The 142,212-nt window shown below is 42.6% G+C and overlaps 12 protein-coding genes and 1 pseudogene across 17 annotated transcripts in view; 10 read left to right on the top strand and 3 right to left on the bottom strand.

Moving 5' to 3' along the window:
* The first annotated feature begins 6,203 nt into the window (after positions 1–6,203).
* On the top strand, positions 6,204–11,037 carry LOC120833386 (protein TUNAR). The gene is made up of 2 exons (XM_078089612.1): positions 6,204–7,007; positions 10,722–11,037. Exon 2 carries the CDS (start codon positions 10,762–10,764, stop codon positions 10,906–10,908), a length of 147 nt encoding a protein of 48 aa, XP_077945738.1. The 5' UTR covers positions 6,204–7,007; positions 10,722–10,761; the 3' UTR covers positions 10,909–11,037.
* Positions 11,038–30,335: 19,298 nt separating this feature from the next.
* On the top strand, positions 30,336–48,955 carry LOC120833385 (uncharacterized protein C14orf132). The gene is made up of 2 exons (XM_040200450.2): positions 30,336–30,718; positions 46,889–48,955. The coding sequence occupies exons 1-2, from the start codon at positions 30,692–30,694 to the stop codon at positions 47,123–47,125; spliced, it is 264 nt and encodes an 87-aa protein (XP_040056384.1). The 5' UTR covers positions 30,336–30,691; the 3' UTR covers positions 47,126–48,955.
* Positions 48,956–58,061: 9,106 nt separating this feature from the next.
* On the top strand, positions 58,062–61,541 carry LOC120833218 (B2 bradykinin receptor-like). 2 transcript variants are annotated; one of them, XM_040200107.2, is made up of 3 exons: positions 58,062–58,223; positions 58,583–58,760; positions 60,029–61,541. In XM_040200107.2, exons 2-3 carry the CDS (start codon positions 58,741–58,743, stop codon positions 61,041–61,043), a joined length of 1,035 nt encoding a protein of 344 aa, XP_040056041.2. In that variant the 5' UTR covers positions 58,062–58,223; positions 58,583–58,740; the 3' UTR covers positions 61,044–61,541. The 2 variants fall into 2 exon arrangements, with proteins under 2 accessions (XP_040056041.2, XP_077945735.1); XM_078089609.1 differs by lacking the exon at positions 58,062–58,223 and having other exon boundaries at positions 58,406–58,760.
* Positions 61,542–61,677: 136 nt separating this feature from the next.
* LOC120833220 (B2 bradykinin receptor pseudogene) lies at positions 61,678–64,220 on the top strand (annotated as a pseudogene). The gene has a single exon (XR_013452782.1). The product of XR_013452782.1 is annotated as a B2 bradykinin receptor pseudogene (transcript).
* Positions 64,221–64,477: 257 nt separating this feature from the next.
* On the top strand, positions 64,478–66,865 carry bdkrb1 (bradykinin receptor B1). The gene is made up of 2 exons (XM_040200106.2): positions 64,478–65,052; positions 65,280–66,865. The coding sequence occupies exons 1-2, from the start codon at positions 64,903–64,905 to the stop codon at positions 66,390–66,392; spliced, it is 1,263 nt and encodes a 420-aa protein (XP_040056040.2). The 5' UTR covers positions 64,478–64,902; the 3' UTR covers positions 66,393–66,865.
* Positions 66,866–68,414: 1,549 nt separating this feature from the next.
* On the top strand, positions 68,415–71,553 carry LOC120833219 (B2 bradykinin receptor-like). The gene is made up of 2 exons (XM_078089610.1): positions 68,415–68,754; positions 69,843–71,553. Exons 1-2 carry the CDS (start codon positions 68,735–68,737, stop codon positions 70,849–70,851), a joined length of 1,029 nt encoding a protein of 342 aa, XP_077945736.1. The 5' UTR covers positions 68,415–68,734; the 3' UTR covers positions 70,852–71,553.
* A 141-nt stretch (positions 71,554–71,694) lies between these two features.
* LOC120833422 (G-protein coupled receptor 4-like) lies at positions 71,695–73,998 on the top strand. Its single transcript, XM_040200517.2, has one exon. The coding sequence runs from the start codon at positions 72,842–72,844 to the stop codon at positions 73,919–73,921; it is 1,080 nt and encodes a 359-aa protein (XP_040056451.2). The 5' UTR covers positions 71,695–72,841; the 3' UTR covers positions 73,922–73,998.
* A 1,424-nt stretch (positions 73,999–75,422) lies between these two features.
* Positions 75,423–77,397, top strand: gpr65 (G protein-coupled receptor 65). The gene has a single exon (XM_040200084.2). It carries the CDS (start codon positions 75,423–75,425, stop codon positions 76,371–76,373), a length of 951 nt encoding a protein of 316 aa, XP_040056018.2. The 3' UTR covers positions 76,374–77,397.
* A 4,897-nt stretch (positions 77,398–82,294) lies between these two features.
* kcnk10b (potassium channel, subfamily K, member 10b) lies at positions 82,295–96,943 on the bottom strand. Of its 2 annotated transcripts, none has more exons than XM_040200156.2 (7): positions 96,765–96,943; positions 93,005–93,420; positions 86,206–86,323; positions 85,422–85,582; positions 85,047–85,239; positions 84,831–84,973; positions 82,295–84,131 (listed from the first exon to the last, which is right to left on the bottom strand). In XM_040200156.2, coding segments are annotated over exons 1-7 (1,722 nt in total). In that variant the 5' UTR covers positions 96,766–96,943; the 3' UTR covers positions 82,295–83,441. The 2 variants fall into 2 exon arrangements, with proteins under 2 accessions (XP_040056090.1, XP_040056089.1); XM_040200155.2 differs by lacking the exon at positions 96,765–96,943 and adding an exon at positions 96,183–96,507.
* Positions 96,944–104,752: 7,809 nt separating this feature from the next.
* spata7 (spermatogenesis associated 7) lies at positions 104,753–110,139 on the top strand. Its single transcript, XM_040200389.2, has 12 exons — positions 104,753–105,004; positions 105,737–105,799; positions 105,912–106,001; positions 106,161–106,208; positions 106,539–106,642; positions 106,740–107,203; positions 107,311–107,356; positions 107,812–107,933; positions 108,017–108,067; positions 108,189–108,266; positions 108,375–108,432; positions 108,592–110,139. Exons 1-12 carry the CDS (start codon positions 104,962–104,964, stop codon positions 109,210–109,212), a joined length of 1,788 nt encoding a protein of 595 aa, XP_040056323.2. The 5' UTR covers positions 104,753–104,961; the 3' UTR covers positions 109,213–110,139.
* Positions 110,140–111,039: 900 nt separating this feature from the next.
* ptpn21 (protein tyrosine phosphatase non-receptor type 21) lies at positions 111,040–123,623 on the top strand. Of its 2 annotated transcripts, XM_040200565.2 has the most exons (20): positions 111,142–111,577; positions 112,335–112,617; positions 113,498–113,667; positions 114,063–114,160; positions 115,011–115,078; positions 115,159–115,229; positions 115,473–115,560; positions 115,674–115,759; positions 116,185–116,272; positions 116,585–116,664; positions 116,785–116,892; positions 117,386–117,446; positions 117,611–117,692; positions 117,856–119,360; positions 119,749–119,889; positions 120,657–120,875; positions 121,154–121,282; positions 121,372–121,606; positions 121,790–121,950; positions 122,072–123,623. In XM_040200565.2, exons 2-20 carry the CDS (start codon positions 112,438–112,440, stop codon positions 122,198–122,200), a joined length of 3,699 nt encoding a protein of 1,232 aa, XP_040056499.1. In that variant the 5' UTR covers positions 111,142–111,577; positions 112,335–112,437; the 3' UTR covers positions 122,201–123,623. The 2 variants fall into 2 exon arrangements, with proteins under 2 accessions (XP_040056500.1, XP_040056499.1); XM_040200566.2 differs by lacking the exon at positions 116,785–116,892 and having other exon boundaries at positions 111,040–111,577.
* Positions 123,624–123,720: 97 nt separating this feature from the next.
* fam98b (family with sequence similarity 98 member B) lies at positions 123,721–126,487 on the bottom strand. 2 transcript variants are annotated; one of them, XM_040200568.2, is made up of 8 exons: positions 126,280–126,487; positions 125,955–126,103; positions 125,742–125,870; positions 125,480–125,655; positions 125,197–125,277; positions 125,001–125,117; positions 124,741–124,908; positions 123,721–124,648 (listed from the first exon to the last, which is right to left on the bottom strand). In XM_040200568.2, the coding sequence occupies exons 1-8, from the start codon at positions 126,315–126,317 to the stop codon at positions 124,448–124,450; spliced, it is 1,059 nt and encodes a 352-aa protein (XP_040056502.1). In that variant the 5' UTR covers positions 126,318–126,487; the 3' UTR covers positions 123,721–124,447. The 2 variants fall into 2 exon arrangements, with proteins under 2 accessions (XP_040056502.1, XP_040056503.1); XM_040200569.2 differs by having other exon boundaries at positions 125,955–126,097; positions 126,280–126,468.
* A 604-nt stretch (positions 126,488–127,091) lies between these two features.
* The window catches only part of spred1 (sprouty related EVH1 domain containing 1), a 27,766-nt gene continuing 12,645 nt past the window's right edge, over positions 127,092–142,212 (bottom strand). Inside the window, exons 3-6 of the mRNA XM_040200567.2 lie at positions 139,790–139,958; positions 136,295–136,341; positions 132,057–132,212; positions 127,092–131,904 (exon numbers count right to left, since the gene is read on the bottom strand). Coding sequence (XP_040056501.2) covers positions 131,209–131,904; positions 132,057–132,212; positions 136,295–136,341; positions 139,790–139,958 — 1,068 coding nt within the window. The 3' untranslated portion in view covers positions 127,092–131,208. The remainder of the gene's footprint in view (positions 131,905–132,056; positions 132,213–136,294; positions 136,342–139,789; positions 139,959–142,212) is intronic.

Raw genomic sequence — 142,212 nt, 5'->3', positions numbered from 1 at the left:
ACCAGTGTTTCTCGTGGGCATGTGCGTGAAAAAGAAGGGCGGTCAGAGAGAGGAAGACTTATCTTCCTGTAGGATCAGTGCTGCTGTTGAACGTCCTTAAATCACAACAGAGCCGCTTGATACAGCAAGATTTCTCATTAATACCTGCAGATCGGATCCATCTAGGATTGTGTTGCTGTAATCCTTTGGCTCGATATTCCCCCATGTTCAATATGTTAATGTCTCCCACAAAATGGATCATTTGTCAGACTTGGCAGTTTTGCTTGCAACCGTTTCAGAAAATACAGATCTATCAACAATCCTTTTTAAAATCTCTGTGTGCTTTTCAACACTCGACTCACCATCGATAGGACAATAAATTGGTATATTTATATTTATTTATCGGAGGAACAGAGAATGCACGATAAGCAGGACCAGTGAGTTAGCCCAGATTCTCCAGGCATATAAAAGATGGTGCACAGCGGAGGATGAACGTTAAATTGTCACCACCCAGAAGACCCAACATAAAAGGGGCTCTTGTATCGTTGATTTGCCAGAATCATTTCTCAACACATTATTTGTTTCAGCTAGATAATGATCTATTTCTCAGTTCCTCAGTGTCCTACTTAGCCTACTTATCTAAATCGGAGAATAAAAAAACAATCATTTGATGTGGAGGATGCTTCTCAGCCTTGATAATGCTGCACTGTCCTTGATTACATCCCTATTATTTTATAGCTTAAGGCTAAATATCTTAAGGATGACATTATTATTTAATTTCAATACATTAGTGCTGTATTGAGTGAACACTTTACATTTGTTGACTTATAAAGTGCAAAGAAAGAGGGAGAAATTCTACTGATTAACACATTGATGATTTTAAACAAACATTTTCAAAGATAATGTATCGATGAAGACAGAAAACTGTTCACTACATTCAGATTCAGGCCTCGGAATATCACAAATGAGTATCATATGAGCTATAATGATGATGCTTTTGTATGCAACACATGATTTATTACTGCACCTCCAGATCCTTCAGAGACAGCGTGCTGTTAGAAAAACTCTCCTCAGCAAACTCAAACTGCTTTCCTCCTGTTTTTTTCTATTAATCAACCGTTTAAAAAGAGGAGTCTTAATAATATGTGGGCTATTTTCTACCTGCAGCATGCTGGCAACGTGAAATTGTATAATCTTGATGTACTCATCCATTTATTCATGTCATTTATTGCCAAAACCACACAAGCCACAATATTCAGGAAGCTGTTTATTATACAACCTACATCAATTTGTACGGGCTCAGTATATATATATGCAATATGTCACACAAGCGTAAAATCCCACAAAGCAAGATGTTGTTTACTGTTTCCACTGAAGTCAGAGGGTAGACGTATCATATACCTGCCGGCCCCACAGCTGACTTTGAAAGTTGACAGCAATATTGAACGAGCTCAACATCAAAGCTGATTGCCTCGTGCCTTTTCATCCCGAGTTTCAGCCCGACCGATGATGAAGCTTTGTTTGTGTCGCAGACGTTTAGACTTTAAAGTTAACGCTCGGGAAGCGATGTAAACTGGAATACATTTGAATGTATTTCCATGGAAAGAAAACACTTGTGAAGTGTGCTATGCGCGTGCTGACCCACAGACGTCTCCAGATGGACTACCACAACGCGCTTTTCTCTCGCCAACGTCGGGCGGATGAAAATGAAAGCTGCGTTGGAGTGTTCCAGTCGGACAAGCCGCCGCTCTCAGAAAACCGGCTTTTGTACGCTCAGGCTGACAGGCTTTTGATGTAAGCAGTTTGAGATTAGGCTTCGGGGATATCCGGCTGGCCCCTTTGGAGAGAGAAGCACGGCAGAGAGGAACGCTGAGAGGAAAAGAATTGTGTGAGTTTCAGAAGGATTGACCTGAGGTTTTTGAGATGATATCCGTTGAGGCAGCTTCTCTGCCTGGGATATCAAAAGAAGCAATCAAACACTCTGTGTTAAACGCTCTCGTTAGTATTCTCTCAGGCTGCTTCTTTTGCTCTTCCCCTGATGCAGAGCATATCTCTGGAGAGAGAGTCTGAGCATCTCGGAGGTTTGTCGTTGTCACGCCTGCGTGGTTATCTGCTAATGCATGGCTGTTAAATTCCAAATAATATGTTTAAAGTAGTCTCGTTCAATACCACATCTGTCAGAAAAACACATTGTTTCAGTATGTAAACGCAAGGAACAACTAAATAAATTAAGTAAATTAGCTGTATGGCCTTCCAACTCAAATGTTGTGCTTTCATTCATTTTAAAATATTAAATCTGCACAATATGACTACTAATTTATCTCCCAGCTATCATCTGGAATAAAATACAGAATTATCTTAAAAGCCGTTTGTTGAAGACTACTAGAATCTTGACGTTTAGTTCAAATCAGACTTCCATGAACAAGTAGTACTTGATTTAATTATCAAGCTTCCATATGAAATAATTGAATGAAAATGCCAATGAGAAGCCAAGACGTATGCTGTCCTGCAACAGGCTTTGACCAATCAGGCCTAAAAGCATTACTACAGCTGTTTTAAAAGTAATTTTCTGAAGGTCAAGCGTTTTTCTTCTTCTATCAGACTTTCAACCACTGAAGCAGAATCAAAACTTTCAAATCAATCTTTAATGGCTCTTCTTTTCTATTTCTTTTAACATTATTTAGCGAATACAGCGTGCCAACTTGAGGTTACTAGGATCACATTACTACAGCATCAACAGGAATGCTTTTACATTGTCCAGCCTCTGCTTATCACCCATCCATCTCTCCCATATGAAATAGAGGAATAAAAACATCTTTCACAGTTTGAATATTTTATTCCCCTTGCCTTGGTGAAAAGAGCAGGATTGGGAGAGCAGCCGTCTGACTCTGTGACTGGAGGACACCCATATGCTGCTGTCATGCTGTCTGCTAATTAGGATTAATGGCTGCCATGACACGCCTTACTCCTTAGCCTCATACAACCACTCTTCCCGCTTAACCATCCGCCGCATGTCTTTACCTCCACAAAAAAATATAAATCCCTCTTTTGAGATTGAAGTTTTGTGCAGTTTTTTAGGAAGCTTTTTTTTCCAAGACCAACACTGTGTTGTTTTTTCCGACCTTCAGGTGAATTTTTGATGTTTCTTCACCGCGAATAAAAAAGGTTTACAGAACAAAACTTCACAGATTGTTTATCTTTGATCGTATGGGGCACAACTCTCTAGCTTCTCAATAATTAATAAGGTGGCATTACTGAGCTGTGTTCCGTGAAGGACAAATTAGAAAGCACAAGTTGAACGAGTGAATACAAACACAGAGCAGATGTGATGAGGAAAACCAGGGGCAGTAATTGTAGATTACTTCTTCGCTAAGACTTTCAGATTCCATTAGCTTTGCCCTTGAATCTAAAACTAAACACTAATACCTGGCATTTTTGTGCATGAGTTTTCTCTCACACTAATTTGCAGTAAATAACTTTATGTCCTCAGATGTACCTCATGAAGCTCTGCTAGTGCAGCTTACCATGTGAAATTAATTAAAGTTAACTCAAAGCTTTTTACAGTGGAAAACTGACACCTTCCCAGCACTGTTTATTTAAATCTCACTTTCACTTCAGAAACATATTTCTGTAAGCCAACTTCACCTCAGGGTCCTTCTTACCTGCTACTACAGGGAAAGTTATTTACGTTTATATGGCTTCACCTGAATTAAATGATTGTTTGAATGTTAAAATGATAGGGAGACGCAGAGGAAACTGTAGATAGCAGATAGTATATTTATGGCCCGCTATAGTTAATGGCGTGCAGATTAAGAGCATTTTAAGAGCAACAGATACAAAAACAATTTTTGTAACATATAGGCCCCCCAATGAATTATTTAAAATTGTTTAACTGCTCAACAGAGTTCATAGTTATTTGAATAGAAAATGAATATATAACAACATAGGAATAAGCTGACATGAGATGCTTGAATGTTTTGTACATGTAACACTTTCTTTGTGATGATTCTCTTTAGGTTCATCGATTTGAACGGCCCCTTTCAGATGGTCTGTTGATCTCTTGTTAACATACGCATGTGGATTTGTGCAGGTTTAATAATGGGAAAATCCCACCTCACTCTGTAGTTAGTTTAAAGAGTTCAGACACACTTGACATTTGGCTGGATAACAATTTAGATGAGCATACCAGTGTGAGCCTGAGTTGAGAATGATGTTATTGATGGAAATTTATGTGAGCCAGAGGAAGATCAACCAGAAGAAACTGATCTGATTACCAGATGACAAGAACAGATTCAATGGACACCCTGATTAATTGTTATAATTCCTTATGTAGGCAGCAATGGTCCAAGTTAAATTTATTTTGAGGCAGGGGACTGAGAAGTATGCAAGGAAATTATGCACACCAGTGGTTTCAGTTCGGAGGGAATGTTTCCTTTGCATTTTCATTTTTATTACTGTCCATTTCAGGTCCTTTTGTGCGCAAAGCAACAAAAGGACCCAGGAGCCTAATCTGATTTGTTGGCAGCTGTTACCCATTTAGAAGATTTCCATCAGCAACCAAAACCATTCACGTAAAAGTAAAATCTAGTTTCAATTTTATTTTATGTTTTATTTGATTTCACAACCTCAGAAAAAACATTTTCACCTGCATTTCTGAAATATGAACCTCATTGTTCAGCATTAAAGATGACATCTGACTTCTTTTATGTATCTTTCTAAGAATCAGTGACATAAAAAAGGCTGAAAGAAACACACCTAAAATATTAAATTCAAACCCAAGCAGACTGGTGTAAAGTCGTAACAAAATATTTGAGGATGGAACATTTGATTCTGTCCTCTTGCAGAGATATGTCCCTTTGAGAAGGCCCAACAGATGAATAACTATAAATATTCAAGTAGTAAAACTGCTTAAAAAAAAGGAAGGAGAAATGGGTGGCATGACCTGGGTGAGTCATGTCTCCTGAAAGACCGAGAGATAAGTCTCTCGCTCGCAGTTCAAACACTGAAAGCTTGTGTCCTTCCCTCTGGCAGAGGTGAAGTGAGAAAACAGAGTCGGAGGGAGAGGACCGGGACGGGAGCGTTCGTCCTGGTGTCGGATTGCACTGAAAATGTCCTGGAGGTTATTCACATTAGATCAATATTACGTGTTCTTGTCTGTGAGTTCCCCTACATTTCTAGGCAAGAGAGAAGGAAGATGTGAACTGTGAATACATGTGGAGGAAAGTTTATATGAATGTAGGAAGGTGAAACAGACATGCAAACACACGTTTGCACCTGGTGCCGGAGTACCTTTCTTTCCTGACACACACAACCACCTACATACACACACACCATAAGCTGGGCTGACACTGTGTCTTTGTATTAATGCGTTGACATACTCTACACCTTTTATTTTGCCTTTCAGTCGCTTCAGCCCCCAAACGTAAAATCCAAGACATTCAGAAAGGAGATGCTTACATTCACCCACTATGGAATTGAGAGCAAACCTGTCACCTCCACGTCAATATGGTGACAGCTGGGCTTGAAGTTAAAAGAAGAGCGAACATCGATTATGAGACGAGTTATAGTTTAGTCCCTGTTATTTTTTTTATTTTTTTGTGAATTATGTTATTGAAAATGAATATTTCTAATATTCTAATATCAATGATTTAGTTTCACATAACCTAATAACACTCCTAAAATGTACACAACAGTTGTATTTGTAAACTGTGCGCAAACTTTTTTAGCAATACTAGAAAATGGAATAGATCAGCTTTAACTGCTTCCTGGGTTTCACACTACAACTCTACGTCCCTGCAAAAGTGCACACTGTCAGGAAAGCTTTTTTTTTGCAGGTCAAATCTCACCAAAGTTGACTGTTACTCACTGCTTCTATGATCCACGGGCCACGATCACAGTCGCCCAACTTTGACTGGAGCCAAAAAAACATACGCGAACACACAAATCCCACACGCCTTGATTAATGGCAGGTCATTCCTGCATATTTCACATCAAACACAGTCATATGTTCACACAATATTGCACAGGGGAGACCCTCATCCTGGCCTCTGTCACAAAATACCGTCCGTCTCTGTGGGGAGTCGGTTGCCAGGCAACCGTGGCTGCTGCGTTAATATGCACCGTAGAAAGGGAGCAGGGGATACCTCTTGCCCGCGGAGCGAAAGTAACCACGACAGCGTCAGTGTGAGGGGACGGGTTCCTTCACCCCCCCCATCTCCCCCAACCCCTCGTCTCTCTCTGTCTCTCTCTCTGACAGCGTCCAGCTTTGGCGCTCTGCTCAGTTAGTTAGAGATACACGCTGAGCCACTGGAGCGCAAGGAAAGATATGTTGGCTACAGCAGGCAGGGGCTTCCACCACTTCAGCAACGGTGCTTTTTTCAATTTTTTGTTTCAGCATGAAACATTTAAAAGCCAGGACATCAGATAAATATGTTTTACATTGCTGAGCAGTATAAAAGTTTCATAGAGATGAGCCTTTATCAAGGCTTGACAAGGGGTTATTGGCACAAGAGGCTAGACTGAAATCGCTTTTTTTTTTTTAAGCTTTGCGGAATACATTTTTTAAAAAAAGGTTGAAATGGCCACATAAAACCTGCCCATCAACTGACTTCATTCTTCAACCGGACAGCGTCCTTCCTCACAGACGAGAAGAAGAAGAAGACAAGGGGAAGCAGAGGTGAGACGTCAACAAAGCAGAGAAAGAAGACGAGCCGAGAGGAGGTGGGCAGCACAGTTTTCAGCTCTTACGAGACTGAGGAGGAGAAAGTGACGGCAGCTAGAACTTGGCCACTAGTGAGATGAAATTTGGGGAGGAGACGCTGGAGCGCTGCAGGGTACGACATCCACACAGAGCCCTAAAAGTGGACCGCCTGGAAGACGAGCCCTCCCTCTCTGGATCCTGTGCCCCTCCACAGCCGAAGGATGAGAGGGGTCGACTTTCACCTTAGTTGCCGGGGATGTCTGTGCACCACAGGAAGACGCCAGCCTCCAGCATGTTAAATGTTATGCTACTCCTGATGCTTTGCAAGGTAAGGTCTATGATGTCACCCAGCGCTTCATTGTTTTTCATTATGTGCACAACTGTGAACAGTCAAACAAAATGAATCTTTTACCGTTTTTAAATGCGAAAACAGAGTGTAGCTATAATTTATTATGTATTATGAAACATTGATATTCTTTATATTTGTATGATATTTCCAGGCTGAGTTTTGTTTGTATGAATGATTGATTAAGGCAGCAGAGACACCCTGAACCAAAACGGTTTCCTTTTGTTTTTTCTGCCTTACTCTTACTTTATACTATTAGCCGGGTTTGTAAAGAAATAAAACTCCACATGGCCCTTCTTGGAGTTGCTCATAATGTATGTTGCTAACAAGTTTCAATTGCTTTTTACGTAATAGAAGTACTATCATAAATGAGGTATGACAAGTCATTTGTGACTCAACTAGTTCTTTGTTCAAATGTAAAACAGTTCAACTGAATTCCAAGACAAAGCTTATGTCAACCTGTTTTTGTGCCCACTTACTATGCTTTCCCTATGGAGATGTTTTTTAAAAATAATAATACGTCAATCTTCTTTTATGTCTAATTCCACGTTTGTAAATTCAAGCCGTAGTTTCCTGCATATCTGAACTTTTCTCTAATAGGATCCTTTTAATTAAAGTTCTTTGTGAATGCAATTCTTTTCCAAACCAAAATAGATCTGTCACTTCCGTCCTACTCCCAGAACAACGGGTACAGGTTGTAGAAAATGGGTCACACTAATGCCAGAATCTCATCTGATTCCACAAGAAAACTGGGAAATCTTCTGACTTCTTTCCTACGTCTTCTTTCTTAAAATTGTGCAAACATGTGCATTGTTACTAGACATTACGTTTACGTCTTTGTGTTGTCAGCATGTCACGGCGACAACCTTTGAATGTGAGTGTGTGTATGTGTGTGTGTTGACACACTCAGGAGGGGGCTGTTTGCTTATTTTCCATTTTATAACAATGCCAATAGCAATTCATGCCCGTCAGACTCTGTTAGCGTCTGTGTGTCGTTTGACATGCTCGTGATTATTCAAGTGGCAAAAGGTTTTACTCTCCACTGATCCGATCTGAGGACGTTAGCTCCTGTCAGGTGTAGCAGGAGAGGCTGTTTTGTTGTTCCAGGTGTGGCACCGTCCCTTTTTTCTACCTCTCCCTTTCTCTCGTTGTCTGTGTGTCTGCTCTTTTTACACAAATACGTTCCTGGCTGTTTCTGTACGAGGCGAAGAGGGAGGTGTGAGCTCGCCTTCTTACGGAGAAACATCTCAAGGAGATGCATTTCCATTTGAAAGGATCCAGAGATGCCGCATGTATCATACTTGAAACAGAAGCGTCCGTAACAACAACAAACCTGATAAGATTCATCACAGTTGGGAATGAAGAAGAATAGAAGTGTTGGAATGGTTTCAAATGAGCTCTTAATCCATACTGCGATACCTCAATCCCACCTCAGAATAACACAGGGTCTAATTACTAATCAATAAGAGGTGGATAAGTGGAGGCTGTGTACTGTATCACGGCTGGATTAACCTTTCAATTGATATGCCGAGCTGTATGTGAGTATATTGATGTGACTTTCCTTTTCAGCTTGTCCTCTGTGTTTAACAGGCACAGAGAGTCATTATGAGCGCTTCATTATTATGGCACATTGCAGGATGCCAGCATCGGCTTCTACTTAAAAAAAAGGTTGAGTGTGTGAGGCACAGCTGTACTCTGTGGTACTCTGCTTTTTCAAAAGAGCCTGGACCCTCCTACTCCACTATCATTCCTCGACCTCCTTGGTAATGGAGGTGGAGGAATTAAGATTAAGATCCTTCTTTTAAGTATTATCAGTTACATGTCATTAAATGTGACAGTACATGTAGTGAAATGTCCCCTGTGACAGATATATCATCATGTATGACTTTATGGGATCATTAATACGGAGGCATCAATATGTAAAGACCATCTTAATGTAGCTGGTCAAGATGAAGCTAGTTTTAGCCTATTTGTGTACAGTTATGTAGTTTAGTCCATTTGGTTGCCAACCTTCACAGTCTGAAGATAAATCTGGGGCGATGAAGTAAAAGAAAAGCAACTTTTGGACATTTTTTTTTTGTCCCTGGTTTTATATTTAAACAATTAAAAAAGTTTAGAGTGGAAATGTTTCCTGAGTGGAAATGAGTGGAGACCCCAATTTGACGCGAGGACACATCCAGCGCGCCACACAAACATCTCCATCTGTGTTGAGGGAAGCCCCGTTTATAGTGGTCCCCACGAGAGGCAATCAAAACCCATTGTTACAGATCACAGGAGAACACCCTTAAACACAGAGACACAACCTGACGGGGTTTTAAGTGCATCAAGAGCACCATGCATGACTATGATCAATCAGAGTGTGGGGTGTTACCCTTCCAGTGAGCACAATCCGTTTCATGCTCTTGACCTTTTATAAGTCAAGCCTGAACAAAAGGCCCTTGACTTTGAACATTATGACATGTCTTTTTATAAATGTATAAGAAGCCCTAAACATAAGCCCATGCTAGACAGTGGTCCTTTCATAGTGGACATAACTAACAGTTGAATCTAGTTTGATCTAGTTAAACTGATTTCTACCTTTTCCCTTTGCATGGGATAATGTGGGTGGACCACACATTTTTCTAATCATCTTCAGGTGTGATAACAGAAAGCAATACAGATGCCAAAGGAAACAAGTTGTTGAATATAATTTAGCATAATGATTTATTTCATAATAGCATTAAAATATAGCCAACACTTGTTTTTATTATTGCAAGTCAGTGTATCCGCCTTAAGGTATGTTGTGTACCCAGGTGGTGCATCTTTATGCAAACCTCTGCTAGAGATTAAAAAATAATTTATCTATCTCTGCTTTTCACCAAGGGGAACTTTTCCCTGATAAAAGGTTTTTTTTTACTCTGCAATAGCTTACATGCCTTACAGGTGCTAGTCGGCGAATAAAACTGACCCGCAGAAATAGTGCTTTTCTCCTGAGAGATATTTGGATGCCGACTTGCACAAGCTGCTGTGCCAGCGGGGTGAAAACATACAGCTAGTTTCTAATAATCCACTCCGGGCTACACTAATCAATACAACTCTCTCTCTCACACACACACACACACACACACACACACACACACACACACACACACACACACACACACACACGCGTAAAGACATCTACTGGAAAAGTCACACATGGGAGCTGGCAAGTTGTATCTGACCACAGCAGTAGAATAAGTAACACAGCTGAGGCTACAAGGCTACACTGTAAAAAAAGAAGAAAAAAAAAACTTGCAATGGCCGAAGGATGAATATTTTAAATGAAATGTTTGACCAGCAACATAATTTGACATACAAAACAAGATCAAAACAAAATCTCCTAAATAATAACGTTGAACTACAACACACTTTAACTTTAGTTTTTTGTGGACTTGGCAAAAATCCATTTGATATCTTGTACTGGACCCTTGTACGAGGTCGCGGGACTAGAGTCCATCCCAGCTAGAATCTGGAGGGACAAGTGAGAGTCCAGGGTGTGTCCCATGTCTCTCACAATTCTAGCTGGCATTGACTCTAGTTTCACAGGCACATTCACACACCTACAGGCCAATTAGTGCTTTTGTATTTTCTTACCTCTTCTTTTCATTTTAATGCCATTCATCGGTGTGCAATACCATCTAACTCAAGGACTGTTTCTCTCTCTCATCTGATCAGATTAGTCTGAGACGAAAACTGCAGTCTTTTCCCGGGGAAAATGGTAAACACTCTCCACACTGATGAGGAAAAGGGAATCCAAGACAAGGAAAGTAAGGAGGAGAGCATCTTGGCCATGCTGGGGATCATTGGAACCATTCTCAACTTGGTTGTCATCATCTTTGTCTACATCTACACCACCCTGTAGGTCTCTATCTCCTGCTGTACTTCATCAGCGGGCAGATGAGAGATCATCTGTGTCAATGCGATGGCCATATTGCATCCATCCTGCATCCCTTCAAACAACTTGGTCAATGGGAAACGGACTCGTTCCTTTTGCCTTTACTGGTGAAATAGTCCAACATGCCGTGAGACATCTAACTTGTACATAAATGCCCGACGATACCGCTTTTCTCAACCACATGGACATCAAGGATTGCAGAGGGTGGACGTGAAAATATGTATCAGATGTTTTATTGACTGAAGTGTTGAAAGTACCTAATATGCTTCCATGTGATGGAATATAAGGATGTATAGAGAAGGTAGGTTTTTGCAATGATATATATTCATTTTCCTCAAAGATTTTCACAGTATATGACAACATACATCGGTTTCTATGAGGATTAAGTAAATTAAAGAAAATAGATATTCAAATTGTTATTGAGGTTGAATTTTGTTTTTGTACTGTATTCCTCACTGTTTGGAGTAAAAAAAATATTTTGGATGGTGTTTTATTTCCTACAATTGTCCTACAAAAGTTGTATATTGTGCATTTACTAAAACAAACTTTGTCAATGGCATGAAGTCAGTTTTCAAATGTTAGGAATTCAGACAGATCAGTACAAACTGTCTCAATAATTTATAATACTTAAGTTTATGACGCATCACTTGAGGGTCACCGACACTTTCTCACCGAGAGAAGATTAATTAATTTGTGGGAAAATAATGTTATTATTTGTCGAAGTCGAGGCTGAAGATCACCATCGTTGTTCTTGGGGGTAAACATCTTCAGACGTTTTCACAAAGATCATTTCCTCACGTATGGGTCTATCAGACGCTGGCATGTTTCAGCTCGTACCAACTGAATCAGGTTGGGTCATGAGAGCGTCTCAAATTATATTCACTTGCTGTTTTTCCTTCATTCTTGAACAAGAAGCCTGCAAAATGATCTGCATGTAAGTCTTTTTCTGTTTGCTCTCATTTATAGATTAATTTGACAATAATGCATCAAAGGAATCGTTCCACATTTTGGGCAATAATCTGGTCTCCTGCCAACCTCTCAGTGAAGAGAAGACTCTTGGAAGTCTTTGTGGTCAGCCGAGAAGTAGTCTGGCGCAGAACTTTGTAAAACCAAAACCTGTTTTTATTGTGTAAAAAATATACTCCCGTTTATTCCTCAATAATTGACTACTGTTTGAGATGTGACAACGTGATTTCATTTTCCCCATTTCCAGTCATTATGCTAAAATGCTCTTCTCCTAGCTGCGAATTCGAATTTAACGGACAAGTGTGAGAGCGATATCAATCTTTTATGTAACTCTCATTGAGGAAGCGAATAAGAGTATTTCCCAAAATGAAAAACTTTTACTGAAAAAATGTATCTATAAGAGAAGAGAAAACGCCTTTAAATAATGATGTACAGTATTTAGCGGATGTCATGCTTTATAAAAGAACAGTTACATGTGTTTGCAAGACGACCACCTCATGATTTCAGAAAGTGCCTGAGATCAAAGTGTCTCAACCTCATCAGTTAAAAGGTCAAGAAAATAAAAATAGAAAAAACAGTGAGAGTATCTTTATAAAGCCACGAGTCCCACAAGATAGTGGAAGAAGAATGATGGGACTGGATTTCTGTTTCATGGCTTAATAAAGTCAATTAGCTTGGGTGAACAAACTTAAGCACATGGACAAGTCGTATGAATGTATTATCCCTTATTCTTTACTCATCTTTCTTAAAGCTATGTACCTCTATTTGTTATGTTTTGTTCATGTGTATGCTAAATCTATTTAAACCTATTGATTTGTCACTTGTGGGTGACAAATTGGGTAAACGTTTGTCAGGCTGCGGTTCGGTTAAAAAACATTAAATGAATACAAGATGAAACGGATATATTTGGATGTTCTGTCTTGGTTTGTATCATACCATATTAATGGTAATATATTGAATTACGCCTTTGGTGCACATAAGCTACATTCATTAATGCTACGCATATACATATTTTGAAAAAACTTTCAGCTTCATGACTTCTGGAACAAAATACTTTTACAGAAGTGAAACGCTTCTAGCACGAATAAAATAATCTTTGAAAATCTATATTGTCCTGTATCTGACAGCTGCGTGCGATTAGAACAGAGCCTGGAAGAAGAAGAGGGAGTAAGAAGCCTCACTGAAAGAGGCTACAGCGTTACATCCTGTCAGACATATTTCTGTCTCGCAGGAATAATCCGAAGAAGGGAGAAAAAAAGAGCAGCACCAAGACACAGAAACCAAATCACTCTAAACAAATGTATTTTTATTCCATCTCCTTTTGCTTTTTAATCATGTGTGTCAGGATAATTTCCCACTCCATTACGAGTGCTTTGTGACTGGTAACATACTGGAACAATCCTGTTGAAGGGGAAAAAACTGGACTGAAAACATCTTGCTGTCACTTTTTCTTTAAATAGGAAAAGAAAAAAAAAAACAGCCTTTGTCTAAAGAACCCCAGCTGCTTAAATTCACACGTACCCAAAGCCTGCTTTAAGCTATTGTTTCACCTGCCTCCAGCAGCCAGGCAGCCTTGGAAATCATTGCCTCTGCTGAAGCTGAAACACGCTTGGTGAACAATGCGCAGGAGATCGTGGTGCATCACAGATGGACGGTTCAGGTGAGCAGATTGTCTGCGCAGACGTTCCGTCTCTATCTGAACTGAGCTGACAATCGTTTTGATGGTTTCACAGAAAAGCTGTGAGGCCGATTAATCCATCAGCAACACAAGCCACACCGAAATCAACGAGACACACTCAAGACTGGCAACATCGGGCTGCTTCTGGAATGATTGAGAAGCAATTCAAACATGTGGCAGGAAAATCAAGTTAAAATGGAGCGCCGCATTGCAAGGAATTTCTTTCAGTATGACACAAACCCACCGAGGTTTTTCCCCAATAATCAAATCAACAGAACACAGAATATTTCATTACAAAACGGCCGCTTTCAAGTATGATGACACCCGATGTGAAAAAACTCAACTCGACAGGGAAAAGGGGTCAAATGTGTAATCTGTTTTTGTGGAAATAACTAGTTTTGCTGTAATTAAATCATAACAGTGTTTAAGAGTTCCAAAGCTTGACAGAGAAAGGGAAACAAGGCAACGCCTTTTCTACCTCACCAGGTCACAGTTGGCTCCGGAGTTTGAATGTCGTGACTTCACTGAATCCAAAATCCGCCCACAATTAGGGATCTGATAGGATTTCCCTATCAGATGTGTCCAGTATAGAATCCCCGTCACAAAGGGTGCACATATCAAGCTGCCTTTTTAAAAAATGTATTCATGCAGAGGAATAAATCCTGTGATCAAAATTGGGGAACAAGCTAGAAGGCCATGACTAATCCTGATAACAATGTAAAACTTAAAAGTTTAAAAAGTCAGGTTTGGGGTGAATGTTTTTTATGGATGGGAAAGGTTTTAGTTGCTCTATGCTAAAGTTGACACATGTTTTCAGAGTTCTAAATGGAGATTGGTTATTCTTGCTGGTGAGGTGAAGAGGATTACAGGAGGTGCAATAAATATACTTTTCAATAGATTTGAAGAGGGATTTCCTGGAGCGTTTCCCTACTTCTGAAAGTCTAACTTTCAGAATACTGTTTGGAAAAGGTTCTATTTATTTATGAAAGTTTTATTTGTAAATATGTGGGGTTACATTTTAAAATACATTGGGTTTATTAAGAAAATCCTATTAATTGTATGTATTTTGAGTTAATTGAGTTGATCGCATAAACCTAATCGTTATGAATATCAGAAATAAGCTCTATTAACAGTGAATACAAACACATGTTTATCAATTTAAAACAAACTGGCTCATTCATGGTAAAAGCATATACCAATTTATTGTATATTTAAAACTCATTTGGCTTACTGGTATTTTTTTTAATAAATGTAATTCTTTCTTGGTTGTTACTTGAAGTTATTTTGACCAGCAAATGTAATTATCACTTAAAATGTAATTCCAATGGATGGACATTTTATATGCAAATGAATACATACGTCTTAATTATTAGGCCTATGTATTTATTTGCGTTGAATGTATTTAACAATAAGGTAATTTTAAAAATGTGAAACTATAACCTGGCAAGCGGAGAGTATATAAATCAGTTTCCCCTCACTATGCGAGAGCATAAGAAACTAAACTCTTTATTAAAGGAGAAGGAAAAGTGCAGGATGGTACAACTGTGGTGTCTCCAGCTCACAGTATCTGTCACTCTTGTCTCAGCAAAGACCGCTGAGCAGATCGATAGAGTACAACTGTGGGGCATCTAAAAAACTGGTCATTATGGGAAAATGTTGTTTAAATCAGCCCAGCATCTGTGGAAAACTATTTAAAAAAAGCTCCTTTGTTTCTTTTTGCTTTGAATCTGCAGTATTGAACTGGTCAGAAAATAGAAGATTGCTTTGATCTGGTGTGAAATCAATGCTCGCTAAGGCTGTAGTAGATAAGCTCAGCAGAATGAGTTTTGCTCTTACTGTACTTCTCACTTTGAGACAGATTTGTGCCCAGAGGAGAGGAATGTCTGAGAGACAGAGACCATGCAACGCACAAATACTTTAGGGAAGACACAAACCCAGTAATGTTGGATTATGATGACAGTGATAGTAATGTGACCAGCAGCAGGTGTCAGCAGGGCCACGGCAGGAGGCCGGACCAGGTTCCAGATATAACGTTAACGCCCACTTTGACTGCCAGGAACCTCGGCGTGACACTTGACAGCCAACTCTCCCTGACTCCCAACATCACTGCGACAACACGATCCTGTAGATACACGCTCTACAACATCAGGAGAATACGTCCCCTTCTCACTCAGAAGGCAGCGCAGGTACTGATTCAGGCTCTTGTCATCTCCCGCCTGGACTACTGTAACTCTCCTGGCAGGTCTCCCTGAATGAGAGCCTTCGCATCTTCCGCCGCAAACTAAAGACACACCTCTTCAGACTCTACCTTGACTACAAAGACCAACAAAGTCGATTTGTTGGTCGGCTTATTTGATGAAATTTCACTTTCTTGTTCTTTTGTGTCTGTCTTCTTATGGTTGAATGCACTTATTATAAGTCGCTTTGGATAAAGCGTCAGCTAAATGACATGTAAAAACAATGATTCATAGAAACCTGTGAGGAGAGAAAGCCCAAAAAGAGGTGGAATTAGTGATGTGCATTAATGAGATGTGAATTCTTATAGAAGGAGAGAGGGAAGAGGAGCTTTTAGATCCCTTATATCAGCTAATAAATAAAGCGTATTCTGATATGTATTGGTCACGTGGATTGTATATTTTATCATACTGGAGATTTTTCTTAGATCGAAATGGCACAAACTGACATAAGCCGTACTTAAAGAATTAGCTAAGGTTTTCCAACAAAGGGGATTGAATTACAAGGTGAATTATATTCCAACAGTAAGCATCGAGAATCCTGCATTCAGTTCGCCAAAACCAAAATCCTAATATTCAAATGAAGGTTTCTGTGCAGGGGTTTTGGTGGCACCAAGAGGGATAACAAGGTTTACATCTCCACCACAGTAAGCCACAGCACGTCATGCTCACCTACCAACGTTGAGATAAAAAAACAATTACAATGTGATAACCGCACACAAAAAGCTTTAACTGTATAAACAAACGTAAGCCTAAAGAATAGATCCACCTGTAAAAATACACAATAAACCCGGAGAGAATATCCCTAGAGAGTTCCAAACTGATAGCTTAAATTACACAGAAAACGACACTATTTTGATTAGTTGCAACATGACGCGAATCACCTTTAGCAGCGCTTGCAATAAAGGAATCCTCTCATCAGGTGTCTGAGCAGCAGCAGCAGGGCTCCAGTCCAGCTGTGGCACACAGTCACATTCAAACAGTGTCACAATCATCACAGTCGTTGTGTTCATGTTGGACTTGAGCACCCTCCTCTGTCAGGCTGCAAACACAGAGCTGCACTGTTGCTTTGTTTGACATTTAACAGTGGTCTAAGGACCGACGTAGGATACACAGGCAGGCAAAACAAGCAACTCAGGAGACGTCTTCATGGGAGCCGCCAGAGGAATTTCACAGCTCAAAAGACAAATCTGATCTCCTGAGAAGGAGAAAAGGCACAGTGCCCTCTGCTGATGAATACTGAAAGATTCAATCAGAATATTCAAGATGCATATCAAAAGCTGAAAATGGTATTTTTATTGTATTCCATATAATTTAGAATCAATAAACACACTGCTTAATCAATACTATGGTCATTAATCAAATGCAGTGAAGGCTATATAATCAGTTTTGATTATATAGCCAAGAGTAAAGACAAACCTTGTATTTAGAACCAATGTCATTAAAACAACCATAAGCTGTCTGCATTCAGTGACTTCTTGCATTGGACTTAAAAGTAAAGCGCTAATGTGTCTAATTTCTGATTTGACAGTAAAAATAATTTCCCTGTGGTCCGCTTTATTAACAAAAGACTGTCTGCTGCTGACATCTAGCTGACGAACAAGGTAACAACAAACAGTTTTCAGGCAAACAGAAAGAACATACAACATAACAAAACCATAATGCTGTTATATTAAATCATATTACTCTGCTTGAGTTGCTGTTGCTGAGAAAAAAACATTAAACTGCTATTTCACCGAGGTTGAGCCTCAGGTAATCAGTGTTTTTTAGCAGGAATGCAATGACTCAAAAAACACGTAGAAAAACAAGAAAACAACGCAACAAGTGTGAAAAGAGCTTGAACTGCACCTGCACTGCACAAGCTTATTGTTGTTTGAAGAACCACAGCGCCACTTACCTCACGCCACGGCCTAGCGTTGCTAAACAAACACGTTTTATTTAAATGTTATGACTTTAAAAGGACAATTACCTGCTGTGAAGGTTACAGATGAAAATAGAAACATTCGTGAGATTCACAAAGTTTACACATTAATACCGACAGTAAATGTGTCTTCAGCCCAGACTGTGCAACACTAGAGCAATTTCTTAAGGAGCCTACAAACCAGCGTGACCTTGGAATTGTCCCTCTTTAAATGCGTGCTAAAATTTGGGTCCAACGTGAAATACGACGTTGGAGACGATCCTTTTTGAGTGTGTGTTCCTTTGACTCTACTGACAAAATGAGAGGAGACAATTATTCCATTAGCTCGGGCCAAGGGTGTGTCACCTTCTGGGGATGAACGACTAATGTATTGGATCTTCTTGTGCACATGAATAATTCATAAGCGTTAATTGCATGGCACGACCTAATCCAACCCGCAGAAAGAATATATTATTACAGGTTTAATCTTAAGACTCGTTGGGATTTGGCAACTGAACAAGGCAAAAAGAAAAAAAAGTATTTTTATTTTTACAAGCATCTTTTTTTCTCTTTTGAAACCGCCCCACATTGCTCGTCCATCGGTCTGTTTGGGGACATTTTTAAGTGTCTTTTTTCTCTGGATTGTCAAAATGGACTTGATTGATCCAGGCAAACCTCCACTAGATTATTTACAGAGCATTTGAAAATGTTGAGGAAGATATTTCTGACTTCATCTTGACATTAACTTCACAAACATCCACATTTTTGCTGTTTCCTGTTACAAGAAGACATTGAGCACCGTCGACAGCGAAAGGGTCCTCATGTGATGAAAGCAATGATCCCAGATGCCAAATAAGTAGTGACGTGCCGTTGTTAAAACAACGTCACTTATAAAGTCAGTGTAATGTTAACATTACACTGACTTTATAACTCATGTTAGAGATTAATCAGTGGGTCAGCTGGGCACACTTTGTTATCTGTTGAAATCTGTTATCATTCGTTATTACACAAACAGTGCAGACAAATCCTCATTCTCCATCTAATCCGCAAAATAAAGCTAACATATTTGAAACGATCGCATGATTTCTGAGTTCAGAATGAAATGGTTTATCTCTCGATGTTGTGTCACATACAGCATCTTTCTTGCTTGAGGGAATGTCAGGGGAGGAATGGTTGTGTTGGTGTGTATGTGTGTGTGTGAACAGCAGGTGTGTGTGTGTGTATGTGTGTGTGAACAGACAGCAGGGTGGGTGACCTTTACAGAAAACTATCATTTAACAAACCCTGACAGCCTTTTAGAGACCATTTACCATTCATCCAATCTGCATGACTAGGCCTCCTTGTGAAACTACACAGGGGCAAGAAACACAAAATCAATATTTTAGTAGTAAGGATTAGTGTTTAAGTAAATGTTGGCAACAATGACCCGCTTTCTATAAGTTTTTTAACTGGTTAACTATGCAGGGTCATAAGAGGGTGAATATGTCTCCGTTCCTGTTACTTTTGTTTAGTTTCCATCAGTGAAAATAAAATGAAATGCAGAGGCTGTTATGGACCTTTTACAGAGTAACCAACGTTCATGTGAAAGTGTTTTGGCTGACTCGGAAATCAAGCCAAGTTCAGCTGGAGAAAGACAGCTGGAGGCAGCAGCTGCAGCACGCAGAATATGGCCAGCAGGGACTCTCCAGAATCTAAGCTACCCAGAGAAAACAACAACTGGTGGTACACCCACTCAAACTGCTCTCCAATGTGTACAGAAATTGAATTATTCTGCTGAAATGAATATCTGAGTAGGCAGTAGTCAAGGGATGCTATTGTCTACGACAGCCCAGAGAGATCAAGTAGAGTGTGCGGTACTATATGAAGGCTTTTCTCCTAAATGAGACAGGTGTGAGCTGGAAACCTACTTTCTGGATCATGAACATAACCTAGAGAAGACAATCAGGACCAACGAGACATTTTTGGGAAAGGTTTTCATTTAATTACACTTATTTCAATGAAAATTCAGACGTACAGATGTATTTAGGTGTATTTTATTCATGAATGTTCTGGGAATTTGCCTGCATCCACGCAATGCAATCTGAAAACATGTGGGCACAGCTGGCATGGCTCTACTACTAACTTTTTCAGAGAAAATAAATATTTCTTCAGAGGACGACATTTAGCATCAGTACTGATTGGACACCGGCTCTCAACCTACCAGTCAATCTTGGTTTCTACTAGGGCTGCAACAACAAATCGATGAAATTGATAAAATTTGATTATTAAAAGCGTTGGCAACAAATTTCATTATCAATTCGTTGTGTCGCGCGATTATTACGTCACTCAATGCGCTTGCACATTTACTGTGGGTTTTAGGGTAGTTGATGTTATGCCTGTAAAGGGAGACACACGGTGATCCATTAAACCAGCGCGACTAACTAAGAAGCCTCTAATGCATTTATTTACAGATGCCATTTTAAATTCATCTCATACCACTTAGTTGTTTTTTAGCTGTACTTAGATGAGGTGTATGCATTTATTTAACTTGCACTACAATGATGGTAATTTAATGAATAAGCTTCAAGTGAACACGGGGGTGTGTTTGTGAGTGTGTCCGTGAGTGTAGTATAGAGAACAAGTTCTGACGTTAAAACAAATTCTGTTACATTTTCAGATTTTCTATAAATGCTTATGTTCAAGGAGCAACATGTACTTTCTGAAGTATTTTTGCAATGTGAATTTGCAGTTCTGTTTTTGAATAAAGAGTTGGAAATTAAAGCTTTTTAATGCTGTTTTTTTTAAATACGATTCACATATTAATCGAATAAATAATCAACCAATTAATCAATTATCAAAATAATCGTTAGTTGCAGCCCTAGTTTATACCCTCACCTATGGTCATGAAGGATGGGCCATGACTGAAAGAACTAGGTCACAGGTACAAGAGGCCGAAATAGGTTTCCTCAGGAGGGTGGCTGGCGTCTCCCTTAGAGATAGGTGGAGAGGCTCAGCCATCCGTGAGGAGCTCAGAGTAGAGCCGCTGCTCCTTTGCATGGAAAGGACCCAGTTGAGGTGGTTTGGGAGATCTGGTCAGGATGCCGCTTGGGCGCCTATGGGGCAGTATGGGCAATTTCCTTAGAAAACTCCTGCCAGAAAGTTTCCAAATGGTGCAACAAACAAATGAAAAACAGTCTTTTTTTTAACTGACTGATTGAATTTGGAAAAAGAAAAGAATTCGGGATAAAAACAATCCTCCAAAAATAGACAAAGTACATTTCAGTGCAACAAGACGAGAACAATTTAACATGACTAACCAACTTCCAGTAAACACACACACACACACACACACACACACACACACACACACACAGATTTGCACATGCACGCCAGTGAAACAGGTTCGCTGTGAGTACTTGGCCACACTCATCCGGTGACACGTTTCATGCACCGCTGCAGCCAACACGAGAAGTGCATACCGGAAACAGCTCGACAAGGATAAAAGCAAGAGCACGCAACCATTCCCTTCGTCTGAGCAGCCTCTCACCCACCCGGCCTGGTGTTTGCGATATTAAATATGAAGCAATTACACAGCCCTACACAAGAAACATTGCTTCTCAATCTCGCTTTTGATGGGAAAATAAAAATCCTCTACTCTCCCATGTTTTCGCCTGCATGAAGGAATTCAATATTCAACAACACATCCTGGTGGAATCCGATGTCCCCACTCTCCACTTCTCTTCAGACCGACTGTTGCTGCGCGTTGATAGCGAGATGAGGGATGAATTGATGGGGTTACATTTGGATGAATAAATTAGTGTAGCAGAATACATTTACATGCAGATGAGATTACAGCCCCGACACACAAGCTCATTACTGGCCTCTGCTGCTACACCCAGACGTCATCACCCAATTGCACCCTAACTCATTCATCCGCGTCGCTGCTGTGACTGTGAGAACAATACACGCAGTAACTGCCTGATGGATGTGATCTATCAGAGAGAGGAACATGGAAGAACAACCAGCCGTACGTTATGAAAGCTTTAGTTTTAGTTACTGCATCAATGGGGACCGCGGGACGCTGATAAATGTCTCAGCGTTGAGGTTGAAGGATTCTTAATTAAATGCTAAATAGCACATCTTCTGCCCACAAACATCATTCGATGAAAATGCTCAAACAATTAACATTCTGACCCCTGAACTCGCTCCCTCCCTGCTAGTGTGAATCATTGGATCTTGCAATGCATTTTATATCCACAAAAAAGCCACAATGTGTATATTCGATCAAAAAGAATACAAACTAGGGATTGCTGTTTAATCTCTAGGTGACAGAAGTAACTGTGCTCATCTAAATGTATCTAAACAGTAACATGGATAAATACTTTTGCTACACTACATTTCAGACGGGATTGTTTGATGCAAATCCAGCTATGACATTCAACACATATTATGATCTTGTTGAATTAGCTAAAGCTAAAATGTTTTTGTAGTAACAGTGGAAACAATGCTTTCAACCTTTTAATTGAAGTGGCAAAAAATAATGAATACACAACTATGCAACAAATTACATTATGAACCTATTGGAAATATTTGTATGTGTTTGTTCACTTTATAACCTCTCTCATTGTCTTTGGATTTGCTAAACCACAATGAGACACAGCTGGTGGAATAATAACAAGCTAAAAAGGCAGATATTGCGCTCAGAATGGAGAGAATAAACAGCTAAAAGAGAGACATTCAAAATTGGAGTTAAATTGATCAAGGATTGGAGAAAATTGTCCCATATAACTGCTAATGACATGTTGTGTGGCTTGATGTGTAAAGTGCGAGCTGGTAAATTGAAAGTCAATTCGAATACGTTTCATTCCTTCGTTTAATTTGAATATGGCAAACTTTCCTCCTGGACAACAAAGCAGGCTTTTAAGTGCACATAATCAAAGCGACAGAGCTGAAATATCGTGCAACTTTAAGTGAAAAAACTGGAAAGTGCAGGTGGCTCCACAGGCGAGGATAAGACCTCTGTCTTTGGCGACCCGAGGATTCACTCAGCCGTGCACATGAACACACATATTCAAGTTGCGGCGTGAAGGTGTCTGAAAATGGTCTTTTCCAGGTACCAAATCCGAACTATGTTGATAATGACACATTATTTTCAAAAAAGAGAGGTGACCCTTGTACACCCATTTACAGGCACAACCTTGGGAGAGGGCACATCAGCACTTGTCACTGCTCATCTCAAGATGTTCATAGATGCCTTGTGACACCGCCTGCAGAACTCAGCACAACTCCATAACCTCATGATTCCCCATTCACTAGTGAAAGTTAAAGGTTGAGTGGTTGGCATGCCGGTGATAGAACACGGGATAGAAGATGTGTCTTGGTAGGCACACATCATAGCTCTGAGAAACGTCTGATTTTATGGTTTGAAGCAGGAAATAGTGGGTCTGAAGACGCCCTCATGGCTGCCAGCTGGTGGACAGGCTGCGCCACTTGTATGAAATCACAGAGAATAAGTGGGACTCCACTCGATGGACGAGCCTGTCTTGCTGGTGAGAAGCCTTTGTAGCAAAAGACACCTTTTATTTTTGCTTTTTATCAACACTGATCTGTGTTTTTGTTTAGAGAATAAAACAAATACAGCAGGTTAGAAAAATTAAGACTTGTTTTCTGTAAAAATAATTTGTTTATCCATTCGGAGCTGCAGTGAAAGTTTACAATATGTTAGAAACAGCACAAAAATGACAAGAGCACATTTGAAAGTCAATCTTATTTGTGGTGGAGGACATGATTGAGTTAAGCTGTGGCCTAAATTGAATAAGCCGGACAGACAAAATGAATCAGGTGATTGTGATGGAAGATGATCGAGAGGCATAAATGATAAGACTTTATAATATATGATGAGCTTTTCATTAAATGGAAATGGATACTTTGAGGATGTATTAAATATTGCTCTAGTGGACAGAAAATAGTAGATATTGTCAGATTGGCAATAAAAAGATCAAGATCAAATGTGATGATGTGTTCATAGTTACGCTATGTTATCCCTTCGACAATAATGTCCCTTATATCGCTGCATTTTACCCATTTAAACTGATTTTTAATGATGAGTACGTTGTCTGATGAAACGGTACTGAGAGGTGTGTCAGCGAGGGATGCAGGGAGTGAGACTTGTGCTTCCTGGAATGAAAGAAATGAGAAGAACCTGAGAAGGAGACATTGAAGATTGAATGAGATGAGCTTGGTCGAAAGGGGCACCCAAAGGAAACCCACCCTGAAGTAAGAAAACTAAGCAAAGAGTTACAGATTTTACTTTCTATTCACTGAGCTCCTGCTGCACAGGGCAGTTGTACCTGAGCTATGAATAATACACAACGACACATGAGGGCAGGAATTAAACTGTAGAATGATATGTTTGCCTTAGGCTGTTTCTTTAGATACTACAGCCTTTGTTTAGGTCCTTCATGATGAGGTGGTGTTGACAGTTCAAGCTAGTGGCAGCGTTTTTGTGTGCACTGATTGGTGCGCTACCTGTCTCCCAAGGGCTTTACAACTCATCACCCATCATGCAACTGTCAAATAATTTGCTGCCTATTACTCAGTTACTGTTGGGCCAATATAGACTGAATCTGGAATGAAAGATACGCCCTCAAGAGAATGTGACAGAATAAGAAACGGACTGAGAGAGCAGAAACCAGGCTGTTGTGGTAAAATGTTGATGGGTGCTCCAAACACTTTTAGACCGGCCTCTGTTGATAACTGGAATGTGTGCGTGTCCCCATTCCTGCTGTCATTGGCCGTGGTTATGCATGCAGGACACTGATGTCGGAGCACAAATCGGAGCGTTTGTGGACGACTGATGCAATGAGAGCAGAAGGGTAAGCGAACAGGGGTCAAACCACTGCGGATGTAACTAAATATCACCAAATTCCCCTTTGTGTCTGCTCTCTTAAGACTGTACATCCAACCTGGAACTAGGTATTTAGTCAGGATAGATTACGCAAGAGTATTCAGTCAAACTCTAAGACTGCCACTAACCTAAAATATTCTTTTATTCGTGTCAACAAATACTACTCCAAAACCATCAATGAAATGTACTCATTTTAATTCATATCTTCAGTTAGAAGCAAATGCTTTGGAACGTTGGGAAGTAGAGAGTAAAGAACTTAAGCAAATTTGCTTTTGGTCTTTTAATTGGATTTCAAACAAACAGGACTTTCAACCACTACACTGAAAACTAATGTTTGTGTCCTAAAGCATTATTGGGAAGTTATGTGCACAACGTTTTCCCCCACACATCAGACATAATATCACGTGATGTTGTTTTGCCGTAACTGTTAATTTGTCTCTGTTTCCAACACATGATTTTAACAGAATTACTGCCACCACCATGTACTGCACATGTATTTCTGTGAGACCAGGTTTTTTGAGTCAGGATTGTTTTTTATTAAAGAATCCTAAAAAAACGTTCAAATTGGCTGCATCGTAGCAGAGGAATGCACAGTTAACTTGGATGTTCAAGACAACACGGTTAAAACCACAATGTACTTCCTATTTTACTTAGAAGCATTTCTGTGCTCAGGCTGTACTGTACATATTTCATAGCTAGACCTAAAAAAAATGACGCGCTGTGATTTGCATGTAATCTGAAAATCCATTCAAATACGCTACGCCGTAAATGCATGAGTGCATGATGCTAACCCACATCCACGGCTTTCTTTCACCTGTGGTCATTGTGCTTCATCACATCTGACTGGTCAATATGAGCTACTGTCTGAGAAGCAAAGCATGAGCGGCTATTGCAATTTTGAAGTGATAAATGGTGGAAAAGCATTTATTTAGCCAAAGCACATGGTGGTGTGCAGATTCACAGATTCATTCTCTATTAGCTTGATCAGAGAGACACAAAATGGCCCCCTCATGATAGATGACTTTGGTAATATAAAGGTACAGGAAACAAAAAAGCTTTTCATAAGCCATTAGTTTATAACTCAGTGTCTGGAATATGATCTTGCATGCTGAGAAGAACGTGGTGTTTAATGTTCAGACTGCGACCCTGCTTTACCCGTGGTCAAACACACATGATGAATTTTGATATATTTAGCTGAGCATTAATTATGAATCACCTGCCTTGTTCGCTATGCATTAGTTGAGGGAAACCAACTAAGACTTACTGTACAGTGAGTGCCTACAGCAAATGAACACTGTGTGTGTATGTGTGTGTGTGTGTGCGTTGCATGATGTGTTTGTATGCAGGCATGTGGGAGGCACACAATGAATTTACTCACATTGTCTGTGACAAACAATAAACCGGGATCTTTGTCTGTGTGGGAGGAATCTGGAGTCCTTATTATATATTGTTTCCCTTGCGTCTTAGCTCAAAATCCCCTTATTTTATGCTTGATGTGTTTCGTTTTGATCGATTATGCGTAGCTTTTCAACTGCAGTAATGCTATTCATAGGTTCTGACATGTAGCCGTCACAGCTGAAACTAGACCAAAAGTCTCCCAAGATTCAGGATATTTAGGATTAATCAAATAGCATGACCGGTCTTTCATGAATGCACAAGTACACATACACACAGAGTATACATAAATACATAAAATCCCACAAATTCTAACAGATTTCTGGGCAATGCAGCCTGACCACATTAGTCACACCACAGGCATTCATAAACGGTGAGCCGGACAGCGTAGTAGGTGGCATGACATTATTCCAGCTCATTAACATCAGCCTGGAATATGGTAACACGAAAAATCCTAGTTTAATGCTCGTTAATAATCTATTTTTACCCAGATTATACTGCTCTGAATCGGGGTCAGTGAATGCTCATTGGCATCCATCACAAATCCATACAAAATAAAAGCGGCTGATGAATATAAAGGTCTGGCGAGAAGGAGAACCACAAAGATCGACCCCAGATGAAACTAAATTTCTACCGTGTGTTGACTTATGCAAGCAATGTTAACACAGATCTGCAATAGACCACATCTGCAATGTCAACAGGTGAGAAGAACAAAATCAACATTTCTTCACATACAGTATTAATGTATGGATTGATATTCAATTTATGAACTTTTCATTTCATGGACTCCACCTTAAAGAAAAATGTATAAAATGAATAATATGATAATGTCATGATAATATGAAAATACTATGTAATTATATTTAAAGAAAAAAAACATCTTGTGAGAAACAATTCAAAGAGGTTCATCTAAGCTAACTGATTGCTTACAATAAAGCACACAACTGCATGGCAAAGTGACCCTCCCAGCAATTACCCAGTAAGTTATTCACATGTTGTGTTTTCATTTTAAAGTGGCAACCCACCTAAAATATCCCCTGTAAAGATCATCAATAACATACTGATCAATGATAAACGAGCCAGTTATTCTGTCAAATATATTTTTGGCTCTTTCTGAGAGTACAAATAACTTTGGGTTAATGTTTAAGAAAAAAGTATAGTATTCGTTAAGAACAAATAATATGTCTGATACTTGACCCAAACAAGTTATGAAATGGCTCATAGAGTACGGTGTTATTCAACCAAGGACTGCATTTAATATTTACAGTGAAGGCCAGGTCACTATTAAATGAATCACTTCACACTGTAACGGCTCGTTAATTGGCTTTTGAAGAGGCTTTCTAATGAATAATAGCAGCACCCTTTAATCCGCCGTTCTGGTAAGCTGAATAATGCGTCATTAGTTTTAGGTCACCGGTTGTTAAGCCTCATGAAGGGCTCTGGAGAAAAAAAGCTCAAGTGCACTTTCGCTTCTGTTCATATGTAGATATGTATATATATGTAGATGATTTACCTTTGAAAGTCATAATCGCACACCTGTTGAGTTCTTGGTTGACTTTAAAGAGACAGCAAGGTTTACTTTTGCATCTGACACTACATTACGTTAGGTTAGGGACTATTGCTGGGTAATAAGCCCTTCTCTCAGTTATTGTCAGGACTAAAGCAGCTTGACATCAAGACGCCGGCTTGCACAAGAATGATTTTTACAAAGGCACAAGAAGTACCTTGCCCATACAGTAGATTGGGATGTTTCTTAATGTTTATTAATCGTTGGTAAGCATGGTAAAGAATAGAAAAATGGACACTAGCTTTTTTTAACCCTCCAGCTGCATGCTAGCCCTATATCTCCATAAATATACATACAGTTCCTCAAAAAAAATAAACAAAGCCCTAGCAAAAGCATATGAAAAATACAAGACTGAAATAAGTAATAAATAGTTATTACTCAGACCAAGGGGCCTTGCTCCTCAAAACATCTTGCTGACGAACATCACTAAACAGAGAAGTGTTATATCATGTCTATTTCTTTATTGAAAACAATCATTTATCAGAAATGACACTCATTAGTATGATTTAACAAAACAATCTATCAGTTGAAGATGTGACTTTCTATTGTTTTTCTGATGCATTGTGACTTGAATGGGATGATCAGACAAGACACAAGTGGCGAGAAACAAGACCAAGTCAAAAGTGCACAATTTAAAAACGAGAAAGATATATTTTGATAATAATTTACCCAAGAAAGGGAGGACATGATCAGCAAATAGATAAGATAAATAAATTAGATAAATAAACTCGAAAATTTCCTGCAGAATATGCATGCAGATTAATTTGAAAAAACTGCTGAAAATACAGAAATGGGAGAAGCTGAAGATAAATTCAATAGATTTGCTGAAAATGCAGAAATGGGAAAGGCTGAAATGAATTTCAAAAAGATACGAGATGAATATTAAAACATTTCTGTTATACAATTTTTTAAATAATTGTTGAAAATACAGAAATGGGAGAAGCTGAAATGAATTTCAATAGATTTGCTGTAAACACAGAAGTTGCGGGAGCTGAAATAAATTTAATAAAAGCTGTTGAAAATACAGAAAAGGTAGAAACTGAAATGAATTTCAAACACAGAAATAACAAATGCTGAGAATTGTTAAAAATATATTTTTGTAGTAACTATACTACTGTGTCCCTATCAAAAGGCCAGATGAGTCTGAACAAAGCTGTGCGAACTTGCTGGTTTCTCTGCCATGAGATACGTCTGTGTATGAGAGTGAATGGCGTTTCATTTAACCGCGGAAATGTGCCGTTCTTCTGCGGTGACCGATGGTTTCCATCAGCAGACGAAGGAGAAAACAGGGTGAAAGTCAATATGGGATACTCACTCTCCTAAGTTAATGAGTAGGTCCAACCTGTTCCACGGGTTACAGAGGTAGCTTCCTTTGTAGCCATAGAGCCCCATGGGGAACATTCTGCCTAACATCTCTGCCACGAAGGAATCCGAAACCTGAAGATTGTAAAAGAAATAAAAAATACCATTTTGCCTAACATCTCTGCCACGAAAAATGTTACGACAAAGAAATCCAAAACCTGAGGATGCATAATAAAAGAAGTAAAAAATATATGTTAAACAAAGTTAAAACAACAATGCTAATGCTAACTCAACTGGCTAGAGTGCTGTTGTAGCAAAATGTAAAATGTAGCAAACCGTCCTGGAGCTGGATGACTGTTTCTAGCTAACGCAAGTTAGCTAACGCGAGTCAGCACTCCAGCTTGGTAGCTACCGGTAGCCAACGTTACATTTACTGAAACCGAACTAAAATCACTAGCATAATCCTTGTATAACATCTGAGTTGTATTAACAAGTAATTAACCAGTTAGTGCTTTGTTTTCTAAACACAATCAATTATCACAAATGAATTAGCATGTCCAGTATCTAACGTTGCATGCCAATAGTTCTTACCTGAGAGCAAAAAGTTTAAATCAGAAATCCGTTGTCGACTTGTAAATTCAACTTGTTTCCACTTAGTCCAGTTGAAGTCCGTTCAGAATAAACTCAAAAGTTGTTTCAGTCCAAAAGAGAGCTAACATTTTCAATATTAAACCATATTAAACCACATTAACAAGCTCGTCGGGGCTAACAACACCCCCGAACTTTTACATTATTGGGTGATAAAGTACAGCCTCACGTACCTTTTTGCTTTTATAATACGGTTACCAGCGAAATTATAAATAGTAAGTAAATAGCTACCTTTCAGCACAAAATAGTTGTAGCCACCCAACGTTCTGTATCGCATTTCAGTAGTCTAGAGAAAAAATAGTCCCCATACCTTTATGAACAGCATTGGGTCCCGCACCATCTCATTCATTCACATCGCTCATGATGTCCACCTTAATTTTCCAGTTGCGAAAGCTCGCATTGCCCCAAACCGATTTGCGGGATTTACGGGGTTTTTTTCGGCGATCGCCACCGAGCTAAAGACTGAAATGTCAACTAACGGTTGCGAAAAAAGCTCACCTGTTACTTTGAGTGCGCAGTGATAGGAACGCTCGGGTCAACGTGAACACCAACTGTACGTTTCCGCTCAACCTCCCGCGACTCTCTTAACCAATCAGAACGCTGGATTCCATCTACTTATTAATAGTGCTCACCTGAGAGAGAAAAGTTACGGTTTCCAGCTGAAATCAAAAATCCGTTGTTGGCTTGTAAATTCCACCTGTTTCCACTTTGTCCAGTTGAAGTCCGTTCAGAAGAAGCTCAAAGGGCGAAGACAGAATACACAGAGAGAGAGAGAGAGAGAGAGAGAGAGAGAGAGAGAGAGAGAGAGAGAGAGAGAGAACTTGCACCTCCGTCGGTGCATGTGACAGTCCAGCTCCTCCGCCTCCTCCTCCTCCTCTGCCTCCCTCTCCTTCAGTCTCTCTCGCGGTCACATCTCTTCATTTTCCCGTCTGCTCCGGCTTTTGTTTTTTTTGTTAGGGGGGGGGGGTCCACATCTCTTCATCTTCTCACCGTCGCTTCTCCGTTTTGTTGTGATTTCTTGTTATTGTTTCTCACGTGATGCCCGCTGCCTCGCAGAGAAGCCCGCGGATGCCGAGTTAGGAGATAAAAACAGAAGGCAAATGCTCTGTCGGGGAATAACAGAAACAACTACGCACGCTTGCGTCCCTCGTTGAGCGCTGAACGGAGCCGCACCATGGATCTGTCGTTCATGGCCGCGCAGGTGAGTTGTCTTTCCTCCCAGTTGGCCAAGCGGTGTTTTGGCTCGTCCGAACTTTTGATACCATTTGGTCATTTATTGAATGGGCGCGGCCGGTCAACAGGTTCATGTGGCGAAATCCGGAATTTGGGTTTTCAATACGTCAGAATTAAACCAGAGGTAATGACATGAATGTAGTTCAGCTTCATGGTCAATTACATATTGATAATGGCACTTCCTGGTATATTATACATCCGCAAATGGTAGTGGTCTTTTGTTTTAAACAGTTGATTTGATTTCATATTTATTTTAATTTTTGCTTGTTGTTGTTACAATTTGATATGGTCATGGATATCTTGTACTTTATTGGGATTTTGTGTCAGAATCCAATATGGGACGGTGAGTGACAAAAAAAGAATCATTAAAACTTATATACATTGTATGTATTTATACTAGTTACACTATTTTCAGTGGAAAAATAACGTATGGCGTGATTTAATTACTTAAGCAGATTTTTATGTCCATGCCTTCGGCTTCTTAGATATAGCATGTGTATGTATGTGTTATTTGGCATCTTTTATGGACATGCGGTTTATTTCCATTAAAGCTTCTACGGGGCTATAATTGCCTCCACTCCTCAACTGTCTGGTTATGGTTTGTCTGGTGCCATCTACTTTGCCGTTTGGGTATTGCTATTGAAAGGGTTCACTGCGCTGCCAAAAGCTGTTCTTATCTGTTCTGTATTCTCAGATGTTTTTAGATTCCCTTCCAATAATACATCCTGAGCAGTAACAGAGAAGAGCATGAGACCTAAAGCTACAATGATTGATTATTAAAAGTTGTAATAACATGTCTTCCAGGACTTTTTGTGCTGGTGTGTTCCTTGAAACCTGTTTGGGCTGTAGTGCACAGGTTTACTTACAGAAGCCCAGTTTTTATGTAGGCCGTCAGCCGGAGCCAGAATGAGCCAGATTCTCAGCAGCTGGCTACACACACTCTTGGTAATCGAGGAAGACAAGGAGCCGATCTTTGATGTTTCCATTAAAGAAATTCTGCAGAAGAAAAAACAGTACTGTCCATCACATCTAATGATAGACATCACAAATACAAAAATAGATCAAATGGATTTGTTCAGAAAGGTGAAGGTAAATTACCACTGGTGAATGTGTGAAGGTTGACACAACATTCATTAATTTACATTGATTCATTATTTAGTCTATAAAATTAAATTGCGAAAGTGCTTAGAGCAGATGTTGACACAACACAATGTTCCCACTAATGCCCTACTTGCCTTAATAACTCAATAACCATCAAAATGTCAAAATATCCTTGTTGTGTATGCAATCATATGTCATACAGTCATAGACTGCCTGGTTACTTTGATGACAAAATAATGTACGGCTAACAGGTTCACATATACAGTGGGATATTTCTGTGATTTCAATTTCTGTCTATGCAGATTATACTTGGCTAAAAACAATTATTGAGTTGGAGAAGAATCAGTGTTCATCGACTCATTTGTACCAAAATTGGAGCGCGTTTGTTCCTTGAGACTTGGCAGCAGCCGATGTCACCAACGTCTTTACTGTGGATTGGCCGTTTTGCTGGAAGGTGACATCCATTTAACAAGAAGTCATTACTTCAAGGAGTTTTTTTCCAGTGCCCCATGATCCCGTCCCATCTTACTTTTTTCTCAAATTTCTGCTCCTATAGTTATTTTTTCCAGGACTCCATATCCTCCTCTTCAAGAATGCAATAAGAAGGCTAATGGCTACTTTTGTTGAGGTGAAATTCAATCCCTGACTCACTCTGTGCTGGTGACGGTGAATGAAGTCAGGCCAATGTCCCTGGAGTTTAGCATATTGACTTCACAATTAATGATCTTTTGACAATTCATCTGAGAGTAGCTCTGCCGCCTGCAAACCACTAGACCTTCCCCATCACTTCGACTATAGTTATCTCTTTAAGACGGGTCCAGTTTTTTAAAGAGGTCTAACGCATATTTCAAGACATGCACATGCATCATATGTTGACCACCATTGGACATCGTTTGCTAGATTTTTCACTGTTGTTTTTGTGAAAATTGCTCACCAGCTCTGTGCAGAACCATGTGTAAGCTTTTGTGTTTGGTGAATGATTCGCATTTGGCAGCAATTACTCACTGGTCTGAAATGAAAAATGGCATAGTACATTATGCTGAAAGTGGTGGCCTCCTCAAGCATCGCAAAACATGGATTAGGTGACAATGACAGTGAAGCTTTTAAATCTGAGGGGAAATGAGGCCATTTGTCTTGTATATTTTCAAAAAGACAGATTTGAGGAATATACAAATGATTTCGCCGAGCTCCGTTGAAATGGATATTAAGAATGATTTTGAACTCACTTCAATATTTTGAGACAGCATAATGTGATTGTTGATCACACAGTTTACGTCCTTGCACCTTGAGCAGGTTGGTCACTGTTAATCAATCAATCAATCCAGTACACAGTGACCCACTGGCCGTTTACTCAGTTTTACATGGACACAAAAGCATGAACCCGGCGATTGTTTACATTTCTTTTTTTATTATTGCGACATTTGATGCCCATGGTCAAGAGAAAAAAACAAAAAGGAATTAACTTTTGAATAGAATGCTATACATATGTTTCCCTTATATAGTCTTCAGATGCTTTGTCTTTTCATGACAAGCAATCAGCACTTCTCATTACTCAATTACTTATTCAGTGAAGCTGTGGCTCTGGGTCATTTTACCTGATTGCGTTGTCAAACTCTGTCGTCTAAGAAAAGACAGATGAAAGGAAAAAAGATGATGTTGGAGGACGTGGTTTATAGACTCAACCCAAACACAGCCATCTGTATTTACCCACAGGACCAGGACAAGGAACTGACGGCAGAGGCAAATAGGCTTCACTTTGGTGCCATGATAACAATACAATACGTGCTGGAAAGTCAATTTAATCAAAGTACGTTGTTCTAAAGTTAGTAGATGTGTTTCCCTGGATTTTCCGGATGCAGACTGCTCCACACTCCTGCAGGTTCCAAATGCAATATACAACCAGAATATATTTGTCGTATCCAATTTCATTTCATAAAACAATTGGACCAAAACCTAAAGGGTCCAAATCTGTCAAATAAATGACATCCGATCGTAGAAAGACTGGCTGATAATGTGCAAAGAATACTTGTTTGTGCACCACTGCTCCCCAGATAGGACGCCATATATGGAAATGCAGGTTGAATAGTTCACAGATGAGATTATTTTCCTATTAAAGCAACCGCCACAAGGCCTATATCATGCACATCTTTGGGCTCAATTGCATAAAATATTCAATTACGTAATCATTTTATCTCGCTGTGCATTCTTCACAACCGAGGTCTCCCGTTCAAAGAATACACATCCTGTTTGCTAAGAGGAGGCCTATTACAATGGCAGAGCTTCCTTTTCATCTCTAGGAGTTTTTCCCTCTGGTGTTGGTTTTGCGATTCAGCAAATTGGTCGTACTGACACCTTATTGTTTTTTGACCCTGCAGTGCTGTAAACAGGTTCACACAGCAACAGTTACTTGCTGTATGCACCAGACTAATCAATTCTTTGACTACACGGAAGGAGTCTTTGAATCGTCTCCTCTCTATTTTTAGAGGCTTCCACAGGAATAGCAGCGTGACGATTTGATACATCTTTATTATAGTGTTGTTCATACATTTCATTGATTAGTTGGCTGGGATGGACTCCAGCCCCCCCGCGACCCTGTGTGCAGGATAAGCGGTCTGACAATGGATGGATGGATGGATGGAACTTTTACATGTGATCACTTCATGTATAGTCAGACAGCTTTTCGCAGAAGGGAATATTTGAAGGTTTAGCCGCACGTGATGGATTTAGTGCATCTACAGAGAGAACATAATATTCACTGGAGCCAGCATTTAGAACAAATGCACTACTTTGGTTGGAGGTTTGCCTTGAATGACTAATCATCCTCCCTATGATCAAAACAATAACTCACCAAAAAATGTTACTGATGGTGGACAAAGTCAGGTGGAATAAACATGATGACATTTCAAGGCTCTCATTAGAAACAATGGACAACCGTCTCTATTTTAGGCTCTGATGAATGTTGAAGCAGGTGCCAAACCGCCTTGTAAACAAATTGATCATTTACTAAACCCATGCCCGAGCAGACGTCCGATCTTAACATAGCAACAGTAACTAAGCACGGCCGGCACGTCAAGTTCTGAAGGATTAGGCCGACGTGACAAGAGTAGTAAAAGTGTTTAAAAGGTCTGACTTATTTTTTGATTTATTTATTTGTGTCTCTTTATTGGCTTCTGAGTAGTTGACGGATTAATTATCCAAGATGACGTCATATTTAAGTAGGCAGTGGCATGTGCCACTTAGATATGGATGTTAATGATTTAACTCCAACAAGATTCTTGTCAGGAAGGCTGCCTGCTCTCATATAAAATGACCATTTCCTGATTATTAGAGAAAAACGATCTCAACTACAGATTCATTGGAGATGTCAATTTACATGTGCCTTTAAAGGTAAACTTTATGTTCAATCATTTTCAAATGCATCTCATAAAAATATTAAATTATTTTGAGGCGCACTGAGGGGCAACTGCAATTATCTTCATTGTGACGTGCAAGAACAGAGATCCTGACACAATTAAGGGCGAGGCTTACCGATATGCAGTGACTAGGTGGATTGGGGGGCCACTTAAAAGAATACAGAGATGAAATAATGTGACCAAGCTGCCACTAAGTCATTTCCCAGTGTCTTCGTGCTATCTTAGCTCACAAAATATTCTTACTGCAGGCAAACATCTCCCAGGTGGTTTGCACCTAAAATGAGTGATTGCATATTGAAAGAAGTCCTGGGGAGAATAAAAGGGAGACTTAACAGACCGTGACAGTGACAGTATGAAGTAATAACATCTACCCTGAAAGACCAAACCCCCCCTAACTGCATGATGGTTTCTATGTAACTGTGCCTCAGATACTCAGCAGGTATGAATTATGTATCCTCATATAAATCATCTATTTTTAACTCATCCTGAGAGATCAAGCTTTATCCCTGTGTTTTGATATAATTTTATTGATATGTTTATGAATTAAGCCAAGCTATGTTTTAGTGTTAGACTTTGAAAGATACTGGCTCCAGTTCATCTTTTATTTTATTTAAAATACACTAACTTTCCCATTGAAACACATGTTTTCACAGTTTTCCATGAGATGTTTAATGCCTGGCTGGAATTTCAAATATAAATTCCTTTGAGTTCAGAAAAGAAAGATTTTTCTTTTGGTTTGAACAAAAATGAATGAGACATTATTTTAAAGGGGCTTTTAGATCATTTTCCAGTTTTCTAATGTAATAGTTCAACACTTTGTGAAACCCTAACCCAAAGTTTAGGAACCAACTGACTGTACCTACACATCAGCTCCTTATCCTGGGTTATGCAATGTGTGTATTTCGGTTTCATTGCTCATTTCTGTCAGTATTTGTATTTGGCCACTAGTTTATATTTTGCTCCTGACGCAAAACGCAAATTACACCGGTCCTCTGTGCTAAAGTATAATGTGTTGCCGGAGATGTTTAACACTATCTATCTACTAGTCTTGTTCAATGATTCACAACTCTTATATGAAACAAATCTGACCGTGGCCTTCTCATTTCAGGTGCATGCAACTTTAATGTCCAGATGATGAATCAGGCACTTACAGCCAGTTGTATTACGTATGGAAATCATTTGGAATGCATGAGTGGTGGAGAAGTACGCCAACTTAGATTTTCTTAAGATGTTTAATCTTTTACAGTTTGAACTTGAAGACATTTCTTGCAGATGCTGTGATGTGTTTTGAGCTAAGTAGGCATACCGTAATGTTGTTTTCACCATAGTTTCAGTCCTTGCAAAGCACCAATCTAAGTAGTGCATATGGACGTTTTCCCCTGAGCTATTTTAAAACATTGCCTCATGAGGTTTCTCCCCAGTCACAAGGAGTATTGAGCTTCTCCGTGTTGCAACCTGTGGTGCAGCACCACACTCTTGTGTGCAGTTCATCCCACATCCATTTGGGCTTACAGCTTCCCCGTAAGCATTAAACGACCTGCTGGGTCGATGCTGTGTGGGATTACCATTTACTCACTTGTCTGTAAAAGAAAACAACATTCAAACCCTTGCATCATTTTGAAGCAAATGGTGTTGTCTATTGCTGTAATTACTTCAAAGACTGAACACGTTGCAATTGATTCATTTCGCTCCAGTTTTGGCTTTATGTGATCCAAACAGCTTTCACACACACACACACACACACACACACACACACACACACACACACACACACACACACACACACACACACACACACACACACACACACACACACGTACAAATCAGGTTCCATCAAGGCATTATTGATATATCTTGTGTTCTGAACACAACACGGTGTATGATTAAACAGTTGCCCAGATGTGTTTTGTTACATCATCTCCAAATTGCCGATTAAGGTTTCTCCTTAAAGCCTCACACAGTAAATTCACACACTGGCATCAATACTTGGACAAAAGATGTAAACATCAGATTAATTCAAGACCGAGAACGAGGACTGTTACAATATTTGAAAACACTAACTAGGCCAACACGGCACTCGCGTGACAAATTTATAACGCACCCTCCTCCTACTCCTCCTCCAGTGGGGAAAATACATACAGCAAATGCTGATGCAAACTTGAAGCAGTATACAGCGCTGTAACAGCTGCACCAGTGCAAGATGCTCATTGCATTACATTACAGCAGTTGGATTTTTATGCTGATGAAAATTCAAGATCGCATTAACAACAAACAATGCAAAAACACCTAAACATCTTTATTTGCGAGGTTTGCTTCAGTCCTCAAGATGGATTCAGGAAACTCCCTTAATTTGACCAACACAAAGTCTCCTTTTCAAAAGGACAGGTGCTTTGATGAGATTTAGTCCCTAAAATTGCCTTCTAAGGCTGCCTGTTCAGGGACGGTTGTGCCAAACTTTCTTCCAGAAGAATGTTACCAAAGACCAACAAATAATAAACATGTAGGAGCTTCAAGTGTTGTGTCCAAAAAAAATAAAATTCCTAAATAATTGGTGACTAAAATTAATGTCTAATGTGACAGATGTTAGAAGAGAGAGAATACCATAAAGTAGGTTATGTTAGTGTACATTGTGAAACAGTGATGACATTTCACAGTGACCTCTATAATTGACCTAAGGCACGTGTCACAGTGAGAAAATATGACATACATACATATGACAAATATGAAACTATTACTGAAATGTACAAGTTAAAATAGAAAAGGATGCATAATGAAAAACAGACTTTGTCTTACATCTCTTACGTTGTTCATTTCGGGACCAGATTTAAATGTAAATTTGTTTCAAATGAGTTAGCTTTATTCCTTCTCCTCATTTGACCACTCATGAAATGGGTGCTTGAGACAAGTGTTGAACGCCACAAATTATTTTGCATAATAATCTTCTATACACAAGTGGTGAACGCCACAAATTATTTTGCATAATAATCTTCTATACTCACTTGAAATAATTGGCCTGCCAAAAAAAAAGCAAGTCAGACGTTGGTAAGTCAATTAGGATGCTTTTTCCATGTTGGACACACTTATTAAAAAGGCATTGACAAGACGATGAAGAACAGAGCGAGTGACTATGAAACAGTGAGGAAGAGTGGGCTGCACAGGAGGCGGATTGGTCAAACAAACTCAGGATTTCCTATTGTACCGTTTTTTAAGGCCTTGTGTCTCCGTGACAAAGCCTTGTTCTTATGAAGTGATGCGTTTGAGACAATTCTTCCTGAATTCAACTCATTTTCTTGCCTTAACGTTACATTTATAGGAGAATGTCTAAGCCGCATGAAAAAGATTGAACATTCGTGCAACTACATTATTCAAACCAATAGAATCATTTTGTGAGTCTATCACAAATCATGAGACTGAGTTTGGACTCAGTTGAACAGTTTTACAAGTTTGGATAATGTCATCAACTTAAACATTTTGTTAGCACCTAATTCTTTGTCTTCTTTGCATTGGGAACAGAAACACTGCCTAGAATTAGTCTTAGAGAGGGATACAACTTTAACAGATAGAATTAATCATGTTTTCTCAGGCTAGAGGTAAATAATCGTAAGGGTATTTTCTTAAGTAAAAGAGACAGAAAAATAAAGCAATTCAGGGATAAAACCCCTGAGGAATTGAACGTGTGGTGGTCCATTTATATTCGACAGGAAGAGAGAAGGTTCAGAGAGGTCTGCAGCAATAGCTTGATAGAACAGGTTGACGCCCCCACTGAGCACAACGAGAGACTGAGACTGCTGTGTTTGATGGGCTGATCACAAATGGGTTGGCTTTTCATTAATAACAAACTTACAGTACATTTACTCTGGGGATTAATTACACACACACACACACAGACACACGCGCACAGGATTAAAGAGAAGTTATTTGAGAACCGTTGCTGACTCTGCTTGATTAGAGTTACCACTTTGTTGGTCTAATCAACGTCTGCTCTGTGTTTGTATCAAAGTTTATGTTTTGGGAAATTAATTAACAACAGCAACTGACAAGCACGGACGTGTGTATACACACAAAAGGAGTCTGTATATATGCACGTTTACTTCAATGCATGGCGTAAGACGGAGTGAGAGAAATTCCTGCCATCTGGCCATCATTTCTGAATCACTCCTGTACCGTTCAGTCACATTCCCCAACGGAGCATCTTACAGTACGGAGAGACACGGCACTACAGTGCAAGCCGCTGTGAAGAAGAGCATCCGCCAAATACTATGAATGTAAATGTCTATATTTAATGCCAATGGGGTCATGTGGATAACTTCAGCTCTACAACACAGAAATTAGTTGATTGAATTAGAATATTAAGCAGAGAGATAAAGAAAGATCTGAATTCAAAATTCCCGAATACATTTTTTCTTTTAAAAGACACTTCGGAAGCAGAGTGCAAATACAATAGCTTAAACACGGTATTCATACAGTTTACACAATATGCAAGGCATACTACACAACACAAACAATATGTTAATTTACAGCAAATTATTTAGATTAGGAAAAAAACAACAAACATTCAAGATTTTAAATCAGTCACAACCCACATGGTCGTATGTTACAAGGCAATGAGCTGATGAGGGTACAACATGGTGCTCACAGGCAACCAATCTAAACTCCATCTATTCTCTAACATCCTCTGCAGACGTGCACTAGAAGTGTGAGCAGCTTTCGTACTATGTTGACCGTTCATCAGGGAGCAGCGAGTGACGTCCACCCCGGTGACACATTTTTACTAACAACAGTAAAAGGAAGTTGGGCTGCGTATCCACAAGAGGATCCAACAAGGCACCCAGCGTGTCGGCTGTAACGAACGGTTTGAGGATAGCAAAGCTGAAATGCAGAAACAGCATGTGGGGAAGAGAAGATGGAGACACACGGCAGAGGCGACCTCATGACGCCGTCACACTGTGGTGGTGGTAAAACTAGGAACAGGATCCACTCAGGTTTGCCAAGGAGCAGAAAATCTACCTACTGACGCCAAACCCAGTGTCCGCAGGAGACAGAAGATCAAAGGGTTTCATTAGTACCATCCGACGCCTCTTTTGCTGAAAAGAAACAGGGGGAATTACAATTACTTTACATTGATAAGGTGCATGCAACTGCTCAGGAAACATAGCAAATAGATGATGGACTTGAGTTGTTGTATCAAAGATACCTGGCAAACATGGAATTGGGTAAATAGTGAGGTAATGGTGAACATCTTTTTTGGAGGGAGTCAGGAGGGGAAATGTCACACCAGAACAAGCTAAAGATCGAAGCGAAACAACAAGTGCGTTGTCCCACGTTGTCTGTAATGTCTCACGTTGTCCCACGCTGTTTGTGATGTCTCACGTTGTCCCACGCTGTTTGTGATGTCTCACGTTGTCTCATGTTGTTTGTGATGTCTCACGTTGTCCCACGCTGTTTGTGATGTCTCACGTTGTCTCATGTTGTTTGTGATGTCTCACGTTGTTCGTAATGTCTCACGTTGTCTCATGCATCTCAGCAGGTTCTCTACTGGGCCTTGAAGGATTTTGGAGTGAGAAAAGTGATATTCAATATCACTCCAAATGTTATGCACCAACCGCCATGTCAAGTTCCTTGTCTGTCTAACATACTTTCCTAAATGTTCCTGATAGAGTGATTGAGAGGTTTGTCTGTAATGCTCATGCTGCGGAGGACACACTTTCATCTTACTTTTACTTTGCAGCATTAATAACAGCTAAATTTATTACATCCTTCAAACAGTAGTGTTCTTTGAAAAACGCTAAAACAAAGGAAGCTCATATCAATAAGACACAGGAAATAGACTGAAGAGAAGATGTAAATATTTGCTTTGTGAAAGAACTGTTGGCTATAATCACCCTTTAATTACACCAAATATAGAATATGACTGTTGAAACTTGCTTGTTTGATGCTGTTAAATATACTTTAGATGAAATGAGAGTGTTTTCCTCGGCTATAGTGTCCGACTGCTGTGTGCAGTGAGAGTGGTTGCGAACCCGGCAGCACCTCAGCCTGAGTCTTACATGAGTGGAGATTCAATTAAAGGCCACCATCTCTACGCCTGAGATGTATCTGTATCGCTCAGTGAACGAGCAGGCGTGGAAGGAGCCGTACAGCTGACGCAAGCAGCAGACACACAACAGAGCCGGCTGATCTGTTTTTTTCACATGATAATGACCAAGTTCTTGTTAGACAACAATACACAACAATTTGTCTGCAATATGTCATTTTTATCTTTTTGACAATCTATTGTGAGACTTCTTTAAATAAACTTTGCCCTCGTCATTTCCAGTGCAAAGCAATGGCACATATGTATTTGTATTTATGTATACATAAAGAACAATGCAGCACTTCACATCAAAAATGATCTTCAGTTTTGTTTCTCAGCTTGTTTTGAATGAAAAATGTAACACCTTTTCCGTGAATGAAGGCAGAAAGGTTGTTTATCACACAATACAGCGACATTATTTTAAAATTAGAAAATACAAAACCCATTATTTTCCTCAATCTGTTTTTGTTATAAGTCGGCCCACTTCAGGATACGCATTTAGTCATGTTGTGAGTTTCATAAAAATGATTTTCCATGAATAAAGTCAGTTTTCTTACCAGCCATGAACCTACAAGAAATAACATGTGACTCTCCTAAGAGTTTTAATTAAAATTATTGCTCATGAGATTTTTAAAGTGGTGGGTGACATTGCAAATCTCTTGCTGTAACATAACTTTGGTGTAAACTGTACCATAGAACACGTGCTGCTGCACATTATCCAGAATGCATATATAAAATATTGGCTCCCATAAATAATAAATGGCTTCCAGGCTTTGGTGAAAAACATTTTTCTATCGATTTTGAAAGAATGTAAAATAAAAGTGGAAATGGTTGATGAATCAAGTTAAAACCTGTCAAAATAAACCCGGGTTGTACTTTAGTACAGGGATTTGGCAGTGCGAGAGAAGCCTTTTCATGATTTATCAACCTGTAAACTGAGTGAAACACCATAGTTTCTATTGAAAGGAAGACACCGAAGCAGTTGTGATCAGTGCAGTCAATCAGTCTGAAGCATAGTGCCCTGTAGTCATTGTCCGGCTTCTTTCTCCTGTTGGACTCTTCTTTCGTCTTAAAAGAGATAAGAAAGCATGAGCAGATTTTTCAGCACTGTGATCTTCACGATAATCATCCTAATATTTGAAACGTGGGGAAATACGTCTTTGGCTGACCGCTTCTCCTGTATCTGTGATCTGCGTTTCCTCATTCCTTGTTGAAAGTGTTGATGTGTCAGCAAGGAATAAAGAGGAAATTGTGACATCTTTCAACTTTCCATCTCCATTTATTCTCCCCCGTCTGTCTGTGTTCTGTGTTAGACGCTGCTGACAGTACAGAATTTCTGACTTTATTCCAGTGTGAACTGAGTCTTTAGAGCTCCGGGTGTCACAGAGCGAAGCATTACAGACTGCAGACATGCACTCACACACGCCACGGGTGAGAAACGGCGCTACAGTGGAAACCTCAGCGAGCACACACACACACACACACACACACTGTATGATCATCTGGAACTGTTTCCCAGTTGTTATCTGGCTTAAATATCGCATCACTCTTTGTTTGTGGTGGATTTTAATGTTTAATGTGTGCTGATGAATATCAAGTCGTCACACAACTTCCAATTAGTGTATCATATATCAGTGAGTAAGAGCTCCAGATGTGAAGGTGCATAATCTCCTCCACTGGTTGATATTTTTCTATTTGTTGAACTGGTAGCAGTACCGATAATGGTGAGAATGAATAGAAAACGCTCAGCTACACCACTGAGGCAAGGAGCATGAAGGGGAGCCATTTATTATTCATAAGAATAATATATAACGTTCCCCTTTGTTGCTCAATTTCCCCCGAGCTGACTGATTGACTAGGGTGTCAAGTAAGAATCACCCGGGTTGTGTTTCTTCTTCTGAATTATAAGATTTGTTGAAAAATGATGGCGGGCAGAGAAGATCAATAAAAGCACAGCTGTAAATCTGTCTCGTAGGAACCAGACCTTAAATTACAGGTCCCTGCACTCCTGCACGGATGAACAAGCCGCCTTAAAACCTGCGTAAATCTTCCACCAGAGTTACGGCAACACTGGGTGTATGGAAAGCACCAAACGTTTTCACTAACGGTTTCTATTGTGCAGAAGGAGTCTTCTTCTTTAACGGCCAATTTAACACATAAGGATTCCTCAGTGTGGTATTTATTTCCCTGATCTAAATAGTATAGACAGGATGTTTCCTGTACCTTCCTTTATTTGAGGTGTTTTGCACGGTTCTGAAAGTCTAGCAAGTTTTAATGTAGGTGTATAGATTGTGGTACATAGAATAAGTAAGCAAAGACATAAAAGCAAGTTAGAGTGGAGCTTTTTTTCTCATTTGTAAACCAAGTAGGTGTTTTGGTTCTTTTCTAGCATTTTGTGAACTACTTTTGAGAAAACTTCACAGAGTGTCCTTACCATCATTCCATTGATGATGCAAAAATACTGATGATTAGTAAGTATTCTAAACCTCTATGCAGCCTACTGCTTAGTGTAGGATAAAGAACTGAGCTTTTCCAGTGCTTTTCTGCCACAGGGATCATTTAAGATCATTTAAGACAGTAAAGGAGACCCCAGAGAAGCATCAACCAGACTAGTGCTATGCATCCATTTCTCCCAACTCCCAACACCACACATGAATTAAACATGAGATACTTTGTTCAGCGATTCTCTTACAAAACCACTGTGATACAACAGCACTTGACAGGAGGTTTTAAATAGATTTCAGCCTTTTAGATGATCATTTACACCTCAATAATATGAGAAATTATCATCATCACCAGATTACTAGAATTAGCTCGCGTTTTCTCACAGTTAGCGTGTTTCAAGGTGCATGAATACAGCAGGTTTAATTGACGTGTTGGTCCACATGGGGACGCACAGCTGTTGTTACAGGTTGATGACCGAGTTTTTGAGGCAGTGAGAGACTCGTCAGACCAACACTCACTTCTGTGTGTGTGTGTGTGTGTGTCTCAACTGCTTCTAAGCAGACTAATAAAAGGCCTGTTTGGACAGGATGGGCCTCTCTTTTTACACAGGACATTTTCATATGTCACAGCAGGAGAAGCACATGTATAATTAACGGCAGAATTCCGTTTTACTTCTTTATTTTTGGGGCCCCGGTGTTGTTCCTGCCGGCTCGCTGTCAAGGCTCACTGGGAAACTTCCATCACATCTGAGCCTCTGTTACTGGTGTCAGTATCACCTGTGTTTTTCCTATGATGGCAGCACAAAACGCCTGCAGCGAGGCCTCTTCAAGGTCAGCGTGATTCTCATAATGTGCTGCCTTTGCAACACTATTTTAATGAAAATTGTTGGGACAATGGTGATACGGCCTGAAAAGAGAAAACAGGACATTATACAAGGAAAGCCATGTCATCATAATACATGGCTGAGAAAGTAGTGATTTGAGCTCAAATACGGAGCCAAAGAGAATTTCCAACTCTGAAACCATTGATTTCCCTGGATAGATGAGTCTGGACATCAGGGACGGTAAACCAGGTATTGCACAAACCTTTAGGCAGCTGCGTTAGTTTAAATCAGATTGAGACGAAGCCCACAACAACACCGGTCCAAGCAGCCAACAGCGCAGAGAAGGTTGTGACGGTTGGGAAAATCAAAAGCTGTGTGCTTCCAACGATTGTGAGGAAGGCACAGCAGGCGTCTGCCTTCGCCGTGTCTTTCCCGTTACAATGTGTTCTCTTAGGAACATCTTGACATTTGTTCTCCTCAAGGACTGTATAGATGTTTTTTTTTGAGCTGATACACCCCCCCACCCCACACCCCTTAGTGCAGAAAAACAAGTTATTTGTTCTGATTTTGTCTTAACAGCCAATGCTTCAGTGCTTTTGTGGGTAGGTATACGTTTATCTGGGCTCTGCCTGTTTGTTCCAAAGCCATTACGCGGGGCACTTACTGGTGGCAATGTCCCACAGGAGGCAATTACGGTCTGTTCTATTTCACAATTACTGTGATCACCAGTGTAGGATGGCACAGCTCGAGGAACAGCTGGGACGAATACATCAAAGCGATGAGAGCAGAGCAGGTGAAAGGAGCTCCGCTGTATTGTCTGAGTATTGCACAGCTGGAGGCTGTGTGACTCAAGGAGGTGTGAAAGTGTGCGTTTCAAGAGCTTTCTCTGGGGTTGGTCAATGAAAGATAGTTGTTCACCATTTGATACACATCATTGAATGAGAGAGTGTTTATTTCGAATCCCATTCTTTTAAGACATCAAATAATAATAATAAAATGTAAATATTTTTTTCTCTAAATGGTCTTCCTTTGAATTACTTATTTCCCTTTCGAAAGATTCCTTAAATCAGTGTTTGTGTTAATTGCACCTTCCTCTTTTTCACGTGTGTAGTTTGATTCAAAACGGAAACGGAACATTTCAGACAGAAGGTGAATACAGGAATATTCCCACAGACAGTACGAGAAAGGAGCCCAAAAAACATAAATAATGTGTTTCACTAACGGTTTGTCACCAAACATTGTGTTAGTTGCTGTTTGTGATCAGACATTGTGTTAGTTGGAAATAAATATTGCTAATTGTTTCTCCAATATCTGAATCATGTTTGAGCTTATTCCACCTGTTTGTATTTATATGGTGCAAGGAGGAGTATTGTCCTCCAGCATTGAACGATCTGCCTCGGCCTTGCATTTGAAAACACTGTCTGTGGCTCCACCTGGCGGATCAATTGGAGTATTACATCATCTGAAAAGCATCCCCTCAATGCGGGCATTAGTTTGTTTAGACCAATGGAATATGGGTTTATCTTAAGTTAAAATACACAGAAAATTACACCTGCAGACAAAAGTATCAAAAGTGTTTACAGTTGTATAGTCAGTTACTTATGAGGGTTGTATGTCATACTCAGACAGATACAATAAACTTGGCTTGTAAATGTATTTCTGTAAAACTAAGAATGTTTCTTGGAGTGTGAATGAGCAAGCAAGACTCTGAGGTATTTTTAACATTGTTTATGAAAGAATGTTTTCCAGTCTCAGCGTGGTACGATCTCGTGCATTTCTCATGCTCAAACATGCCCATGAATTCTCTCACAAATCACACACAGGAAAGCATTCAGTTTCTTTAATAATAATAATAAATCACTTTGGCTGGCCACATCTGAAATATTAAATGCATTTTAATCAAGCACTGTGAAACAACCTGGTGTGCTGTAACTGTCAGGAAAGGAACACATTTTACTCCTTGCCGTAGGACTGTAAAGTGATTTTTTTATTCACATTTTAACGGTTGCTCTTTTTCTAGAAAACCAAATGCACCAAAGCACACATGCGCATAATGATAACACATTGGTGTTTAGCAGGTTCAACGTTTACTATATTCCACGTTGAGATTCATATTTTTTCTCCTTTTTTAAGTTTTACTGCCCCCAGTAGAAGAATAAGTCATGAAACCCTGATGATGTTGGCCTAAAAGGAGTCAAATTGTAATATACTCTCAAAGCACTGGAATCAGCAAATTAACAGCCGAACCTAATTTAAACCTCTCTTCTTCTCCTCCTCTCCTAGATCCCGGTCATGACGGGAGCCTTCATGGACTCCTCGCCCATTGACGACTACAGCGGCGAGCACTCGCTCTTCAACTCCTCGGCCAGCGTCCACGCCGCTGCCTGTGCCGGCTCGGTGCACGGCCAGCAGGATGAGTCGCAGTCCATGTCTAGCGACGCCATCTGGCTCTGGATCGCCATCATCGCCACCATCGGGAACATTGTGGTGGTTGGGATCGTCTACGCCTGCACTTTCTGATGAACACACACACACACACACACACACGCACACACACACACACGCACACACATCCTGAACTGTGTAGACAGACTGTCTCTCTCTCTCTCTCTCTCTCCCCCTGTGTCTCTCGCCCCCTTGCACTTGGATCATTTTTAGCCCCTAATGGTGTAGAAGTTGTGATGCCAGACAATGAAACATTGACTGCTATACTTCTTCCTCGCAGGGATCGTTTTTTGGATAATTCAACTGGCAGTTTGAAAGGTAGCGTTTGTGTTCAACGGCTCTTTAGTTAAAAACAGAAGCGTCAGACCTGCACTCTGTACCAAGAATAAAAAAACATCTTTTTTTCTTTTCAGCTAAGTTTGTTTCCATGTTTCTCCTTTGACAAGACTCTCATTATCATGCAGAGATGAGGATGGAGGTTAAATGGGGCTTGAGATTCAGGTTGATCCAGGACATCTTAACCATCCACCAGATAGCTGCTTGGCAATTCAGGGCAGTGCTGTTTAATTATGCGGCTGAACAGAGATGGTTTTAAAACATTTATAATGTGGCGGTATTATTCTCATGCCAGGCAGTCCTGAGGCCCTGAACGTTGGAGCTCATTGAGGGACTATTTTGTGGACGAAACACGGCGTGGACAGCGATCATCAGTGTATGTAGCATTAAACAATATCACTGACCGGAAACGAAAAATAATCTGGTTAAAAATCTCATAAAAATGGTTTCAGCCATGTTAATTGATTTATATGCAATGGGTGACGTTTTGATTAAGTAAGTGGTGTAAAACTAAGTTAACCCCTTTAAAGTGGATGTTCTTATTGTCAAATACTTATAGTAATCTTCACCATGAATTCTAAGATAATCGGATTGTATTGTTATCGTCTGTTGAGTTGTTTAGAAATTGTTTACAGATGTTGACAAAGTACAATCCAAAACACAAACTGAATTGCAAGAGTACATCTTTACTGACTGCACCTAACTGTTTTTCTCAAAGTACAGCTTGTAAAAGTATTTCTTATCACTCAGAATTAATGCTGTCAACAGGGCAGGGCAGATTGGTAAATTGGTAAATGTATGTCTTCAAAAGTAATTTAACACTTGCCACATCTTTAGTGAACTTTGTGATAAATATATGCCAATGTCAAGAGGAAGAGGATGCCTCATTTTGAAATGATATGTAGTCATATACCCATTTCTACATTTGTCACTGTTTAGTAAATTAGGTTTGTCTCACTAGGGATTCTGGAGGCGGGCGTCTCCATGGCAACTAATCCTTGTTCTAATTGGATGCAAGAACATTACTCTGAGACTCAAGAATCAAACTGCAGCCACTAATGCAATCTGTGCTCTTTATGATGGTCATTATACAAATTGCTTGGTTGAAAATCACAGCAAACTTTGCACTGACTTTACACAAATATGACAACTGGAAAGCATTGTTGTTTATTTCTTGTGCTTATTGTTGTGGTTGTTTTAAATGCAAGCTACCGTAGGACAATGTTCTTGTTTTTCTGAATGTGAAGTCAGTGAATAATTTTATTTTTGATTGACACACTGACTGATCTATATATTCAGACAACGAGAGAGAAAGACAAAGACGGTAGTCCTTTTTCAGCAAACCTATTTCCTCCTGCGGTTTATGAGTTAAGCTATCCTTACGCTTTAGGTCAAAATATATAAACCTGTCTCGTAAACACAATACTATACATGTTTAAATGTCCGTACACTGCGGACTACAATACTAGCTAACTGTATCAAATGTACCAATGTAGTCTTATTATGACGTTGGCAATGTTCAAGGGACTTTTCAAGCCAGTTATTTTTAATAAATGTTTGATGTAGAAATGCTGTATTTATCTTCCGTGAACAACATGCACAATGCTCCTTCCTTTTGTAAAGATGTGTTTAGTTTTGTTGGGAGACATCGGAATAGTTTATCTGGAATTTAAGTGAATAATTCACAGGAAACTGCGCTAGCTAAATGCAACCTTTTTCATTTCTCTGCCTGAGTCACCTGGCATCGATCCTGGTGAAGCCAAACCAGACAAGGACAGCACCAGTTCCCATTAAGCCATCAGGTGAGGTTGATGCTAAACTTAGATGCCATTTTGACACAGGAACAAGTTGTTTAGAAACCATCTTGATTGAATCCTCAGTGAGTCCCTGCTCCCCTCCATCTCTCTCGTTCTTCATACTTGTATCGCTGAACCAACAGACTGGGAAGCAAGTTATACATGCAATGTTGAAATGTTGCAAGATGGTCCTACCTACTTCAAGAAAGGCAGATTATTTTTGAAGAAAACCCATACTTTAGGGTTTTTCTGCTTACTATTGATATCCTATAGTTTGAAGTTCTTATGTGTGAACATCAGCATGTTAACATACTTACCAAAGTATAATGTTTACATTTACCATCTTTTAGAATTAGCGCTACTCACAAAAGTATAAATCAGGTTGATCGGCATTTCATTATGACAGGAATGTATGCATATGTTGTATTCATATCTTGGCACTACCTAAAAAGTTAATGCATCACCAAAGAAACTTTTTAAAAATACATTTTGACCTTTTTATGGCGACAGAGAGTAAATCAAGGGATCGTCAAAGTCATTAGGCTTCTCTAGACAACATGCATAAGCCGTCTTTCATTTCACAAAAAAAGCCTCAGAACGAGCAGGGGGAATTGGATGACCACTGACCTAATCTATGCTAATGCATAGTGATCATTAGAATTCTAGGTGATGTTTGGGAGAAATCCACAGTGGCTAAGATGGCATTTATATGGTTTATGCAAAAGGAAGCTGGTTCTTTCCTGTTAATAATATATATTGTCATTCATTTAAAGCCAGGATGAGATTAATTGGTCTGAAGTGTCAGGAGAGGAAAAGGTGTGAAAACTTCTTCCTCCTCCTCCTCCTCCTCCTCGGTTGCCCTCGGGTCTCACAGGATGTAACACCTCAGCCCAACTCCTGTCCAGCCGAGAGTGGCAGCTCTGTGATGAGGTGCCAGGTATGCTAATACACGCCAAGCCGCTTGGACACATCCTGTCAAACTGTCACTTCAGAGACATATAAGAACGTACTTCAGGGGGTCTATACTCCAGCGCCTCAATAAAGGCTGTGCAATATATGCATGGTGTCTCATAAATATGCCCATAACAGCAAAGTGGTATATGTGACGAAGCATTGCATCAGCAAGAGGAGAGAAGGGGTCTATAACATCGCACAAGGGTCCCTCTTCCATATCGTCTTCTTGTTTGGGGCTCGAAACCACACTTCCGTAGTGAAGACAGAATCGTCCATCTTTAAAAGTTGGGTTATTTAGAAGGATGTATTGTCAGAAATGGAATATAATAAAAATATAAAAATAACGGTTGACAAATACTGTATGCTAATACACATTTCAAAAGGCTATTTTTGACAACAATACAGTGTGTTACAGCTAAGCATTTCACTTTAAAGAAAAAGTGACTGCAGACAATCTATAATCATAAAGTTTTTCTTTTTTGTTGCTGAATTTCTGACCCATCAAGGTAACCCTTCTCCACGCACCTTGGAAGAAGGTGTCATTGCCTCATGTAATCCAGCGACACACAGCATGAATCAGACTGCACGCAACACTCAACGCATTGCTTCAGTCTATTCAGGCTCTAAATAGATTTCAGGTGTTTCATCCCAACATATTGACTTGACATAGAAGTAGTTTTTGGTAATGATGTTGTTGTCAGCAGTCAGTGAACAAAACAAGAGTTTGCTGTGCAGCAGGGACCGGAGGTGAAGAGTGTAATGGCTGTCCCCTGGTGAATGAGTTCATCGGAGCAGACCACGATATTGGATAATAGAGACACATTAGTTTGCTTCAGGTCAATTCATTTGGTTTTCTGACTCATGGGATTAGGTTATTAGGATCAGTAATGGTCCTCTGTTCTCAATGTTTCCGGCTTGAGGTCACTTTTGAGGAATAAAAAAGTGTGCTGGTTTCCATCATCCGGCCCCCACTGCACATATGTGTTGAATATATGAATATATAACCGCATAACATGAATCATCTGTTTGCATCATGTGTCATCGACGCTGACCTTGGATGGACAGATGTTTCTGATGTAAACTGCACACAAGCGGGATGGAGTTTTAGTCTCTGGTCCATTGGCGACGTGAGTAACTGACAGCTGTCCTCCCACTGACAGAGACTTCACAGGGATTTCACCAACTGACTGCGTAAACGTCTTTGGAACGCACCCGAGGGAAGATAGGGCTCTGAGGAAATGATTTCAGGTGGGCTGCTACCATGGTAACAGCAGGCTGAAATGTTTTTGCTTGTGGCAACCATTCACGGCCTTGATTTTGTTTGTTTCTGTCTTGGGCTTTTCTCCACTTTTCTTTCTGAAGCACAAACGCTCTCTCTAATGACGCCGCTCATCACAAATATTAGCTCATAACCTCAGATGAGGAGCTCAGTGAGCAGCACCATCCCCTCTGACTAAGCAGACCAATTAAACAAGATGATAAGCTCTGTGGGTATCCTGCAGAGAAACTTATACTGAGTAGTTTACGGATGATTAGCAACCCTCAATAAGATTAAATGTATTAATTTCCCTCATAATTGAAAGCTTACCCACTGATTAATTGGCATTTTTATGACCAAGACGGAGTAGATCAGATAAGATAAATCATATAATTCCACTTCTACATCGAATCCTCTGTTCTACCTGCAATTGCGTCGGATGGTAAATAACGCGCCCTGTGGAAACAGAGAGCCCTTAATGCAATCCCGGGGGCTCCTCCACCCACTGACGCTGCTGCAGCCTCGGGGAAAATGCTTCATTACTGTTGCTCCATGATGGGAGCTCAGCATCACCCATCATCCGAAAGCCAGGAGCCATATTCTTTTGATTTATTATAGCTGGGTCTCTCCCTCCCTATCTCCGAGTAGGTGAGACATAGGAGTGCTGCCCAACAGTGCCTCAACATATTGAGCTAAACGCGTTCTTATATAACATTTTTTTTTCAAGGAAGTTAATATAGAGCAAAGCCATGGCGATGGGAGATTGAAAATACAGAACACTGATGTCGCCTGGCAGCAGTCACGGCAGCAACTGCTCAATGTCTGAAAGAAGCTGACGACCACCACGGGCTTCCACTACACTGAGAGTGTGATATCTGCATGCAAAACATGCAGGCTGTCGCCATGGAGACTGAGATGTATCACTCCGGTTGCCTGGCACACCCATTGGCAGACACAGTTGAGTCTCATTTACTCAGTTGCTGGCCAAAATTAGAGTGGAAACCATCCGAGGGCTGCTCTGCCGTACCTTGAACAGAGAGCAAGAAAAGCAAAGAGGCGGACAGATGCTGCGGGCGGCAGTGAGTGACGGGATCATTGAGAAGAGCAGAAATTGGGGGAGGACAAGAATCGAGATTAACCGTGGAAAGATCTGTCCATTTCTCTTTGTTGTGATGAATGTGACAGGTGTTCCGTCGGAGCAGGGATCGGTTTCTCACTCTGAAACACTGCCCACTGTTATTGGTAACTATTTTATCCACCATGTTGTTAAAGTATTTGAGTATTATAACCAAAATAAAGCATCAAAAAATACTTCCTGGAGAGGGTCCCATGGCAGCGTTATAATGATCACAGCCTATATTATTAGCAGTGTAAAGTAACAAACAGAATTTTACTTAAATAGAAATCTGAGATACTTCTTTCTTTTGTAATATTTAATTTTTAAGAATAATAATAATATAAAATGAGATACATCATCAAATTCGATTCATCTATTGAATTATCGTGGCACAGAACACTTATATGACATAATACAATTTATCCAGCAGAGGGCTCCATGTCAATTCAATGAAATTCAATAAATTAAATTCAGATGTATTATTATTGCTGTAGAATCAGAACCAATGTTGGGGTGCAAACATAGTTCTAAAAATACTGGTGGTATCATTAAACTGCAGGAAAAGATGTAATTCAATATAGTATCTTGTGATTACACATATATGTACAGAATATATAGTGGGCTCAGACTTCTGCTTCTGTCTATTTTTATATAAAAGGATATTTATGTACACCAATATGATTGAAGAGCTTAAACTTAAGAACTTGCTTAAATGAAGATTAAAAGTAAAAGAAAATGTGTCCCTGCATCGTTCTTTGATTATAGCAGTAAAAAGTTCTCCTTTTATAGATAGAAAAGATGTTTGATTGATATAGAGGACACAAGTTTGTGATATGCAGTAACAATCGTCTCGTTAAGCTCTGTCTGTCTAGTCTGTCAGTTGATCTCAAAGCAAAAAGACACAATATTTGACTGTCTGAGGCGAGGCGATTCTCTGCCTACTGTTTGTCTTGCACTAAATTTTAGTTTTAATTTAGCAGACTCTCCTTCAATAATGGAAAATTTCAAGTTGCCTCAGCTTCTGTCATAGTTTACAAAATGGACTTATGCTACGCTTTTAAACACAATTTGGGATGGAGTGAAACATTGTTCAAGACATAGACATGTAAACTTGCTAAAACGTGCAGGAATTAGTTGAATGAGTTTCGGTAAATTCTGTTATTTCTCAACAGCATTTTAGATGTCAACAAAGTCAATACTCACTCAGATGCAGTTTAATTGAATCATCGTGAGTCATAACCACGATGAGCCACTCCAGCAGCCTTTGTATAATCAAATATTAATTCTCAATCGAGTGGTCTCTCCGAAAATGTTTTCATCTCCATCGGGTCTTCTCTAAACTACTAACTCCCCCCATGAACAGCTTGTTGTCGCCAAAGGCGTTTTTCTGACATTTAAGTGACAAATTCAGACCGCTGGATCTTTGTATAATTTCTTGTGATGGCTAGTTTGTTTGTACAAAAAAGAGAAATTAAACCACATTCCTTCTACGTTTGATTGCTCATTTTGCGTTGCTGTCATCTAGAGGCAAGAGGCTATGATATTACATCTCAAGGCTTATGAATTAGAGAAAACACAGATCCTTTCCCACAACCTCTCGGCCTTTATATAGAAACCTAAAGTCTCTGTCTCCATATAGGCCTACTGCAATTTAGGGTGGTGCATTTATTTTCCGTCAGGGACATTCGAGCAGTCAGACTGCATTAGAAGCTGCGGTTGAATCGACTTTAGCGGTATCACACAGTGCTCTTCAAAGTTGCATTAGTGGTTTCAGACAGGAGCCAAGGCGTGAGCGTGTGTGTGTGTGTGTGTGGGGGGGGGGTGGGAGGGGGGTTCAGGGGCTGCCAGACCCTGGTGCTGGTATGATTCCAACGCTTGTGCGTTCTCATTCTCTCTCCTCACACAGCGCAGTGATTGCACGGGACAGCTGTGAATAGAATATATAAACCACGCGTGCGGAACTGTGATCCTGCCGTCTTGGGTCATGAAGCAGGGAACGGGGACGAGCTCGCACCACGTAATGGAGCAAAATATATAGACAAAAAAAAATGTGAAGCAGACAGGCAGAAGGAGACAGGAAATGAGTCGGGTGTTTTCGAAGTGTAGCCTGAGCCTCGCCGCCCCCTCGCCCAGACATTTGTTATAGGCCTCATTACGCACCACCGAGAAATAACAGCAACGGACAGTTGTGGGGTCTGTTGTCGTGGCTACACCAGCTCCTCTCCGTTTGTTATGAAGTTAAGAGGGAGTAGGTTTGAATCAGTTATAATAGGCAGATACAGTATTGTTATTGTTATGATGGACATTGACATCACATGTAAAAAGAACTTTCTAAAAGATAATACAGGCAAACTGGAACATTTGAGTTTAGTCCTCCAACAGGCTTTAGTATACTGCACACAATATACAGGTAACCTTAGGAAACCATATAATACATCTTGCCATACGTGGCCATTTGACCTTGGGACCAACAAATGTTTACATGTCAAAGGGCCACTGCTGCACCTAGTTTTTGTCACGCAGCAAGAGAGCGTATTGTCCAGGCAATCTTTTTCTGTTTCCTGTTTCCTGATAACACTTGGCTGCCTTCCTATGCAGTGCTGCTCTGCTGGTGAAAAACTATTAGTCACCCAGGTGCATGCTGGTTCTACCTGGCTATGACCTTAAGTAACCCCCAGGTGGCCACAGCATTACCAATGACCATTAGTGGTCAATCTTAATACTACAGTATATCAACCTAACAAACCAACCAACAATAACATCTAAGAATAAATAACAAAATTATAGCTCCCACACATCTCCATGAATGTTTTTATTGTGTTTTAGTGTCATCGTTGGTAAAACAATGGAGAGCATGGGCCAAAAGACAAGAGTTATTACAGGGAGGCAGCCATGCAGATTATTCTGAAAAAATTAAACTAAACCTGCTGCTGCTGAGATTGTGTACGTGTAACTTGACCATTTGTGCAAATCATTTTGTGGTTTAGGCAATTACTACAAGTTCAGTAATTGTTCATTATTTCAAAATAATGATTTAGTTTAATCTTTTTTTGGAATAGCTGCCACATTTTTCAATCTAATTTGCTTTCCTTATTTGTCTCATGTAGTTTATATTTATTCAGCCTTTTAAAATATTGCTCAATGTAGTTTTCACTCCACTAATGATACTTCAGTCATAGCAAATATTTCACCTAGACACCCGTCTAATCAACTTTAAAGTGAAAGTCTCTCAAGGAGTTGATTCATCTGTTTGCAATTTAAGTAGAAGAGCACACCTAGTGGTAGAAATGATAATACCCGGTCCGATTTACCCGGTCCGATTCCTCCTTCCCCCTCCCCCTTTCTTCCGGGAGACTCTGTCAACTCTAGCTGACGTACGCTCTTCTTTCTGTAACCTATGTCTTCTTACTTGTGTCCCACCAACTTCACCTCTATCACCCTCGCTTCCCTCTTTCACCCCCCTGTCTCCTAACCAAGTTCTTACCGTAGTAATCTCTGCTATAGTAACCTCATCCTTCTGGACCTTTCTGCTGCACTTGACAGAGTAAACCACCAGATCCTTATCTCCTCCCTTAAGGAACTTGGTGTCTCAGGCTCTGCGCTCTCCTGTCTCTCATCCTACCTTTATGGCCGCACATGGAGAGGATCTGTGTCGGAACCTTGTCCTCTTACTACTGGAGTTCCTCAGGGTTCCGTCCTGGGTCCCCTCCTCTTCTGTCTCTACACCAACTCTCTCGGCTCTGTCATTCGCTTGCATGGCTTAAATGGTGGAACGAGCTCTCTGATGACACCAGGACCGCAGAGAGCCTTCACATCTTCCCCCGCAAACTGAAGACACACCTCTTGAGCCTCAACCTCGACTAAAAAGACTAACAAATCGTAGCACTTAGATTGTACTTATAATGTCTCTCATCTATAGCAAGTTGTAGATCGGCTTATTTGATAAAATTGCACTTCTTTTGTGTCTGTCTTCTTATGGTTGAAATGCAGTAATTAAGTGTTGGATAAAAGTGTCAGCTAAATGACATGTAATGTAATGTAATGAAGTGTGATGAAGTGTGATGAACTGTGATCATTTATGTTGTGTTGTTATTAAAGTGTACTAGTTATAAGATGAAGACAAACTATGCATGCTATGTTACATTTACTCATTGAGGCATAAATCCAAATGCATCTACATTGAATGTTTTTGAATGTGAGGGAAAGATAAGATAGAGAGGTTTCAGGTTGCAGCAGATTCACACCTGGATGTGAAGGGGACAAACCAGGAGGAGACACGTTTGAAGGAGAAGCCTTCTGAATAACATTCAAATGCACCCAAAAGACACGCCCCAGTTTTCGAAGGACTAAACATGCAGAAGAACTGTTTGAATTGTTCTTGAGCCGCTTTGATAAGTCTCATCAGACTTGGTCGGAGAATTCTCTATTTCGCGAAATATTTCACTATTCGCATTGTATTTCACTCTGTAATTGTATTCCTTATCACTTTGTTTAGTTATTAAATTTGAGCCAGTTGACACTTTTGATTCAGAGAACAAAGAAGTGTGATCTCCCTCGAGGGCCCATCGAACCCCAAGCGCTGACGATCCGACCGGCAGACGGTACGACCGGGACCGGACGGTACTTGCACGGTGGCCGACACTGGAGGAGTAGCCCGCAGGAATTTGCCAATAGCGACTACGCCTGTATGATGGAAAAGGATAATAACCTGATGGATTCCTTTGTTTGGGGTTTTTGAGCGGAAGCATAGACAGTAGTGGACTGTATCACAACTTATTTTTTAGCAAAATAACTCAACAAAGCCTGACGTTCTTTGTTCCAGCCTAAAGGTTTTTTGAACATAACAATTTCGTCATTTTAACCCTGACCATTCGAGGGCCTCCATTGTACATCCAAATACAAGTGATGTACCACTGATTTGAGGGTTTCGGGACAGAGGATGTCACATCTGTACAGACTGTAAAGCCCTCTGATGCAAATTTGTAATTTGCAATTTTGGGCTATACAAAATAAAATTAATTGAATTGGATTGAAAGTGTATGAATAAAGAACCATTAATAAAGACATGTAAAAACACTTATTTTACGGTTCGAGAAACTAAAATGTGATGGTGGATTGGAAAAGGAGGAAACGATATCTCAGTTGCGACACCAGGAAGTCTCATGACTCGACTGAAGTAGCAAAAATTAACTTTTTTCCAAGGAAATATGACAGTCATGCTCATGCATTTACTAATCCCTTGTATTATGTCTATACTGCCTATTCAATTTTTTTTATACTTATTTTGCTTGAATACTCAAACTACCATGGTTTGGCTGTCTATTAGATTATTAGATACTATATCAGTCCTCAGGAAAGAGCTAATAATCGCAGGCTTAATGATTCAGGCTCCAATCCATCTTCCTGCATTTCCAGTGATGCACACGAACACAGCGTAGAAAATCAGGTTCATTATCTATCATAACTTAGTTAGGTAGATAACACAGAGATTGGAGGTTAGGACCTTACAGAGAGGGGTATGGCATTAGTCCCTTACAGCAGGGAGGGATGATGGACCACATAAAGACAATGCCAAGTGGTTGAATTGTTGAATTGTTTGATCGGCTTCAACAGAAAACTTCTGCCCATAAAAATGGAACCTCTCCTACAAAAAGAGATGAGCAGGCAAAGTAGAAGCAGCAATTGCTTTCAACGTTATCCATTTGGCTGGAGGTAGGCAATATTCTCAGATGTCTTGTTGAAGTATAATTTGAAAAGGGTCTTAAAATGGCTACGATGATGATAGAGTAAACGTTACACAGAATGTGCAAGCTTCAGTTTACATAAGGCTTTTTTTTTCTTCAGTGCCTCTGACCAAACTTTGAATCATCTAAATAACTTGAAAGCTTGTATCGAGATATGTTTTACACAGTAGGATTCAGAACAGCTTCAGTGAAAGAGAAATTTTACTCTCCATAGACATGATAAATAGTAGTAATATGAAGATTAGAAATAAAAAGACATTATAAAGATTCGGCATGAATGTGTGTAGTGTGTCAAGTCGGTGACTCTATGTTTGCTTCTTTCTACAGGAACGTGGTTTGGGAGGAAGCTTGAAGTTGGCAGACCTTTTATTTCCAGTTTCCCATAAGAGAGGGCGTCAGTTTCAGACTGAGGACAGTAAGGGAGACTTGCTGAAGCAGTGTAGCCTGACATCTGGACTTTTCCCATCTGGACTTATTCAGGAAGTATGGCTCTCCAACCTACAAGGTATGTTTTGGCTTGTTGAATATTACAAAAGTATTCACATTAGCATGTATGCATTATCTTTAACATTGTTAACAAATGTTAACTTCATAATCATGCAACTATGTACAGAGACCTATCAACACTGTAGTGACATGTGTTCAGATGCATCATACCTCAAGATATGTTACAGAATATAAGGATACATAGCAATAAAACTACAATGAAATCGAGCAAAACAAACATATTTTGTGGTGAACCAAAGCCCTCACTGTAAGTTCTAAATATAAGTCCATCTGGTTAAATGTTTATTTTGTACTATTTTAATACACAAAAGTCATGGTTTGATTCAATAGAAATCATATCTGAGTTCAGTTTGGGCTCAAAATTATGAGAAAGCTAAACACATGTTTTGTAAATATGTAAAATGAGTACATGTTTCAATTTACCACAGGTGTTACTACATTAAATCGTCCCTGTGCCGAACGACTGTTAATACTTACAGTGTTAACAAAATCCCTGACACATTTGATGGAGACTTATGCCAAAATGTACAATTTGATTTTGTTTCATAATTAATTAGTTAAAAAACATTCTCTTATGTATATCTTTTAGAAATGCGAGAAACAGATTATCGGACGAAGATAATATCTCGTATTGTGAGACCAAAGTTTCCCTCTTGGAAATTACGACAGAACAGAGCCATGCCTGTTGCTCATTAGGGGAACATGGTGACCACTATATGAGACACAGGTACCAGTTAAACACTTTACAGATGGAGGCAAGTGCTTCGGGTAGAGCATTTCAGAGTTGCAATCCAGTGACTGATGACCAATAGCAACTTAGAAATGACCATTTAAACAGAGCGCTCTGTTTCGGGCACTGTGTTCATCTCCCCACTCAAAGTTCAGAAAATATAGAAATGTTGTTTTAACCAGAGAAGAACAGCTATCAGGGCATTTTTGACTCATCGGTAATGGATAAATTGAGCTGACAGCGACAAGGTAAGATTATGTTAGGAAGTTTTTTTAAAATTTAATTTAATACATTGCTATGTTACACCCCCAAAAAACGCTTAGATGACTTGTTTGACTTAAGCACAATTAATCTAGTTGAAGTGAAACTCTGCAGCTGTACTATGTAGTAATAAAATATTTACATTGACGTTGTAGAGGAAGACACTCCTCAGTATTAAATTACTTGGACCAAGACTAGAGGCAATAAAGCTTCAAATGAAACATCCCTAGTTTAAATCTCAAAGTTTAAATGTTTTTATTTTATCTTTCCGACAGCGTCCCAGACCAAAACAACACCAACGGCACGGATTGTCCTGATCTTTACGACTGGGACTGGCTCTACACTAGTCAACCAGTATATATTTTGCTCATAACTGTGCTGGGAATTCTGTTCAATGTGTTTATCCTGATGGTTTTCTGCTTCCACAAGAAGGCCTGCACCGTGGCTGAGATCTACTTGAGCAACCTGGCCGCTGCAGACCTCATCCTGGTGTCCTGTTTGCCTTTCTGGGCTGTCCACATATCCAACGGATTCAATTGGCCTTTTGGTCTGTTCATGTGCAAAGCGGTCAACCTGGGCATTAAGATAAACGCCAACAGCAGCGTCTACTTCCTCGTTCTGGTTAGCATGGACCGCTACGTGGCACTGGTGCATACAATGTCCCATGGAAGAATGCGTAGGCCAAAATACGCCAAACTGGGCTGTCTGCTGATGTGGGGTTTCGGCTTGCTCCTGAGTTTCCCCACACTCTTCTTCAGAAAAGTGAATTATTTTCCAGAGTATAATGTGACTGCCTGCTTTCTGGAGTACCCAAACTTAACCACAGAGCTGTTCTTTGATGGGATGCTGATCGTTTTTGGCTTCATCGTCCCCATTTCCATTTCTTCATTCTGCACCATTAAGATTATTCAGGCTTTGAAGGTTCAGATGACGGAGAGGTTCAATGCTGAGAAAACCGAGCAGAAGGCCACCAATTTGGTGCTGGCGGTCCTCCTGGCGTTCTTTATCTGCTGGGTGCCCTTCCACGTGGTCACCACACTGGATGTACTGGTGCGAGCTGAGATCCTGGGAGGGTGTCATCTCCAGTCTGTCCTAGATATCTGCAATCAGATATTCAGTTACTTGGCCTTCTTCAACAGCGTTCTCAACCCCATCCTATACGTCATTGTTGGAAAGAACTTTCGTAAAAAAGTTAGTGAACTCTTTAAGGAGTGGAAGATTAAGACAGCAGCCGCGCCTGAGTCCTTGCGTATATCACACCTGTCCTCTACTGTGAAGACTGTGGTATAAAGCACTGCTAGTATAACTGATGGGACGAAATCACCCTTCCTCCAAACAATGTCTTATCATACCTGCTCTCACAAAGATGAACAGGATTTCATTATTTGTAAGGGATCCGGTTGTTTGTGCAAGGCCGTTTTGTTTTTCTCGCTTTTTAAACAGTTTCACCGTGCGTAATAAACAGCAGCTGGTCTCGTGTTTCAAATATTTGCATACACATTGTAAACACACGGGTGGTGTGATACAAATCAGTGGAAAAGGACATGTAAATACAGTTGTCATATTGACTGCCTATAACAAATGTATTTTTATACCAACAAAAACTGGTCAAATATAACATATTGCATTTAATGGATGTCATGAATGTTGTTAATGTAGAAGCCCAACAACTAGTTTGCTAAGAGTTGTCTGGTGTGTTTGACTCATAAGGTCTGCAGAGTTAAAAACAGAATTCTGTTCAGAGTTTCCAGTGGTGACACAAAAAACATGCTCCTTTTGTTGGCTGTACGCACATGAGTTGTCTCAGTTTCACTTCTCCCCACTCTACTATTTCATGTCCCAATGTTGACTTATTGTGGGCTGTGGGCGAGGGTACACCCATATTAGTAACCAAAATGAAAGCATGCTGTTCTAAACAAGAAGCATTTGTTACGAGAAACACTTTACCACCATTGCCAGAGCTGGAAATTGTTGTGGAACAAAAAAAAAGCAAGCAGGCAGACAATGTTACCTCAAAGGGTAAAATACATCTAAAAGAAATACACATTTTAAACCTTGTTCCATGTATTTTGCTCTGCCTGTCCGGATTTGGGTAGTTGGCTTAGCTTGCTAAATTCCACTCACTTAGAGGAATAAAAATGTAACCATATGTGTGCGTGGAAGGATTGGGGACACGTGAATGCAATTCAATACGGTAACGTACTCCGGTCAGAGGTGGACCGTGGGAGTGAGAGCGCGTGTCCCGTTAAAGCACAAAGCGTGAGGAAATGAGACATTTCAGTACGGTTTGTGTTTGTATTTCAGATTTTTCTTGAAATGCGTGTCCTGGGTTCTTTTTCAGTCACAGACGTGCTCCATCCAGTTGCTACGCCTCGCCACTTTGACAACGGCATGTGTGTACTGTGTGCGCTGACCGATAAACCACCATTAAGTCAGAAACACTCCATTAAATCAATTATCCTTCTCACTTTGGAACTCAAATCCGGACGCGTCAGTACAGCACAAAGACAACAAACCTTTGTTGACACAGTTAAAAGGTTTCACTGTTACATTTATCAGTTTTGCACACAACCTCATTTTTCTACCTTTTAAAGTCGCCGTCGCCCTGCAACAGCATTCTGGATGAACCACATTGCCGATGGAGACTGCCGCAAGAGCCGAGTTGGTCTGCAACCACACGGCTGCGTGGGACTGGATTTACGCCATGCAGCCGGCCTACATGTCCGTCATCTGCCTCCTCGGCGTGATCGGCAACTCCTGCGTGCTGTGCGTGTTCTGTCTCCAGAAGCGGCGCAGCTCCGTGGCCGACATCTACCTGAGCAACCTGGCCGCGGCGGACCTGCTCATGGTCTCCTGCCTGCCCTTCTGGGTGGAAACCGTTGTTAACAAGTTCCACTGGAGATTTGGGGAGGCCATGTGCCAGCTTATCAACACCGTCATCGGGATGAACTATTATTGCAGCGTGTTGTTTCTCACGCTCGTGAGCGTGGACAGATACCTGGCCCTCACTAGACCTTTGACCCAAGGGAGGGAGAGACGAGCCTGGTGGGCGCGCGGCATTTGCTTGGTTATCTGGATCGCCGGCGTCTTGCTCAGCTTCCCGGCTGTCCTCTTCCGCTCTGTTCAATTCGTGCCCGATCTGGGCGTCGACGCATGCCACCTCGAGTATCCCCACGAAGGCTGGAGGCTGCGCTACAACATGACCGTCAGCACGGTGGGCTTCCTTATTCCAGTTCCCATTATGTCCTTCTGCAGTTACCACATCACTAGAGTTCTTCAGAGCAGCCGGAAGTTGAGAAAAGGCAACAGAGGAAGTGCGGAAAGAAAGGCGGCATTCCTCGTTCTTGTTGTTCTGGCGGCGTTCATCCTCTGCTGGCTGCCGTACCAGGTTCTCATCTTCTTGGACACTTTGGATCACTTTGAAGTGTTTCCTGGATGTACGTGGGCTTACGTCTTGGACATTGGAGACCAGTTGGCTACTTACCTTGGCTACAGCAACAGCTCATTGAATCCCTTCCTGTATGTGATTGTGGGGAAGCACTTTAAGCAACAGGCAAGGGAAGTGTTGGCACTGGTGCTCCGCCGGGGAAAAAGGCAGCGGAGGAAGTCCGGTCATTTAACTGCTAATCTCAACGCAACCAAACTAACTGATAGCACAAAAATCTAAAACAACAACACGCAGAGAAAGACAGCTGGTGAAAAGATCAGTTTATATAACAGATAAAAGGTTCCATCATACTTATTAAGGCTAGAGTTGGTCATCTTAAGAAAACAGCAAGAGTACAATATATTTCTTTTAATTCTTCAACCAAAAAACAGCCCCCTGTTGCCAACTCTTTTTTAATGAAAATAAGCTATTAGTCCAAGGTTCAAAAAGAAAGAAAGTTGCCAAGTTGTAACACACAGCGCAGCCGCTCTCCCAGTTACTAATATGAAGGTGTATATGTGTTGATGAATGTCATCAACAAACACGGCGGCCTTTAGCACAAACGAGAGCTTGTGTAAGACTTTTGTTACGAGCAATTTGTAAGGTTTGTTGAAGTATTGCAAAAGCCACATATGGCAGATTATTTTACTCTATTACTTGCTTTTGAGATCTCAATATAGCAAACATGTTTTTGAAGAAGAATGTCAACTTGAATATGACCAGCCACTTAAAGGAGTGGCTGGTCACATTCACCTATTCAGAGTTTGATACGAAAGTTGATACCACTTTCAGATTTGCCTACCAGCATTTCTGAAGCTGACTAATTAACCTGCTGAATTTTTCTTCAGTTTCACAAAACCTGTTTTTGATAAACAACGTCTGGAACTAACATTGTCAACCATTATAGTGTCGTGTCTGTTAATCTTGAATTTTATTCATTATAATTAATGTATTGTGATAGTAGCTTCCATCCAGAACATTTACACTTTTTACCTGCTAAATTAAGCTATTATATGTTTTGATAAAGTACTAATTTCTAAGAAGTTTGTGTTTAACTACTGAAGAAAACCACAAATCCATCCCGTTTGTGTATTATGCTGCCCTCTGTATGTGGAGTGAAATATAACTTTTGATTATGGAATAATAATATCTTTAAAAATCAAGTCAACCTTGAAGCCTTTTCTTTATCCAGAAAAGAAAAATATCCACCACGGTTTTACAGAAGATAATTTTGCCATATTTTTTCAGGATCATTCAAGAACGAATGTGTTTTTTTTGCCAGATAAAGCAGTATCCATTACTTCCAGAAGCAGTCTTTGATTTGATACGAAAATATTTTTGCCTTAATGACCATGAGCCACATTTCTTAGTCCTAATTCAGTGCAAAAATTGACTTGACCATAAAAGGGTTGCAACAGCTCCCACTGCGGACTCACCCACTGCCATCTTACCGTTGTCCTTAAGGGCTGTTGTAATGGTGGCGTGAGACCAGGGTCAGTATCAAGTGCTAATTCTACTTTTTAAGTTGAAAATAATAAGATTTTGTTTGAAATACATCAGTGGTAAGTGTTATCCGTTTGGATCCTTTTCTTAATAGAGTGTTGCTGATGAAGTTGAAAACATTTTGTGCAATGCAGGTTCAGCTTCACATTATGTGCACAGCTTTTGACTCTTTCGTAAACAAGTTGATATATTGAACGCCTCTACGGAGGGTGTGGAAGAATGCGTCTGTATACAAAACCTCCACTAGCAGATCTCTCCTCTGACTCGCTGTGTGCTTTTACGAGGACTTCAGCAAACGCACACCAGCCGTGTTCCAGACATGTCTCTTATCATTTGGACCAAAGGAGGAACATTCTCATGAAACCAACGGTAAGAACATTCTCTTTCCTATAGAATCTTTTTTAGTTTTGTGCATTAAAGTAGAAACAGGTGCTACACAGAAAGAATGTATCATACTTTGTGTTTGACTAGGTCAAGTAAATGTTCAACACGCCCAATTAATCTCTGATCCGGTAGTAACGTAGCATCACGTGTTTTTAATAAGATATTATTGATACTGTTTTACTGATGAGTTATTGAAGTGTTGTGTTCCCTAGACCATGGACCCAACGACGCTTGTATCTGTGGCAACACTGTGGTCCGAAAACAGCAGTGTGTCCGTGACGTCCGGCCCATCAGAGTCTCCAAACTCTACAGAATGGGAACTCGTCTACTCCGTCATTCCCCCGTACATCTTCACCGTATCCCTCTCAGGCCTTCTCCTCAACAGCTTTGTCCTCGCGGTGTTCTTTGCTCACGCGGATCGACTGACAGTGGCGGAAGTCTACTTGAGCAACCTGGCGCTCGCTGACTTTATCCTCCTGTGCGGCCTCCCCTTCTGGGCGATGAACATCCTCAATGGCTTTAACTGGCCGTACGGAGGTGCCCTGTGCAAACTGGTCAACTCCATCATCATCATCAATTTCTACACCAGCATCTTCACCCTGGTCATGATCAGTGTTGACCGCTACCTGGCGCTTGTGAAGACCATGAAGGCCCGGTGGATGAGACGGACACTCTTTGCAAAGGTGATCTGCTCCATCCTGTGGGTATTGGCGGCCGTACTGAGCTTGCCAACAATGGTTCACAGAGAGGTGAAGTTCATCGAGGAGTTGGAGACAATGTCCTGTGTGCTGGATTATGGTCATGACATCTCTTGGAAGTTGGCCCATCACATCCTGGTGAATGTGGTGGGCTTTCTACTCCCTGTGCTGGTCATAGTCTTCAGCAGCGGAAACATAATTAAGGTTTTGGCTCGGAGAAGGGAGAGCGTTGCTTTACGTGGCACTGATGACACAAAGGCCACAGCGCTGGTGTACGCTGTCACCATATTGTTCTTACTGTGTTGGGGTCCCTTCCAGGTCTTCACTTTCCTCGACACACTCTGTGACGTCCAAGTGCTGGACGAGAAGCTTTGGTTCCACACTCTCGACATAGGAGGCCAGGTGTCAGCGTACCTGGCCTTCCTCAACAGTGCCCTGAACCCTCTGCTGTACGTCTTCTCAGGGCAGTACTTTAGGAGGAAAGTCAGTGCCATCTACATGGAAACTAGACATCATCGCAGAGGATCAGATATGAACACATTTCAACGATCTGTTGTGTCCACTTACGTTAACAGAACAGAGCAAATTAAGGCTGTGGTCATTTTTAATGCAAAAGATAGCACGTGACTCTTAGTGACATCCACCACTTCAATTGCTGCTTATGGAAGAAAATAATGTAATATACAGGAAATGGGTTCAACGTTGTTATTCCATTAGACTTAATGCAATAATAATGCAGTTTTATGGTTAATAGCATCATAGGATGTGTAATGCTGTTCTTCGTTAAATAATTGACGCAAACAGAGATAATGGACATCTGAATCTGTTTAATTGGAGTGACTCCATAAATCAGCTTGTCCCATAGAAAACTAAGATGGGAGAATGTCTTCCATTGTACGTTGTAGAATTACATTCATAATCCCCCTCTTAAGATACGTCTTGACACGTAAACTAAACATTCGTTTGGTCGTGACGGACACAGACAGTTCTACTCTGATATAAATGCTTGTTACTTACATAATTAGAAATGTTTTGTATTCATGAACACAATTTTGAAACCTTCAACACTAATAAACAACTAAATATTGAATGCAAAGACATGATGCAATGGATAAGTTGTTTTCATTTCAGATGTACTCCAGTGTGTGTAAATATAAATAACAGTACTGTTAGATGCACTTAGAGGTCCAACACAACATTAACTACATGCCACCACCATATCAAAAACTTGCCTACATCGCTTGTTGAAATATAATACCATCAATATTTACAGTTAATTACCATGAGGCCTTGATTTAATTCATGCATTTGTATATTGGTCCCATTTCCTCCGGTTTGTTATCTTACCCCCTCATTCCTCCAAATAAGAGGCCTTATGTAACCACCGGTAGGTACAGAGGGGCGGTTATCGTCCCGTAGGGATATTAATTAATCCACCACGACCTACAGATGACCAGTGTAAACAGACCAAAGCAACAATATTCCCCCAGAGTACAATATTTATTTGAGTTTCTTAAAATATCTTCAAAAAGGTACAAAACAATTCATTTTAATAATTTCCGTCAGCTCTGGGAATGTCGTCAAAGAATAAAAAGGAAAGGTTTTAATAAACAACTTTGATTCTATTGGGGCCGTAGGCTGCAGCGGGCTAAGAAGGGAAAAGGGGGAGGGGGGGGGCAAACTCTAGGACAAGGCCCTCACTCCCTCCAGTGCCGCATCCACACTCACGCCAAACAATGTAAATCAAAAACCAAAGACATGCAACTAAGAAGAAGAGGAGAAGAAAGTGAGAGGCCCAGTCCAACCAGCCCCACCACCATCCGGGTATCCACGCTGCCGCCAGCCCCACGTACTCCTAAACAGAAACAAATAAAGTGTATAAATTAACTTTCTGGGGGACAAAACACAATTTGTTCAAGTCACAGAAAATCTACCCCAACGTAATCTAGCTGAACAAAATGAAAAAAATGAGACACAAAATAGGAACAAAACAAAACCAAGCAAAACAGCAGTGCTTCCAATCCCGGCCTGGGCTACATTCGCTCCACCTGGGCCGGCTCCCACCTGGTTTGGGCCTCCATGAGGCCCTGGGCCTGGGGCAAAAACCAGAGCGTCACTAAGGGAAAATGTATTCTTTCTAAAACACGGGTAAAAACTATGTACCAGCTCCAAACGGGTTGTCAAAACCAGAGCCCAATACTGGAAGACAGCATGCTCCTGTAGTGTCGTAAAATGGAGCCTTTATACGCAGACCAATTGGTGAAGTCATCAGAATCAGGAAGTGGGAGGGGCTTAAACCTATGGTATCACGTGAGGGACATTTCCTCACTGGCTACACTTACGAGGTAAGAAAAGAGTGTTTAATATAATCTACAAATGTCTTGCATATAATAGATTAGTAAATAGAGTTGCTGGGTGTAAAACATGTCATAGACTCTAACGTCGCCATCCAATAAGGGCATAACATCGCCCAAACAACGGCTGTCAGTAGCTGCTCTGCACTGCATCCAAATAGTTGGTAACGATGCCCCAGCAACGCCGTGGCCACACATAAGTGTAGCAACACCCAATTCGCCACTATAAGCTTCTTGAGCCCTTTAAACATTGTTTCCACTGTCAGCAATGTTAGCTGTGAGACAACACATAAGTTGTCTCAACGTTGAGAGTTACCTTACAATATAATGCTAAAATGAACATAATATGACAATGTGACTTACATAGACATAAACCTGCAAAAAGACAGACAGGCTGTTTATACAATGGTAATGGAAGAGTCAAAGCGTACTTAAAGAGTGTAAAAAAAGAAAAGAGAATGAGTGAAAGGGAGTGAATGACGGGAGGAGGGGACGTCCGTTTATATCTGCTTCCTTTCTGAGCGTGAGTCAGAGACAGGGAGGCAGCAGCCAGAAGGAGCTACGGGAGCAGTGCAGTGTGTCTGGATATTTTTCATCTGGGATTTCTCAGGAACAATGGTTCTTCTGCCAACAAGGTATAATATGTATTTGGCTTGTATGTTACTCCGGTGTGAGCTTCATGATATCATCCATGACATAATGTTTGCATGCGCTCAACTTCATGATATAAAGTCTAACAAAAAAATGGTTAAATCTAGACTGGACCGGCACACCCCGTTCTAATGATACATATCTCATTTCTTGATCCAACTGGTTCTCATCTGGATTGCCTGATTAAGTTTAGTATTGGATGACTAAATTAAGTTCTAAAAGTTTAGATGTTAGTCAGTTAAATCACTACGAGGAGTATTTTATAACTGTTGTACTGTTTTTGTTGTTTGTTTCTGATACAGGAATATAGAGAGAAGAGTTTAAGAAATTTAAAGCATTAGGTTTTCCGAAATATAGTGCAGTGGTGGAAAGTCACGAAGTATGTTTGGGTTGTCGTGTCGCAGGGGTTAGAGAAGGTGAGCTGGGTTGTTGGTTCGATTCCAGGCTGCCCCATGTTCCATGTCGAAGTGTCCCTGAGCAAGACACCTAACCCCTAATTGCTTTGGATAAAAGCGTCTGCTAAATGACCTGTAATGTTACCTCACTAACAGCAGTAATGAAGAAACGATTGGAATGCATGACTTGTGTTAGAGTTTTTCACAGTGCTATTGCTTGTTTTGATTTATTTGCATATTGGCTGATAGATATATTGCAGAAATTGTAAATGGGACGAGTTAATTATGGGGACTTACCGATAAACACTAACATACATACATAAATACAATAATACACACACACACACACACACACACATTTCTATGGTCAAATTCTATCCTATAGTCCCATGCCAGATTGCAAACACATGTCAATGTCAATTTTACAAGGAATCATTCTCAGCTGTGAAGACTTATCCCTTCCTGATCCACGATATCTGCAAAATATACTTCAAAGAACTATTTCCCAGTATTCCCTGTCACTCAGTATTAAATATTTAACAGTGTTAATTTAACACTTCTCTGCGCTCACTGTGGTCAGTGTTTCCCAGTATTCCACTTAATGACACTGACCCAATTGAGAATTACCTCCAAACTGTTTGTTCTGATCTTTAGTCTTGTTCTCTTATTTTACACAGCTCCCCTGCTAACTTCAGCACTACGGTTATGTATGGAGCCCAAAACCAAACAAATACAACTCATTGCCCTCATGCAGAAAAAAACGAATGGCACTCTACTGTGCTGCCACATTACATCCTGGTCATCTCTGTGCTGGGAATCCTCCTCAATGTGTTTGTACTGGGGGTTTTCTGCTTTCATAAGAAGCCCTGCTCCGTGGCTGAGATCTTCCTGAGCAACATGGCCGCCGCTGACCTCATCCTCATGGCTTTCATGCCCTTCTGGGCTGTGTACACGGCCAAAGGATTCAACTGGCCCTTTCCCAATCCCCTGTGCGCAGTGGTCACCCTCTCCATCAACATGAACGCCTACTGCAGCATCTACTTCCTCGTGCTGATAAGCATTGATCGCTACGTGGCCCTGGTGCACCCGCTGTCCCATGACGGAATACGTCGGCCAAAATATGCCAAACTGTGCTGTGTGCTGGTGTGGTGTTTCGGCTTACTGCTGAGTGTCCCCACACTCGTCTACAGGAAAGTGAAATTATACTCAAACTCTTATGTATGCCATCTTGAATACCCAAATGGCACCGTGCGGGATCTGTTCAGCGTGATGCTGATCATCTTCAGCTTCGTCATACCAATCTCCATTATTTCCTTCTGCACTTTTAGGATTATTCAAGCACTGAACAGCAGGTTAAGTGTTGGGTCGAACACAAAGAAAAAGGAGCAGAAGGCCACCACTCTGATGCTGACAGTCCTACTGGCGTTTATGATTTGCTGGGTACCGTTCCACCTGCATAAGATAGTCCAAATGCTTGTGTATGCAGGAGTCATTACAGACTGCACCCTACTCACCATCCACAACATCTGCTCGCATATCTTCATGAATTTGGCTTTCTTCAACAGCGTTCTCAACCCCGTCCTCTACGTTATGGTAGGAAAGAATTTCCGCAAAAAAGTTAGGGAACTCTTCCAGCAGAGGAGCACTAACACAACATTGTCCTTCAACACCACCTACGCAAGATAATCTGCAGGAAGCTTTGGGCATTTTTTTTTTCATATACAATTTTACCCAATGAAACTATTATAAATTTTGATTGTTTTCTCTGAACACGCTGTGATACCCAAGCGCTTGATGACAACACGTGACTCAATTTACCGTTTATGCCATTTAACACTCAGGCCTAATGACTTTTGTTTCCGAAAAAATATTCTCAGACCAATATTACACTGCTAAGTATTTAAACCAGACGTTGTCTGTGTACCAGCAACGGTTTAAAGTGTTAATATTAAGGTTGCGTTTGTTTCCTCTCTCCTCCGTGTGATTATATCAGGGTATGTTTGTAAATCTATTTCTCTGTGCTGTAGCCTACGGTGTCGCTCTAACTGTTTTGTAAAATCTTTATGTTGAACAAACTCTGCCAGAAATTATAACCGAGTATTTCTCTGTCTGATACTGCCGCTGGCCACCTACGCAATGTGCTCACATTTGCATGAGTGTAAAGTTTGTTGCTTTGTACAGTTTAATTCAAATTCTCCACGGTAGAAAAAGAAAGAACTGCATTTCAGTCATTTTGGTGTTTGTGATGGAACAACCTCTGTTCTACAATTGTGAAACAATTTGCATCATCAATGTAGTTGTATCTGCAGATGCATATATGCATGCAAAGTCTTAATCTCATACCAATCTTTAAATAAACTTTGTGACAGTATTTATGAAGAAAATAAAGACATGCTTTCACTTGTTTTCTCTCTTCAATATGAAACGAATATTCAAGTAGGACGTTGGAGTATAAATTAGCTGTCCATTTTTTGTAAGTGTTATAACAATGTTGTTGTCTCCAAGTTAAATGAACAGTGAGCAAGATACCAGGTGCTAGGTTGTAGGAGCGTGCACGCTCAGCAGGTGGAGGGACAATGGCTGCTCGGCGAGCAGAGATGTCTTCAAGAACAACGTAAGCTCTACATAAAGACATCTTTTGTTTTAGCCTGTTTGGGGGAAAAAAAGAAGAAAGATTTTGGCAGAGCTTGTGCTCGGAGGTTGTTCAAACAGTGGATGGAAGACTGCGTTCAACCGGTCTGTGATAATATTTGACAGTTAAACCAAAAGTGCCAAGAATCCCGTATTGTTCTAAAAACCTGTTTTCACACATAAGAGGGATGCAGTAGACCATGGTTGAACGAATGGATATCACATGTGTTGCCAACTGGGAGGTACTTGGAATCATTAAATGAATACCTGTGGTTGCAGAAACCTGGGAAAGCAGTTGGTCGAGTCAGACTTTCTTGGAAACTTTCCAGATGTCTTGCCGTTTTTTTTATAATAAAATAAAGTTTTAAAATAATGTAATGAAAAAATGCTTTTGCAGGAAAGACTGGGTGTGTTTCACAGGCGGAAGTGGGACAATTCTCTCTCCTGTTTTTATACTAGATCTCAACTCCCACAGCATTAGATAAAAAATGTACTTTTAAGAAATGGTGTGCTTCAGTAACCTCTCAGCTGAAAGGCTCTTTAGAGCGAACACATTCCTGATGTAATATAAAATACAACTAGACGGCTACTACTGTGCCTGCCTCAGTGGAAGAATGCTTCGACAAGTCTCAACTAAATGAAAAACAACTTGGAATCCTCTATACTGCGTCATAGCAGGTAATGAACACAAAATGAATGTTAGTGAGCAGATAAAAGCGCCTTATGACTGATACATTATGCACATTCTGTAATTAAATTGTATCATTGATTTATAAAGTGGTCATTAGAGGATCAGTGAGATGTGAAAGGAGAAAAGGGAATTTCTTTGAACAACTTTTTTAGATAGTTTTCTAGTTTTAAAATGTCAATTTTAATAAGAACAATGGTTTGAAGTTGAAATGTATCTTTGGTGAAAAAAACAGACAGCACAGTTTAGTTTGCATAAAAACGAGGAAAGTGTTTATCTTTGGATCGATCTGATGGTGATACTCACCGCTGCAGAAAGGCAGTGACAGCAACATTGGAGGCTATTTCCATTTCTACAATGCCCCGTTTCACCAGGACTTATTTGCAATGCAGAGTCCATCTCTGGTTCACCCAAACACAGAGCCCTTCATTTCCGTCCACATTCGGGCTTGGTTATCGTCATGTAAGGATGCTCTCAGCTGCCCTCAACCAGACGAACTCAAGTTCACCTGCCTCCTGCGACGTGACGGAGTCCTCCGTCGAAGAGCGCGTGGTCGCAGCCGCCTATTCGCTTTTTTTCATTGTGGGCTTCCCGGCCAACTGCCTGTCCCTGTATGTGGCCTGGATGCTGATGAGGAAAGGGAAGAGCGTGGCGGTCTACCTCTTCAGCCTGTCCGTCTCTGACCTGCTCTACACCGTTTCTCTGCCCGTGTGGATTGAGCTGTCCCTGGGGAGGCCCGTGGGGGACGTGTGCAGCTCGTTGGCTGTGGTCATGAACAACAGCTTCTACGTGGGCTCGGGCCTCCTCTGCTGCATCTCCGTCGATCGCTACCTGGCGGTGGTTTATCCTCTCCACTGTCACCGGGTTCGAGAGGTGCGGACCGCCGTCGTCGCGTGCGTTGCTGTTTGGAGCCTGGAGATTGCCGTGCACACCGTCCTGCTTGAGCACACGGGGTCGCTGGTGGCTTTCTCCTCCAGCAACTTGTGCGTAGGAAGAATCCCCATGAGCCGCGAAGACGCCGACCTCGCCCTCACTCGAGTCGCCCTGGGGTTCTTGCTCCCCGTTTTCATCATGACGTTTTGTTTTCAGCAGATCATGCGGTCTCTCCAACGGAGCACCTCCATCCTGAAAGGGGAACGCAGCAGAGTGGGACACCTGTTGTTTTTCCTTCTCCTGACCTACGTAGGGGCCTTCATGCCCTACCAGACCGTCATGCTGCTGAGGGCCGTGCTGGAGCCGGGGAACTGCGACTGGGCCTCCAGGCTCAGAGATCCGTACCTGTTCACAGTTGCCATGACCACCATTAACAGCACTCTGGATCCTATAATCTACTGTTTAATCAGTGAGAGCGCTCAGAACGAGATTAAGAAAGCTCTAGAGAATTGTCGGGGATTTTTGATGAGGAGAAAAGGGTCGGAGGGCACCAGCGGAGTTTAGTTTGTTTCCTAACATATATTTTAGTTATTTGTAACAATTGTAACCCAAATGAAATAATTAAAAAGATTTTATGTTAAGTTCAGCATCAGAGGTCTTTTTAATAACAAGTTCCTTGTTTATTTTCCAAGCCATGGTTGAGGGACAGTGACACAAAGAGGACATAAGGTTCTACTTTGGAAGATTTCCATCTTATTTGTTTCTTATTGAAGGGTCACTTTGCTATTGGCTGAACTTTTGAATTCCTTTCTGTCCCCAAAACAAGGGTTGTTCTATTTTGACAATTTTTTAAAAGAGAAAGCCAAGACAGGCAGGAGTGAGAGGTATATAGATATATATCTATATACACGTATATACATTTACATACACGTGTGCGTGTGCACGTGTGCCGTTCAGGAGCCCAACAACATAACTACGCTAAGGAAATTGTCAAACAGATTTATATTCCTTTATCAGACGGTAATCAGCATCACCTTTACCTGAGTCCATGTGCATATTGACACACCAAACATGAAGACAGGCAGTCTCATATAGACTCAGCATCCAAATTAAATTGGCTTTGTGGTCCTCTAAAACCGGCAGTTCTGCTCTGTTGTGGCCTGTCACCCAGTAAAACACAGTGTAGTCACAGACAACAAGGAGGCAGCTGATGAATGTTCCTGTTTCTATAAGCTGCTCTCACTGAGCAGTGAAGACGAGACATACTTTGCAGCAGAAAGAAACACCTTAATAGAAAGTAAGTTGACCTCCGCATTTTCTTGTATCTGGACACTTTCTTGTATATGGACACTTAAAAACTCAGTTTTTTTTAATCTTTTATGATGATGATGATCTCCTGATTTTATCATGTCACCAAGGTGGAAATACATTGATTTCAAATTTGCTAGAGGTTTATAATCTATCTCAGATAACTAAAATGATCAACGATTGCTTGTGTTCCACCATGTTTTTTGTCATGTGGGGATGTAGGATGTATTGTGTAAGAAGCAAGAAAGCGTCACGTCAGTGCTTTTAGAAGCAGCCAAGGCAGATCACTGAGTACACAGACGTTTAGCTCTGTTTACACGCTGCATGATGAGCTTTACAATTTAACTGAATTGTACTTAAACACAAGTTTTCTGGAAAGAAGAAAACATCTCATCATCTGTAACAAATCAACAATAAGGTTAGGAAATTTGTGACTAATTTTCTAAAACCAGTAAAACTCCCTGAATTCTACTGACTACACAGCCTTAGCGTTTAACTTAATGGAGGATCACACAATTCATTGTGTGTTAAATGTCAAAATAGCAGCTGTAGATGTCCTGACTGACTAGATGCCCTCGTCTATCAAACTACACAGCGTGTTGTAATTTTTAAAGTTGAAGAAACCACAAAAGACACTTTGTGGGTGTTTTAACAGTAGTATTATCGGATGGATAAACTGAATCATTGTGTTTTACTCGCTTAACACCCTTTCTTTTTTCTTCATAAGGTGTCACCATATAGGAACGCCACATCTGCGATGGAAAACGTGACACTGGCCACAAACAATTCAGAATGTTCCTTCCCTGAAAGTTTATCCAGGAGGAGGTCGTTTCTGTTTTTCTACCTGGCCGTCATCATCACTGCCATCCCTTTCAACGCTTTCTTCCTTTACGTGTCCTGGCAGCACATCAGACAGAAGAACGGCCTCGGTGTGTATCTATTCAATCTGGCCCTGAGCGACCTGACATTCACTATCGGCCTTTCCCTGTGGCTGGACTTCCTGTGGAAAGGAGTCTGGGTGCACGGGGGCTACGTTTGTGTGCTATCCGTCTATTCCCTCTTCACTAACTTCTACACCAGCGACGTGCTCCTCTGCTGCATCGCTGTTGACCGCTACCTGGCAGTTGTTCACCCACTCAAGTACACTTTCCTGAGGAAAGTCAGCACCGCGGCAGCGGTCAGCGCGGCCATTTGGGTCTCGGTGCTCTCCTTCAACGCCAGCACCATCACATGGGAGGACTCGTACCACGAGGACGACAAGTTGTCAGTGTGCTTTGACGTCTTCCTCCCCATTTCGGATAACTTGGCTCGGGCTAATGTGGCACGCTTCGTCCTGGGCTTCATGGTTCCCTTTGTCGTTGGGGTGTTTTCCACCTGGGGGATCAGCGAGGCGGTGAAATCCAACCAGGCCACAGAGGAACAGGAACGTAAACGGATTTCGAAGGTGCTGACAGTAGTTCTGCTTTGCCTTTTGTTCTTCTTCGGACCCATCCACGTCATGATGCTCCTTCTCACGGCAGTGGATGACTGCAGGTCTCTCGCATGGCTCTTTTATCCATACAAAATCAGCACTGCTATCTCGAGCCTCAACTGCCTTGCAGACCCGCTCGTCTACTGCTTCATTACCAGAACGGGGAGGAAGAATGTCAACCAAGTTGTTCTCTTCTTTCAGATAAAGATGAAGCGCAGAGATGAAAATGCAGTGTAGATTCACATAAAGAACACATAAAGAGAGAGGGTGCGCTGGGTACTACAAGGTTGGTGATTCAAGTCCCGGCTGCCCCATGTCCTTGAGCAAGACACCTAACCCCTAATTGCTCCCTGGGCAAAAATGTGAAAAGGCCATGGGTTTAAAGTGTAACGTAAGTCGCTTTGGATAAAAGCGTCTGCTAAATGACCTGTAATGTAATGTAAAGTTTGGTAAACCAAACAACGTTTCAAACTTAAAACAGTTGTCAAATGGCAAGTTTTCGGCTATGAAAGGAGAAAGCTGGTGGTGTTTGTCCGTATTCTGCCCGTCAATAAATCTCATTAAAAGACCCACAGCCACAATGAGTTGGTCCGTATCTCAAAACCTCTAGTTTATAGCTTGTCTGTGGTATTCTGACCTGAACCGCATCTTGGTGGCAGAAGTATTCAGTTCCTTCACTTAAATGAGTAGCAACACTGTACGGCGATGACATCAAGTCCTTCATTCACAATCTTACTCAAGCATAAGAATGTAGGTATTAACAACTTCAAAGTGCAAAGTATCAAAAGTATCGTCAGTAAAATGTGGCTTGTCACTGCTTCAAAATGATATTTTAGGAAGGTAACTAAATAGAAAGAAGTAGGAGAACATCCACAAACTATATCACACATTTTTTAAATTACAAAGGTTTGAATATGAGGGTATTAAAATACTAAACAAGTAACTACAACAATATTTTCCTATATTCAGTGAAGTAGAATTACATAAAGTACGTATTGATAAGTTAGTTGATAGCAAGTTAGTTAGTTCATCATTTTCTTTTAGGTTGTAGGTCATTTCCAGTTATTTCATAGTTTTGACACGTTTTGATATCAAACTGCATGTGTTGTCAACCCCCCCCCTCGTTTGTGTACGACATATGTGCTTTGCGTGTGCTGTACATCTCTGCTATAAAGATATTGTGTACAAGGCCAAAGAAAATGCATCTATTTTAATTTGACACCATTCATCATTGGAATAAAGTGTGAGCAGGAAAATAATATCTATGAAGAGCCCTGTGATTTATCAATCTATTTGTATTTTCCATCAGCCTTCTAACATATCAGATATTCATGTTGTTTTAATTGTGGCTGACCAAAGGTGGACGTCTGGAGCTCTCTAGTGGACAATCATGAAGGTGCAGCAAGATGTTTAAACTGTTTACGTTTGGAATAGTTGATCATTTCAAGATAGAAAGATTTAGTTTTCTTACCAAAGCCGCAGTATTTTATCAATCAAAACTACGTTGTCCTTTTTCATCTTTACTTTAACACCATGATTCACAGGTTCTTCAAGTTGGTCTGTAATGTTTTTGTCTGGTGTGTGTAAGACGGTAACCAAGCACCATCCTGCTCTTGCACAAGTAACAGGTCCACACACAGAGGTTCACTATTGTCCCTCAATAAAGAGATACCAACCTTGTGTATATTTACCAGCTTTATATCCCCAGCTGGCAGAAGAGCCATAATAATGTTCCCTAAATGTGTACTCGTTGAATTGCATTATTAGTTTTATATACTAGAAAAATTAATATAAGGTTCATTCTAAGTGGACAGAAGATCAGTGACCTCCTGAACTGATACGTGGTGTTCCTGAGATGGACAGATGTTAAGGATGATTTGTGAACCAGGATCAAACTTTTATTGCCTATAGGGGTAAACCAAGTTTCTCTTCCATATACTTCTATTAAGAATGACGATGCCATCTCTCCCTGTTTGATGTGGAGGTGACCAGTGGGAGATGATGCAGGTCTCCCCGCCCCTGAGGAGCAGGGCACGGGTGTTTGTCACCTTCAAACCAAAGGAAGAATCCTTCGAGCAGCCTTGATGCATGTCTTGTATGTGTGTCGACTCCGCTCCAAACATATAATAAATGTCCTGTTAAATGATTTTACACCGGTTTTGAGTAAAACCTTTCTAATATACACAAAATATGGTTTTCTTGTGACATTTTGCCTTCATGACAACATATGCAGGCAGGTAGATGTTCTCCTCCATGTGAGTCCTTGCCTTGACTCTTTCTTCAAACTGTTCATCCATTCACTTCAGATAATATGCTTGATTTAACACTGAATAATCTGCATCAGCAGAAGCTGGAGGCCGTGAAGCCCATCAGAATCCCCATCCTCTCACCTACAACCTTCCACTGTCCTTGCCTCCGACACCCTTATTTGTATAAGTAAGCAAAGTGCAGGCGCATGGAGGGATGGAGATAAATGAGTTTCACACGGATGTTGGCAGTTTCAGCAATGGCACGTTCTGCTTGCTCTGTGGCATTGAGAATCAATGGTTATCTACAGTGCACTGGTGGTCTGATAGCGTGCACATGCATGTGAGATTAACATGATACTCGTTGGAATAAAAAAGTTGAGTGTGAAAATGACAAATTTAGTTGAAAAATCCTGAAGCGAACACACACAATTGAGAAGAAGGAAAGAAAATGAGAAGTTGCAGTTGTGTGATAATAATATTACATAATATATTTGTTAAGGATTGAAACAATGAAGTTTAGCTGTATTTACACTGTTTATAGTGTTGTTTATAAAACTGTAAACTAGATTTTCCTCAGCAAAAATGTCTTTACTGCAATATTTTCTTCATTGACTCAGTCGTATTTATCCATTTTTTAATGCTGCCACTCATTGTTTTTAGTCTAGTACAATGATTTCTTATTTTAATGTCGAACCACGAATAAATTGGCTTTTCTCAGACAGCTCTGCCCAGCTGTCTCCCAATCTATAATCCACACTGTCATACTGTTCAGTTGCTTCTTTCCCACTTGCCAGACGTGCGCAGTTGAACCTGCTGTAGTAATAACTATCTTTAGTCATTGCAGAGCAGACATGCAGAGCGCTGTGTTTCTCCGTGATTCACCAAGTACACGAATGTAATGTTTTATGACAAAATTCAGGAAATGTGAGAATGTTATTTTCCTATAAGGCCATTAAGGCATATTCTAGTCTAACCGGAAAGATGTTTTTGCATTGATTATTATAGAACATAAGGTCACTGCAATCCAGCCTTTCCAACAGATCGTGGTGAGGATTTTCACATTTCTAAACAAAGTTGCAGCATGATGTAGGTCACTTTTGAGTAAATTATTCAGGACAGCCATAGCTAATTATAAAATTACTACTCATCCTCATTTGTCCTACCAGAGTTTTGGAGAAACCATGATGAGAATCCTCTGAGTGACCTTGCGTTACTGGTCAACGTTCAGCAAATTACTTTCACTTAAACTACCATCAGGGAGGCACGACTAATTCCTTTCTCAGAAGAGCCGTGGTTTGGCGCATAATTGCCTCTTACGTGGAAGCTTTATGCATGACTTAACGCGTGGAAACAGAGGAAATGAGTGAACCCCCGCAGAGGCTTTTCCTGTGGCTGATTCCTGGTCATTCTGAACAGATTTAACAAGAAAGTGAAAGTCGGGGGATTCACTATTACAGTTTCTCAACTTAATCTATTTGCTACATGAATATTTATTTTTGTGCCCTTCATCACTCAAATAAAACAAATCGAAAGAGGGGAGTTTTTGTGTTATCGATTAGATTGTCTTTAGAGCACTAGAGACGATTAGCGTGTGTGCTCATGCATGCAGGGACATACTCTGGGTGACAGAGGGTTTTTTGTAAATAGAAATTCTTGCACATGTGTGCCTCCCAAGTTTATGAAAGTGTGCTCCTGATTCCCCTAAAAGCAAGAATACACCCACTTCAGCCCCGTGTTTGAATTCATCATCATCCCATCATATGACACGGTGTCTATAATACAGAAGACCTTGTGTACAATGATACAAAGGAGATTTACCAATTAATTAAGTATTTACATACACAGATAATTATTCAGTTGGAGGCAACATGTAAATATGACCGTAACGTATTAGGTCCAAAAATACTTTTTTGAGCTTAACAGCTCAAAACAACAAAAGATGTTTTTCATCATCGTCTGTCATAGGAGAACCTCCTTAACCAGCCTCATTCACATCGATTCCTCTGATCGACTGTCTCATGAGTAAATAAACTAACCCTCCCCCAAAACAAATAGAAAATATATTAAAACATGTCAATGTATTTCAATGAATTGAAAACTGCGGTGCATCCATCATGTGTGGGGGAGGACGGCAATAGGGGGACAAATAAATGAGGGACAAAAGAAAGAGAGAGGAGCTGACCGAGGTCACTCCCACCGTAGAAGGAAAATCAACACAAACACACGCACACACAAACACACACACTCGTACACACAACATGTCTCCTTGGTTCATTTATGTCAACTAAGAGGGTTTTTTTTCCAGGTGCCAAACACCTTGGACATAAGCGACTGTGGCACTCAGCTATAGACATGGATGGAGACCTTGAGCTCCAGCATCCCGCGACAGGCAATGAGTCACATTCGTTCCGTTACATAAGGGATCATGTTTGATTACCCAAAAGCTGCATAACAGCATCATCATATCCGTGTCTTTTTATGGTGGAGGTAAAATTGTTGAGTTAAAATAAGGATAAGGAATAAAATAAAGTATGCATAGAAGTAATGCTTTGCTGAAGTATCGTTTTCTGTGTCTTCCTGTGATTCTATATCTATTTGTTTCCTTTATTTTTATGAATAACATTTTTAGAATATAGATGAGGAATACCAGTTTTGTCTGAGCAGTGCTACCTCACTTATGCTTGAACAAAAAACAGGTGCTCTTTGGATCGAACATATGGGCCCAGAAAAGAGGAAAGGTTAGACTTGTAATCAACAAAATACCAAAGCACATTTCTTATCCAAAATTACCTCTAAAGAGACTTTGCGTTTGAACTCAGTCTTATTCAGGGTATCTAAAAAGAAGTGACAGCTCAAAGAGGGTGTTGTCAGCTACAGTCAAATGCAATCATTTCATTTAAACAGGTGCAGTCAAGCAGATTTGTGTGCGTAAATAATTACGGTTAAGGTTTAATTCTACAATACGTCCAGCATAAATAATCAATAATATCTGATATTCAACAACATTTACTGTATCTATAGGTAATGTGTAGAAATTGTGTCCGACTGCTACAAAAATAGACATTTGGGATCCTTAAGCTAAGGGGCTGAAGCAGTAACTGGATATGTGTTTTTTAAATGACTCTATTCATGAATACCTTTGAATATGTTCTTGATTATCTGTTTTATTAATCATACTACTTCCTTTACCAACCTGGTTGACTGCACCTGTGTGAATTATTTAAGCAGAAATGATAGTACATGTAGTAATGTTTACTGTTAGATTTGTAGTTTGTGTGATGTTAGATATTTAAGTGAACAGGGATCGGTCAGGTCAGTGAGGGGTTTCGGATCCGACCATCAGATGGAGCCAGGAGGGAGTCGTGTGATGCAGAAAGGAACTCACGAGGGAGGAGCTGGGCTCGAATGTGCAGCCAATCACATACGACCGCAGCACAAGGGACACGCCCCCCCGGGAGATTGGAGGAGCTGAGCTGGAGAAGGACCTGGCAGAGGCCTCCTGTGAACCAATATTGATGATCATATGAGACTGAATATTATTCTACTAATCATACTTTATTTCTTCTGTTAGTTATTAATTCTATATCATTTTCAAATTCGAGCCATTTGACTTTTTATGACTTCTCGCGTCTCGGAAGGGGCGAGGGTAACAGTAGTGGTCCTATCACTATCAGTAGTTTACTGTCATGTGTGATAGAATTATGTAGCAATGGCGTTTGAAAGGCCATGTGGAATCACTACATTCATGCTGTCGTTAGAGATTACCGCCTTTTAAATTCCTTAAGTCATGTTTATTATCTGTAAAAAGGCACTCACTACATTTAATGTGATATGTTCATGAAGAAAAAACACAGCAACTTATTGGCTCCTGAAAAGGATAAAACAGGGTACAAGTACAACCAGTGTGTGTATACTTCGTCTTTAGTTTTTAATCATTTTGTAAAGATTTAAAGAAGACGTCGGGTAGTAGTTTCAGAGCCTGTGTGTGAAAAGCAAAACGTAGAAATGTGTCTTTTCAATGAGTTAACATACAATAAAACACTTCAGTTTGAAGATTTAAGCAAAAATGTGTTTCAGAAAAGACATTTGATAAAAGAAACATGACATGTTTAGTTTGTACTTAAACATTTCAACTTAAGTGCTTGGCTTATATAAAAAGGAGTAAACACGGATGCAAACATGCTTGATGAGTACAAAATGAAAAGCATCATATTCATTCATTAAAAGTCTGAAGACATTTGTGATAAAAGTGAACGTCATTTACAAAAAAGGTGTTTTCAACATGGCTGACAATCTGTTGGCCAATGGTGATAATAAATGCCTGTGAAAGCAAGCAGTACATTTAATTCATCGAAACAGTAAGGAACATTATTACAGCTGTCATTTCAAGCTTTCAAGTATGTGAATCTTCTTTTATGGTTTTATTTTATAACCATGCACGATCTAAGAGATGTTTGTTTTTTCATTCATTTTTTTAAATTATTATTATTATTTTTTTGCACTTCCAAAGTTACATACCAGGAATAACTGTTCATGTCAGCCAGGTGAGTGTCTATTGTTTGACAAACTGATGCAGCAGAAACAAAACCTCCCACCTTCCCAGTCCTTTGGTAGCCGAGCTACAAATAAACCAGCACATTGTAAGATGACAAAGCGTAGATCCGCAACGTTTTCTGAAGAAGGAGGAGCTGAAGCTAGAACTCTGAATATCCTGCCCACATGGTTGGAAAATAAGATTCGACATTAACAACGAGCCGTCGTGTCTCTCGAGTGTGACGAGAGTCAAGGCTGAAAGACATCGAAGCTGATGAAGCTCCTGTAGCGAGGAAAGTTCTTTGAGTTGCCCATCCTACAGTCACATCCTATGCGAGGTAATTTAACGACAGCCTCTTCCGTCTTCTCCACTTTTTGGCAGCACATTTTCTTCCCGTGGCTATGGCATCATGACTGAATTTACTCGGAGCAGTTCCAATCAAAGCGAAGGAAAACACAAAGGCACATTTACTGACATCTCAACGGTCCATGCACTCTTGTTCCGTGTTCTCGTCTCTACCTTTCACTCCGTTTCTCCCCGTGTCTCTGAAGAACACTTCCATTCGATGCCCAGTCGTTCACTATCTTTGGCCGGCGCGAACCCATTCAACTTCCCGCGCTCCATCGCGTTCTGTGACAGGTTTGTCAGGCTGATGTTTTCCACTTTTCTGTCTCTGTTTTCCTCGTCCGGCTCCCCGTCTTCTTCTTCTTCTTCCGTCCTCTCCTCTCCCAGCATAGCACTGCAATTGCTGACCCCTACACTAGCCCGCCGCACGTCTTCGTTAATGTTCCTCCGCAGCTCGCGGTTCCTGTTGCGTCTGGCCAGCTTGGTGAGGGATCCGCAGCGCAGGTTGAAGAGGTTCTCCTCGGAGGAAGACGCCGTCTGCGGCGTCTGCTCGCTCGCCTGTTGGTCGTACGGCTCGCAGGCCCCCTTCAGCCTCAGGTTGTTGAGCTTGGTGTCGATGCTCTCCTGGGAGGAAGTCTTGAAGCGGCCGGCGTCCAGGCTGGCGAACAAGGCCCGCTTCTCCGGAGACAGCATGTCCAGGGAGAGCGCTCGCTGCTCCAGGCCGAGCTGTCGGCGCTCCATGCTGCGGATGGTGGCAGCCCGCTGCAGCTTGTCGTGGATCTCGACACTCAGGCGCCGCCGCGTTTCACGGAACTCCGCTCGGACATTTGCCTTCCACTCTGCTGCGTGGGCTTTAATCTCCCCAACCTTTGTGGACGGAGGTGAGAAAAGGGTCAGGTACATCGGGTCAATCTGCAGCACAGCGGGCATTGGTCGGGTTTCCATTCAATTGTCAAGCTAATTTTAAACAATATTATTTTTTAAATTGAAATTGCTTTTAGTCAGCAGGGCTTACTTGTCTACTAGCATTGGTATTTCAACAATACAAAGGAAAGAAGTTCAATTAAATTTTGGAATATTTTTTTTTCCAGAATCTTGGAATACCTTTAGGTACGTCATTTACGTACTTGTTAGAAATCTGATTTTCTCACCAGGCTGAAGTGGCGAGGGACCAGTTCAGTGAAGGTGATGTCACATACGTGTGTGTGTGATGCAAGCCGCAGGAATACTTCAATGTCAATCAAATGGGATCAGAAGTACTACCTCAAAGTCCTGATGGACTGAATGCAAACATTTACTTTGACTGCTGCTCATTAAGTCATGAACATCTGACCCAGAAATACTAAACCAGGTTTTCAGGGAAAATGAGAAGAAATTAGCTTTTGACAAAAGTTATCTTTTTCATGCGAGCCTTGTACATATATTCCTCTTCTGTGTCTTTTGTCTCGACACAGAACATTTTGGCAGAATAAGAGAGCAGACGTGGGGGAAGCCGTACCTCTGCAAACTTTTTCATTTTCTGTATTTCTAATTTGATAGTAAGCAGGTTCATTGACCGAACTTCACCTCTTCTTTGGTCTTTTTAGACAGTATCTGAAGCCAGTCTCCAATCATGCTGAGGACGGCTGCAAAGTATGCCAATCCCACCAAGATCCAGAACCACACCAAAGGCTTGTACCACTTCCTGTAGACGATCCTACGATTGCCACCTGCACAGGAAGGAAAGATGGTTAGAAGAAACTGTCGACATTACAACAGAAACAGATCCTCGCATGGATCTACCTGCCACGTAGTCTCCTATCCCCACTGTGGTGAGTGTTATCACAACAAAGTAGATGGACTCCAGTGTGGTCCAGCCCTCTATGTGTTTGAAGATGACAGCAGGGATGGTGACAAAAACAATGCAGCCAGCCAGGATGAACAGGATGGTGGAGGTCACTCTGATCTTGGTCTGGCTGATCTGTTTGTGTTTTTGCTGAGAAAACCAAACAGGAGATCATGTTAGAACAATGCAAGCGAAAAAGATCTAAGAGGCACAGGAAATAATAGAAGCCTTTCAATTAAACAGATCAGAAACAGGGTAGACATCCCATTACAAAAGTGGCATATATGAATAAAAAAACAACAACAAGAAACTACCTTAGACTCGCAACTCACCCTGAATATCTTCTCAACCCTCAAGATGCTTTTCACAAAGATGGTGCCCAGCTGGTCTCCAATCCCGGCCAACAAGAAGCCAAAGAGAGGGATGCCAAATATGGCATAAAGGATGCAGAATATTTTTCCACCCTGCGTGCTTGGAGCTATATTTCCATAACCTGTCACAAACAAGGGAAAGAACGAGGAAGAGCAGAGGAGAAAAAACTGTGAAGAGATATGGCAGAGAAGACGTGGCGAAGAGGAGGCGGAGTGTTTGAAGCCAGGTGCCAATCAAAACTTTCTTATGTGAAAAGGCTCCTACAGAGACAACAATTAGGATCCCCTTGGACTTGTCATGTCAGCAGTGTATGTTTTGTCAGTATCCTTGATAATGTTCCATTCCATTTCTATTTACAGGTCTAAGGAGTTAGTTTTTAGTTATTATAGTCTTAATAAAATAAAATTCAGATTTTGAAATGAAAATGTATATAATTAAATTTATTTTTTATTCAAATTAAAATAACATTGCATTTTGTATTATGAGTTGAATTCACATTATTTCTTCAATACGTTATTTAATTTATTCAATTCCTTGTCATCCTACTGTATATGTTTTCATTCATTTTAACACTTTTAACACTAATTTTGACCACAAAGGTCATTTTTGTGCGGTTTCTGATACCCTTTTTGTGATTTTTGCCATCAACCTTTGACTGAAGTCTAATGAATTGTTTACACCTATACATTACCACTACCTTATGCAACCAACACAAAGGAATTAAAGAGTGTATTATTTGTTTACCTATGGTTGTGATTACAGTTCCAGCAAAGAAGAAGGCACTGCCCAGGTCCCAGTGACTGGAATTGAATGATGTATCTCCAATAGGACTCACTCCAGCACTCACAGCATCTATGGCATGCTGGAAAGAGAAACACGTATACATGACAAAATTAACGGGGGAGGAAAATATTAATTAGATTTATCGTAAACATGTGTCACAAAACTGTGTTTTTGCAGTTACAATTAATTAGATCTGTCCAATAGTATTACAGGTTTTACCTTTAAGTCTTGCCTTAAGTAAAGTCTCATTCCTAGATGCTATGTAAGTTGTCTTAAAGATGTCAACTTAGCTTGTGAATGACCAGCAAAATGCAAGTAGTTTTGCAGCAGAAACGTGTTTTCTTGCTACCCCTCACCCCCTCCTGTAATGTCCTCGAGTAATGTCCTTTGTATTTATTCATGAAAACATCCACTGTATGAAATGCAAAATATGTGAAAAAAGGAAATGTGATATTAATCGCACAAAAAGATGAACCACATTGGTCAACCGAGGGAAACCCCCATCCTCCCGACATAGTTCAGTACATGCACGGACGTCCAGCGCGAGATGTCAGCACATTATTCAGTGGCTTGCTCTCCTCTTGGAGCAGTTTATCCACAGCTTTTTCACCCACAGTTCTTACGCTACACGCAGACTAAGTCTTCATCGACTTTATATTGCAGCTGAAATCCCTTTATCGCTCTTTTCCTCTGGGTTGCCGTTTGCTTTGGTCCCTTTTTGTTTTACAACTTATGAAGGGAATGTTCTGATTTACTGCATCATCATTCTCAGTGATCTCCTTCTAAGCTCCATCATGTAGCCATGAAAAGTTATTATGTGTTCTCTCTGAATTTCCCTCTTAATGGGCAGTGTTATTATCTTCATGGCAAAGAATAGTTAGAGCTTTACTTCTGGGCTCAAATAAACATCCCTTCTACTGACATGAAAGTGAGGGATGCCTTTGTAAGGAACAGTTCCGGTACATTTACCAACATTTGTAGTATTCCTCTTCATTCAGGGCTTCCCCCGTTCTATCCATGCAAGCTGTTAGGGAGATGTACGTCTTATAAAATATGTACCAACTCTCGTGACATACATTTCAAAGCAGACAGAGTGGAGGAGCACTTTCACACACATCGCTGCAGATTGCCTACTCATAATCTTGCATGGGATTACCTCAGCTGCATCAGTTCAGCCTCCCCGGCAGGACAGATTTTCAAATCTAAAATTAGCTAATAGCAGTAATGATTTTTTCATAAGTTTTAGTAGATTCAGCTACTTTGTGGGGCAATATTAAAGAGGTAATTGAATCATTAACCCTCAAATAACCCAAATCTAGAGTCAAGGGAGTGCTAAAATTAGCCTCACAATGCCTATGAATACTTCAAAGGTCTATTTCTGTTCCTCCTTCTTTTCACAGCCAAGTTCACACTGCATTAGAGGCAGACATCCTTCTTTTGGGACACAGTAGATGCTCACTTTGATTTGTGTTGTGCTGTAATCGGGATTAAAAACTGTGTTTTTGTTTAACACGGTCTCTATCTAATCCATTTTGATTGCTCACATGACTAAACACACAGACATTGTTGAAATAAATTCACCACCAAATGTTGGCTAAATATGTGTTTTCATATTCTACACTTGAACGCCATTGGAGAGATCGCTAACTCTCGCTAACAGATCTTTATCCTGTCCGAGTATCGTTCTGCCTCGCAGCAGGTGATGGCAGTAATCCAGCCAGCATGCTGCCAAGCACTCTGCAGAATTCTCACCATCGCTAATGTTTGTAGCTTTGCCCAAACCACCTTGAAGCATTAAAGCTGCACAACTGACTGCCAAATAGGACGACTCTGGTCCATCACAGATAAGGCTCTTTTGAATTGGTCAGATATGTTTGTGAAGTGAATAGAAAATAAAATCGGACTTTGATAGAAACATATTTCATTATTGCTTTACCAAAAGTATCTTGCCTGTTTTTGACCTTGAAGACATTTGTTTTAACAATCATTTTACAGTAAAGTGAAGCATTGATAATGTACTCAGATCATTTACTTCAGTGAAAGTAGAACTATCACGATAAACAAATTGTCCTTTACAAACTCAATTATCCTGCACAAAGCTGTACTTAAAGACAAGAACCACCGGAACATTCCAGAAAAAGCACCTAATTTATTTTACCTTAAGTACTGTTAGGTTTTATTGGCACGTAAAAAGCCACCATCAAATTAATGTAGAGTAGCAAAAGTTCTTCAACTGTGGGGAGCGTTAAATAAAAAAGAAAACAAGTCCTTCAAATAATCAGTATCGTAAAGTCGTAAATTACCTTCCACGACATTTGAGGACAACTTTTCTGTACACTTTTGCTGCACGTTGTGAAAACCCCTGACGAGCTGATTCCACATTGGTCGGGTATCCAGCAAGTAGCTCAGTGTTCATAAAAGTTTATTAACTCAACTTATTATTTTAAGTGAGTCATAAATAGATGAGGCTTGACTGATGTCAATAACATTGTGCCAAAGTGTGAGTCATCCCGAGGGCGCAGGAAAAGCCAATTAGCTGAGCTGCCTTTGTGGGCGCACAGTGGGTAGGTGGACAGCACAGATGCTTAAGCACACGCGCGGAGGTCAATGGAAGCGCACGGACCCACATACACGTCGTCAACACATGCTGTGCAGCGAGGCTGCCGCTTTCTGCCACCTCACGCACACACACGCTTCCCGAAAGTTGCCATTTTTCTGTCAGCTCCTCCGTCAAACAGTTCGATAGCAGTGAGTCACTGCTGCTGCGTCGCCACAGGATTTTTGTCTGAGTGACAGACTTGAGGCAGCACGAACGCACCAATAATATAACATGTTAAAAGACCAGACAGACTCTTTGATGGAGTACCTGTCAACTAGCATGCCCTGAAGGCGATTCTTGAGATTGCATAAGAAAAGGCAAAGGTTATTTGAGACGAGGCAGGAGAATTTGGAAATTTATTTTCCAAATAATTTCTTGCAAATAATTAACTGAGAATACCACTTTTGATTCCACAGCTATGTGGTTTAGCATAGCACAGACCGGGAACAGCCGGCCTTTCTCCGTCCTCAGAAAATCTGCCTACCAGCTCCTCTAAAAGCCTTTAAACTTTTTGTACAAATTCAGTTGTTCAGTCAGGCTAGCTGTTTACTTGTACTTTATGCTAGGCTAAGCTAACTAGCAGCTGGCAGTAGCATGAGGTATAGACATGAGATTGGCATCAGTTCATCTAATTATTTGCAGGAAAGTGTACATATATATATAGTTGTGTTCAAAAAAGAAACGCCGGACGGACAGAGGGCATCGCAGATCAAAAGGTTAAAATCAAATGTATTTAATAAAAGAGATGGTGTTGTGGTAAAAAGAACATCTCAGCTGAGGAGCCGCTGTCTCAGCAACCAACAGGCCCCAGGTCAGTCCTTTGACCATCCCTAGTGCCCGTCTGTAGCCTCCACCAGCAAACTCCAGAACAATGGTTCCTACAGGTATTTATAACAATGCTTAAAGGTGTGAAAGTTAGTGTCCACACCTCTGGGAGTGGTCTTCTGCTGAGTTCAATGTAACTCGGATTTCGACCCTTAGTCAATATCAGTTGTGCGCAAGTATTTCATGCATGCATTCCAGTTGATTACATTACATAAAATACAATCATCTGTACAACGGTATTATTCTATTACAGTTGCAGAATTACAGTGGTTTTACAATATTGTCATTACTTTATTGATTACACAGTTTCAGAATCATGGCTGTATTCTGGTGTACACTATATGCATTTTATTAATTTTATGAACCGGGTCGTCAGTTTATTTCTAATATCCTACAATATGAATATGAAAAACTATTTATGTTACTATATTTAACTTTTCAGGTGTCAAAATGTAAAAAATGTTCTGGCCAAACAGAGACGCGTCATCCTACGTTCATGAATCCGTTCAGTCTGTTGTTGCTGCTGCTGCTGCTTCGAGCAACGGGAGGTCTGTGACTGCCGGCTCGTGCAATGAATAATTGATTCCCTCAGGATTCCAGGCACACTATGCTAAAGGTTTTATTTTCCCACGTCTCCTCAGGAAACACTCTCAATGATTTTTCTTTTTTACAATCTTATGACAGCATATGTGTGGTTCACAGGTGCAGGGGAAAAGGAGGAAGAACAAAGGATGCTTCTCTGAGAAAGAATAACTAAACCAACGTGGGTGAGGAGAAGGTGAGAGAGGTGCAATATTCACTGGAGCAGTGTTGAAGAAGCTGCTGCCAAACAGAACCATTGCAGCTGAGAGTGGAGTGAACTATACGCCATGTGAACGGTTCACTATTTTGAGGTATTTCAAGCTCAAAATAATAGGAGGGGTCGACTAACACAAATGCTGTATTTACTATTCTCAGACTGCAAAAGCACCGTGTTCCTTTTTTTGGTGGTTGCCTTCTCATCAGCAAGATCGTCTGTATTGCACAATGTTTTCTGCAGAAAATATAGCTAATTTGCAATTACGGTTGATAAAAGGGACTTTGATCTTCGTGTCTCCAAGGAAAATAACAGTTGCAATAACCATTATTACCGTCACCACACTTAAAAATTGAGCTTTCCATTCAGCAAACTGCCCACGGACACATCGTGAATTATTTTCTAATCCCGCAACCAGTTGCTCATGTCACCTTGAGGTAGTGACCTTAAAAACCCAACCTATGAATCTGCGTGTGGTACCAGAGGGGTATGAAGCAGCCGCACACCTTGTGTAATAAAGCTGCTGACACCAGGAAAAGACACGCGCAGTAAAGTCATGATGTGATGGGAATGATTTTCTTTTTTTTTTACAATCTGCTTGTTATATAGTCCACTTCGGGTGTTGGTTGACAATAAAAGCACCTCATGCCATGTTGCTAACATTTCGAGATCGAAATGAATCATTCTGATGAAATATTTAATTTCATGATCAGACATATCAGGGTCACTAAGCCGCTAAAATTGTCCTTCATCTTTGAGCCCCTAAGATCGCGTGGTAGAAGACATGATGAAACGTCTCTTGGAGTAAAAACAACAGTGCTCTTCTGTCCGTGAGCTAGTTTCCTCTTTTAAAACGCGTGGGTGTTGTTAATGCCTCACTCTGTAATTCCATGTACTAATATATTTATTATGGAGGGTACAAGGAATTCAGATGTATAACTCAATAAAGACCCCAATGAAAAAGAAGGGGGTTGTTTAGAACTGACTGATTGATGATTCTTTTTTATTTATTTTTATAATTGTGTAGGTCACCAACACAATTATAAGCATTTCCTGAGCGATGCAGTGACCTCATGTTTCATACTTTGAGGACACTGTCACTCCAACTAACAAGAAATGGGTGACCAAGAACATGGCAATTCACCCGAATAAGAAGGACACAAGCTCTTTGTAAAGGGTTTTCATTTCAATTTTCAAGGAAGGGTCAAGTTGGCCTGAGACAGATACGTTGATTTTTAACACACGACCCACACATGTGTTTATCCCATTTCTCAGGTTACACTAACACCATCTCCTGTTCTATTAAAGGATAGTGTGGCCATGACATGGCAGCACAAACACACCTGAAGTTCTTTTGGAATGTCCTCACGTAGTAAAAAAACATGTCCAGACATTTTCAGGAAAGATGCCTCAAGCTCTGGAGTGGGAGCCGAGAGAAACCAGACTCACAACAACAACAACAACAGCATCTTTATCAAACTGACAGAGTTGAAGGCCAGCAGCTACAGAACGCACCATCATTTCAGAACCTTTTCAAAAAGAAGATAGACACCTCCTTTTCCCAAGAGCTATGAAAACTAAGGGCTGTCGCGTTAAGGTCCTTTTTAAACCCTTGTTTAAAGAGCATTGATTGAATCCAGTCAGTCTGTCCATCCATCCAAAACGACTTACTATTGTGTTATGCAATACACAACGTACTGTAGGATGTTTGCACATTAAACAAAGACACAGAAGTGTTTTTGCCCTTTCCTCCAATATTACTTTACCTTCCTGTTATGTAATAGAAAACACGTGCATGTGTTGTACAATGTTTTTGCCAACAGATGTGAAGTGTCACCGAGACTTATGGGCATCTCTGGTGACCCTGCAGGTATTAATCCGCCTCCTGTGGAAGGAGGGGCCGGCCTCTAATTCTTCTCCTGACATTTACCCGTCAACCGTCCTCATCTGGGCTGGCACAGAGTAGCATCTCAAGGTAGTACTTTAGTCTCCATGTTCATACTACATATAATGTCTATACATCAATATTATTATTCTGACTGAGTTCATTGTGACCCCTAAAACTATAAAGAATAATAATACAACAATACATATGGCTGACGTTCCGCTTGAAAAGATGTTGTTGTTGACAGGTTTTATGTGGTTACGGGCTATTTTTCCTTAGAAATCAGCAGCAGTCGATGGAGGGTTTAATTACTGAAAGAACATCTGGACAATCGATGAAGTAGTAGCTAAGCTTTTAAGATCATGTGACAAGATAATGATTTCCGAATGAATTAAGAACAGAAGAATTACCGGATAGCTAACACGAGAAAACGTTGCTACAAAGGTGATATGTCTGACTAATTCCTATCTGCCCCTCAAACTGTGCATAATGTAATTGTAATTCATTTCAACTTATCTCGTTACAAATTGTAATGGGGAAAAAAATGCAATGTAACATTCCAGGGACGTCTGAGCATGTCCCGCAGCGTGACGTGAGACGTGTCTGTCACTTCATCTAAAACTCCAAAAGCGGATCCCCACTTCCAATCACTCACCTTAATGAGGGCCTCCAGCTCCTCGGGAGAGACACACAGGTGTGTCTTCAGGAACAAAGCCTTCTCCAGAGTGATAGAGTTCTTCTGGTTGCTCTCAAACGGCTGCTCCAGAGCCCTGAAGACCAGACCCCCACAGACCAGGTAGAGAACCACCACGATGAACACGGCCAGCACCGTCTTCCACTTCATCACCGAGTGCAGCGCGGCGGCCACGCCGTCACAGCTGGCGTCCATGCTGGCCACCACGCTGGCAGAGCGGGAGGAGATGGACAGGCGTGGCAGCGGGCAATGACCGTTGGCCTTCGGCTCACAGCCCATTGGGTTCTGCATGGTGGCCACGCTGGCCTGGACAAGGCTCGACTTGGCCATGCCAGCCTGGATCTTTTTGGGAGGGACCAAGTTGGTCTGGACCGCCACTGGGGAGGAGTCAGAGAAAGAGAAACAGATTAATTTATGTTTTCATTCACTTTGTGGTGCAGGATATCAAGACAGAAACAGACATTCTGCATCTTCCAGAGTGACTCGAGTGATTTTTAGGCAGGGGAAAATGAACAGTTGGCGAAAGGCTTGAATCTGTTACTGGTAGAAATGTGAAGACAGATTGAGTGGTGAGAAGAAATCTTCAGAAATGTAGTTTTGAGAAAATTTCAAGTGAGTTTGAAATGATTACACGATGGTGTTAACAAAATTGTGCAACTAACAAAAGCAGTGCGTGGAATGAGTTTGACCACACGATTGCATCTTTCAGTGACACTCCTGTTTTGCATACTGAAGCCTCTTTTATAAGGACATTTATACAAGCCTCTGAAAACCTGCAGCCTACAGCATGAAGCATTAGAAAGTGATTTCTTTCTATTACTCTGAGCTAATTAAGGGCTCTTCACAAAGCCGACACTCAAAGCTATCATCCAAAAATGCTGTTATCTGGTCAACAGCTGTGCCAATGCTGCTGTCTCTGAAGCCTCATCCAATGAAGACGTCAATGCAGAAAAAATTGTGATCACATAACTATGAATTTTTTTTAAAACAGAAAGAATAATGAAATGGCTGTATGTCTCGTTGACATAATCAAAACCAGATTTAAAACATTTCTTTACAGATACCATCTGAGACTACACCCTTACAGTATTGCTACGCGGAGGTGCAAATTGATGTATCCTTTTACAGAGAAGCAAGATCCATTTTTCTAATGTACTGTAAGAGAGGAGGGGATAAGTGCTACTTTCAGCCATTGGCTTAAGGATTGATTTTATAATATGTGCACGGGAGCCATGCAGGTCGACCAAGAGGCAAGTAGCACCGAGGAGGCAGTCAAAAACGACATTCCGTTAATATAAAGCATTGTATGAGATATTCCGAGCTCCAGACTTCCCCCCTGATACCCATGACGTGCCTCAAGGGCCATGGGTGAAGCCTGTTGTTTACCATGATGCAACTAGGTAGGAATACCTAACGGATATGTTCTCGGGAGCCTCTCCTTGGTTTGTTGGGATAGGCTCACTCATGGAATACAGTATGTAAGTGAATTGCATGGAAATGTCCCGCCTTGATGAGTCAAGGAAGTGTCTAATTGTCTAATCCAAGAGCTATGATGCTTGTTAAAGCCTAATGGAGACTCATGAGTGAATCAATAAGATCAACGGGATGTCAAAAGCCCAGGAACGCACAAACCTGCCACTTTCACTGAGGACGTGGGATAAATTTGAAAATGAAGAGGTGAAGCTGCAGGAAGGAAACCACCCCAAAACAATTTCACCTTCTGCATTTGGTGCAGTCATGTTGACGGATGCAGTGGAAAATCTACTGATAAATCAACTGCATATTGATACGAGTCCATCAGTACTCTTACTGAGACATTAATTACCTTTGATCTCATTCTGTGAAATTGAATAAATGTGCTCTATGCAGCAGGGCAGCTGCAGATAAACACTGCAAGATTGTGCAGAAAGATGGATCTCTCATCACAAATAACTGTGTATTGTCTCAGTTTAGAACGCTAATTCTAAATTGTGATCAACATAGTTTGCTTTGCAAGATTTTTGAGGCTGCGTGGTATTCACCTAATATCCTTTCCAGACAGCTGAAATTCGTTATTGATTTTTCCAAATTAAATAAGGAGAGCGGTGCTTTTGATCTGATACCCTGATTCTTCATTTCACTCTCCCCCTCTCTCCCCCTCTCTTTCTCCCTCTCTCTGCCTCTCTCTCTCTCTCCCTCTCTCCCCCTCTCTCTCCCTCTCTCCCTCCCTCTCTTTCCCCCTCTCTCTTCTGCTTTCGCTCTCCTCTCTCGCTCTTTCTCTCTATACAGTATATCACTGGAAGCTTAAAACGTAAAACATAAAATATGTTTGATGCTAATGAGGATTTAGATAACAAAAATGTTACAACACTGTTTTGTTGCGGCACACTGGACAGCCAACATTCCAGAAGGTCTCGTGCATATTCTGTGTACAGGGCATTTTTTTCCCAAGACCAAAATATAAACCTAGACATTATCATGAGGAAAACATTTTGGTTTGGCTCAAGTCGACTCTTGTGGCATATCGTACTAGACAAATTGTAGGTATTTAAATGACCAAAGACTCTAAATCAAGTTTCCTGCCACATAAAGGCGCCACACTTCCGGCAAAAAAAGTTTCAAAATAAAACGTTTACCGAAGACGTTTCAATTAGTGGATCGGTTTGATTATTAGACTCACAGCAAACACAAACGATTATTTGCTTGGTAAAGAAAATCCCTATGGGTGACCATAAAAGTGTTTCAGAAAACATGTCTGATAGTCACAACCAATGGAATACAAACATAGGTTATTTTATTTTAGATATGTTTGCCGGTTTTGGCCTGGTTATTGCTGCCAACTTGGGGTGGTTAACCCTGTGCTTCTAGCGGGGTTGCCTTGGACAACTAAGCACACAGAGAGTGAAGAATACAGAAATAACCTCCCACTGCTTTATCTCCTTTTTTTTGCAGCATAAAACACAGAACAAGAGTAATTAACAAAATAATGAATATAAAACTTTGCCCAAACTGTTCAAGCCTGGGAAAAATGCATGATGTAATTTATTGTCCCTCATGAAGACTATATATTTATGACATGGGGCTGAGATTAGGAGTAGCCCATTAAATAAAATATATCCAAAGTTATCGGGCAGTATATAAGAAAGCAGTATCAACAAACCTTTTTGGGGTTCCCATTTAACTTGTTTCCTCGGGTTTTCTATTGGAAATTTCATCTTTGGTTCTCAATCGAAATCGATGCGTTCACTCAAATTTAAAAAATAAAGAAAAAAATAACCAAATCACGAAGACATAACCACGTCTTCGGGACAGCATATCTTCGCGTGTGTGCTCTCAAAAAATACACGGAGAAATAAACGCATCGCATAACCGCATTGTCTGTCTCTGCCGTGTCCCCCCCTCCTTTTTTTCTACACCTCGCTCGTGCATCGCGGTGTTTGTCTCATAGATGCGGATGAGACGTTTCACCGTCGCACCGACCAACCCCACATCACGAATCACACGGGGACACACAACAGCACCGGCGGTCCTGTCCACAATCATCCGCCTGTGCGCCCGCGAATAAGCAACTTTACCCCCACGCGTCACGCCGGCATTGCGAACAACGGGCACGGATTCTCTCCTCCCTTCCACCCCCAAAGCGCCCCTCCACCTGCCGGTTACGGGGTATTTACTCCTATGGCCTTGCGTCAGCCGTTTCACTTCATTTTTATAAAACCTCTGTTTTTTTTGGGATACTCACTCTTTCGTATTTCCCCCAAAACGGGATTATCTCATCTCATCGTTTAGCATCCGGCGACGGAGCACATGGCGCAGGGCGTCGGGCGGGAGTTGTATACGCCAAATCAGCTGCAGACTTAAATCATGACATCACACACATGTAACGGTGTATCATTTATGAACTTCTACATGGCCATGAACAAGTCCCCCCCCCCGTACTAAGTCACACGACGACATTTAGGGAGCAATTTATATGATGCGCATATTGTTTTCAGGATACGAGGCTCTGAGATACTGCAGGTGTTTTGCAGTAGGCGGTAAAGCTCAAAATGTGTTGTTTTTTTAGTTGATTATGCAGCCAAAAGGTCCTACAGGTGTTACACATTTTCAAGTTCAGAATTCAGTTTGATTTGAAGAGCTATACTATTGATATGCGTATTTTAGTCTGTATTTTAAGCATTATAAATGATTGCATGCAGTCATTGTATTCAATGTATTTCAATAGACTGTGGATTCAGAATATGCGTGGGAACTGTAGTATTATTTCTGAAAAATACAGGTTTTAGATGTATTATCTGTTGTTCTATTATAGAAATATGCTGGAAATACATTGATATGTAGGCTATATATAAATACAATATTTTTACACCGACTCTATAAGCAGCAGAGTTATGAGTTAGTTAGTTATTGTTTTTTGCAGTTTTGTGTTGCCCTTCAAGAGTAAATTAACTTATCTAACTATCGCATGAGCTAAGAAACTTTACTTTAACATTTTTTTACATAGTGGATGTAATATAGGTTATGGGTTTCTGTGTTGAACATAGCCCACTTTAGCAGAGGTTAGCTCAGAAAATTTAGTGACAAGAACCTTCTTTATTGAAATATATTTTACCTCGGTGCTTTGAATCCGGTTGCAAGCAGACATTTGTTTTATGTTGCACTTTTAAGGTACATTTCTACGGGGAGCGTTAACGTTTTCTGCCGGGCGGCTTTTAAAGTTAACAAACATGAAGGCGCTTGTCATGAAGGCCCAATGACGATGTTCTTAGGAAGAGGTCAGAACGGTAAATGGTTTGCATAACATATGCTTGGGAAAAAGACTTTGAAATGTTTGTGTCAGGCAGGAAGGAGGAGGACTCTGACGCAGAGGGTTCAGCTGATATTGCTTTTTATTAATAACAAGAAAAAACTGAAAATCTCTCTTAACGAGGAAACAAAGGTCGCGATCAAAGTTCAAAAGGAAAAAACTCAAAATCTCTCTTAATGAGGAAAAAGGTTGAGATCAAAATTCAAAAGGCAAAAACTCAAAATCTCTCTTAAACGAGGAAATGTAACAGGGATCAAAAGGACGTGACAAACGTTATCGGACTTGACTTAACTCGTGACGTGAGGGCTGGTGTGCAGGGCAAAACAACAAGACACACTGGCACAGGACAAGGGGCGACGCAGACTATAAGTACCCATGAGGGAGTTGTGGGAACAGGTGGACACAATCAGGAATCAGGGGAGACAATCAGACTGGTGACACATGAGGAAGGGCAAGGGACCTGAAACGAGAGGGAGTTGGTTTCCAAAATAAAACAGGAAGTCAAAAAACAACTGGAGACAGGACAAAAACGCAACTTGACATACAGGTGTGACATTACCCCCCCCTCAAGGCCGAATACCAGGCGGCCTTGGAATGTCCGGGTGTGCTCTATAAAAATCTCGAATGAGATCCGGGTCCACTATGAAGCTAGACGAGACCCATTGTCGTTCCTCTGGGCCGTAGCCCTCCCAGTCCACGAGGAACTGCCTGCCCCGTCCCCGCTTACGTACCGCCAGCAGTTTCCTCACCGTGTAGACCGGCCCCCCCTCGACCATTCGAGGGAGTGGGGGTGGCTTGGGGTTTGGCACCATTGCGCTCTCCTTCGCTGGTTTGATTTTGCTGACATGAAAAGTTGGGTGTACCCTCAGGGACCGGGGCAGACGGAGGCGCACAGCTGCTGGATTGATAATCCTCGAGATGGGGAACGGGCCGACAAAGCGAGGGGCCAGCTTTCGTGATTCGACCTGCAAGGGTAGGTCCTTGGCTGAGAGCCATACTCGCTGGCCGGGCTGGTACACTGGGGCCGGTCTCCTCCTGCGGTCCGCTGCTTTCTTCACTCTGTCCCCTTGTCTGATCAGCGTCTGGCGTGCCGCTGCCCAGATGCGGCGGCAGCGGCGGACCAAGGCCTGGGCGGAGGGCACAGACACCTCTGGTTCGGACTCGGAAAACACAGGGGGTTGGTAACCAAAAACGCAATGGAAGGGAGACATGCCAGTGGCGGAGGTGGGAAGGGAGTTATGGGCGTACTCTACCCACGTCAGGTGTTCGCTCCATGACGCAGGGCTCTGGGCCACCAGGCACCGGAGGCTGGTTTCCAGTTGTTGATTGAGGCGCTCCGTCTGTCCGTTGGCCTCGGGATGGTACCCCGATGTGAGGCTAGCTGTGGCTCCGATGAGCTTACAGAACTCCTGCCAGAACCGCGAGACAAACTGGGGCCCCCTATCGGACACAATGTCTCTGGGGAACCCGTGGATCCTAAACACGTTGTTCATCATGCAGATAGCGGTCTCTTTAGCGGTGGGCAGCTTGGGTAGGGCTAGGAAGTGTGCCATCTTTGAAAATCTATCCACCACGGTCAACACCGTGGTGTTCCCCTTGGAGGTCGGTAGCCCCGTGACAAAATCCATCGAGATCTCTGCCCACGGCCGGGACGGGATGGGCAGCGGCTGTAGCAAGCCTGCGCGGGCTCTGGAGGAGTTCTTGTTCCTGGCGCAGACGGAGCATGCCTCAACGTACTCCCTGACCTCCGGCTCCATGGACGGCCACCAGAACCTCTGCGTGATGGCGAACATGGTCCGACGTACGCCCGGATGGCAGGTGAGCAAAGACGAGTGAGCCCAGTGGATCACCTGTGGGCGCAGATTAATAGGGACAAACAGACGATTATCTGGGCACCCACGAGGTGGGGGGGTCTCACCGTTGGCCTGCTTCACCTTGGTTTCTATAGGCCAGGTAACCGCTCCAACCACACAGTGTAGTGGGAGGATGGGCTCAGGTTCCCTGGCCACGGGCTCCGGGCTGAAAAGACGGGATAAGGCGTCAGGCTTGGTATTTCTTGATCCCGGTCTGTAGGAAAGGGAAAAATCAAAACGGTTAAAAAACAAGGACCAGCGGGCTTGACGGGAATTCAAACGCTTGGCCTTCTTGATGTACTGCAGGTTCTTGTGGTCTGTCCAAACCAAAAAAGGGTGCTGTGCCCCCTCGAGCCAGTGCCGCCACTCCTCCAGCGCCGCCTTCACTGCCAGCAGCTCACGATCTCCCACGTCGTAGTTCCGCTCCGCTGCAGTCAGTCGTCGCGACAGGAAGGCACAAGGATGAATGAATGAGGGCTGCTGTCGCGCTGAAGCCTCTGATAAACCGCCTGTAAAAGTTAGCAAAACCGAGAAATTGCTGTACCTTCTTGCGGCTATCAGGAGTTGGCCACTCTACTACCGCGCTTACTTTAGCCGGATCCATCTGAACCCTCCCAGGGGCTACGATAAAGCCCAGGAAGGCGACAGTATCGGCATGAAATTCACTCTTTTCCGCCTTCACATATAACCCGTTGTCTAAGAGACGTTGCAGGACGAGTTCAACATGGTTCCTATGGGTGTTTAGGTCGGGGGAATAAATCAGAATGTCATCTAAATACACATACACAAACTGGTCTAAAAAGTCTCTTAACACATCGTTTATCATCGCTTGAAAAACTGCTGGGGCGTTTGTGAGACCAAAGGGCATGACCAGGTATTCATAATGTCCAGACGGCGTGTTGAATGCCGTTTTCCACTCATCCCCTTCCCTAATGCGAACCAGGTGATAGGCGTTGCGTAAGTCCAGTTTGGTAAAAATCTGCGCCTGTTGAAGCTGGTCGAATACTGAGGTCATGAGAGGTAGAGGGTATCTGTTCTTAACGGTTATGTCGTTAAGCGGGCTGTAGTCAATGCAGGGGCGAAGGGTTCCATCCTTCTTTCCCACAAAGAAAAAACCTGCCCCTGCTGGGGACGAGGAAGGTCGGATCAACCCCGCCCTCAGGGAGGATTCGATTTAGTCCTTCATGGCCTGCCTCTCGGGCCCGGAAACAGAGTAAAGACGGCCCTTCGGGATGGTGGAGCCGGGCAGAAGGTCAATGGCGCAGTCGAACGGGCGATGAGGTGGTAGAGCTGTGGCCTTGCTCTTACTAAAAACCTCAGCGAGGTGGTGGTAGCAGCTTGGAACTTGAGTCAGATTGGTGATCTCCGAGTCTGTGACAGGGTGAGTGACGACACGGTTTAGCGTGGGGTTCTTCCCTTGGGGGCATGATTCCCGACATTGGGTCCTACAACCCTCCCCCCATACCATAATGTCCCCGGTGCGCCAGTTTATGTGTGGGTTGTGATGAATTAACCATGGGAACCCGAGGATGAGATGGTGCAGAGGTGAGTGTATTAAATACAGCTGTATGCGCTCCCAGTGATTGGTGATGCGAAGCTCCACCGGTTCTGTAACATGGGTTATAGTGAACAATGCACTTCCATTAAGTGCGCTCGCTTTAACCGGTTTACTCAATGGGTCAACCCGAAGCCCCAGTCTTTGTGCTAACCCCCAGTCGATTAGGCTCTCATCTGCCCCTGAGTCAATCAATACCCCCAGCTCTAGGTTCTTATCCCGGTGCTTAATCCTCACTGTGGTCAATCGGCGTGGAGTAGGAGTTACTTCGGCGACTTGACTCACCGACTGGTTGGCCTTTACTGGACAGGCGGTGATGAGGTGGCCACGCTCGCCGCAGTAAAAGCATCTGCCCTCCTGGTAGCGTCGCTGTCGTTCCTCTTGAGAGAGCCGGGCCCTCCCCATCTGCATGGGCTCCTCCTCGCCTCCGGCACGGGTTCTTGAGAGTCGCTCAGGGGAGGTTTGACGCGATGCGGCGCCCCAGAGCGTCGGGGAAGAGCCAGGTGCGGCGGGTGTCCCTCTGGGCCCACGCTGCCGCCTCCGTTCCTGTAGGCGGTTGTCGGTGCGGATGGCGAGGGCGATGAGGGAATCGAGGTCCAGAGGCAGGTCCAATGGGACCAAGAGGTCCTGGATCTGGTCGGAGAGCCCTCTCAGAAAAACATCGTAGAGGGACGTGGTGTTCCACCCACTCTCCATCGCCAGGGTGCGAAAACGTATGGCGTATTCACAAACGGACTGTCCACCTTGCTTTATCTGACTGAGCTCACGAGCCCTTTCTCGGTCTGTTGCCACAGGGTCAAAAACAAGTCTGAGAGCGTCGGCAAACTTCTTTGGTGATGAGCAAACTGCCGAACTCCTAGCCCACTCAGCGGTGGCCCATGCCTTGGCCCTTCCCGTGAGATGGGACATCATGAAGGCAACCTTGGACCGTTCTGTGGGAAAGTGCATCGGAGAGTGCTCGAAGTGCATTTCACATTCAATGATGAAGGACCTACTTTGTCCGATGGTTCCGGAGTATCGTTCCGGAGGTGCCAGCCTCGTGCACGCATCTGCTGGTGTGGCTACGGGAGGGGGCTCAGACGGCGTGGGGGGTTGTTCGGGAGAAGCCGCGGGGTTCCTGGAGAGCAAGGTGAGAATTTGTTCTACCTGACTGTTTAGGAGTCCCACCTGCGTGGTCATGGCAGTCTTAAACCCCTCCTGGCTTTGAGCAAGTCCCCGAACCACTCGATCGAGGTCAGCAACAAGGTCTTCATGCTGCGCCAGTCTTGATGCTTGAGCGCGCAGCGCCTCCGTCAGCTGGTCCTTCTCTGCCGAGTCCATTCTGGCCAGTGTGTACTGTCAGGCAGGAAGGAGGAGGACTCGGACGCAGAGGGTTCAGCTGATATTGCTTTTTATTAATAACAAGAAAAAACTGAAAATCTCTCTTAACGAGGAAACAAAGGTCGCGATCAAAGTTCAAAAGGAAAAAACTCAAAATCTCTCTTAATGAGGAAAAAGGTTGAGATCAAAATTCAAAAGGCAAAAACTCAAAATCTCTCTTAAACGAGGAAATGTAACAGGGATCAAAAGGACGTGACAAACGTTATCGGACTTGACTTAACTCGTGACGTGAGGGCTGGTGTGCAGGGCAAAACAACAAGACACACTGGCACAGGACAAGGGGCGACGCAGACTATAAGTACCCATGAGGGAGTTGTGGGAACAGGTGGACACAATCAGGAATCAGGGGAGACAATCAGACTGGTGACACATGAGGAAGGGCAAGGGACCTGAAACGAGAGGGAGTTAGTTTCCAAAATAAAACAGGAAGTCAAAAAACAACTGGAGACAGGACAAAAACGCAACTTGACATACAGGTGTGACAGTTTGTTGGAATCTGATCTGCAGAAGAACTGCATGTCAGGAGACCAATCAATGGAGTCTACCTCAGAGCCAGATGTTCAAAGGCACATCACGGATGGGCAGATATTCAACTCCAATGATTATTTGGGATGCTGGTAACATGCTTGAAGCCATACAAAGCTAACATCTCTCTTTGACTTTGTGCAATTCATTTTTATTCCCTCCTGCAGAAGTGTAGTTTTTTTAAATACCCACATAGGACATGAGAACAAACTGTTGTTTATTCGGATAACCCTCATCTCCTTGATGGCCTGGTCTCCAGAAGGAGACCACCTTGCTCTTGGACAGCTTGCTCTTGTACACATTCAGGGTTGTGCCTGCCTCCTCCTGTCTTTGGAGCACAGCATGGAGCCGAGCATCATGCCTTCCTTAATCTTGCCCCCCACACCAATACACCATTGATGTGGCAGACCAATCGTTAAAATGTGAAACCGCCCCAAGGACATGCATGATGAATATTGTGTACTTGGCCGATTCCTCAGTAATTTGGGAGCAACATAAAACAAGATCAAGGATCAAGGTGGCAACATTTATTGAGACAGCAAAATAGCATGACGTTGCTTTGGGGCAGAAAAGGTTTACATTTTACAAACTGCAACTGTGTGTCCACGTCAATTTGACATACATTGTCTGAGAAAAATATTTTCTCAGCTCATCATGACTAATACTATAGGTTATAGCCCTATTTTACTCCTGTATGTACACGATTAAGCCCACTGTGGTTTACAAGTCCTTAAAGGTTTCAGAATGGTGTAATAACTAGTTACTTTACATTCGTTTGCGTGTTTGAAGCTGGTAATAAACGCTGATAAAAACCAGCATGAAGGGACTTTTGGTTAGGACAAACAATGCTGTTCAGAGAGTCTGTTTCACACTAAGATGAGGTAATTCACAATCTTTTGTGGGTGTATGACGTTAGGGGTTAAAAGGTCTATCAAACAATACAAGGAACATGGCAGAATTAACAATACCCTGCTGACAGAATGGTCCCAAGATGGACGTACTTGAATCTGAATTTATATTTGTTGCACTCATGTCATTCAGATTGGTCAGTTTTTCACACACTCACATTATTGCTTTACTGGTTTGGTTTCTAGGAGTAAGATGGTGGGTGTTTAATTCACCGGTAATTAACAAGATAAAGGTCTCAGGATATTTGATTAAATTTAGCAGAGGTTTATACCTATACAATCATTTTCCTATGATCCTGAGGTCTCCTAGACCTATATCTTGTTAATTACTGGTGTGGACAAGGGCTCTGGAACACATGCCACTGTGTTGTATGACCTGGGACAACATTTTTTTTGCTAATGTTGAAAAGGTGTCTCCAAAAACATCAAGCAAACACATCCCAATGTTGGAACACAATTGTTATGGGTGAACTTTGTCATTTGTTTCTCCATCTATTTCTGCTGTTTTAAGCACATGTGTTGCTGCACGCAACGTGATTGAATTGAAGCCCGAAATGTATTGCCTATGTAAATATTTGGGATTTTATTGAGTTGTGAATGAAATATGTTTTGGCATGTTATTTTGGTTTAGTTTTCGCAGTCAAGGGACATCGTGTGTACGTGGTTACGTCGTGGAGCAGGTGGCGTGACTTTCCTTACGCAAGAGCGTGATGACGAAAGCATTCATAGCAACCAGCATGGCGACGGAGAAGCGTTGCTCCGCCGCCCATCTGTTTATAAGCTAGCTTTAGGCTTTTACCTTCACGTTACTCCATTCTCTTTCAACGTAAACATGTTTAGAGTTACATACGCTGTCGTTTCTGGATCTATTCAAGATCTCCCGTTGCTGCTACAGAATATTTTTGTGGGAAATGGGATACGATGAGGATAATAATACCATGGAATCGAGAATAGGTATGAAACCACTTCGAGCATTAGCCAGCTAGCTAGCTGTTGGGCAGCAGAATGAAGCACGTTATATTGTGCTCAGGCTGCTTTCGTAAGATAAACTCATGATGACTTCGTATGGACTCTCTAATGTAGCTTCCATTTCATGTTGACATAGTCCAGCCATTTAAATAACTCGTACTGCTTGTTCTCAAGACGTTTTAATACATAACCGAGACAGTGACGTTAGTAACGTTGGTTCACGTTAACGCTAATGCTAATGCTGTATCATCGTGCTTCAGTAAAAGTTAGCTACGATTAAGTTAACGTTACGTATGGTTATTGTTTATTTAGGTAACGTTACACTAAAATAAAAACGACATTGTTCAGCTACTATTTTCACGAAATATGGAACACAGAGTAACGCTAGACAAAAAGTAAATAGTTACTTGACTGAATTATTTGTTATTATCAGCCTATGTAGTCCTACTCATATATTACTTATTGTCAATAATTAAGTTAAATACTTGTTGAAAATATTTCAGATTGTTTAGACATAAAACCAAAAGGGTTTTTAGTTTACACATACAAAGGTTAACATAAATCGGTTGTGGAGCTCATGCACCAAATGCTTGTGTGATAAAACATCAATATCTATCTATTACTATACATATAACTTATTGAAACGGTTTTATTATTGTTGTATTGTATTACTTCACTACAATAGTTAGCATGTCTATATCTATCTGTTTATTTTAGGGAGTGTATCATCTGGATCACGGTGCAGCCTTGGTGGGAAAGGACAGGATTTAAAAAGTAGCCGTAAGTAATACTACGTTCTTATATTATGACAATGAAGTCATCTGAGTTATGGCTACTTGTAAGTAAAGGACTTCCTTTTCATTTCATGTTGTTTTCTGTGTCACAATTGTAGCTTTCTGCACTCGCTCCTCCAGCAAATTGACGCAGTCCATCGTTAGAGACCACATGGTGTCTCATTACAAAAAGGTTTACTCCGCTAAAGGTGAGCTGCATGGCAGGGATGCAGTATGACTCTTACATTGACATTCAGAAAAACCCCATGCATTCCATGCATATATAATATAATTTTATCTCTAAATGCTTCAAACTTGCATCTGTATTTCATAATTGTTGGAGGAAAAATCTTTGCCTTGTTCCACAGCTGCCATCGATGCCTCAGTACCCAAAAGCTTGATACACAGTGTAAAGTGTAAGTACTCAGTCATCAAATATGAAATTATTAATTAAATTCAAAGAATATATTTCTAATTTTAGCACACCCAATGTGGTTTTAATTGCATTATAACAGTTTGGTGTTGGTGTGCCAGTGGTTATCTAAAGACCAACCTTTTTTACTAGTTAAGAAAGACTCACTCATCACACAATGCAAGTCGTCATCATTATCGCTAAAAGTAACGCTGTCTTCTTTTGCCTGTGCCATCACACTCTCACACCTTGCAGATAAGTGCAGTAAGGGACTTCCTATTCTAGACTACTCTTTGTCTATTCACTGACTAGACCTGTCCTTCCCTCTTTACAGACAATGACCAGATCAGACAGGAGCGGTTGAGGAAAGGTGGTCGTCCTCAGTCGGCCCGTTCTCTCTCACAGAGGAATAGCAGAGCCTCCTGCTCTTTGGCCCAGGTAAGAAATCAGCGCAACGTCACTGGTGTGTTCATACAGAAACCACGCATTGCCTGACCTGAAAATAAGATCTTTTCAATACATGTTTCCTTTTCAGAGTAGATTATCTGTGCAATATGATGACAGCCCCTACCTCTGCTCAAGGAGCTCTGCGGTTTCCAGCCCGCAGTTCCTCTCCTCCTTTAATGCCAAGGAGATGGTTTATCCATCATTTAAAGTTGGCTCTCAGAACCAGTCCCATCACATTCGGCCAGCATCAGAAAGGAAGTACCGCAGCCCCGAGGCAACTTCACACAGAAAGCAGTCAGTGTGTTCACTGGGAGCTCCAGGAGATCAGAGTTACAAGACTTTCCAAGACCCTGTCCAGAAGACGTACAGTGGAGATCTGCTCCACAAACATTCCCAGCACTTTACCCAGGACAAACCTTTTACCCCCAAGACCCTGAAATCAGAAAAGAGTTCGTACCTGTCGCAATATCGCTACTACAGAGCCCCAGGGCGTAAACCCACTCAGGATAGCACCAACTCCAGATTGATGCGACAGGAAACCTATCACGGAAGGTACTTACCAAACATCCCAGTGAGTCTGGAAGGACATTTTCATGAAAACCATTATCTTAATGTGTGAAAGTGGTTTAAATGAATTGAATTCTATTTTTCTTATGCAGCACTACAACCAAGGAAAGCGCACAGGACATTCATGAGCCATCTCAGGTAACTACTATTCAGTTATATTTCCTAATGCGCCTAACAGTAAAAATACAATGTTACAACTTTACTGTTGAACCCTTTTAATCTTGTTATGGTGGGACGGATACATATTCAAATTTGCTTACACACATCGCTGGTGATAAATAATCACGGCTTTGGTGGGTTTTTTTTCCAAAACTAATATGTACCATATATGTAAAATAGTTCATACCAGCTTTAAACACTGATCCAAGCCCAATATCAGTGAGAATTAGTGAACATTTAGACCTACTAAACCCAAAGACATGTGGCACACCATCCAAATAAAGACTATGACATTTTGTGGGGTTTAAGTATTTGTCCTTGTTTGTCCAATTCTCCCTTTTAAATAAACAACTGAAGCGTTTCAGCCACATTAAACATTCGATCACGAGACAACCGTATCAATATTGAAAATGCTTTCTCATTTTGTTTTGCAGGGATTAAACACAGAGCATGAGTGGTCTGAAGACGAGTTCAATGGCACATATTTGTCCGCATCTAGTCAACGGAATCAAGCAAACAAGAGCGGAGTACTTGATGTACACGACTCCTCGTCCAGGTAAAATCATGAAGGGGGAATACTGTGTTGCATTTTAAGCAAAATGAATAACATGAATAAATTGTTTGCATCTATTTATTCAGGTTCTCCACAGAGGGCGAGAAATCCCCCTTTATGAAGACTGTATCTGCAGAGTATGTTCCCCTTGATAAGTCGAACGCTATTGCAATATGTTCAAGGATTCAACAGTACTCTAGATTATTCTGTGAACGTTAACCACATTACATTTAAGAATTATCATCTGTTACTCAACAGGGAAGAAGAACTAATGTACCTTGAATTTATTTCTGCTGTAACCGAGGACATTTTGTCCAGGGAGCACATCTCTGACAGGTTTGTCTCTCTTTTTTGTTGTTGACTATTTTGTAGTCTGTAAACTGTGCTCTGTTTAGCCAGGATTCCTCTTTCCTTATGTCATTCTGATTTTTTGTTCTCTACAAGGTTCCTGGACCGGGTAGTAAATCGCCATATCGACATGAATCGGCATCAGCTTGATGTGGTGAGTGGCTTATACAACACAACACCTAATAGGTAGAGCAAGTCTTGTTTAAGTGTTCAAATCACAGCTTTATGTGAAGATTTGAAAACATTTACAGGTTCTCACAAAAGACTCGTTGATTTCTTCTCATGCATCTGATTGCATTGCTTTTGGTTTTAGGGTAAAATGCGCCACCTTTTGGAAATACTGCGTAAAGATTTTGAAGAGCCAAACAACACATCCACCTTCTGCGCAGAGCTTGAAAAAACAGAGAACGCTCTACTTGATTCATTCCTACCACATCTGGAATCTGGGGGGAAACAATTAAAGACCAAAAAGGACAGTAAATTGTTCCAATGTAGTTCCATAATTGAATACTGTGATTCACCAGACTTTGCTGTTCCCCTGTCGTTGTCTACACCTTTGTGCTCTCCTGAAACAATTTCTGCCCGGCCAATAAAAGTGGATGTGAAGGAAAGAGCAGATGATGATCAGGAAAGGGGCATTGGCTCTCCTGGTAATATCGGAATCGGTGAGGACAACCATCTAAATCAAGCTGGCACAACTGAGACAAACAAAGGCGTCAACCGTGAAAACAACATTATAAGCAGTCAAGAAGACTTTCATCAAGAGCCAGCCGGCGTCAGTCAGGATGGACAATCTGAAGAGCTTGAAGACCTGGGGAGGAGTTTGTCGCAGTCTCTTCACGTGTCCAGCAATAAACACGGCAACAATGTGGAGACGCCCCCTGAGCAACATCCAAATACTGTTGCATCTGCCAGTGATGAGGATGAATTCTGAGCTTTGCTGAATTCAGAGATTGAAAGACCATTAGTGAGGTTTTTGTTTTCTTTAGAGAGAGAAATGTATTGAAAGTAAAAGAAAAAGTTGGAAGAGTGGGTGAATATGATTTAACACAAGCTGTGTTTTTCATGTTTCAAAATCCCCACCAATATGGAGTTAGTTCTATTCTGCTTTTTATATTTTTCAGTGAGCACAATAAAAAAAAAAGCCCCCCGAGAGCAACACTGGAGACACAGTGACTGTGGTGGTCGAGCTTTCATTGATCCACAGTGATGCTCTGCGTACTCTGCTTCGGATCTTCACCGCTTTGACATCTTTGAAGAGACATAAAATTCAAGACACGAAGACACAAAATAAAACAATAGCATTTAGTAACCGCATAGTACGCAGGTCATTACAATCTACTTTTTATACAGTGCACACTGTGTATAAATCTAATTCACATTTTGATTCTGCTCTGATTCTGCTCTGTCCTCCGTGTGGCCTGTTTTATGTTGCTTTTGTGACGGAGATTTACAAAAAATGATGAAAATTACACACAAAAAACTATTGTAATAAAGTACCCAAGCATGCAGATAAGTCACTGGATGATGCAGAGATATTTTAGTAATTAAGAAAAGGGTTTTATTAGAGAACACCATAAAACCAAGTTCAACAAAAACACTAAAAATAGCTTTAAGATAATAAAAACAAACTGCTGGACATTCTGCACCTGTTCCAACCTCCTGAAATCCACTTATGATTTCAGCCCGGCTCTTTTGTTAGCTTGTCTTTTGTTTCAACATGGAGCTTTGTTTGAATGTTACCACCTTACCTGCCTGCATCCTGAACTCTGTTTTAAAGCATTTTGTTCCATGCATTATTTATATGCACTGTGAGGTACATTGTGGTATTTGTGTGTTAAAAACTATTTAAATATAATAGTGATTAATGTGTCCGGGTTTCTATGGCAACACGGAGAAGCAGCTGAATCGCACTGTGATATAAACCACTTGCTACTCATATTAATTGGCAAATTATTTCAGCTTGTAATGACAAACAAAAGATCTGCAGACTGCATTCACAGCTCCACACAAATCTAATTGTGCACCGTTTCAACCTAATGAAGATCTTTGTCTGCTATTATTGAATCACCGCCACATCAGACAAACACATTCATCACTAAGGTGATTGGGATTTGATTGAGGGTCAATCTTCTCTCAAGTTGGCCCAGCAGCAGAGCTGAACCACACGGTCTGATACGGATAGAGCCTGCCTCTATGAAAAACATCAAACAAGCATATATTAAAGAAAATTCAAAGAATGAATCAAACATACACCATAAATCAGGTAGAGATAACAATTTTCCTATAAACTAGTATATGGAAAAATGTACAAAAATAATAGCAATACATTGCTATCCTTTCTGAGGACAGAAAAAAACACATAAGAACACATTGTGCTTTATAATGTGCAAAAATGGATGTGGGTTCAGGCCACAGACCTCCCAACTAGCAGGAAATATTCCCCCATCGTGGCTCAGCAAACAAACACGCAAAACAAAACACACACACAAACAAGGAGTTTGGTTATATTGGAATTATTACTTTGGGTAAACTTACATTACATGTTATATGTTGAATCAAAACCACTTTGGAAAAGAATTGCATAGCAAGCAACTTAAGCTTCAACCTAAACAACTTCAGTTCCAACAACTTTGGATGATGATATAAATATATACACACCTAAATTTAAAAAAAGACGTGAGACTGTGTTGCATACAGAGGGTCATTCATCAATCATTGCATAATATTAGTTGTCAGTCGATGTGAATGGTAAAGGGCAGGTCAGCGGCGGCAGCTGGCTCCGGGCAGCTGTCCCGTTTCTGGCATTTTCACCGCTCGGCATTCCAGCTGTGTGATGTCATGACTCTGACAACCGCCGCGTATCCCTCCGCCACGGAGGCACTATAATGCACTTTGAAGCTACACGCTCCTAAAAACTACAGGACAGCAATGCGTTTTGTGTGCACTGATTGCAAAAGTTGAAGTATATTCCAGTGTAATTTGGCGATTGCAACTGCTGAAAGAGAGCTACCAGTGCTGTTGAGCCGCGGATGGAGACGGAATACGCGTGTTACTTTTTTTTTTTTCAATCCCAGGAAGCGAAACACGCTCGGAACTTGCGCGGAGAGTCGGAGCGGCAGGCGCGGGCTGCTAACCCGACGACACGCCACCGCGGACCCGCGAGCCGACTGCTGACCACTGGGCTCGCTCCACTTTCCAAAGTATCTCGTGTTGATGGTAATCCACCGAGCTTCATGGCGGAATACCCCTGGATATAATCTTAGCTGGAATACAACAATTCCATCCGCTGGCTAACGGTAACGTCTACGGTTTATTTTCTTTTCTTTTTAACCCCAAAATATGTAGCGACTACGTCAGCTTCCCAAAGGGTGTCGTCTATTTACTGGATCATATGTTAGCACATTAGCTTTAAAGCTAAAAGAGCGCTAGTTGTTGTTAACTGCTACTAACTAAAGTTGGGGATTCACTTAAACCCCCACTGAAGGGTATCGTTAGCTAGGTAGTCCAGCATTAGGAACCAAAGTTTTTTTTATTAAGTTTCGCCAAATTAGTTTGCTTAGTTTTGACTACCCACTGGAAGAGATTCATCTCAACACAATCTGAGCAATTGGCTCGCGACCCGTATTCTAGATTAAACAACCTGCGCGTAGTTCATTGCTGTTTGTCAACAGATCAGCTGTTTAATGTCTTACGTGTTTGGATACCTTCTCTTTAGAGCAGTAACCTCGTAATGTTTTGACAGCTTATCCGAGATGCGCAAGTCGGGTAAATTAGCGTTTATTTCTATGTCGCATTTAAGCCGATTAACGTTACTTTACGTTAAGGGTTGTTGGTCTGCTCGGGCGTCTGTTCCCGGGTCACACAGCAGGTGAGAGGGCTATGCAGAAGTATCGTAACACGTTCTCCTGTGATGAGTAGTCACCCTGTTTTGCACCCGGACCTCTCTTCCAGAGTTTGCAATATTTCCACCAGATATCCTTGCAAATTGTAGTGTTTTGCAGATGCACTGAGATGTTTGTCGTCTTATTGTCTTTTTATTAACTTATTTTTTAGATCTGTGTGTCGACGATGAACCGAGTGACCTTTGAGGGCCCAGCAAGGAGACTACTTTCTCTGGACTAAGTGAAGACCTCGCTCCCTTGAAGAAGCGGGAAACATGCCCTTGCCATTTGGCTTAAAACTCAAGAGGACTCGCCGGTACACCGTTTCAAGCAAGAGCTGTCTGGTCACCCGCATTCAGCTGCTCAATGGCGAGTTTGTGGAGTTCACGCTGTCGGTGGAGAGCACCGGGCAGGAATGTTTGGAGGCTGTTGCTCAGAGACTTGAGTTAAGAGAGGTATGTGTGCATTTCCATGCAATACAAGTGCTGATTGTTCTCTCTTACGGACTTGTTGTCAACTCACCGCAAAGGACGAGGTTATCCTTTTTGGTCACACTCTTACAACAGAAACCCGAAGAAACTGCACAAATAATATCGTCGCACTCATTTAACTATAATCTCTCGGATGTTATGGTTAAGGCAGGTGGTGCTGAGTCAGGACCGAATAATGCACAAGCTTCACATCTGCACGCGGTCGCTTCGGTCACACCTGTTGATCTGATCTGAGGATGAGACCTCAAGTTGACAGTAAACACTGACGAAATATGAAGTCTTGATGTTAGTCACTATATGACTGTTGCGTAAGACTTTGTTTGTTAATGCTCTGGTTAACAGTACCCGCCTCCATCAGAGAAAAGCACATAAACCCAAACTGTTGTCTCTTTTGTCAATTCCTCCAATCCAGGTAATTATTTTTCCCACAAAAACACCAGATTGATGTTTGCATAATGTTTATTCATAGTTGCTAATTGATGCTATCTAGCGCTAAGCAGTCATGTAACTTTCTAGTTGTGGATTGAGTGCTGCTGCTAATCACAACAGCTCTTTCAGCTAAATTGTCTTTGATAAACAGCGAGCCTTGGGGTTACTTTTCTCACAAGTGTTCATTGTGAGATGTTCAGACAGTCACAAGACGGAGGTCTACAAATGTTTGCAATGTTATGTCGATTATTAGGATACAACCTACACATGGGTGCACAAAACAGGAGATGAGTGACATAGATCTGATTTTTGCATGATATTTTTCTTGAGTTTGACGTGATGTAAATGTGCATTCCTTTCTCGATCACAGTGCCGTTCAGGTGTGTTCTTTGTGCTCCCTTCCCCTGCTTGTTAGATAACGTACTTCAGCCTGTGGTACTTCAACAAGCAGAACCTGCAGAGATGGATCGACCTGGAGAAGCCGCTGAAAAAGCAGCTGGACAAGTACGGGCTAGAGCCCACCGTTTACTTCGGAGTCGTGTTTTACATACCCAGTGTCACCCAGCTGCAACAGGAGATCACAAGGTGAGGTCCTGTCAGAGCCATGTGGGGCCTTGTTATTTTTGTGACATCCACAAAGGGGTGTCACAAAGTTAGATATGTTATTTCAGAAAGTGGTTTTTTTTTGTTTGTAAAAAGACTGCACCAAGAAGGGTAATGAGTTATAGCAGCAGCTTAGGGTCACAGTTTTACCCCTTGAACCACAGGCCAGTGTTTATTGATGTCTTTCTACCTCCTCCGGTCCATTTCTTTTAATGCTTCCAGCAGAATTCTTTAAATATGTCCCACGTTGTTTGAGAAGGTTTGCTCTGCAATGACCTTTGTAGCCATTTCTGCAAACCTGAACAAAGTCACCATATTTGGTTGGTTGTTGGCAGCCGGTCTATTCGCCACTCATGAGTAATTCTCTTTCCTTGCAGATATCAGTATTACCTTCAACTGAAGAAGGATGTTCTGGAGGGCAGAATCTCGTGCTCACTGGAACAAGCTATTCATTTAGCGAGCCTGGCAGTGCAAGGTACCGTGAATGTAGACTTGTGAGCTGTGCAAAAGAAACATCTGTTTGCCAAGATCTTTCTTTTCTTGCATCTTAACTCCGCTGGTAAAATGTTGTTCAATCACTTATCCCGGGGTTTCTAAGAACAGTTCACCGTTCGGTTAATATGCAGCTCTTTCCCAGCGCGATCCAACGTAAACTAGCCCGTTAGCTTGGTCACGGGTGTGTTTGTGTGGGAATGTGAACTTCCCTTGCTTGAGCCCTGACCCGTCCTGCAACTTTTGCCTCGCCAGAAGAATCTCAAACACTGCTGGCAAAGTTATATCGGGCGCTCCGAACTGCCTGTGCTGGGTGCAGCAGAGCCGCTGAGACGCTCACTGCTGCAGCCGTGTACGTGTGCATTTAAAGGAAAGCACGAAGAAACATTGTGCACATTTTAAAATCAGATTTAGTCCCTGCTTTAGTTGCTAACTTGTAACAGTGCTGTTGTGCGGTTCCCAGTTTCGGTCCCATGCTGGGACATTTTCTAGTGAAGGGCGGCTGCAGCTTTTGAGCAGTGGCGATGTCTTCAGATACCAAACATAGTTGTGAATGTTGGCAGCAGGCGGACTGGAGCTGGTAACTGTTGTGAACCCAAACGCCAAAGCAATTCCTTCTCCTCGCAAACAGGGCCCCTCTCCTAAAATTAGTCCATCTAGTCATCGTACACCGCAGCTTTCCAAAAGGCATCACACCTTTCGGCAATTCTCCTCCCGTCTAATTTGCCTCGTGCTAAGTGCATAAATGGACCTTTTAATAAAGAGCAGTGTCACGCAGTGTATTCCTTGCTGTATTAACTAATTTAGTGTCTTTTTTTTTTGCCCCTCTCCAGCTGACTTTGGAGACTTTAACCGATATGATTCCCAGGATTTCCTCCAGAAGTTTGCGCTGTTCCCTATTGTAAGCGTTTTATTTTTTTGAATAGTCAAGCTCATTTTAATACCAGCATTGTGTGAATCCGTGTAACTCTGCTCTGGCAGGACTGGATCCAGGATGAGAGGGTGCTGGAGGAGGCCACGCAGAAAGTGGCTCTTCATTATCAGTCATTCAGGTGAGCAGGTGTTCTCCACCTCTGTGCTCAGCATCAGTCTACCAGGCATCTCCTGTTATTTACACTTGCAGAGGCCGAGTAGCTCCAATAAGCTCAGACTGATACCAGACCCCGTAAACCTTTAGTCCATCACCAGCTGTTCCTTATCACTCTCTTCATCCCATTTCATTTACACATTAGGGTTCCAAGGGGCTTGTTTTCTTCATGTTTCTGATGCTGTTTTTGTGGGGGTTTCTTTCCCAGGGGTTTATCGGCCCCAGAAGCAGAGATGATGTACATGCAGGAGGTGGAGAAAATGGAAGGCTATGGCCAGGAAAGCTATCAAGCCAAGGTAGGTTTACGTGGTCTAGCCCAAATGTTGAAGAAGTCATACGTTGGCCTACTTGAATTTGTAAGCGTCATATATGTTCTGAATGTCTCTGTCCTCACCTCTGCTCCAAACAGGACAGTACAGGCTCCGACGTTTCAATGGGATCCTGCATCGATGGCTTCTTTGTCAAGCAGAAAAATGGCAGGCCGCTTTCGTTTAGGCAAGTCCAGACTGGGATTGGAGACCGTTTCTTTTTCAGGAGTACCTGAAATGTACAGAAATATTATCCACTCTTAACAAAGGCTTTGTCTGGTAAATTGTGACTGAGCACTCCCTAAATCAGACCGCGTAGATTGAGTCACAGTCATTTTTACGTGAGGTCTCCTGTAATGTGGCCCGAGGGGAAATGAGTCACGTAGGCTGTGACATTAACTGATAGGATTGTATGACTGTGGTGAGTGAGTGTACTGTAATGTACTTCTCCTGCGCGTGTGTGTGTGTGGGTGTGTGTGGGTGGCATCGAGTCTGCATTGTGAAAGCAGTGCCACATTCTCTTCTTAAAAATGCTCCACGGTTTTGTGGCCGCCATGACATCATGTGTTTTTCCTCTTTCTCTCTGTCCCCGTGCTTTAATTGGCCGTGTAGGTGGAATGAAATTAACAACATGAGTCACAACAGGTCCTTCTTTGTCCTGGAGCTATCCAACCGGGAGGAGAGTGTCCAGTTCCAGACCGTAAGGCTCTTCTAGCAACTCCCCTCCGTTCCTCCACCCATCCCGTCGAAAATGTCCGCTTCACATTTGATTCTGTCGTCATGGCGCTCGCGTGAACAATGCAGCTATGGTTGGGTGTGGCCGTAACTGGGGCAGTTTGGCTATGTTAGGCATGCGTGGGTCACATACCATTAGCCGTAACCTGTAGAACCCTGTCGAAGTATTTCAAGTACCGGATTTGCTATGCATCGCGAATAGTAATCAAGCACCACTTCTGTACTAATTGTCTCTCCATCTTGTGACTTTTCTTCTCCTTCTTTTTTTTTTGTGTAGGAAGACATGGAAACCTCCAAATATGTGTGCCGGATGTGTCTGGCCAGACTCAAGTTTTATAAGATTAACAAGAGCAGCCTGTAAGTGGTTTGTTTTTTCACATGTCTGGCCTAGTTCCTGTATCTTAGTTCCTTGTTGTCCCGTCCATGTGTCTCTTGTCCCTGGTGTAGCCTCACTTCTACCCTCCTCTCCCTCTTCAGCGAGGGGTGTGAGCCCCTGCCTTCTGAGGGCTCCCAGAAGTCCCTTCTCACTCTGTCCTTTCCCCGCTTTCCAATGCTCTCTCGTCCCGCTCTGCCTTCTAACAAGGGGTGAGCATCACTATCGGCCACCGCTACCCGGTGCACCACCCCCACCCCCGTATCGCTCCGCCAACCTCGCTCAGCTAACATACTCGCTGCTGTAAACGTGAAGTGAAGCGTGTAGTGGCTTTTCATCCAAGTGAAACTACTATTTGACTTACTTGTCCTTGTATCTGTTCCATTAAATAATTACTTCAAATCGTTTATGATTGTTGTTTTGAACACAGAGAATCAATTATAATTTTTTCAGTAGTGCGTGTCAATCAAAAAGAACACCCATTGCACAACTCTTTCATCCCGCCATGCTTCCTGGAGAACTCTGAAAGAAATGTGGCAAAGTGTACCAGGGAAGAGTTGAGCAATGTGTCTGAAGTTTGAAACTGGTTACGTAAAGTAAAAATATCAAAAGGCCGAAGTGAGTTTGTGGAAGAAGCGTCGTATGTGTTCTTGCTTCTGGTTTCAGTCACATCTTTTGTCTGACTTTTTTTTTTTCTCCCACCAGCCAAGCCCAGCCTGCGGTGGTTAACCCGGTCAGACGGAGGTCCTCTACTAGAATATCTCTGGTAAAACCCACTTTTCACACGAGCCCTTGTATAATTCCCTGCCAGTTTTCTCGTTTTGCATTTCAACACGCATTCCGCTGATCATCCACGGGAGTGTCAGCCAGCACAGCCCTAACCCTAACCCACATGAGCAGCATCTGAATCCCTCTGTTGTTGGTTTACAGCCGAAGCCTCAGTCCTATATGATGCCCCCCCCTCAGATGCACTACAATGGTCATTTCCCAGAGCCTTACACGTCGTCACAAGGTAACGAGTTCCCAGAGACTGGCTCTGGGAACCAGTAAATGAGTTTCAACATTGATGGAATTGTTTTGTAATTATGATAAATTTATATGATACATCATTATTATGATTATTATTAATTATGATTGGTGACCTCAGGGTGTCTTGTTTATTGGCTCCCCTCCAGACAATCTGTACCTGAACAGTCAGAACGGTTATTACTACCATTCCCAGACCAGCCTGGACTGCTCTCCTCTGGAGTACGGCAGCGGGGGGCGTTTACGGAACGGCAGCGTGTACAGCGCCCACAGCACCAGCTCGCTGACCAACCCCCAGCACTACCACCAGCCCTCGCCCATGTCCTCCAACCCCTCCATCACCAGCGACATCACCAGGCCGGACTACGTCCCCTCGCACCGCCACAGCGCCCTCATCCCGCCTTCCTACCGCGCCACGCCGGATTACGAGACGGTGATGCGTCAGAAGACCCGCGGAGGAGGGGTGCTCCTGTCCCAGGAGCACCGGCAGAGCCACTCCATGAGGAACCTGAATATCGGAAACTCCTACGCCTACCGCAGGCCGGACCATCTGGTGTACAGCCAGCCGGAGATCAGAGGGGAGCACGGCGGAGCAGCCCAACACCATCACTATCCCTTCCATCTGGGCTCCAGCTTCCACGGTCCTTCTCCGTACCCCTACCCCACGGAGAGGAGGCCCGTGGTGGGGGCCGTCAGTGTCCCGGAGCTCACAAATGTCCAGCTGCAACAGGCCCAGGAGTACCCAGCCCCGAACATCATGAGAACACACGTGTACCGCCCACCCCCGCCTTACCCCTACGCCCACCCGCGGCCCGCCAACAGCACGCCGGACCTGTCGCGCCACCCGTACGTCACCAGCAGCAACCCGGACCTGATCATCACCAGGCGGGTGCACCACTCGGTCCAGACGTTCCAGGAGGACAGCCTGCCCGTCGCCCACTCTTTGCAGGAGGTGTCGGAGCCTCTTTTCTACGGACCCCCGCCGAGGCACCCGCAGCACGCCCAGAAGCGGAACTCCATCGAGATTGCCGGATTGGCGCACAGTCTCGAGGGGATGAGGGTCAAGGAGCGCACCGCGTCCTCGTCGGCCGCCGACGCGGCCACGCCCCCTCCGGCCCCCCTGTGCGGCGGCCGCTCCCACGGCTCTCAGCTCAACGTGTTTATCGAGCGCACAAAGACGGAGGAGCGCGGCGGCATCAGGGAGGGCGCGCAGTACGGACACAAAAAGTCCCTCTCCGACGCCACCATGCTGGTTCACAGCAGCGGCGAGGAGGAGGAGTTTGAGGAAGACGCCGGGCGTCACATTCCGCTTTCTCACAACGCGATGGCGTGCCGGCCGCACCACAGCTTGACGTCTCTCTCTTCCCCGGCCCCTCCGCAGCACGCTCCCACTGAGCCGCCTCCCGCGTACCCCATCGGCTCCTCCCTCGAACCCGCCGTAACCAGTCCCCTGAACTACAAGGTTCACCCCCTGATCCAGGAGAGCGAGCCGCTGCACTTGGCGCCTGAGTACTGGCAGCCCAGGATCATGCCCTCCGTCTCCGAGGGCGACCTGAGTGGCACGGCGAAGCAGAGGGCTAAAAAGGACGTGAAAAAGAGGCCCGTGTCTGATGTGCCCCCTGGGAAGAAGGCGGTAGAAGGTTTGCCCCCTCCGGTGAGTCCCGCTCCCAATGACGTTATTGGCGCAGTAGTTGATAGACATTTTGGAACAATTGAAATTACACCATCCAGTCGCACAATGCGATTTCTGTTGCTCTTTAGTTGCACTTTTATACCCCAGGGATATTTAAAAAAATGTGGGTTGTATGTCGCATGAGTATGAATGCACCTGGCAGAGCGAGTGGTTTCGGTGGTCAGCTCCCAATGACACACAGTAAAGGAATGTAGTTGGAAAACCAGACAGGTGACATTCAGTCAGTAAACACCCAGCGAGGCGGCCGGGTCCCGCCCATCTTGTAAACCGAACCGCGAGGCCGGAACACACGTACACACACACACAAACCTCCCGACCTTATTCTGTCTCTGCTCTGTGGCCACCACAGGGTATGAAGAAAGGAGCGAGGTCAGAGGTGAAGAAGATGGGCCCTCTGAAGGTGGCGCATCTCAATGGACTGTCGGTTTCCAGGCAGCCAATGAACGAGGCGGCGAAGGACGAGGACGAGAGCGCCTCCAACGACGAGAGGGTAGGACGCTCAAGAGCCTTTGGTTCATTCTTTCTCTGTGATTTGCGCCTCAACGGGTTTGTAAAACAAAAAATGAATGTTTAGTTTAGGCAAAGATTATTTTTGAGACCTGTGGGATTTGCTGCATGCGGGTAATGAGCAGTCTATGGCGTCGTTAACCAAGGCGAGGCGAGGCTGTGTTATGAAGGAGACACGAGGGAGAGAATACGCAGTGATTCCGTACAGACGGACTGACTTGGTCAGCCTTGTTACTCATGATGTCTGTTGCTTTTGGCACCAAAAATAAATCAATTCCAGACATGTAACAAAACAACAATTAGCTGTTTACGGTTAACGGTTAGCAACTTGTCAAATGTCTCATACAGAGTGTCAGCTGAAGTCATGGTTTACTAAAGTAAACACACCTGTTCATTAAGTTTAAACTTCTACACATCAAAGTTGTTTGCATTCTTTATTTATTGCATAAATCTGTGTCTTTCAAAAAACACCATTCACTAAATACAATGTGCTCCCTTCTACAGGAATAGAAAGTGAAACTTTCACTTTCTGTAAACAGTTCTGTGGCGCCGATGTTCTTTACCGTCCACTATTCATTCAAGGATTTTAACATCATTTGTTTATTAGTGCTGAAAATATTCTACTCAACATCGTCCGTGTTCATAAAATGAAAGGAAGTCAAAATGTGATTAACTTGTTTAAGGGTTATGGTCAGAATTACATTATCCATGTAGTGAAGTATTCACGGTTTCCGTGCGTGTGTGTGTTAGTGTGCAGCTCTGGAGCAGCACATGGAGAGGGGAGAGCTGTTGAAGGAGTACGAGAGCATCCCAAAGCGGCGTCCCTCAGGAGAATGCACCATCGCCCAGCTGCCAGAGAGCGGGGATAAAAACCGCTTCCAGGACGTGCTGCCTTATGATGACACCCGAGTGGAGCTGGTTCCCACCAAGGAGAACAACACCGGATACATCAATGCATCACACGTGAAAGTGAGTTGTGCAGACGTATCCTCAACCTTAACTCTTGTCAAAAGGCCTGGAGGAAATATTTTGACGACGGTGCTCAGGATGCCTTTGAGGCTGGCCGATATTGACAAAAACCACGTTAAAACTCTTCCTAAGCAGCAGTTTGATAACCGTTGTCAATAACCGATTCCGCCGCTCCTCGATGGCTACGTCTGACACAACAGACGGGCTTCACTGCTACTCTTTCTGCTTCTGCATCGCCGCGCTCTGAAGCATCACTGATCCGTCTCCCGGCTCTCTAGGTGACCGCTGGCGGACGGGAGTGGAGCTACATCGCCACGCAGGGTCCCTTGGCGAACACGTGTCAAGACTTCTGGCAGATGGTGTGGGAACAGGGCGTCGCCATCATCGCCATGGTTACTGCAGAAGAGGTGCGTTGTTGTCGCTTTTTTCATAGCGATAGCTACGCATTTTTCATCATTGCCTGGGTTTACGCTTTGCATGTGACACCCCCCAATAGGAAAGCGGGCGAGAAAAGAGCTTCCGTTACTGGCCCAGACTCGGCTCACGACACAACACGGTGACATACGGCCGCTTCAAGATCACGACACGGTTCCGCACTGAGTCCGGGTGCTACGCCACCACGGGGCTCAAGATCAAACACCTCCTGACGGGCCAGGAGAGAACGGTCTGGCACCTGCAGTACATCGACTGGCCTGACCACGGCTGTCCCGAGGACTTAAAAGGCTTCCTGAGTGAGTGGGAGCTGCATGTGTTGTCCCTTTTTCTTTAAGATGTCAACCTGGAGAGGCTGAAAACCAGACTGGTGTTTTACATTGACAGCAACATTCATTACACAATCGAGCCTGATCGGTTTTATATGTATCAAAACTGCCGTGTTACTTCGTTGGATGTCTTATTTGTTTCTTTAAATCCAGCTTACCTGGAGGAGATCCAGTCTGTGAGGAGACACACCAACAGCATCAGTGACCCAAAGAACGCCAACCTACCTGTGCTGGTCCACTGCAGTGCTGGAGTGGGACGGAGCGGCGTGGTAATCCTGTCTGAGATCATGATCGCCTGCCTGGAGCACAATGAGGTAACTTCCTCGCTCCCAAGTAAAACTGGTGCACTACGCCCTTTTTGTCTTGACCTCATCTAGTTTATACTTCTGGTTGCTTTTCCACCTCCGTCACACTAAGCGCCTTGTCTATTTTCAGGCGCTGGATGTCCCAAAGTTCCTGTTACACCTGCGTCGCCAGAGGATGATGACGGTTCAGACGTTGTCTCAGTACACCTTCATCTACAAGGTCATCATCCAGTACCTCCGCAACTCCCGGCTCATATGAGCACCATGAGTCACAAAGCTCCAGATTGATACCAAACGGCGCCGCGGCTGTGTGAGCGGCCAGTACCTGGTGGAGCCCGTTTGGTCGAGTGTTCAATCAGTACGGCTGAAGGAACTACAAGAATGAAGCAACACCACACAAAGAATCAAGAAGACTTATGACCTGCCTCCAACAGTATTATATCGTTTTTACATATATTATTGCTTTATAAAGCCCAGCACTTTCACAGTACTTTGCTGTACAGAATGAAGCAATGTTATGCTGCAAAAAAGTAATGATAGTTATGTATTATAAACAAATGAATTTGACAAAGGTCTTTTTTTTATTTTTATTGCGATCTGGCAACTCTTTGTTTCCGATAATGAAGGACATTTCCGTAGGAATGAGCGCAGAGTGGATAAAGCGCTCGGATGGATTTGAGCGTCGTGTGTTGGTGCAGCGGTTCGTCCCTGCAGTGGTGTGAGCACTCGAACCCACCCGACCACACCTGTGTATCTGCTGTGGCGTGTGATGCGTTGGTCTTTGGTAAACACTGGATTGATGCAAAGTACAAACAAATCGCACAGGTTCTAAAAATTGGCAGCACGTTCTAGAGTAAAACTGGAATTTTTTATATTCATATATATATTTTTTTTTAAATCATGAGAACGGAGTGCTGTATTTGAACATCAATATATTTAAGGTATTTTGTCAAGAAAAAGTGCCTTTACATCTACCTTGTAAAGTTGGAAGGGCCGTATGTGTGAATAATATGAAGGACATTTGGACACTTTTTATTGTTTGATTATTGCCAATTGACTCATTTAAGAAACATCCCTGCAAAGATATATATCGTTGAATAAGCCCACATCCTTGTCATTAAGTAGGCTACACATATTAAATGTGTTACTAGTAATGAGCACTTCCATTTGCCGCTGCACCTTTATTTTGGAGCTCAAACGTTAAACACACCTGTACAGAGACAGTTTGCAGGCACGGCAAATATATTTTTAACAATGTATTTGAAATTAAGCTATTGTCAAAAGGCAGCAACTGAATTTACAATGTGGCTGAAGTGAAGTAATTTTCTTACCCGAAATGTTTGTTGTCACACTCGTGGCCAGTGATCGGACTTAAGCGGAGAACGTCTCCAGATGTGTCGGTGTGTTTTGACTGGATCGTTTTTGGATCCGCTGCATATCGGTTTGCTTCAGGTTGTGTTTTAACATGCTGATGAGCCTTAAAATAGAGACTTGAGAGGGATGTTTGGCCACAGCGTGACAGTTTTGTCCATCTACAGATATCTTGTTCATAATGTACACAATGTAAAAATGTCTTATCGGATGTACAAACTTGTATCTATTGAACAAAAAATGATATGCCATTGGGAAGAAAGCGTGTAGAACTTATTTTCAGCAAATACACAATTTGTTTCAAAAGATTACCCAATAAGTTTCTTTGTTTACATCAATCTGACGCCACCTTGTGGTCGACGGTGGATCGTAATGTCTGGTTGCAGTATTTCAGGATATCGACAAGCGTTTAAAATCACTGGAAGATCTTTTATTACAGTATTTCAAAAGGTGGAAAAAGGATTACAGCTGGTACAAAATCTTCAAAGAAATGAGGGAAAAGCAGATTTTTGTAGTTTGAAATACTTCAATGTCCTCTTTGTCCTACAGCAGTGGTTTTGTTCAGGGTTTGACATTAACAACACTTTACTACAAACATTCCTCACTCCATCTTTTAATGTCGAACACTTCAATTCTAAATACCAAAAAAAAAAAGTTAAATGTTTATGGTGGCAAACAAATGTCTTATTGTAAACTATTAATTCAGAGTGTCCACTCATCTGTAGCTTCCATGTTTGCAATGAGCAGAGGAAAAAAAAATCACTTTAGCTTAAATGTAAGAAGTTAGTTTACAGTTGTGAGCAGCTCCTTGATTTCAGTCTCAAACACTGAAAAGTCAAGTTTTTTTGTAGACGTACGCATCACTTTCAGTGTGAACTTCAACTCTTTAGAATAAGTAGTTTATGGCTTGATGCCATAAACTACTTATTCTATTCTTATTCTTGATGCTTGTGATGCAAAAAGTACTTAAAGAGAATACTTGTCATTATACTAAACACTGAGAATATTGATAAAAGCAAAATGAAACTGATAGAAATATGAACATTATAAATAATCTAAAAAGATGACTGATTTATGTTATTTCTCCCTCTATAGAGAACAGAATTGAAAAAAACAAAACGGGTTCAATCAGAAACTAATACCGATACCTTCCTCTCTTTCCTCCATGCTCCGAACGACCACCTCTCCAATCTCCTCCTCCCCACCCACCTCTCCCTCCTCGTCCTCCACCTCTTCCTCCTCCATCTTGTCTTTTTTGCCAGGGAGGCATCTCAGGGAGAGGTGCTTCTATCTCTGAGGGGCGTCCTCCTCGGTCTGGGACTCTCCCCATTAGGATCTGCGGAGAAGACGAGAGAAGTTGCTTCAGACGTAAACTCTGGACCGAAGTCATTCGTTTTGGGGGAAAAAGGGGAAAATGTTATTCTCTACTTTGTTGACGGCACACGCTGTCTTCTCCCTGCTGGAGCCGCTGCTGGTCTTCACCACGTTGCAGATGTCTTCTCTGGCCGCCAGCAGCTCAGCCATAGCTACTGTGGACTGTGGCCTCAGCGAGTGTCTCCTAGGCTGATAGGCCTTCGCCATGCTGTCCACCTTTACCTGACAAACCACAGGGGGGAAAAGGTGAGCAGTTTCTTCTCCCAGAATGGTCTTGGTAGAATCCCTGGTGATGGAGGAGAAGGGGGGCGTACTTTGGCTCTGTCTGACCACCCGAAGGACTGCACTGTGACGTCCAGCCGCTTGATCAGCATCCTGCGCCGGCATTCGTACTCTGAAGACAGAGCTGTGTTTATGTCGTGCAACTTCTCCTGCGGAGATTAAACAAAGTCAAACAAGTCAGATTAAAACTTCATACGACGGGGTTTGTTTAGATGCACGTTTACTTACCCATTGTTCATTGCAGAGAGATTTTTTTAGCACTGGGTTTCCAATCGAGCCATTTGGAAGATCTTTAAGTACTTCTTCCACCTACAAATCACACACAATGCATTTAAAACATTACCCCGATACAAGAAACTATGTATCAACCTAAAGCATTAAGGATCAGTACAATGTTCAAATCGGTGTGATCAAAGGATGCATAACAAAGTTAAGTCTTTGTCTCCGGAGTATAAACAAAGGGTCATTTACCCAGATACAAATGTACTGAAGCAGCGTTAAATAATCCCACCTTGTCTCTGACTTGAGACAAAAGCCCCCCTGCGTCCTGTCCCGTGGGCCGCGGGAGGCTCAGGGTTTCATAGATGTCCAGGAGCTCCTGATGCACCGGACTCTCTCGGGGTTGTTCATCAGAGAGTCTCCTGCTCATCACAATCTGCGCTGCCTGGAGCTCGGAGCTTAGAAACACTTCACAGGACGCACAAAATACAATTCTTAAACATCTCGCCGACCCACGCAGTGCTTGAAATGAGCAGCACGATTCGATTGCATACAGAGAAACTTGAGGTGATCTCTTGTAGTCAGCACAATGCCCTTGAGAATCCCCGAAACGACTTCCTCATATGGACAGCGCAGCTCTTTCAGCAGACCACTCATCTCCACGTGAAGGCTTTCCATGTCGTCTTGGAGACGGAAAAAAAACAGGGTTCATGAAGGAGGAAATAAAGCCTTGATCGTCGGAATCCAGGTGTCCAGATGTAGCTCACCTGGACCGGAAGTAATGCTCTCCTCCAGCTGACACAGCGGCTTTAACCTGGACGCCAGCCACTTACACAGGCCCACATACTCAGGCGACGACAGGCCTCCCTCTGCGGCTCCGAGCAGCACCCTCTCCTCCAGCAGAGGGCCGCTGTAGCTACCGGAAGGGGGAGAACGTGGTCAAATAGGTGTTGAACTGGGGATGTGGTTTAATAAGCGACTAGCTATTGCGCCCACGGTATATCTCGATGAAATGCGCAGACTGAGAACATCATTTGGAATGTGACGGAAGAGCTAACAGTAGCCTGCTATGCTAACAGTAAATTAGCTCACCCAAGCTGCTCCAAGGAATCCAAAATATCGCACTCCATCGCTGAATGACTGAGTTTTTGAGTTAGTCTGATGAAAACATGTCGTCGTTAATGAGATAACAATGTCAGCACGTTACGTTACAGCGTTTGCTCCTGTTCATTTCTGCAGCGCTCTCATGCCTCCGCGCTGTTCCGGTCGCGTACGCAGTCCGGAGGGGAACTTAAGCCTCTGAATCTATGGTTCCGCCACAGTAAATACATAAATATACGACAAAAACTGCTTTGAAACGAGCTGTATTTTGTGAACCTGTTTAATATTGCATGTAAATGCAACATTTGAATATACATATATGTATTACAGCTAACAAAAAGCCAAGATCTCTGTTAAGGTGCTTCTAGCTGGAACTCCCACCAGGCTCACACAGACCCCGAGCGGAAGTGAGCGGTCGTCACAGATGCGAATGACCCTCAGTTATACTAAATATAGTTTGTTGTAACGTATTCCAATTTAAACCACATTCTACTTCAATATAATCTCCACTATATTATGTCTTGTAACTCCCTTGGAGTTGGGCTATAGTCATTCTTTTTATTATGATTTTTTTCCCCCAGTGTATTCATTGAAGATAAAAAAAATAGCCTCTCACACTTTCCCAGAACCGAAGATGACATCATCCGATCCCTGAGAAATTGGTTCCAACGATCATTTTGACTTTTCAAACACCTCACTTTGGATATGTCTGGATTTTGCACACAAAGGGTCAAATTTCCAGATTTCAGTCGTATTTATAAAGCAGGAAGACAAATAAACAATGAAGCACACACATCAAAAGATTAAAACTCACCATTTTATTATGATAATGTTATTTGATATGTCAAATTACAAGTGTATGATGTAACGTAAAAACAGTTACAAACATATGTATGCATATTTACATTATATATTTATGAAAAGTAACGAGCTACATCTGTATAAAGAAAATACAACTATGACATGAGTTATTGGGACTATAAATTATATACTCGGTATTCTCGAACCATGAGAGGAAATACCTAGACGTGTAGGAACCAAAAGAACCAGAACGAGAGATGTTAAATTATAAAATGGATACTAGGATGGACGTGAGGCACTTTTTTGAGGTTGTCAGGATGTGAAAGCCGATGGCACTAAGAAACTTCGAGGGAAACAAATCGATGCACAGGAGAGAAATATGCACACTGAGAGTGAAAGGATAAAAGAAAGTAAAACAGGCAGTGTTTACAGAATAGTTAAGAGTAGTACCATTTATACTGCAAGTTTCAAAACACAAATGTCTTCCACTATTTAGAACTAATCACATAAATGTTACATCAAGCGCTGTAAGATGAAAAAAAAATTACATATAGTATCATCAGTGCACCAAAGCATCGGAGAATTGAAACATAACCACTCAACTGCTGTGAAAAGTAACCTTTAAAAACAATACACTGAAGAAAAACTTGTTTATATAGCTTTTTTCTTTTTTAATCTACACAATGTCAATAATGTACACTTGTATGCATTCCCAAAGATATGCACAATTTCCAAGATTGAAAGAGGATAAAAGACTAGCAGCAAAGTGGTTAAAACTGAAGTCTTATATAATGCAGGTCAAAAAAATATATATATTAAAGCAGACAGACACATGTTGCATATATAATACAGTACATGACAGGAAGTTGCACTGTGCTGGTTAATGCAGAATGAGAAGTGTTATTTCAGCATTCTCTACACTTTGTATAAATGCACGTCCTACATTTTGCTTCTCAGCCAGCAAGTTTTAATCAGGTTCATCAAACCTTGGTTCAGCTTGCAAAAAAAATGCACGGCAAATCCAATTACAATGGGAGACTATGACAACCACCCAAACATTTGGTTACACACCAACCCCGCACGCGCACACTGGAAACACACACACACACACTCACTCACTCTCTCTCGGGCACAAAAGAACACACACACACACTTCATCAAGCAGAGAAATCAAACACTAAGAACTCACTGTCATGGTTATACGCTGTTGGAGGATTAGGGTTTAACAGTCGTTCATAGCTGATTTTCTCTGTCAACACAATAAAATTAGTGATTGCATCTAGCAGCTTTCTGTGTACATATTGATACATGTATACACGTACTTGTATACATACACACAGGCGCGTGTGTGCAGCTGTGTGTACGTACGCATTACGTACACATATCAAACTTCTGAAACAAGTGGACTGCCACTACTGTACCGTGTTCGCACTGTCCTTCCTTCTACCGTACAAAACTAGAGAGAAACTCTTATTAGAAGCTCAATAGTAGTTTCCATCACAAACGCCCTCTACTTTTCAATGTGAAATAATACTAAAAGGTGACCTATGTACATAATGCTGTCAATTGAAGCTACAGTATATGCTGACAGCAACGATAAATACATCTCTATCTTTAAAATTTCAAAGACAAAAAAAAGAAGATGGGATTATTATCAGAACTTAAATATAGTGTTACGTATTTACAGGTTGTTTGGAGTTTGGTACCGGGTGTTGGTCGCCTTACCTATGAAGCGTTAAAGTGTCCTGTCCCGCCACTGACTCAGTCTGCACACAGACCAACGCCTTTCCCACTTTAGAAGGTTTGCATAGAAAGTAAAGGGAGTGTTGGTCGGGGTGGAAATAGGAAAAATAAACGTTTCTCCTGCAATCCAGTCTGGTCGTGGCCGAGGTGTTTTTAACCAGGAGTGACAGGAGGTGCAAATCTGTTAAGGGTAATCACAAGGGGCACTCATTTAAAACATGCCAATGCCTTAGTTTGGGGTAATTCCATCAGTTATTGCAGCTGGACGGCCAAACTGAACTGGTGTTACTGTCGGGAGGCGGTTGTTCGGATTTAGTGAGAAAATGGTTCTTCTCTTCAAGATTCAGCAGATACGTGTGGAACTAGAAGCAGCAGCTGCTTAGCTTAGCATAGAGACTGGAATCATGAACCCAGCTTGGCTCCGTCTGAAGATAATCCAATCCATCCTTCCCCAAACCCATCGTGGCCAGCTGCTGAAGCTCTCTCTTTAATACGCTGCACCCACATTTTATAATATGTCAAACCTGGGCTGTGAGTGGGACTGTTTCAAGTTGTTATGCTAAGCTACCAGCTAGCTGCAGGCGTGAAGGATCTTCCCATCTAACCTTCGGAAAGAAAGAAGAAAAGTGAAAATTCCCGGGCTGAGCTGATATTTTGGGAAACGGGAGGTTACAAGTCGAAGCCTTAGTCACATAGTCAGCGGGGGGAACAGTGCATATGAAGACCTATGCACGTGCACGCACATCCACCCACACATACATACACACACACACACACACACAAACACACTCTTTTTAATAGCTAATATGCTCAGCATTCCTGAAACAATGTCATTCATTCAGGGCCTGTTAAATAAAGACTTATGGAAGCGGTTGACTTTTGAGGGACAATTAAGTTTACACAGAATATGAGGGGGTGGAGGGAGGTGGGGGAGGGTGGGGGAGGTGGGGCAGGAGGGGGTGAAACAAAACAGATACATGGAGATTTGGAGAGGGTGCTGCAACCAAAGCTTGGAGAGCAGTGCTTTAAGGAGGATTTTCCCAATACCAAATTGAATTTGACATTAGACTAATTAATGTACAGACTCATCTCAAAATCTGAAGGATTCTCAGTGAAAGAATGACCTAATTTAAGTGCCTCATCATTTAACCAAGGAGCACTGAAACCCCTTTACTCACCGAAACAAAACTTGCTGGTTGAGCAACTTATCAGCTTTTGTTCCACAAATAATTATAAAATGAGCAGGAATATAACATAAGAAACAAAAAAACACCAATTTCACCACAGCAGTAAATACTGGACTAAAAGTGAAATTCACTGGAGTAAATTAAATTGTCATGTATCAGTTTCAATCTAAATGGTTCAAGAGGTTCTAATGCTATTTTTATGATCTGGAAAAAAAAACTATTTTGGGGAACTCTGCATGGTAAAGTCGTTACCATTTTTTCCCTTCTAATCATGGAATTGATCCCTTTACTTTGGAATGCAATAAAATGGTCTAAATCCTCTGGGAAAAGCGAAGGTAATCATTTTAACCTCGTAATGAATATCAAAAGATATGCCAAGCTCAACTTCCCAAAACAAGCTATTACCTTTTGGATTTTTTTCAGCATACCATGAAAAAGAAATTCACGGAATTGGCCATTCGTTCACCACAGAACATTTCTAAAATGTTAAAATGGTGGTTGATGTACCACAAGAATTTTAGAGGGCTACCTTAACTTGGGTTTGGGGGAAATACCATTTCTAGTGCACTTTTCTCTGTCTAGTAATTACATTGTCATCAAATGCTTATGCCATAAAGGAAAGGCCACTGTTACCCAACGTCAAATTCACAAAAGAAGCAAGAACATATCCCTTTTAGCATACTCAGACAGAAAGTATTTTCTCTTATCGCAGAATAGTTTTGATTTCTTTTTTTGTCATTAAGTTGTCGCTCTCTGTACAAAAGACTAATTTCCTTCATAAAGTTACACATCTTCTTGCAGTAGAGTTCTGACATTTGTGGCCTGGCTTTGTCAATGCATGAGTGTGAATGTGTGAGAGAGGTGTGTGTGTGTGTGTGTATACAGGTGTGTTTAGTAACATCTCCAAGTCTATTAATCTTGAGTCTGCCTCCTCTTCATCTCCTCAGATTAAGCTCCTGAACGTAGCTTGATGCTCAGATCCCCCACAAAGCATATGGTTTGTCCTCCACTGCTGCTTGTCGGCGACAAACACAAACTGAAACCTCCAAAAGCCCTCGGAGCTGGGGATCAACAACATATCGCCCCGTCTGAGAGGGGAATGAAAAAAGGATGCCGGCATTTAATATTCCGCTTTTATCCACTTCCTGTGTTAGCTAGCCTTGAGGGTGTCCCATGGTCCGTCGTCAGGTCACCCCGCGGCCTTGTGCTTGCCCCCGCAGCAGCGGCAGGCCTCGCCACAGTGGTGGCAGGCGCGCAGCGGCAGGTAGCAGCACATGCACGGCGCGATGAAGGACAGCGCCACCAGGGCCAGCCAGCGCAGGCAGAACTGCTCGTCGGACGTGTCGCACGAGCAAGGGTCCGAGAAGTCGCCCTCGGAGTCGGACATGCAGTGGTACAGCATGCTCTCGGCGCACAGCATGCAGCTGACTTTGTAGATGCACTGCTTGATGGGGTCGGGGGCGTCCTGGCACTGCCCCCGCCAGTTGTCCTCGTGGTTGAACATCTCCCGGCAGTAGATGCAGCGCGAGCGCTCGCCGTCCTCCCGCCGCCGCCGGCCCTTCTTGGACTTGATCAGGGGCGAGGGCTGAGTTTTGATGGCGGTGTCCTTGCCCAGACCCAGCCCCATGCCGGTTCCAATGCCCATCCCGGGGACGGAGTGGGAGTCCCCGCAGGGGCCGTCGGGGAAGAGGTACTCGCACTTCTTACTGTCCAGTTTGTGGAAGGCGTTGGGGAAGTCCAGGTCCTCGCGGTCGGCCTCCGGCTTCCACATGACAGGGTGGCGGTAGTCCTCGTAGCCGCGGATGAGCACGTCTTTGCGAGGGTTGATGCGAACAATCTCTTCTTCGTCCATGTCGAAAGTGACGCGGCGATTAGGCTTCAAGACCTGGAGAGAGAGAGAGAGAGAGAGATTGACAAGCATTAGTGAAAAAGATTGAAACGATCCGTTGCAGTGCCCAAGTCAAATGAATACTCCACTCGTTGAAGATTTTTGTGATTTCTGTGAGATTCGAGTGGTCGTGTGGGAGAGGCGCAGACCTGTGGAGGCAGGTAGCGTCGGTTGCTGGAAGTGAACTCGTCGAAGGGTTGTGCGCGGACGTAGCAGCCCCTGAACGGCTCGGTGGAGACGATGTTGTTGAGCTGGGAGAAGGGCTCCTTCATGGGGGTGCAGATAGAGGGAGGCTCGTCGCACACCTGGAGACATGCAGGGAAAAGGAACCTAGTCATTTGTTGGGATGAATGGACGTGTGGGCTGAGGCTGTTCCACTTGTCACCACCAGGGTGCATCCTGTGCCCACGCTTGGTCCAGTGACTGTGCCGATGACTCAAGGCCCTTCTGTTGAGAACTCAGAGTTCTCATCAGCCTGTGTGTTCCCACAAGCATTCAAACTGATGCACAAAAAAAAAAAACACAAGCCGAGAAAAGACACACACGAAAAAATGCAAATTGAAAAAAGAGAAATGCTGGACACGGTGTGAGGCAGAGCGAAGATCCCTCCCCGCTCACGCCGAACAACCTGATAATTACAAGAAGTAAGCTAGCTGTTGACATCAATTAGAAGGTCTATAAATAACATCCGGTGAAGGCCACAGTCTGCATCAAACACAGAAAATAACTATTTCTGGGAATAAAATAAATAGTAATAGGTCCAATCGAAGTGATGTTATACTTCAGTACTCATGGCAACAACATCATAAAGCGATGGCTATCCATGATTCATGCGTGCACAGGTGATGGGGGAGGATTACATCAAGAGCTGGGTGATGATATGCGATGTCCGGCGTTATCTCACTTGGTTGGTTTCCAGCCGTATGTATATAATAACAATAATAATAAGCAGGATTAGGGATGATTTGACATTGTGCTTCCTTTATCAATTAAGCTGATAAACTGTCTGAGCATGATCCCAATAAACTGCCAAATAAGTCCTGGTTATATCTCTCGTCAGGAACAGACTGGCATGGACACACTCGGAGGCACTTTACACCAACAGGTTCGATCCAACCGCATATGAGCCTTGGACCCACCGTCTGGCTGCCCCCCCCCCTCCTTCTCCTATCTCATACCTCTTCCTCTCTGCCTGTGGAGGAGGCTGCTGCCTCTGGTTAGTCAGTGCCGTGTGTAAAGTAGCCCACGCCAGTGCTTTAACGCGCAGCGGAAATCTGGTTTGCTCCCAGCTGCTGCTACAGTAATTACTGTCCTGTGGTTGCTAAGAGATGCTTCCTTTGACTCCCCCCTTCCCCTCTTTCTCCCCCCCCCCCCCCCCCCCCCCCGAGCTAAACTGCTAACACATGGTGCGTGTGTGACTTCTCTCTATCTTTGCCTCCAAACATACCGAGCAATGTAACGCACATCCACAGCGTCTGCAGGGGAATGTGAGGAATAGGAGACAGCGGAGTGAGAGAAGAGAAAGAACAGAACGGGAAAAAATGACTTTGTGCTGTTTTGTGTGTGTTTGTGTATGTGTGTGTGTGTGTGTGTGTGTGTGTGTGTGTATGTGTGTGTGGGAGTGTGTGCGTGCGTGTGTATGTGTGCAAGAGAGGAAGGGAGAAAGAGAGCGGGAGGCCAAAGACTCTGCCGAGGGAATGTCATAAACCAGCTCCAGCTGGAGAAATGCAGTACAGAACTTAAAAAGCCAGATGACAGCTGTGTGTGTATGTGAGAGAGAGAGAGAGACAGAGAGAGAGAGAGCGTGGTGCGGGGGGGGGGGGGGGGGGGGGGGGGCGAAATGGGAAACAGACTTGGGCTTCCTTTTAAAGCGCTTGCCTAAGCCCCAGCATTCAAAGGCATGCGTGGGGGGCCAATCTGGAGCGGAGCTGACCCCAGAGATGTGGCTGGGTGAGGGAGGAGAGGGGAGGAGAGGGGATGAGGGGAGATGAGGAGAGATGAGGCGTAGTGGGCAACGTGGCTCCCACCACCCAACACTAGGGACCCTCAAAGGCACGCAGGCTTCGTCAATTTAAAAAAAAAACACAGAACATTCAGGACGTCTGCATGAGGCCGAGAGGGATACAGTGGAAGACAGGAAGGATGCGCGATGCATACGTACGTGTTGGTGACTTTCCAAACACGAGGCAGAGCCCGAGTGCTTCTGTCTCTTCTCGTTAAGTGAGATAAAAAGGAAGTGCAGCCAGGTTGAAAGCTGCAAACGCTGAGCTCACCCGCTGCTGGCTGTGGACTAGAGCTTCACATTACAGACGCATATGAAGAGTGTTACGAATCTCATCTTGTTCTAAGAACAGTCAATAGGCACATTTCCCCAAATGAAGGCCGTTGTCCCCGGCGCCGAGGTGCTTCGCGAAGCGCCGCTGAAACCAAACCAGTCTGGGAGTGTCTGGTCTGCAAGAGTCCACCGGCCAACAAACCCTCTGTGCACTAAACTGATAAGCGAAAACTTCCTGCCAGCGCTAAATTAGATACGGATGTTTTTCTCTGCCATTACCAAAAGAAGAGGAAGAAGAAAAAAGCAACACATTTATCTTGGTACTGGTGTTGAGGTGGTGCAGCATGGTTCCTGACAGCTGTCATCACAGCTGAGAAGGCTGTTTTTCCATTTCCCTTTCTTTTTAAATATCGGTAACTTTGCATGTGTGTGTATCTGTGAGAGGAAGAACGGTAAGCCTGTGAAGGCCATTCGAGTGGGTTTTGAGCCTCAGTGGGCAGGATGTGGGTGGAGGGGACCGTCTTGAACTTGTGTACACATACACACACACGTGCGCGGGTCCAGCGATACGAGGCTACCCCGAATACCAGGCCCCTCTGAGAAACAAGAGACGTTTTTAGAGACGTCGGAGTCTAATTGAGGAACTAAACGGGGCTCGCCGGTCACCTCCCATCCTGAGGAGAGACACCCACACAGAGCCTGTACATTTCCCCTCGACCCTCTGGATGCTGTCGCGGAGCGGCTTTATCAGGGCGCCTGTACAAGCTGACTTTATGGCGGGCTGTAAAGCCACACACCCTGCGCCGGTATTTGCTGGTTCTCCCAGGTCTCCGACCGCAACGTTGCCAAATCACCATGGTGACACCCTCAGTGGCTCACTTGCTGAACCTTGTGAACACCCTCTTCTGCCCCTCTACCGCTGCACACCAAACCCCCCCCCCCCGCTGCTGCCTAGCAACAGTGGTGCCATTGGATTTCCTGTATGTTCAAGCTGATTCCTTAAAGAGGAACTTTGCCCCAGGAACAGCTCTCCCTCCTCCTCCCTCCCCCCCTTTCCTAGCCCACGCCACGCGGGGTGTAAGATATGAGGCGGGTCAAAGGTGATGACAAGTCATGGGAGGTACGGTGCGATGCCGAGGCTCGTGGCATTTTCAATAAAAGAGAGTCGGCAAAAACTAGAAACATTATGCAATGCACACAAATATTTGTTGAGCCTACGATTTTTGTGATTTGTCAGTCAATTCTTTGGTATGATTGGAAGCTGCACAAATACAAATCCACAGATCCACGCCTCCCTAAAAGAGGGTCAACAGTAGTTAATCAGAAATGTAACCAAAGGTTCACGTATTGCTGGACTGTTTTGGAAGTGTGCATAACAAGACCTGCCCTCCCTCCAACGGGTGTGTCTTTTCGCCTACTGTGCAATCAGAAGTGGAACAGGTGACTGGCGCTCCTGTAACAGGCCCGATATCTTAAACAAATGAACATGGGTGTGTAGACTTGAATTATATACCCGCTGCCTTTCTCCGCGAAAAAACACCTCGACATTCTCAAACACACACGTGGACAGAGTGCCTCGGAAAATGGAAAATACACCCCCACACTCCCACACACACAGTTCTTAAAGCCAGTGAAGACACACGTTCAGTTTGGAGAACTGTGACATCACAGAGCAAACCCCCCCCCTCCCGTGCTGCTTTTGAACCAGCTCCTCCCCGGAGGCAATAGTTATTATATCGGCATCAATTGTAGTAAGAGTGACGGCTCCCAAGTTAGATTGATAGAGGCAGCCGATGCCTGCTGTGGCACAGCGGGCGGCTGCACCTCAGGGTCCGTCTGACACTGGTTAAACACCTTTTAAATCTCCAAGAACAACAGTTAGAAGACAAAGGGAGGTGTCAGAAACTGGGTGCGACACATCAGGGCTCATATATATATATAGCTCAGGTTCAAGCTATGACCCGCCTCCTACTAATAGTGAGGGAGAGTTCAGCACTACGTTACAGAGACCTGCAGTGGGTTCACCTCAACACTTTCGTACATTTCCAACTAAATCACATGTTTGATGTATTGTTTTTTAAGAAAACCCCTCTCAGCTTTAACTTCACTCACCGTTAGTCCCTCCTCCGGAATATCTCCTTCCCCAAATGGCCGACAACCTGGATGGAAGAACGAAGAGGGGGGGATTAGATTAGAGGTCCGACATCATCTTTATACACACTCCATTTGCCATGTTCCTGGAACAGGCAATGTTAAGAGCAAAATAAGTGAATAAGGGCTGGAAACAGTCACATCTGCATGAGTACCGTGTATGGCATGCATCTCGACTAAAACCTCCTCACACCGCCATGTAGCATTTCAGATAGACAGCTGAAGGCTGAATGCAAGGAGCTGAACCACTAGGGGGCAAAACCTCACGGAATGCCACGCTCATTCACCTTCTTGTTTTTCATGTTTGTCAAACCGGACCCATCTTTCTATGTGTATTCATAGTGCATTGATCAAACAAAGCATTCCACTCACTGCAGATGACTACAGAGCACGTTGGACTCAACAGATTTACACGGCTGATTTTTGGGGCCGGACCCGTCACAAAACATTTGCTTTTCTTCGACGGCGGCCAAATGGGGAAATGAAAGCTGCTCTGTGTCGGTGGGGCACACAGAAGTGAATGAATATACATGTGGAGACTACTGTAACCCAGACCTCGGGTGAAATGCCATGTGCCATTTCCCCGTCCAAAAAGCAGCTCGTCGGCTGATGCTGGGGTCGGCGCTTATGTTTCAGGTATCAGGCCGACCGTGTTACAGCTCTTCACTGCCAGAGGGAGACCGTGGATGGTGTAACCCGAGGAAAGACGCTGATGTTACTGATATTTCAACACCAAATGCCGTTTCTTTGGACCCCTTTTCTACTAATAAAAGGATTTATTTTGGATGATAGTCCAATACTGCAGTATAAGTGTCCTTAATGAAAGAAAACTGGCCAGAAGTGCTAATCAGACACGGCATCAGGTTTTCAGAATGAATCTGAAGTGATTACAAAGCACTATTCTTGATCTCGAGTTCACTCCTAAAACATTGATACCCAACTTGGTAGCTTGGAGATGTATTAGGTAATCAAACGACAAAAGTGGCAAAAAAACGTGCTAAATTAAAGACATTGAACGTGGTGATCACACATCTGGCTTCAAATCTGTTTTGATATGTTTAACAGAGTTTAAGTTTAACAGCAGCGCTAAATGAAGTTTAAAAGTGAAGGACGAGAGAAAGTACGATTAGCACTGTAACGGAAATTTGATCAGTTTGATTGATCAATTTGATCAATTTGATCAAAACCGTTAAAATCCGTTAAACCTGTGCGGTGTGATATTATCACTTTTTCAGGTACTGATATTCAAATATTGTCAGTCAATCAAGCTTTAGCAATATAAACACCAGCTTAAGAGTTAAAATTAAAAGTCAATTTAACTCTCTGCAATTTGCTGTGTAGAAACTTAACAGAGGAGAAATAGTCGAGTCTATTGTCTTTGCATTGTTGCAGTAAACAGGGATTAAACCATTTCCACCGAGACACTGTTTGTAGCTGGGGCATCAGGAGGCTCTTTAAAAAAAAACTAACTTAATTAGGATCACTGAAGCCTCATTTCAAGCATTCAGGGAGGGAGTACAGCTGTACAGAGGCCAGAAGTATTCATTTGAGACCCGGTCGGTCCGTCGGCCATTCTCCAAATCACACGGAGAACGGTGTTTGTGTGTCTGTATGCATTTCTCCACTTCAGAGAAAAAGAGGCTTCCTGCAGCACGACTCTGGCAGTGCTGGGCCGAAAAGCTGCCTGAGCCATGTGCCCGCCGTTGCCATGGCAACAGAGGACTGCAAGACTGACACACACACACACACAAAACATATTCTCTCTCTCCCTCCCTCCAGCAGCAGAACGATGCAACAGGAATACAGAAGAACCTGCCTGCCTGAGCTGAAGAGAGGCATTACACAACAGCAGAATACAGAAGCTGCCAGGGCTGGGGGGGAGCTGGGGAGGGTGAGAGAGACACACACAACTGGGGGAGAACAAACTCACTATCACCTGCTGTTGATGAGACACTGTACAGCCTCTGGTGTCTTCGATCCCTCTGACCAGCTATCGGCGAGTTTCAACTTTCGTCCCAGAGCATGCAAGTTGTTATGTCGAGTGAACGAGGGCATCAACTATTATTTTCATTCAGATTATTTTCTTTTATCATTTGGCCCGGAATAGAGCTAGATACCGCTGTAGAGGCTGAGAGGGTTGGGTTGGATTAAACGAATCAGGGGAGGTTCTGCTCAAACGCTGTGAATTCAACTTGAAAAGAAGCTTTGAAGTCAATATGCTGATATCGTCGATTCAGCCAACCAAACAAAGTGCCCTGATCTCTGATGTGACATCGTCTCCTAGCAAGCCATGATTCTTTAGAGCAGGGGTCCCAAACTCTGGGCCGCGGGCCAAATCCGGCTGTACCGACTTTGGCGTACCCCTCCCCCGTCGACCGTAATGGTCTGGCCCGCGTTCGGTCGTTCCATCTGGCCCGCACCTGATTTGAGTTTGAGACCCCTGCTTTAGAACTGGAACTCTAAGGCAGAGCTATTAGCAAAGCCGGCCCCACGGTGGCTGCCCGAGCTCACCTCCCACCCGGACTGTGCGTGGACTTGTGCCCAGGAAATACAAATCTCGGATAAATGATTGCGGGTAGGAGGCGACTGATGCCCAGCGGTGATAAACCTTTTACGATATGTTCCGCTGCACCCCCTCCATGCTCCCCGGGTTCTCCCGGGTCTAGAGAGTAAAGGAGATTATAGCCCCCCGGCCAGCCAGCGAGCCTCTTGTGTAGCATTGTGGGCTGGAGGCAGATTGCTGAGCAGGCGATTCTACTGCTAATTGGTGGACTTTGCGACTTTGTACTGTACACAAACTTGGTTATCAGGACCCCAAGGTACTGGCGAAACTTAAACTGACTAAACTCAGCTCCACCCAAGTGCGTCTAGTTTAGCGCTTTAAAAAAAAAAAGGTGTGTAAACGCCACAGTGAACACAGACAAACCTTTTTTTCACACTAGACCAGTCAGTCCTCACACTTGAGCGAGACAAAAGCCAAACCAGGTCAGGTTTCTTCGGAGTGAAGCGTCGCACCCATCTCAGGTTGCCACCCAACCTCGGCGTCCCAACTCCTGCCCCGGTCTGTCTTACCGACGCCTCCCCCCAACCCCCCCTCCCCTGTCCCGCACAACCCGCATTGTGTTGGCGTGCCAGTCGCAACAGGAAGTGTGGCGTTTATCTGGGCAGCTGGCACAAGATAACGCGGGATGGGATGGAGGGGGGGGGGTCATGCTCGGGTGAGTGAGCAGGTAGCAGCGATCAACAGCTAATCAACACGCCGCATCTCCCCTTGAGCAGATGCTAGGTCAGCCATTACGAGGCGGCGGCGTACAGGTGGGAATACCGGCTGCATACTGTGTTCATACGCACACGCCGGTATCATTTGACACGTCCTGGACTGAACTCTGGGAGTGAATTCCAAACAAACCTGGCATTTTGTTCTCCAGCTCCAAAAAAAACAAACAACGCACGCACCTTGTTGGATGTCCTCGATTGCTCGACGTACGCCCCGGTCAAAGGCACGGGCGTCAGCAGGGCTCTGGAAAGTCAGTCCGAACTTCTTGTCGTTGATCCTCCAGTGGTGGAAGATGGGGTTCACCTTGTTGTATACTAGGCTCTTCTGCAGGACACACTCCAGGACCACCTGTTAACACACGCACGCAGAGTTTGGAGAGTTAAACGTTGCATACTAGCAGCGGCAATGGCATGCATCTATGCCTGGTCATGCTAAATTAGTATTCAGACTGGCTTCATCATTTCAAACGGGTACACGCGTGTAAAGCCTTCACCTTACGCCTCACCACAAGTTGTTTTCATCTGCCACATTCAATCATTCCCTAGCAACATGAGTAGGAGAGTAGAGAGGGAGAGAGAGGCCTACATCTGGAACTACACATAAATAGAAGTCGAAAGACAAAAAGAAAAATAGAAATCACCCTCAACCCAACAGTTTAAAATAGTTCTTGGGTAATTTGTAAAACCCATTCTAAATGGTGGGGTTCTCATTACAGATGATGATGAAGCCAGGCAGCGCCGGTGGTGGCGCAAGAAGAGGGACGAGTATGTTTTGGAGCGCAGCAGTCCACGTGTGTGGCGGAGAGACACTGTCTCCAAAAGGCTATTATTAATCAGGGGTCCTGGGCAGCAAATGAAATGAGAGACGGCCATTACAGTCTTTGAGGCTTAATGGGCTGTGAACGTGTGAGCGCAGGAGCCGGTGTGACGAAGAGCTCAATGACTCGATGAGTGCTGCGCTGTGCACCTTCGCCGCGCGAGCGCCTCGTCAGAGAGGACCGGTCGGTCTAGTGAAAGCCGATGCCGCGGTCCCCCCACCGTCGATCTGGACAGCAGCCGCCATGCGTGCTTTTAAGAGGGCCGATATGTGGAAGACGAGTGGAAGACATGCGCATCGTATGGATACATGCCTCCCCAAGAGAAAGGTGGGTGAGGTGGGGGGGCAGAGCTTAGGCCGGATTGTTTGTCCAGAGCCAGTGGATGAGTGAAAGAAGAGAGGGATGGAAGCGAGGAGGGCGGAGTAGGGAGGGGGGGGGGGGGTCGGAGGCGAGACTGAATGGAGCCGTAGCAGGTAAGGTGAGCGCTCAGCAAGGCCAAGAGAGGAGGAAGTATCACAGTCGCATGAAGAGGTGACACTTAACACCGCATTCCACACTGCGCTTGGAGAAAGGAGGAGGAGGAGGAGGAGGAGGAGGAGGAGGAGGAGGAGCCACCCGCCAGCAGAAACGGAGCGGAGGCCAGAGACGGAGGTGAGGCGTGCAGAGAGAGGCGCAGGGAGAGACTTTACATACCGAATCACAATCTACGAATGCGGCCTCTGGCAACAGATCTGTAATTATCACTTCAGGACGTATCAATGTCGATGTTTTAGTAATATAAGGATACGTGGTAATCCTTGGATTAAATCTTGGATGAAGCATCGTTTTCTCGCAAAGGTCAAAGACAAAAAAATGAAATAAAATGAAAACAAATTTAAAACACAATTGGTTGTTAAGTATTTCAGAGAGAACCTGGACACGACGTGCACATCTGTACCAAACGGGGGTCACATACTGTGAGCGTCGGGGATGCGAGGTGAGAGCTTAACTGGAGATTTGTCATAATCCGAGTGTCAGTACTGCAAGTAATCATCAACCAATTAGATCGGAAGGTTTTTTTTTTGTTTGTTTTTCAAAGAGAGTTAGAGAATCAGTGAAGAGGATGAGAGAGAGGGGAGCGAAAAGGAGGGGGCCAGAGGGAGAGTGATTGGTAGCTATATGGAGAGCCAGCTGAGTCATCACCAGTACACTCTGTGCCGCATCACTGCGCTTATAGACAGATCCCCTCAACCTCCTCTGTCTCCCGTCCATCTGGCTCCACCCCCGTTTCCTGCTCTTTGACTACGCACATCTCATTACCTGCGTCCTCGCGTACCTTGAGCAGCCCCAGTCACTTCGTCTCCATCAGCCAGAATCGCGCCCGTTTTCTTTCAAAATAATGTTATTTCCTCTACTTAGCTCAAGTTCCTATCATGTTATGGTCTGAAGTCATAACGCTGACATCCCTATAGACAATGCTAAAGGTAACAAGTGTCATTACGGTCTTTTTCTGACAACAGCTGACAGATTGTCGCTGCGTTTTCTTCTTTGCCTTTGTTTTCATGGTCTCGTCCCTCTGCCTGAGTTCTTCCGATCGCTGTCGCCCCACACACACACACACACACACACACAAACACACTAGGTCTTATACAGCAACGCACAAAACACAAACAGTTCAGTCAAAAGGAGATAAAAAGATCTCCCGCTGTGGAAAAGCCTCGATTGTTCGGCTTGTCAGGAGCCACCGGACTTGGAGCATCATCCTGACATTGCTCACAGACAGATTTACACTCTCATTACCACAGA

Source organism: Gasterosteus aculeatus, chromosome 15, assembly GCF_964276395.1.
Source record: "Gasterosteus aculeatus chromosome 15, fGasAcu3.hap1.1, whole genome shotgun sequence".
Classification (NCBI taxonomy): Eukaryota; Metazoa; Chordata; class Actinopteri; order Perciformes; family Gasterosteidae; genus Gasterosteus; species Gasterosteus aculeatus.
The sequence above is the reverse complement of the archived record's forward strand: the minus strand, read 5'-3'. Positions and strand labels throughout refer to the sequence as shown.

Excerpts from the sequence above, each read along its gene's own strand:
- LOC120833386 (XM_078089612.1), top strand. The coding sequence starts at position 10,762 with ATGGTAAACACTCTCCACACTGATGAGGAAAAGGGAATCCAAGACAAG.
- LOC120833385 (XM_040200450.2), top strand. The coding sequence starts at position 30,692 with ATGGATCTGTCGTTCATGGCCGCGCAG. Across the intron at positions 30,719-46,888 it reads TGTCGTTCATGGCCGCGCAG|ATCCCGGTCATGACGGGAGC; the intron begins GTGAGTTGTCTT and ends CTCCTCTCCTAG.
- LOC120833218 (XM_040200107.2), top strand. The coding sequence starts at position 58,741 with ATGGCTCTCCAACCTACAAG. Across the intron at positions 58,761-60,028 it reads ATGGCTCTCCAACCTACAAG|CGTCCCAGACCAAAACAACA; the intron begins GTATGTTTTGGC and ends TCTTTCCGACAG.
- bdkrb1 (XM_040200106.2), top strand. The coding sequence starts at position 64,903 with ATGCGTCTGTATACAAAACCTCCACTAGCAGATCTCTCCTCTGACTCG. Across the intron at positions 65,053-65,279 it reads ACATTCTCATGAAACCAACG|ACCATGGACCCAACGACGCT; the intron begins GTAAGAACATTC and ends TGTGTTCCCTAG.
- LOC120833219 (XM_078089610.1), top strand. The coding sequence starts at position 68,735 with ATGGTTCTTCTGCCAACAAG. Across the intron at positions 68,755-69,842 it reads ATGGTTCTTCTGCCAACAAG|CTCCCCTGCTAACTTCAGCA; the intron begins GTATAATATGTA and ends TATTTTACACAG.
- LOC120833422 (XM_040200517.2), top strand. The coding sequence starts at position 72,842 with ATGCCCCGTTTCACCAGGACTTATTTGCAATGCAGAGTCCATCTCTGG.
- gpr65 (XM_040200084.2), top strand. The coding sequence starts at position 75,423 with ATGGAAAACGTGACACTGGCCACAAACAATTCAGAATGTTCCTTCCCT.
- kcnk10b (XM_040200155.2), bottom strand. The coding sequence starts at position 96,237 with ATGAAATTTCCAATAGAAAACCCGAGGAAACAAGTTAAATGGGAACCC. Across the intron at positions 93,421-96,182 it reads TAAATGGGAACCCCAAAAAG|TGGCGGTCCAGACCAACTTG; the intron begins GTTTGTTGATAC and ends ACTCCTCCCCAG. Across the intron at positions 84,132-84,830 it reads CTAAAAAGACCAAAGAAGAG|GTTGGGGAGATTAAAGCCCA; the intron begins GTGAAGTTCGGT and ends CCGTCCACAAAG.
- spata7 (XM_040200389.2), top strand. The coding sequence starts at position 104,962 with ATGGGATACGATGAGGATAATAATACCATGGAATCGAGAATAG. Across the intron at positions 105,005-105,736 it reads TACCATGGAATCGAGAATAG|GGAGTGTATCATCTGGATCA; the intron begins GTATGAAACCAC and ends TGTTTATTTTAG. Across the intron at positions 107,934-108,016 it reads GTACACGACTCCTCGTCCAG|GTTCTCCACAGAGGGCGAGA; the intron begins GTAAAATCATGA and ends CTATTTATTCAG.
- ptpn21 (XM_040200565.2), top strand. The coding sequence starts at position 112,438 with ATGCCCTTGCCATTTGGCTTAAAACTCAAGAGGACTCGCCGGTACACC. Across the intron at positions 117,447-117,610 it reads CCTCTACTAGAATATCTCTG|CCGAAGCCTCAGTCCTATAT; the intron begins GTAAAACCCACT and ends GTTGGTTTACAG. Across the intron at positions 117,693-117,855 it reads GCCTTACACGTCGTCACAAG|ACAATCTGTACCTGAACAGT; the intron begins GTAACGAGTTCC and ends GCTCCCCTCCAG.
- fam98b (XM_040200568.2), bottom strand. The coding sequence starts at position 126,317 with ATGGAGTGCGATATTTTGGATTCCTTGGAGCAGCTTGG. Across the intron at positions 125,278-125,479 it reads TGTCTCAAGTCAGAGACAAG|GTGGAAGAAGTACTTAAAGA; the intron begins GTGGGATTATTT and ends TGTGATTTGTAG. Across the intron at positions 125,118-125,196 it reads CTCTCTGCAATGAACAATGG|GAGAAGTTGCACGACATAAA; the intron begins GTAAGTAAACGT and ends TAATCTCCGCAG.